Source organism: Limanda limanda, chromosome 1 (genome assembly GCF_963576545.1).
Source record: "Limanda limanda chromosome 1, fLimLim1.1, whole genome shotgun sequence".
NCBI lineage: Eukaryota > Metazoa > Chordata > Actinopteri > Pleuronectiformes > Pleuronectidae > Limanda > Limanda limanda.
Window position 1 is genome coordinate 16,555,262 of NC_083636.1, and position 132,922 is coordinate 16,688,183.

At 43.3% G+C, this 132,922-nt stretch overlaps 8 protein-coding genes, 1 long non-coding RNA gene and 1 pseudogene across 11 annotated transcripts; 4 read left to right on the forward strand and 6 right to left on the reverse strand.

Annotated features, from left to right (window-relative positions):
* Positions 1–1,063: 1,063 nt before the first annotated feature.
* Positions 1,064–49,734, reverse strand: tmtc2a (transmembrane O-mannosyltransferase targeting cadherins 2a). The gene is made up of 12 exons (XM_061077722.1): positions 49,605–49,734; positions 24,692–25,310; positions 15,445–16,279; positions 13,937–14,051; positions 13,078–13,163; positions 11,936–12,120; positions 11,736–11,814; positions 10,558–10,679; positions 8,550–8,631; positions 5,434–5,548; positions 4,166–4,229; positions 1,064–1,397 (listed from the first exon to the last, which is right to left on the reverse strand). The coding sequence occupies exons 1-12, from the start codon at positions 49,685–49,687 to the stop codon at positions 1,200–1,202; spliced, it is 2,583 nt and encodes an 860-aa protein (XP_060933705.1). The 5' UTR covers positions 49,688–49,734; the 3' UTR covers positions 1,064–1,199.
* Positions 49,735–56,301: 6,567 nt separating this feature from the next.
* Positions 56,302–65,163, reverse strand: mettl25 (methyltransferase like 25). The gene is made up of 12 exons (XM_061080773.1): positions 64,922–65,163; positions 64,175–64,372; positions 63,984–64,090; positions 63,321–63,890; positions 62,903–63,050; positions 60,730–60,824; positions 60,496–60,525; positions 59,896–59,969; positions 58,975–59,068; positions 58,773–58,847; positions 58,373–58,444; positions 56,302–56,860 (listed from the first exon to the last, which is right to left on the reverse strand). Exons 1-12 carry the CDS (start codon positions 65,136–65,138, stop codon positions 56,732–56,734), a joined length of 1,809 nt encoding a protein of 602 aa, XP_060936756.1. The 5' UTR covers positions 65,139–65,163; the 3' UTR covers positions 56,302–56,731.
* LOC133013741 (uncharacterized) lies at positions 62,937–64,832 on the forward strand. The gene is made up of 2 exons (XR_009681431.1): positions 62,937–63,583; positions 63,662–64,832. It is a non-coding gene; the product is annotated as an uncharacterized LOC133013741 (long non-coding RNA).
* Positions 65,164–65,876: 713 nt separating the features above from the next.
* On the forward strand, positions 65,877–68,466 carry ccdc59 (coiled-coil domain containing 59). Its single transcript, XM_061072646.1, has 4 exons — positions 65,877–66,107; positions 66,432–66,801; positions 67,497–67,605; positions 67,714–68,466. The coding sequence occupies exons 1-4, from the start codon at positions 65,963–65,965 to the stop codon at positions 67,876–67,878; spliced, it is 789 nt and encodes a 262-aa protein (XP_060928629.1). The 5' UTR covers positions 65,877–65,962; the 3' UTR covers positions 67,879–68,466.
* Positions 68,467–70,377: 1,911 nt separating this feature from the next.
* cracr2ab (calcium release activated channel regulator 2Ab) lies at positions 70,378–81,204 on the forward strand. Its single transcript, XM_061078472.1, has 17 exons — positions 70,378–70,595; positions 71,740–71,851; positions 72,072–72,264; positions 72,351–72,497; positions 73,841–73,931; positions 74,067–74,162; positions 75,001–75,188; positions 75,348–75,419; positions 76,000–76,048; positions 76,147–76,229; positions 76,506–77,226; positions 77,764–77,902; positions 78,382–78,463; positions 78,929–79,043; positions 79,392–79,493; positions 79,610–79,686; positions 80,807–81,204. Exons 1-17 carry the CDS (start codon positions 70,443–70,445, stop codon positions 80,892–80,894), a joined length of 2,508 nt encoding a protein of 835 aa, XP_060934455.1. The 5' UTR covers positions 70,378–70,442; the 3' UTR covers positions 80,895–81,204.
* Positions 81,205–81,704: 500 nt separating this feature from the next.
* LOC133007856 (protein arginine N-methyltransferase 8-B-like) lies at positions 81,705–93,616 on the reverse strand. 3 transcript variants are annotated; one of them, XM_061075762.1, is made up of 10 exons: positions 93,539–93,616; positions 91,151–91,369; positions 89,203–89,358; positions 88,578–88,641; positions 87,825–87,967; positions 87,442–87,529; positions 85,932–86,047; positions 84,162–84,312; positions 83,251–83,372; positions 81,705–82,514 (listed from the first exon to the last, which is right to left on the reverse strand). In XM_061075762.1, the coding sequence occupies exons 1-10, from the start codon at positions 93,605–93,607 to the stop codon at positions 82,431–82,433; spliced, it is 1,212 nt and encodes a 403-aa protein (XP_060931745.1). In that variant the 5' UTR covers positions 93,608–93,616; the 3' UTR covers positions 81,705–82,430. The 3 variants fall into 3 exon arrangements, with proteins under 3 accessions (XP_060931745.1, XP_060931744.1, XP_060931743.1); XM_061075761.1 differs by having other exon boundaries at positions 93,554–93,607; XM_061075760.1 differs by having other exon boundaries at positions 91,151–91,375; positions 93,539–93,607.
* A 1,473-nt stretch (positions 93,617–95,089) lies between these two features.
* On the reverse strand, positions 95,090–97,555 carry LOC133007840 (zinc finger protein RFP-like; annotated as a pseudogene).
* A 1,629-nt stretch (positions 97,556–99,184) lies between these two features.
* LOC133010623 (uncharacterized) lies at positions 99,185–102,166 on the forward strand. The gene is made up of 10 exons (XM_061078596.1): positions 99,185–99,275; positions 99,406–99,552; positions 99,694–99,848; positions 99,972–100,052; positions 100,290–100,401; positions 100,492–100,712; positions 100,926–101,094; positions 101,434–101,561; positions 101,849–101,978; positions 102,105–102,166. Exons 1-10 carry the CDS (start codon positions 99,185–99,187, stop codon positions 102,164–102,166), a joined length of 1,296 nt encoding a protein of 431 aa, XP_060934579.1.
* Positions 102,167–108,598: 6,432 nt separating this feature from the next.
* On the reverse strand, positions 108,599–114,342 carry LOC133011566 (E3 ubiquitin-protein ligase TRIM39-like). Its single transcript, XM_061079737.1, has 2 exons — positions 114,298–114,342; positions 108,599–110,196 (listed from the first exon to the last, which is right to left on the reverse strand). Exons 1-2 carry the CDS (start codon positions 114,340–114,342, stop codon positions 108,628–108,630), a joined length of 1,614 nt encoding a protein of 537 aa, XP_060935720.1. The 3' UTR covers positions 108,599–108,627.
* Positions 114,343–119,700: 5,358 nt separating this feature from the next.
* LOC133007892 (E3 ubiquitin-protein ligase TRIM21-like) lies at positions 119,701–121,516 on the reverse strand. Its single transcript, XM_061075763.1, has 2 exons — positions 121,467–121,516; positions 119,701–121,385 (listed from the first exon to the last, which is right to left on the reverse strand). Exon 2 carries the CDS (start codon positions 121,381–121,383, stop codon positions 119,701–119,703), a length of 1,683 nt encoding a protein of 560 aa, XP_060931746.1. The 5' UTR covers positions 121,384–121,385; positions 121,467–121,516.
* Between the last annotated feature and the right edge of the window lie 11,406 nt (positions 121,517–132,922).

Consider the following 132,922-nt stretch of genomic DNA (forward strand, 5'->3'; position numbering starts at 1 on the left):
TCTTACACATAAAATAACACATATTAATAAATTAAATTGAATCACATGAAATTAAACATCTTCGTTCGACACAACAACACAAGTGACGACAGTTCTTTGCTTGGCACGAGAGGCGTAAAAGACTCAGGATAAGATTTGGCACCGAGGAGGAATTTTTATTAACAATCCTTATTATTTTATTTTTTCATTTTTACAGTCATAAGCTTTTGATATGCGCGTGGTGCAAACACATCTTCAGATGAGTTATTTTACTGTGTGTACAATAGAGCAGTGTTGTTAGAGGGAAGTACCTGAAGAAGTCTGGCACGATTTGAATGCTAAGTATTCGCTGCGTTAAGAGGGAAAGGTTCAAGGCTCGATCACCCTGAGAGAAATTAGTCAGAGGTTTTATTTTGAAATTCTTTCATCCACCGATTTCACTCCTTTGATGTTGTCAGCCTCACAATTGACAGTTCAGCAAAAAGAAAATATTCGTCTTACTTTTTCAATACCTGGCGCCTACATTGCCCATAATGCACCTCAGAACCCCGACAGCTCTGTACGATATTCATCTGTGTCATGCTAACAATGGCTAACGTAGCCTTAAGCTGCAAGATAAAGAGCGCGCTGCCGACGTCAGATTCACAGATCGCTTGAGGATTTGGTACAACTCCGTCTGGAACCACAAAAGCCTTTATACTTTTTTACTTCAAGTACGTAGATGGTTTTCCCAAAATCTATTAGCAGACTTTGATGTGCAAATGTGAATGTGAAATTCAGAGGAGTTCCCCTTAAAGACGAACCAGCGTATGATCGTCATTCATCCGTCAGTGCCAACAACTTCCAAACCCACTCTGTGGAAGTGATTTAAATACTTTTGCTACATCCTCACTCAAATTAAGTGCTCGAGAACAGTCCCAGGATTTTAATTATCATGGAAGAATAATTATCAGCTCATGTTTGAGACCTTTGATCTCAAGGTATTTCTCTTTTTTTGGACTTTGAGTTCATTATTTAATTGAACAACTAAGCAGAACATTATAAAATTTGTACAAAAGAGGACATTAGTTTTAGTAGTTTGAGCCGACGCACGAGCCTGCCTCTTGAATTCCGACAGGCGTCACATCCCACGAATCCTGTCCTTCATCCCGTCCTGATTCAGCCTCTTGCAGGACACTCCACGTCATCGTTTACGAAACAGTGCAGCAGCTCCCTCAAATTCATGGGTCGCCCTTCTGCGTCCCGAGCTTAGTCCTCAGCCCCTGCCTGTCCATGATGTTCCACAGCTTGCGCAGGTTGGACTGGGTGATGATGTCATCGGGTTTGAGCTGGAGCGCACGCAGGTAGTTGGCCTCCGCTTCGGGAAGCTTGCCGTTCAGGTGGAGGATGGCGCCGAGGTTCATCAGAGCGGCCGGGTACTGAGAGAGGGGGGGAAACAGTACAGACGTGGTGAGGAAGGAGATGAGGTGTTTTGTGGCAACAATGTCAAACTTGAAAATCCAATTTGCGTTCATTTCCGCCTCATCACAATCTCACTATAGTAGCAACCGTGCACTCAGCTCTGCAGTGAACAAAGAGGAAGCCACAGATTGTGCGTGGGTGAGTGTGAAGTGTTTATCGATGTGAATAAACATTTCGAGGTGTGTTTCTTTGAGCCCTCTTTAATAAAAAAACACCATCTGGCCTGGAATAGTGTACCAGCGATGACAAGCTGCAAAATCCAGGTCACAGATCTGATTCCCAGTGAGCCATAACTAACAAACACACCCAAATCTCATCCCCCTCAAAAAAGTCATCTGCACCTCATCCCTACCCCCCCCCCCCCCCCCTCCCACCGGCCTGGCCTCGTTCCCGGGCCTGCGTCCTCACATGCATGACATACGGTTAGCAGCTTGGCAACTAGTTCACAGATTTCTCCGCAAAAACCCGAGCGTTCATCTCCTCTTAACCCTGAGAGTTCGCTCGACCACATTCCACGTCTAAAGCAGCATTAAAAGACGTCTCTTTGGCAGCGGCTCGGGGGCTCGTTTGGAATACGTCCAGAAGAGGCTGGAGACGTAATGAATGAACGCAGTCAGAGTCAGAGTGAGAGGAGCTGCAGCTCAGCTCCATCGCTCCTTCTTCTCACCTAGTGCAACACACGACTGTATTAAGAATGTGTTGCATGCTACTTCATCTGCTTTTATTCCTTCTTCCCACTGCAGAGCTCTATGAGCGGTAGAGACACACAAAGCCAGGTGAATGACGTTCCCATTCTTCTTTTCAAACAACTGGGTGAAGAGCAATATACAATCTGGGCTGAATCACAGTGAAGGGGATCAGGGAGCTGTGTTCACACGTGTTCTGAGTAGATAAGAAAGCAGCTATAGGTTTGTCGTTCGTTTTCTTTCTCTCTGATTTCATGAAGACAGTTTCCCTCTGAAGTTGAGTCTCTCTCGCTGTAATAAAACCTCAGAGTGATGAAACGGATGTAAACTCTTCATTTGCAGAAAGTTAAATATGGGAATTATTTTGGGAAAAGCTTTACAAAACAAGATACCTGCATTGAATTCAGGGAGAAATGGAAAATTAGGGAGCAGCCACAGTGAGTATTAGACGTTTTGGGTTTTTTAGGACGCTCTGTTGCGCTGTTGGAACACATTTTAAGACACCGTCCTTGCTGTTGCCACGGTAACCGCAGGTGTAGCCAAATCAACCAGGATTCAAATCTTGAGCTCATCATATAATCGTTTGTTTTATTCCCAGGAATAGAAACTGTTCACTCATTCTCCACAATGAGTAAACACTTTCTATTCTGCTCCCAGCTCAGCACTATACGAGGGATCAGCCTCTATGTGAGCGTTGCAAATAAAGCATTTCACCCTGTGTGTGTGTAAAATGAAATATTTTCTCGAGAAGCACATGATTATTGCTTTTCTGAGCATGCGTGACGGGTGCAGAATCTTTCATCACCTGAAAGCTGCTGGATTAAGTTGATATTTGAGAGGCTTTCATTCACTAAGCAGGCGTAGGGGGGGGGGGCCTTAAAGACAAGAGACGCTAATGATAAGAGAAACCATCTGAGGGTCTGAATGCTAAATGATGACAGACTTCTGCAAAGTTAAATATAAGGACATTGGTTTCATAATTAAAATGTATTATCGTGTGTGAAAAAAAATTGTTGAGTAGCTCCGTTCATTTGGAGAAAATACAAAGACACATGCATGTGACTGAAAGTGAAACGCTGAAAGTCTCGAATAAGTGGCTAAATTCTATAGACCGAGTTTAGTGCGATTTGAAAACATGGTACATTCAAAATAAATAAAAATGTGGCAAATTTGTCTTGTTGTACATGTTGACTATATTGACTGCAGATAAACCAGGTAGGATGAACCCAGAGTTTTCTAACTTGACCATAGAGCTAAAAAAGTGACAATTTATTTAGATCTGAGGAGGAATAAATGTGAAGTAGCTCCTGAGCATCAGGACAAGCAACCAGGCAGGTTTAGAACAGGTTCTGCACTGCTCGGGTTAATAACAGTTTGAAACTAATTTAAATGAACACAATTGGATAATGATATGTGGGGTAGCTTGAGTTTGTCTGATCGGACTGTGGAGTTAAACCAGACCCCCAAAAAACCCCACTGCACTTACAGGGTGAGGCAACATAACACTGGTTCCTCTAGTGCAGGGCATGAGGAGGAAACTCTGAACCTCTCTTGCCGACATGACAAATGAGCGCAGGAAGCTGCTCCTCAGCCTGGTCTGAAAACACAGAGGATTCTGTGACTCTAAATTACCGCTCCCAGACTGGTCCACGCAGCCCTTTCCCTTTCAAAATGAGTGATTCGCATGAGGAAGAAATATGATACAGCGGCCCCCGACTTCCTCGGCCGCATCTGTTGACTTCCAGAGACACGATACGGCACACACGGCTCCGTCTGTTTCACCGCGGCGCGATGGTCAACAGTGGGCTCGGTGAATTCCAGATCAGACGGCAGGAAACTCTGGAGTCGTTTCTCTTCAGGAAGCACTTTGATACAACCTATGCACAGTTTCCATTTTCTGTTTGCCAGGATCAACAGTGCCATGACAGTGCTACAGCCTGATGTCAGGATGATGGGTAATACGCCGTGTGTTGTAAATTGAATTTATAATGCAGGTTTCCGTGAGAAATGCTAACAGGCCAACCAACCCCGATACTTACGTCTGGTCTGAGGCTGGCGGCGCGCTCGTACTGTTTCTCCGCGGCCTCATTGAGACTCGCCTGTCTAAGGAGAGAGAAGAACAGTGGGAGAATTAATACAAACACAGATACTCACACAACATAAATGAGTATCTGTGTCAAGCGAGTAGTTTCTTTAATGAGTAGCTTCAGTAGCTGTGTCATACATTTCTGATTTGGCGGCATCGTTTCACCACATTAAGCAACAGTTAATCTTCTCCTTATATATATATATATGATTTTATGCAAGGAGCGAATGAGCCAGACTTTCATAGTCATCATCTTTAAGTGACCTTCCTTGGTTTCGTGTAGTAAAGTAATAAGCCACCATTTCTATTTGCATGATGTCTATGAAAACCTGTTATCTTCCTAATTATGAGTTATCAGTTTAAAAATGTGTAAAACAACCAATAAGATTCATAGCTTACTTTTATCAGCAGCTTTAACTTTAAATGCAGCCAATGACATTACACAGTGAATTCAGAAGCTGAAAAATATCTGGAGCAGCTGACTCGGACGTTTGCGTTCACACATTCAGCCCCTCTGGAAAAAACACGGGTCTAAAAGTAGCTTCAGTGTCAATATCCAATCGTACTCGAACACAGCAGAATGATCTGTCCTTTAGATTTACTCTGACGTGTCCAAAAGACAACTTCGGCCAAAGCCTGAGACTTTAAACTTTTTTTTTTTACAAATCCTCTGTGGTGTTGCTTTTATGGTGGAGGCTTGAGAGCAGTAATGACTTTTCCAGATATGTGGAGCGAAAAGGAATCGAGGCACGTTGCTCCAGTGATTCCTTCAGCTGCTGCGAGTAAAGGACGTTCCCACTCTCTTTTTGACACCTTTTTAAGACTCGTGCGCTGTGTGTGTGCACGTGCTTGCCAAACTTTAAGGGGGAATTCTCCAGTGGCTTCTTTACAAGCCCTGGACTGAAACAGCACCATGATGGACTGAAACTGCAGGGCTGTTTATACATGTAATACATAATAGCTTTATGGCAGTTATTTCCATCCATAGAGAGGAGGTTTACTATACTCTACCCTCACGCTGGTATAACTTATATATCAAAGCTGTTTACTTAATGGCAGTGGTACAGAGTAAACCCACAAATGGTGAAGCAGCACAGCAGCAAACGTTTTGCTTTCAACAACCTCATTTCTCGAAGAAAAAAAAAGAGACGTTTATTCAATTTTCCGAACCGTTTGCTTTTTTCCAGTGGGGGGGAAACTCCATTTGTAAGTGTAACTAACCTGAGCATGTGAGCAGCACTGAAGACCACATCAAACTCGGAGTTGTCCAGCTCCGCCGCTCTCTCTGCCATCTGGGCGGCCTCGCCAACACGGGACTGCTCCAGTAGAAACTGACCTGCAAGGGGGGTGCAGAAGAAGGTCTTAATCTTAACAGCATGAAGAGTTTCTGTTTCTTTTTTTGCTAGTTACTTGACTTTCGGTGAAGACTGAAATATCTCAGTATTAGACCTAGACTGTATATAAAGATGGCCGACATGACAGCTTCCCAAAAGTGAAGCCAAACCACGTGGATGGCCCCCTTGTGGCTGGCTACAGTACATACACCTCAACTCCTCCATGTTAGCAGATTGGTCATGGACGAGCTAAAATGTTGTCTACGGTAAACAAATAAAAAAAACTGACGTTTGTTGTAGTTTTCAAATTCTGTTAAGTTTGGTTTTTATTAATTAGTTTGATGCTTTAAAAACGGAGGTTTAAAAAACTGACTGAGACTGATTCCCGATTGGTCGAGCTTGTCTGTCGGTGGGACCTCAATACTGCAGCTCCACTCTACGTCCACTACTGTGCAGGATCTGACGTTGTGTTGTGGCAAACTGTTAGAAGTGGAATTGACAGAGCAAGAAAGACGGTGAATGAAGCAGTGACAGGTGAAGATGGAGACCGACGGGGAAACAAAGGATGATGAATGGAGGCGGTGAAAGACACGAGCGCCACAGCAAATGCAAAGAAAGCGAGGGAGGAACGTGGCGGCGAACGAGATGAAGGTTGGTTGTTTTTGCTCGACGCCAACACAACGGGAGGTATTTTGTGTGTTTTCCTGAGGGCGTCTGGCCACCTGGCGCAGCACCTATACGAGCGCCTGCCTCAGTCACGGCCGCAGATGTTACTAAGTGTAGGAAGAGGGGAAGGTTCATTGAGATGTGCGTCCGTTTGCTGAAAGCTTTGAAAACAACTATTTAGAATCAGGTCTGTTTGAATTAAACGCGTTGCTGTGAACAATGGCAGGAAACGGGCCTTGCCGTAGCAATCACCCTCCGTGTCCTCACTTCCTCATATGTGTGCGTGTTTGTTTGTGTGTCCGCCTTGTTATTATGTGGACAGATACCATCGCTCCTTACACTCTCAAACGCGGAGCTCATCCAGTGAACCCAGGTTAACTAATGCAGCGAGATCTGAGATAAAAAGGCGAAGGACCAAACCAAATAAACATCACCTGTAGCAAGAAGCTACAAAATAATGGCTAAAAAAAGAGAAAACAGGCGGTAAGAAGGGGAAGCAGCTTGGTCCAAAGACAGCAAACGCACCCCCAGATTAAACCCAAACCCCAGAGATACGGCAGCGCAGAGAAAGCACCCGCAGGAACGGAGCGAGATACGGAATGGGGAGAAACGGGACGGCGCACAATGGAGCTTTCAGCGAGACGGGGCAGCTTTCATTTCCTATGAATATCTCGGAGATAGCGACATGCAGCGGCAACAAGCGTCTTCCTCCGCACTGATATGAAATTCAGTATTAACAACACGGCAGGAGGACGGCGTTATCATGTTTCCCTCCGTGTTACAAATGGTAAACGGTGTCTCCTCCCTCAGACAAACACAGCACACTACATGTCTGTTTGTTATGTGTGTTTGCACAATCTGTGAGGCCTCACACTCCCAGCCCCCACAACACTAAGTCAAAGGGCAGGGGAGTTAACATAATTAATTTTTGGAAATATAAACAGTGAAGGAGTCGACTCTTCAAAAATGATTACGACCTTTTGTTTCATTGCAAAATCCTCATCAGGTTAAATGTCAATTTGACTGTATTTTGAAAGAGCCCAACTGATATGGATTTTTAAGTGGCCAATACAAATATTCAGGAGTACACGTTTTCCAATAACGATATATCAGAAAACAATGTATTTTATTTAAATTGGCAATGATTCAACACTTTAAATTCAAACTAAATGCTATTTTATAGTTCAAACATAAACATAACCGTTCATTTATTGTAAATAATAAGATAACAAACTTTTTTTCTATGTAAATAACTATGAACACACATCTTTTGTTATTGCAAACTGATGTCTCTTAATATCGGAAGTCACACTTTCACCTTATTCATCGAAACTTGGTGGAAGGATGTGGTATGGGTCAAAATTTATGAATTTAAATTTCCGGTGTGGATCAAGATCAGGTGGCAGATTCTTTTTTTTAACATTGGGAGAAAAATACAGATGACTCTTTCTTCAAATGTCTCCTGTGGTTGACAGAGCAATTTGAATTAATTTCCTACTTTTCTACCAAAACATGCCAGAGTGCTTCTCATCCAAAACTCTTGCATTTCCTCAGTTTTTCTCAGAGAATAACTTGTGAATCTTGATGAAATCAAATCTGTCATGTTTAGGGGCCTGATATCAATGTAAGTGTATTTGGTCTGGGGGACTGCTGGACCTTGTTTGATGAATGAAATTGTCTCTAGCTATTTTTTGGTTAAACTTGTGTGGCTGTTGTTACTGGGCTGCATTTGAATAGTTGATTTTGCTCAGGAAGGTTCCTAACTGAGTGAAATGACCTAGAAGAATCTCAGCTCGGCCACCCCAATTAGAGATGTTTGAATTATTTAAATGATAAGTAGAGGAGATCACTTATCTCCTTTAGCAAACTGAACACTGGACCATCCTTAAAGAAATGAGAGGAGAACATCCCTTCCCACAATGCACTGCGGCTGCAATGCGTGTCGCTGCAGCTGCACCTGGACAGATCCATGTAAATATTAATGGCTAAAGATTTACTATTAAGTCCTGTAAGCAACACGCTTGGATCGGGGTAGCTTATAAGATGAGTTGTAAGAGAACCTGATGTATTTATTAATGACTGTGTGTGTGTGTGTGTGTGTGTGTGTGTCTGTCCCTCAAGTTTTGGAGGATAAGACTGTAAAGACCTCTGTCGAATTCTGATCCTGACCAAAGCTTACTGCGGCGAAGCCTGATTATCAAAGTTAAGCCTGTCAGAGCTGCACCACACATGTTTTAGTAGAAAAGTAGGATTTTGCTTCAAATTTATATTTTCTTTACTCTGTCAACCACAGGAGACATGAAGGCTTTACGGTGTCTGGTAGTAAATGGTTCTCACCATAGTGCATGTAGCAGGTTCCCTTTGTCGGGTCCAGTTGAATCGCTCTCAGGAAATACTTCTCTGCTTCTGTCTTCTGCCCCTAAAGAAAAAAGATGGAAATAATTGTTTGTACTTGGGATTTTACAATGGGAAGAGAGATTGAGGGAAGACATGTAGCAAATGTCAGAGTTCGGACCCGAACCCCCGGCTGCTGCACGAGGACTCAAGCCTCCGTAATGTGATATGGATCCACTTTAAAAAGAAAGAGGGGCGGGTCAAAGCTGATTTGTTGTCGTACATAAGAAAAAGGCTCAGAGATTCTGGGAAAAACACGTTGGGGGTAAACCACAGCATGAGGCTTCAGTTTGACCTTGCCTCCCCACGTCTAGTATCGTGGATTGACTCTGACAGGACGGCCAAAAATCCAGCTGATGAAGTGATTCAATAAGGAAGCAGAGTAATTGCATTATAAGCCGGTCCACTGGCCCGTTGTCCAGGGTCCGTCCGATCTCCTGTTCCCTAAAACCTGTTGTAGTAGCGGAGGGGGGGGGGGGTCTGTGTGCGAGAGTCAGGGGCCGGCGTGGATCCGGAGCCCCGGGCCTGAGGGAGCGCAGCAGATGTCCGGCCACACCGGGTGACTCTGATCTGAACCTGTGCTCTAGGTGTGCATGTGTTTGTATCTTCAAATCTTTCAAACAAAGAGAGGAAATGATCAGAACGAAGCCCTTAAGCCCGTAAGGGTCTGCAGCTGCGTGTGCGTCAGAGCGAAAGGGCGCAGCACGTGGGTCGTGTCTTCGCTCGGTCCCCGAGGCTGTGGAAGGAAAGGGGTCAAACCTCTCCGCAGAGGTCGCGGGGGGGCACGCAGCTCGGCTCCAGCGTGGAAACTTGACTCAGCTGTGAACACATCTGTTGTCCCATAAATGTGTTTGTGCTTTTGTGGGACGGAGGAGAGGGTGTGAGGAGAGGAAGCAGGAGTTTTGTCTGCAGATATAAAAAAAAACAGCGCGAGTGTAAGGTGGCCTTCTGGAAGAGCCTGAGAAAACTTCTGCGTCCTTGAAGTTCACCAACGCTCTCGTATAAATACAGATACACAGAGCGAGGGATAGACAACTAATCTGGAAGTCGTCCAATCACAGAGAGACATCTACACCAGACAAACTCCCCGTGTCTGCGACCTTCAGACATCAGAAGCTCCAATACCTGTTTTTTCTTTAAGCTCTTTGGCATCAGTCCTGGATCAGGCCCAATTCAAGGTCATCCACGTAAGAGCATTTGGACTTTCCACATATGAAGAAGGCAGCAGGAGATTTTTGGGGTCAGACGTAGTCACAACAGGCAAATGTCCTGAAACTTTCAATGTGTACTACACCTCTCTTTCATCCCGAGATATCTGTATTTTTCCAGTTTTGTGCTCGCCGAGTGTTAGAAACGTCATCAGCACGACATTTCCCTGCTCAATTTTTCGCAATTGCCGACATTTTACCAGTGGACTGGCAGAACAACAGGAAAATGTTCAGAACAACTGACATTTGCGTTGTCTCGTGCAGCTCCCCGGAACAATGTCAGGAAGAGGCCTTGATTTCAATGCATGTCTGAAAGCAGGTATTGTGGCCACGGATGCTAGAGGTAAAACACTCAATTCCTTAAATGGATTATGATTCCGCTTGACGTCCGATGAGAGGAGAGCGTGTGTTTGTCATGCACCTTTCACAGTCAGACGGTCACGCCTCATAAGAATTATCACACTTCTCCAGGCTCTGCCGAGGAATCAATAGGAGGAGATTTGCCTTTCTGCAATGTCCCATAAGTCACTGAATATGCATTATTCATCACAGCGCTCAGCCACCTCACGTCCCATTTAATTAAACTCAGCCAGGTAGTTAACCGCTGCAGCCGTTAGGGAGACAATGCTTCGTCTTCCTAAGGGTGTGTGTGTGTGTGTGTGTGTGTGTGTGTGTGTGTGTGTGTGTGTGTGTGTGTGTGTGTGTGTGTGTGTGTGTGTGTGTGTGTGTGTTATCTGACTTACAATGATGGACAGGAGTTTGCCGTAGGTGAGGTGGGCGGGGATATGGTCAGGCTTGGCCCTGAGGGACTCCCTGTACCAGTGGCCTGCTTTCTCCAGCCTGTTCAGCCTCATGTAGGCCTCTCCTGAAACACGTCACACACCAGAGGTCACATTTTTTTGGTCATGGGATTACGCAAAAAATAACAAAAAAATAATTTTCTTTAACACTGTTTTAATCAGATGTTCTTTTTACCATTTTCAGCAATTTCCCAGAGAATAATTCATGGATCTTGATGAGAAATTTGTTCTTCCACAAATGAGATCATGCTTCCCTGATATTCATTGTTTTTGGCTAAATTAAAAGTCTTGATTGAATCACTGTTATCAGTGGTATGTGTTCCACTGACCTGCGCCAAGGATATTAGGAATTTGTCTGCATTTGTTCGTCTGTCTGTTAGTTAGCAGTTATGTAAAAAGTACTTATTGGATTTCCACGAAACTTGGTGGAAAGATGTGTTGCCGGTCAGGAAAGAGCCGATTTGGTGCGGATCCACCTCCCCCCCCCCCCACACTTTTTTTTTACATTATGAGGCAATATTCAAAATTCCCCTGAGAATAATTCATGGATCTTGATGAAAACAATCAGGGGGAACTGACGTCACGTTAACAGAAACCCTGCCCTGTCTCCATCTGACCGATCACACTTCCTGCTCTCGTCCCCCCCCCCCCCCCTTGAGTCTCAGCTCTGCCGTCAGGACGAGCTTCTCATAATGTAATTAGTGTTACAATAACAAGGAGACTGACGTGGTTTATTACATGGATTAGTTTCAAGAGGACACAAAGTCCATCCACGCATTCACGAGCCACAGTCCTGAAACTCGACAGGTGGTTGGAGTCGTCGGAAGGTTTTGTTTGGCAACAAGTTTGATGTCAATTTGTTAAATGGATTTAATGGAAGAGCAAGATCCAAAAGGGAAACATGTGAGATTCCTCACTGAAGCCGAACTTGACCCAGGAGTAAACTGTTTATTTATCTTGCATCGCAAACAATCAAAAATGAATAATATTATAATAGCCATATGGATGTGTTACATCATCAAAACACATTAAAACAAAGTAATGAACTTTTTACCCTCTTATTGCAGCTGGTGTGTTTTAAATAAAGATTCAGGGTGAAACAGACTCCAACAGTAACTTACCCATCATGTTAAAAAGGCTGTGTGGTGCAAACTGTTTGGGCATTTTCTGCACCGCTTCCCTATAAACAGACAGAGCCTCCTGTAGTGGAGCAAAAATAAAAGAAAGTTAAATTAGCAAATCTAGTTTTGGGTTTGAATCGGAAGAATACAGGCACATTCTAGTCCTCCTCCGGTCCTTCTAACTCACGAGAGACACTGACCTCCTGCTGGCCCTGCTCGTGCAGCAGCTTCCCCAGGTTGTACAGGCAGCTGGTGACGGAGCTCTTGTGGGCGTGCGGGTCCTTCAAGTTCTCGTCAGGGATTTCGGCACAAGTGAGGAAGGTGCGTTTGGACTCTTCCAGGTTGCCCTGGTTCATCAGGATGATTCCCGTGTTCAAATACGCCGCTAAGGGAGAGAGGGGGGGGGGGGGGGGGGTGATACGCAGTGTCACAACCTCCCGTCACTCACAGATCTAGAACGACTAGTCCACAACTTTCTGTCGCTGATACAGGTTTGTCAGCATGTGTAATTTTTGACTGGATTCATGTACATCTCACATTTCTATCTACGGAGGTGGTTATGTTTTTGCCTGCGTTTGTTTCTAAGTTAGAAGGATTTTGCAAAAACCACTAAACCGATTTCCATGAATTTTGGTGTAGGGGTGGGAGTGACCCAAGGATGTGGATCCATGATCATTTTTTACTCACTTTCTCATAATTTTTACCAATTTCCAGGGAATCATTCATGGATTGAGATAAAAAACAATCAGACTTGTTTAGAGGAGAGCAGCTTGTTTGAATTTGGTGAAGGTATGCAATAAACTCAGTGCCATTCAAGTTTTATTTATATCTCGATTTATATCAGTATATCCATAATAAAACTTGTCAAAACAAGTATTTGAGAAGATTGGTACGATTTGGAGGAACTTAAAGATATTTAAAGTCCAAAAGAGGCAGGACAGAGGTCAGAGGCAGATCAAATTACCATGAGAAAAGTATAAGCAATCAAAATAAATGAGGCAAAAAGATATTAAGCTAAGGGGGCATTAAAGATAAGTTATCAACCTGTCCTCTCTCCCATGCACAACTGTCCTTGGCAAAGTAGATGACGGGCGCTGATCGCGCATGTGAGCGCTCGAGCGTGAGATTGAGTCTCATCATTGGCCCATCGAGCTGAAATGGCCTGAGTGTGGCCCTCTGAAACGGCCACGTGTCAAAAGGACGCCTACATTAGCATAGAGAGTGAAGCCTGATGGTGATCCAATAAACGATCATCAGCTCAAATGTGATCAATCCAAACGAGGACAGCAGCCGTAACGTGCGCATCTAATCGCTGACTCGACTACAAAGCGAGTTGACTTACATGCCAGTGTCGGTCGACTCCCAATGGCCAGTTTGTAATAATGCAGCGCCTCAGCAGAGCGCTCGTTCTCCTGCAGCAGCAAACCTCTGATATAGAAAGAAACACACACAAAAAATGTGAGAAACACCACAATCTACACAACAGGGGATGTGTCTTTCCATATTAAAATCTGTAAAAGTAAAGGAAGCGTTGACCGACATCACAGCACATCAAAGCGACGAGGGGGATTTAGGGTGAAAGCTAAGAAATGGAAAAACACAGTATCCTTTAACCGAGAATACCAGCGCATACCCCGAACATACCCAACCATCCATCATGTTCAAATAGAGCCTCTGTTTTAAAGAATGCGAAAAACACCGTCGTTTGGTTTCCCCTTCGCTCTGTGTTGCTCTGCCAGCTTCCTGACAACCCGTAACTTGAGAGGGAGCGGAGGAGTGGGGGAGAGAAAAAACAATGTCAGCGTGAGAGAGGGCCGGGGGGGGGGACACGGGTCCGATGCGAGGGTTTGACACCTCGCGACTCAGGATTGGAAGCAGGCTCTGCTTTCCCCCAACAGGCCCGGCAAACCAAGACTAATCAAATCAACGGCAGAAGGTACAAAGAGCCACCGGGGACACACACAGGAGTTATTTTCCCCTTGTCACGCTCTTGCATCACTCCTCGCACACTTGCTCCTCAGATCTATTTTAGTGTTTGCCTTCATCCAAGTTTTTGCCGCCTGCCACTTGATTCCTCGTCGTCTATTTATTCCCGCCCTTTCTTGTTTCTGCCTCTGCGATCTGGAGTTGATGGATGGGAGGGATCAGAGCTCTTTCGGTTTCGAGCAAGAAGGAGGCGAAGCGGCATCTTAGACACTCACAGGTTGTACAGCATGTCGGCCATGTTCCCTCGGTAGTGCAGAGCGTTCCTGTACGCCTCCTCCGCCTCCACCATCTTGCCCTGGTTCTTCAGGACGTTTCCCAAGTTTCCCCAGGCTGCAGGAGAGGAGTCAGACAAAAGTTAGACTTTCAGAGGAGAAACAGAATTTTGGTGTAAAACAAACAACAGCAGCCTGTTATTTAAATAAAAGGTCATCATTATGAACTCATGTGCATGGCTATACTGCCTAGTTTCAATATATATATTATGTTCTAAAATATGGGATTACAACCCATACTGCAGCCAGCCACCAGGTGGCGATCAAGACTCTTTGGCTTTACTTTTGGGAGCTGTTATGTCGTCCATCATTATTTACAGTCTATGGCTAAAATGCAGACTGGATTGAAAACATCTGCAGTCAGGAAATACAAAAGCTATCGTTGATGGTATAATGTTATACTGAATAATAAACCTGCACTATTTACTGTTTTTGTACGCTGGGGAGTGAGAGTTCAAGCTTTTGTCTCACAGGGATCAGTTTTGCTTGAATGTATAAAACTTTGTCCACGGTTAATATGGACACCTGACATTGTAACATTATATATAAGACGGAAAATGTGGAAAAGCTCAACAGGTCTCCTTTAAATGACTCTATCAAAGTCAGTGGGCTGAGCTGTGGTGCAGATCTTCAAGCAGAGATGGTAGATTCTGTTATTTTCTTGCCGACTTTGCCACATCTTCACATCTTTCAGGATCAGAAACCAGATCGACGACAGCGAGTTTCAGAAGACACCTTGTGTGAGGATATGCATCATCACAAGGGCTTGGCATTGTTTGAACTTCGTACAGAACTTTTTTCTATCCAACTAAAATAGAACAAAACTTTCAAAAGATACTTTGCCTCAAGAAAAAAAAAGAGTTGAGTTTTCCTATAAACTAAAACTTACTTTCACACTCTTACCATTGTATCTATCTTTTGCAAAGCAGATGGTTTTTAAATCATAAACCTATGGTGTTTTAAAGCCATTTAAACTCAGTGGGGATGCTTACTCTGTTTTGGATCCTTAAAACAAAAACATACGCGACTTATAAAACCATTGCTGAATAGAAACTATTGCTCTTAAACTCCACAGGGTATCTTTCTAAGTTAGGGAAGCTTATGTGAACACAGTCACTGTGGCCACATGTGAGGCAGCTGTGGCTCAGGGGCTAGAGTGGGTCGATCCCCATCTCCTCCAGTCCACATGCCAAAGATGCCCTTGGGCAAGATACCTAACCCCAAATTGCCCCTGATGGCTTAGCCGACAGTGCGAGATAGAAGAAGCGCAGTGTTGTAGTGCTGAAAGAACGTGTGTGGTATTGGATGAATGTGGCTTCGACAGTGAAACTCTTTCAGTGTTCGATAAGTCGACAAAAATGCTAAATAAATACATGGGCCTTGTTTGAAACCAATTTTGCTCCCACTTTTCAGGCCTACACCCGAGATCACTCAGAATCCCCCCCTCTTACCTTTAGCAGGATTCACACTGATCCCAGACTTGTAGAGATTCTCCTCGTTGCTCCAGTCCCTGTTTCTCTGAACAGTTCTGAGTCCATTCAGCAGCACGAGTCCCGCACAGAGACACAACAGTACGGCCCTGCAGCCTCTAGTCCTCAGTCTCACGTACACTGTCCTGGCACCTGCAGCCACCAGCAAACAGAAGCCGATACTGGGAATGTAGAGTACCCTCTCTGCTACTACAAAACCGACGTAGAAGAATAGGTTGGTGGCGGGGATGAAAGGCAATGACAGGATGCTTAATGAAAACAGCACCAGGTTTTCCGTCGGGGGCAGGGACGTCCGCGGGGGACAGTGGTGAAGTGCGGCCGACCCGTTCAGGGTGGTCTTTGGCGGTCCCTGGTCTGTGTTATGGTTTGAGTCAGGAGCGTGGTAACCGTTCCCGTTGGTGATCGATTTCCCATTCGCGACATGGGCTTTCCCATTGGCCTCATTCACTTTGGAGGCGGGACCACGAAGGCCAAACAAAGCCAGGAGGATCAAGCCACCGTAGAAGGCAACAGTGTGAAGGTTCCTCCAGTCGGCCAAGGATCGGACCAAGGGCACGGCGTCCATGGACCAATCGAAGCTGAGCTTGTCGGGGCAAAGCAGGAGCCAGGCGTTGACGGCGGGCAGGTGCAGGAAGGTCAGCGTGCGGGTGAAGAGTTGCGGGGAGTCGGCGGCGGGGTTGTCGGAGTTGGAGAAGTTGGGAGGCTTGTTGCCCATCCAGTAGAGACGGGCCGACAGCAGGATCACTCCCCAGGAAGCCAGCAGACCAAGACTCAGCAAAACACTGATGTTCTTTCTCTGAAAGGGACGAGAGAGAAAAAAGTCAGGCTAAAGGAAAACACCTGAATCAACATTTTCGGCCGAGGCAGCAGTTTGTCAGAGCTTCAGAGCACCTGAAGTTGTTTTCCGTTAGAGAGCTGTTTTTTGATTTCTATCAAGTTTCTCGAAATCTGGATCTGAGCAGCAGCTCTCCTACAAGTTTATATTAATTCTGAGTGGATCCCAAGATATTAAAACAGGCATTTCTGACATTGTGATTATCAGAACGAGGATTTAGGCTCTGATTTATAAATCCAGCCTTTAAAGAAATTTAAAATTAAAACTCCCCAATTTATCATTTCAAGAAGTAATCTCTGGAATGTTTTCGATAGCTTTCTGGAGCTGAAACCGCACTCATGTACAATTATGCATTTCTCTGTGACACTGGCAAATTAAAAAAGCACAAAGCCAGAAACAACGCGGTGCTGTCGACATGGAGAAAGTAAAATATGACAAATTGAAACTGGTGAAAGAGACGCACTGGGATTTCGGACAGCTGTGCGCTCTAATAAATGTCACTGTTTTCATCAAGAAATAATAATCCTAATGGATAATGTCACATTGAAAGCGATGAAAAACATTGTTTTGGATTTCGGTTTGCCAAGACGTCAGGAGCGTTTTGTTAAGGATAACAAAGGGGAAAACTATAATAACAAATAAATCAACGTATTTCCATATAAGTGTGAAGTGAGGATTATTTCTATCATTTCTCGTGTATTAGTAATCCTCCCTCCCTTCAGTTTTGATCTAGTTGGGGTCAACTTTGAAGTAAATATGAAGCATGAGAGCTTTTCCCTTCCTAAGTCCTTCCTTGTTGCCTGTCAGAGTTGCGGCGAGTGTGACTGGTAATCAGCTTAGGGCCGTATTGTGTTGGTATGTAGATGCTGTTTACATCTCATAAGACCATTAATTCCCCAGCATGATCGCCATTAGGTCCTCTGGCACGCAACACCTTTCACCCCAGTGTCACACGCCGGGACTGAATGGCCTCTTTTAAAAAGAGCCCTAAGCTCAAAATTATGTTAAACTCCTATTGATACATACTTGGAGTGACATGGAGAGTGGTGGGTTACTCAATAAAATAAAACGAAAATCTGCGGGAAAATATCTTAGATTGCAACCGGCTCCCCAGGGCTAAAAGTATAATTCCTTTCATTTGCTTCACATTGGGCTGTGATTTTGCCAGTTACAGTTGCTGGGACATGATGACATGCTTGACCTTTGGACCTTTGGATGAAGCCTTGTTAGATTTCATGTTGGTTTCAGCAAGAAGAGCCATGACGTTGTTTGTTGCTTTCCTGTCTGTCCCATTTCTTCAATACCACATTTAGACATTGATACTTTCTGAAATCCATTACTGCTGAAACTTGATTTGAAACTTAAACATTAAACAATAATGTCACATCGGCAAAGGCTTATTGTTGGAGACGGCCTGGTGCAGTCTTGACCAAAATAAAAAGTGGTTTATTCATGTTCCTGTGTGAAAACATGGAAGATGCATCTCCACTTTCTCTTATACTATCCAGAAATTAAGCAAAAATATCACAAAACCAAACTTTCCCGAAAAATAGAGAACTTATCAGTACACACAGAGTACAAATTGGTGTAATAACATGAAATTTGACTTCTTATTTTAGTCCACGTCCCATCCATTAACAAGGAGGAGGTGCCATCGAGATGCTCTGGCTTCACCATCGGGGCGCCGCCATGTCCTGTATTTTTTAGCTTATTTAACTTGTGGATTAAATACAACATAACATGAGTGATGATCAGCAATGCTGCTCACTTCCCATGTTCTGGGGCCATTTATTCTGTCCGAGCACATGAACTCTGTTTGAACCTGTCCTGGGTCCGAGCTGCGTCTGCATGTTTGCTTCCTCTAAGTGCTGTTTAAAGTGCGATGTATCATTACACAGCACAGGACAAGTTTATATAATAACGGTCAAGTAATAAATGGCTTGGATATAACTGATAATCACCATCGGAGCTGCTATAACTCAGACTGTGGATCTTGTATAGCCCTACTTTTAGATCATATCGCTCCATAGAGTTGACCCTTATTTCATTCTAATTCAAATTGTGTATAATCTGCTTTATACGAATGGCACAAAAGAGCTTTATTTGTCTCATTAGTCAAAATTTGACTCTTTCAGAGTAAGGTCATGTGTGCACTTCCAAGAACCATAACACCAGCTATCCGTCCCCATAACCCATGTTGGGATTAGAATAAGAGGGTTTGCGTTGACTCGCCTGACCCCCGGCTCCAGTTCAGTGATTGATTTCTCAAGAGCTGACACGGAAAAGCTTGTTTCTTGAGCAGGCTAGATGAGGTGGGAAAAACAGGCACGGCCTGCTATAGAAAGCCAGAGCCCTCTTTGAGTTGGGCAGTGAGCAAGGAAGAAAACAGGATATTGATTTGGAGGCTGAAAGGTGGTGCACAAAGGATAAGAGAGTCTCTCTAACACAAAAAGAGGGGGGGTGTGCTTATTGATGGATGAGCCCATATTGCCTGTCAGCCGAGGAAACTGTCTGAGAAATCCAATTCTGTTGGTTTCAGAAGATAAGCCAATTCCAGCAAGAGAGTCATTTGCGGTATTTAGGTGAATGAGCTTCACTCTGCCCCTCGCTGCCTTGTCTAGTTCAAAATCACTCTTTAATTGAGTTCCTGATCAATCCCGCCCCCCCCATACACACACACACTCCCACTCAAAAACACACACACTCCCACAATGCAGATGAGTCTGATTCAGCTTTTTTTTAAAGCTATTTTATCATTCCACAGTCAACAGTAAACAGTAGTTTTCAAGGCAACATAACTTTTTAATAAGTTAGTTTTTTGCACAGACGGCCGAAAAGTTTTGTCAGGAAAATCTTTTCTTACTTATGGAGATCACGATGTGCTTTGTCTGTCACTTGTTTCATTACCTCACTTGACTGCCTAAAGCCATTCTGACATATCCAAAAAGTACATGCACTTGAACATATGTATCAACTAGGGTGTTGGTACCCGACAGAACCTGCTGGGACCCGGGTTGGGTTCCGAGAAACACTTTTAAAATAATATTTGGGTTCGGTCAAGTTGGTTGTAGAATGTCTACTTGATATTTTTGCACTGCACATGCCTGTGATCAAGGAAAACATTGGGCAGGTCGGGTTCGGACACCAAAAACAGAAAGACTGTCAGGTTAGGTTAGTTTCTCTCGACGCATAATTGCAGCCCTCACTCTGGTATCAACTCGTATTTTTCTTCTTCTTCAAACTTCTGGAAATGTGTAATGTCATATTCTAAGTTTTGGCTTGGTACAAAAGTAAAAATACTACCCCCGAAAGAATAAAATGGGGGAGAGACAGGCCAGATTTCTCTATTTTCAGCTCCACTGCTGTCTGGTTTAAATCGCTGAGAACTAGCTCCAGCTCCGTCCGTGGAGATCCTCAGTCATACAAGAACAGTTGAATCGAGGGCAACTGGACTCGGCCGTCGATGCTTCAAGACTTTCACCTCTCGGCCAAGGGGCGTCTTCAGTTTTTAAACAATTGAATCTGTTCAGTTCCAGCTATGATTGATTGATCTTCCCGAGATCTCTATGTACCCACGGAGCACACGGTGGAACGCTTCCCAGCCAGCTGCCGACCGTTACGTCCCGTCCGCTCCAAGCCTTTAAACCTAACACTCTTCCACATATGTATCTCCTCCACTCTGGATTCTCATTTGGAAATTCATCGTCGATTTCTGTGGCTTTCCCTCAACGACTCTTTTTTTAAACTCTCTCGCAGTTTATTATCCACTTTCTTTATTGAATCAACCATTCTCTCATTCCCTCCGTCCCTCTCTCCCTCTTTCCACATATAAACACGCAGCATTGAGCTCTCGAGGCTTCATCTTTTACCGGTGCTATTCGTTATGACTTTCCTTCACTTTATTAAACCCAGAAGTGTGTGGTCTGACTGTTGATGCTGAAGCTCGCAGTGTGTTTAAAACATGTCTGCAGAACCAGCGGGATATGGCTGACTTCACATGTGCACTGTTTAAAGCCGCTGAGGACTGAAGCAAGACAGCAGGGGAACGCTCTTCCGGCCTTTTCTTGTAAAAGTCGCGTCCAATTTGAGCGTCTCATAACTCTCTCCAACCTACGAGGCTGATCATGCTCGGGATTTTTGTTGACTACTACCTCTTGTTATCCTCCAATTCACCTTAATGAAAATTGATTCGATTTCTTCTCATGAATCTAACGAACCAACCACAGCTGCCAGCTTCTCTTTGAGTTAAAGTTGCATTGGGAGCCGACTGTGGGGCCGTTCTCTCTCACTGACATGTGCATGGAAAGGTCTTTCAGCGTTTTGGACACGGTGTGTTTGTGCAGCACTCATCCAGCAGTGCTCATACTTGATGCATTAAACTGTGATGAAAGGTAGGACGGGGCATGCGTCCAGTTCTTTTTTCCAGCTCACTAATGTGCTCAGCATTCCCCCCCGACTTTACCGCAACTCACCCCCGGCCACCAGACAGCGGCGTGTCTGGCCGTGTGAGGGCTGACTTTGATCTAGTGACCCAATTACTGCATTCTTCCCCTCCGATCACTTTATATAAAGATGGACATCATGACAGCTCCCAAGAAAAAAATGTGACCGCCCCCTGGTGGCTGACTGCTGCACAGGTCATATACCCAAACTCCTCCATGTTCACATATGGGACATATTGGATGGGTGCATTTCTACCTTTTAAACGACTCTTTGGAACGTAAGCAATTCGATTTCAGTCTGTCTCTGAGGATTCTCTGAAATATTGTCACTTTTATTCAAACACATTTTTCTTTTAATGCGTGTTTTTGTGTTTAATCTTGAGTCAACAAAGAGGTAGCAAAGTACGAATTTAATGGTATGGTGCAACACCTGCTGTTTTGCACATGACAATGAAGACTCACGACTCTTGAATACTGACCTTGGCATCTTTTGAGATTGGATAGTTGTCAGATTCGTCAATGAGAAGTTGCTGCTTCATGGCATCTGTTTTTAACTCTCTGCTGACTTTCTCATGACAGTTGAAGGATGCACAAATTGAGTAGAACAGCCTCTTCCAGGCTTTTTAGGTGCGTTGACCACAGTAATGATAAACTCAAGCAAACCCCTTTTGACTGACTCTGACTTGGCACAGTAAGTGGTTTCAGATAGGAATAAAAACAAGTTTTGCCTGAGGTACGAAAGGAATGAACTCCTGTCTAAAGACCATCCATCAGAACTGGTAACGGAGGCCATCATTTCACAGCCGAGTGCTTCTTCTACAGGATAATTGGCACAACATTCGTGGAGCCATCAGCCGGTCACACTGCGTCTGCACCGCTCATTGAGACAAACGAGGACGGTGGCCCATAACGCTTAAAAGTGCAAACCGGAGAGGACACTGTCAGATCCCTCCATTAACTGAGTACCTGTGGTAAAAAGCTGTCATCCGTCATTTGGCTACAGGTGACGGAAATCAGTATGTGTGGAATTTTGGAGGAATAGGAAGAAAGAGAAAAAGTCCTTGTTTTCTTTGAGGAACTATATTTAATTTACACAAATCCTGATCTGATTTATCCTTAAAACCAACAAAAGAAAACTACTGTATGTCTCTGGCCTCTGTCTAAACCCTGGAGCGTGTGTTTCTTTGACTGATAAACTAAAAGTAGAAAGAACAAAGACATTAGGTTCTTATGATCATGGCATATAAGTCTCATTTCGCTTCCTCAATAGACTGCAGAGCTAACGCCGCACCTTCCTTTGTTCCCCCATCTATCTCTCTCTAACTATGCCCCTGTCCTTCGTCGTCCAATTCAGAATCTCATCTCGGCCTGATTAGGGAGTTAATAGGATGAGAAATTGGGTGCAAGTCTGAGCGCATCTGTCCCTCCGTTACACAGGTGCTGATTTGCATTTCCTTATTGTTTGCGGCAGAGGCCAGGTAATGTGATGAGGAGGATATTTCATTTTGAAAGAAATGGAAAAAACCCTGAATAGAAAAATATCGCACTCTTATGTTTGTTCTCGGCCGCGAATGTTTGCACTCGCTCCACCTGCTCTCCAATCCAGCAGCGACTGATGGTGCCTCAGTGGCAGAGTCTGATACAGGAGACGCCAAGTGGTCCATTCCCAAAGTGCTTTTAGGGCTCAGTGGGTGAGGGAGACGGAGAACAGATAAAGGAAAGGAAGTGAGGGCATAGTTTCCCTCTCTCTCTCGCTTGTTCTCACTCAATATCCCTCTTGCTCGCTGTGTTCCCATGCGTCCCATGCGAGAAAACAATTGCCCTCGCGCCTGGCCCCGGCACGTAACGAGCTCCCCACCAAGATAACCGTGACTGGGGCAATACGGGAGGGCATTGCCAGGGTGATAAACGAGCCAGATGTTAGTGGTAGCGGGGGGGGGGGCGCGCTTGGAGGTTGGCAGCAGGACTTTGACAGGTTGGCACAGGGATCCTGGCCAGGGTTATTGTGTCTGGGCACAGGGGTGGAGGCTGCTCGATGATATCCCCCGCTCCGCTGCATAATAAATACACGGGAAAATGTGACGAGCAGAGAGGACTGATGAAACCTTTCCCAGTGTAATGCAACAGACTGGAACACACCGGGCTCCATGTCTGACAGGTTGTGTGTAAAGAGGCAGATGGTATAATGGGAAAGCCTGATAATACGATGCATCAATACAACTTATATGATTCTGTACTGTCTTTTAATGTCACGTTTGTTTACATCAGACCAAATGCATCAAGAATTGTCAGTGTACTTGACTTCTAGTCACTATTTGTTCCTCTTTACTTTATGTCAAGATTGTGTCTCAGGAGCGTTTGGAAATTCAACAAATATATAGTTGTCTTCATGCCACAGTAATAATAACTTTCCGTTTAGTTTCCACTGTGTTTTAAATTATTATTTCAAGAGAAAAACACAGAGGTAGCTTGTGATGTCGTATTATTGCATCATACTGTTTATCTTCTCTCTGGTTTATATTTATTTTATAAATGAGTAACATCTGTTTTCCCGCTGCCGAGCTACTCTAACATGATTTACTCGGATACGATTTGAAAGACAGGTGTTGTGTTGCATCTGCTCAGGTCTGGCGGTTGTGAAAGCACACGTGTGAGTCATTCCCCGGCACCGAGAAGCAAACACACCACGACTCCTTCCCTCTGCCCTGTCTGATCTCTCCTGGCTGCTCGCCGCTCGCCCCTCACCGCCGGGCTGCAGATTATCGTTCTGCCAGAAACGGCTCCTGGAGAAGCCCCCCCCCCTCGGGTGCGGTGAAGCCTTGAACGACCGTAGGTTGAATGATTTAGATGCAGGCACATCGTAAATAACGCGCACACACATGTTTGAAATAGGCGGAAGTTACAGGAGAAACTTCCGTAGGACAACGGTAATGTACTATTCACAATTGCATCACAAAACAAAAGGTATTTATAGATGTTATTCACAAGCACAAACATCTATAAAAATATCCCCTCACACACACACACACACACACACACACACACACACACACTCAGAGCCAGACTGTCCTTGCTTCGTAAACCCAAGGGGACTTTTTATTACGCCAGTTATGCTTTTTACGAGGGGCCATCATGTTGGCTTAGGAGCTGTTTCTCTAATCAAATGTGGAGAGTCTGCACGAAGAGGCTTTCCACTCAAACACTGATTCCCACAATCAGACGAGTCACCGCACCAAGGTTGTCCTCCTCGAATAACTTCAGTTTGGAGGAGGAAATGGAGTCCTGCAGAGATCTCCTGCAGAGGAAGCATATTGTGTGTGTGTGTGTGTGTGTGTGTGTGTGTGTGTGTGTGTGTGTGCGTGTTTGTGTGTGTACATTTGGACAGCTAGCTCAGGGAGTGCACTAAAGCTTCCCCCAGAGTTGGTTGTGTTATTGTTTTTCTGCTCATACCTCTACGTCACCTCGAAATAGGGAAAACAAGTCACCCCCGAAAATAGCTTTTCCTGCCACGGATAAAGGGGTTCACACACAAAACGAGGCCCAGATGCTAATTTCGTTCTGAGATTTCCTTGCATTAATGCATATATCTGTTACCGCAGAAGATTGAAGTGTGTGAGGAAGTGGGAAACTTCCCTCCTCTGCATTCAGCTTCTTCCTGTTTGCACATGACAAATGCTTTTCATGCACCGGCCCTGTGGTTTGCACAGGCGAGCAGCTTTTCTAATTACACACCTGACAAACTGCAAACCGTTTCCACACAAACAAAATTATGTTCTGTGCGAACAAAAACGCATAATCTGCCAGGGAGGAAGCACTAACAGCTGGCTGAGGTCTGCCTCCGAGGTACGGAAGAGGAAACAGGAGTTGTGGAGATGCCAAGGCGAGCGACGGTGAACAAACGCAGCAGCCCTGGCAGCATGCATCCATTTACCTTTCCTAACAGGACGAGAAGAGCCTGGCGAAGTCGCAGCCTCTGGAACACAAAGAGGTCGTAAACAGCCGACACGGCCAGCACCGTCACCCCCTGCTCCTTCCACAGCATGCTGGCTGCTGCACACCACAGGCTCCCCAGCATCCAGACCCAGCACCAGGCTGCTGACGTGCCACCACTGCATCTCCTGCTCTCGTGGGCCCCTCCTGGGTCCCTGCGAAGTCCACAGTGTCTCGCGTAACAGAGAAGGGACAGCAGGAAAAACAAAGCAGCGCCGACATCCGCCCTGCCCACCACACCGGACACTGCTTCGGTGTGGACCGGATGAGAAGCGAAAAGGAGACCCGCCAGCAGGCTCCACAATCCTCCGCCCAGGAGCGGGCGGCTGAGGGCCGTGAAGAGTGCCGTGACCAGGCCGTGCAGCACCACGTTCAGCAGGTGGTAGCCCCAGGGACGCAGGCCATGCAGGGTGTAGTTGAGGCGGAAGGAGAGGGTGCAGAGCGGGCGGAAGGACTTGTGGCTGCCGCTGTGTGTGAGCAGGGTGCCCCAGAAGTCGTCATACAGGACGTTGGTCCACGGAGTCTCAGGGAGAAGGTCCTGGTTGGTCTTGATAGCTCGGCTGGAAGAGCAGAAAAATCAATAAGTGTTACAGTGAGGTTAAAATCATACAACATATTCACTATAACTCAGTATATAACTAGAATGGCATTCAGAGGGCTCATACCTCTGCCAAGGCTCAACAGTCCATAATATGCTGAGAGGCACCGTGGAGGCAGAGGACATTTTATTCCACATCAATACCACCCCTTTCAAATACAAGTACTCCTGTGGTCATTTGTTATTATTAAGAAGCAGCGTTACGCTCAATATAAATGTTATAAAGTATTTTAACATATGAATCTGTAATTTTCAAATAGAATCATCCCCCTGCATCTTGACACACATATGGAAGAATGTTCTTCATCCTCCTAATGATCCCAGCGTAAGTGAAATTTAATAGACAAATGCAATGAGTACGCCAAATGTAATAAACAGACCGAAGTTATTGAAGACGCAGACATGAGCACGCACACACACACACACACAGCATGCACATACGTCACGTTGTACCTGTGCACACACGAATGCACAGGTGGCGTCACACCCCGGAGGCTGCTGTGGATTCTCATAATTAGCGGATCATTACATGGGCTGCATTCATACACACACACACAGACACACACACAAACACACACACACACACACACACACACACACACACACACACAAACCAGACACATGCAACAAATGAGCTCACCACAGGGATTAAGAGTGATGAATGAGGAGGCAGCTACAACGACTGAGCAGCCGTGTGTAGGAGAAGAAGAATCTCCCTCAAGATGTAAAGTAAAGCACAAGCAAAAATGGGAATTTGATCAAAGTAAGTAATCAGGAGTTGATACTACACAGGGCCGGTCAATAATAAAAGATATATTCATATATTTGCAGATTATTTCCCCCGAATCTGAAACCGGTGACAGGGAGGAAACCAGCACACATGAAACAAAGAAAGCAAAAAGGGAAGCAATGCGGTGAAAAGAAAGTTTTGTGTTTTCTCTTTGTTCTGAGTAATTTAACTGAATGGGTGAAATGCAAAGAAAACACTACACTCAGTTACAGAGTGGACGCTAGACCTGAGTAGTTACATGACACTAAAATAATTTGAAATGGCCTTAAATGTCCAGGTTACTTTTTAGAGGTTCAACACTTTTTTCTATATATATATTTAAAAAAAAGGAAACTCAAGTTCTCTCAAGTGAACTTCAGATAATGAAGATATCTTAAATTTTTTTACAGTTGATCGTTGACTAAGATATATTATCATCTTCTCAGTTTCTAGCAGGTATTCATATTGAAACAAATGATTTTGCAACTGGAAGAATTCACATGAAGCAGTCAGAACAACAATTCGGAAACTTTTGGTACAAGCTGCCGAGTCGCTGCCGAGTCTCTGACGTCTTCACTCATCATAAATCAGTTAATGAGATTTTATCAGTTTATATTTTATTTCTATGTTGCTACATGACAGCCCCCCCCCCCCCTCAGGTTTTGATTATTATCAGCACCGTTTGTGTTTCAGCATGTCACAGCACGGAGGGAGAAGGAGCGCGACGGGGGGCGAGCCTGTACAGTACGTAAACCAGAAAAGAGGAGGAATGATAAAAAAAATGGGCAGAAAATGGCACGTACAGTGAACCCCCAGACCTGGCGTCAAAGTGATAATGGCTCAATGAATGATCCCTCGTTTCATTTTTTAAATGTGTTTTCCTTCCAGCCCTGTCATCGCAGGAGCTGTAGTAAATTCCTCCTTTTCCCAGGATTGTTCTGCATCGGAGAAAGGCCGGTGTGTGTTTCTCTGGCTCCGCAGCCAAAGTAGAACTCTCCCTCGTCCGATTATTTCCATGGAGCCCGCGCATGACATCATCCCGTTTACCAACCTCTTCCTCTTTTACTGTAGTTCCACCGTGAGCTGTTACTCATGAAAGGTTTTACGGTCCCGCCGCAGAGGGACTGAGTGACGGATACGTGAGCAATAAACATGCAGTGAGATGTAATAATTATCAACATTGAAAGTTTTATCGCTGCTGGATTTACTTTGAGTGTAATGTCTTGAGAGAATAGAGGCTTTGCCAGTGTCCCATTACGACAAGACTCTTGTAACTTTTAACTTCACCACTAAGTTTTGGCTTGCCTGGAAATACAAAATAAGGTCTTTTAGAAGGCGGTGCTGGGAGGTGGGGCTAAGACACGTCTAACTATCACACATACGACATGACAATGCACATACGGCTGTGGCTCAGGGGTGAGAGCGGTCGTCCTCTAACCAGAAGGTCGGTTCAAATGGCGTGTGCGTGAGACGGCTGAGGGCCGGCGGCACGGAGGAATGTCGTATAGTTTAATTCACAGCTGACAAAACACATCTAACATTCAGTATCTCTTTAAAGGTTCAGTGTGCAGGATTTAGTGACCCCTATTGGTGGAGTTGCATGTTACAGCTGAACCTCCCCTTCCTGCCTGTAGGAGAACCTACGGTGGCCTTCAGGTGTCATACAAATGTAATGGGTTCATTCCAGGGCAATGAAAATACAATTATTTACTCATGAAAACATTGTGATTTATTTTCTATTCTATCACCTGCCAATAAATCCATTTCACCTAAATCTCACACACTGGACCTTTTTTAATTATCCTCAAAATTCACATTACATGTTTTGATGCCTTAAAGGGACTCTTACCTTTGTTGCATTTTTACACTTTTTGTGGATAAGGTTAAATTGGTATTAATAAGGTAATGACACTCTAAAATGCAAGACAGACCCACCAGGAGTTAAAACAAACAATTATTTCACTCTCGTAATATTTAGTGAAAACTTCAACCAATAAAATTCTTCGGACCGAAGGACCTTATTGGCCGACAGACCTGTCTGTTTGCTGCATGGAAACAGACAGGAAGCCCGTCTGCTTCTTGTGGCGCATTCGGGCCCGCGTCATCAAGGCGCGTCCTCAACTATATGGTTTGTTTTGATTCCACGGCAGACAGTAGCGAGTAGCGACCGTATCGACCGTAGCGACTGACGATGGCAGACCAAAGTGGTCCACGGCGTACTGAAACAGCCGCTCCCAGGGGGAAAAACAAAAGTTTAAAACACCGCGGATGGGAACGAGGGGGTGGGGCATTGGAGGAAGGCGGGATGATTTGAATGTGCTGTAATTCTCAAATGCAACAAAGGTAAGAGTCCCTTTAATGACAGAATAAATCTCTCATCCACCAGAAATTGCAATTGTGGCCCTTTTTTTTCACCCCTTTTCTGTCCCCTGGGGCAGAATAGACTCATTATCAAAATCCGAAACGTGGCTAAACCTCCCCCCCACCCACCACCACCACCACCACCCAACTCCCTCGTGTACCCTGGCATGACTCTGGTCTCAATACTCTCCGGTGATAAATAATTTAAATATTCAAATCAGCACCAACCACTCATCTCCTCCCCTGTTCCTGGCCAGCACTGCACAGGATGAAAAGAATGCATTAGCCATGAGGGTTTGGGAATGGATTGAAAGTACTGGTGTGTGTGAGCGAAAATGTTTGTGTGTGAGTTTGTGTGTGTGTGTGTGTGTGTGTGTGTGTGAGGGGCCAAAGGAATAAATAGTTACATGCAAAGTGTGCGTCTTTGTGTGTGCGAGATTGTGCACATGTGCGACAGTGTGTTTGACAACGGAGGCAGCGCTGACGGCTTCATTGAGGCCTGTCGCTGCAGCGCCGCAGATAGAGTGGTCTCCCGGAGTGATTGCTCTTACAGAAGGGGGGGGGGGGGGGTCTTTTGTATTCAGCCACCGTATATGGGGCAGGCAGGCTGCTGGGCACTCCATTCACAATCCTCAAAGTACAGGACGGGTTTGGGTCTTTTCAGTTTTCTTCTTCTGGGGTGGGGGGGGGGGGGTAAAATCGGAGGGCTTTCCATCAGCGGCTGAAAGGAGACATTTGGGGATTTTTTTTTTTCGAGGGTCCATTTGTAAAAGGGGGAGGTCTTCTTTCACCTGTCCACTGCTTTTGATGAGAAAATTGGCCGCGTCTCAGTGTTTGGGTTTGTGTCTTTTCAATATGCTAATGCGCCACTCCACTGCCCCCCCCCCCCAGCAGTGATCTCACCACCAGTGATTTTCTCCTTCATGCACTGTGGCTGCCACTGGGGCCTCTTTAAGGGACCGTCAATACACGGAATGTGAAAAAAACTATAAGGGAGCGAGTGACATTTTCTGTGTGTTCTGATTGTGTGAATCAAAGATGTATTGAAATATTTCATTACTGGTTTCTACATTAATCATCGAGCAAAAAGGCCCCACTGAGTTTTTTTTCAATATTTTCATTTGTTTGTGAGGAGGAAAGCTCAGTTAAATAAAGTGATGCCAAGTTTTCCCAATCACCAAACACTCGAATCAAAATCTCACTATTGTTGTGTGGTTGTTTGCTTATGTTGCCGGGCAGCTGTGAGTCACATCTGATCAAACCACACCCACACCCACAAATAAACATGTATTATGTGAAACCTCTAAAGAATAACTAAGAACTTTATAAAGCTTTGATCACTACTGATTAAAGCAGGAGTATTAAACTAACACATTTAACTGAAACCAAATTGATTTAAAGTTCTCAGGGTACACACACGTTCACAGAACATTATGCAAACTCTGTGTTCCGAAGCAATTTCTATAAGCAAATCGATTTAACACATATTAACAAATATAAATGGAGGTTGCATTGTAATACCACCCAACAAAGAAAACTGTGTTCTGGTTGCTTCAAATTAAAACACCAGCAAACATGATTACATCCATTAATGAGCTCAAACATGAGACGACAACATGATTGGATTATTTCACTTTTCTAATAAATCCTGCAGTGGAATCACAGCCCACTGGAGTGTATCTGTGTGTGTTTATATCTCTCTGCGGACATCGGTGCAAAAACAGGATTGCACGCTCTCTTTTATAAAAAAACCCTCTCTGGCCTCTTAATCAAATGCACTAAGTTGTTTATCCAAGTCTTCAGCTGCAGTTTCAATCACGTAGGCCCTGGTGATTATTCGTAGAGTCAACTCTCAAGAGGCCGAGTCAGGGAGACATCCTCTCTCTCTCTCTCTCTCTCTCTCTCTCTCTCTCTCTCTCTCTCTCTCTCTCTCTCTCTCTCTCTCTCTCTCTCTCTCTATCTGCATCTTATAAAAGAGTTGTTTTCTTAATTGCATCCGTGTAATGTGCAGTTTACAGATTTGTGATGACACAACTGTACCACACGTCCTGCCTCTCTGCACTCTGACTGAATAAACACATACAAACAACGATATTAACTGTTTGGCGAAAACAACACACTTGAGTCTGTTTTAACTCTAATAAACTGGAGCCAATAAAATGCATCTCTTAATCATGAATTACAACATTTTCTAGCAGAGAGCGTCCTCCTGCTCCCCGACGCCAGTAATGAGATGGATCAGCCACTCATCACAAATAGAGCACAATAAATGGATTAAGCTCTGGACATTATTTCGTGGATGTTGCTCCCCTCTTTCTTTGGCTGCTTTCTTTTCTTATATGCCACGTTTCCCTGCCTCGTCCATCTTTATACACTGTCCATGCTCCATGTCCCCCATCGTTCTCATTCCCTTCATTCTCCTCCTCTGCGCTTGTGTCTCTCGTCTGTCTTGACTATCTTCCTTATTATCTGCGTCTGCTTCCTCTGCTCACCAAGCTCTTCACAAGAAACCTCGCCTGGCCGAGATCTATCACATTTCCATCTCTGAGAGCTAATTAAGCGCAGGAACAGAGAACTGCACTAGACAGGACTTCTCCTCACACACTGCAGACGTCAACGGGAACATGCCAGTGATGCTGCAGCAGTAACAGGAAAGCAGATGATTAAGACTGGATGAGGACCAAACTAATTTGTATCAGTGCAGAGGAAGCTGAGGAGGCAGAGAAGCTGCCACTGGATAATTAAAATCTGCATGAATTATCTTGTGTGTGCACTTGTAATTACATGGTAGAGAAAAATCAACAGCAAAGCCAAGTGGTTGGTTTGTGTGAGTTTCAGAATGTTCACCGACACTCCTCTCACAAATGTCTCACGTCTGTCATAAGAAATCCAAAATAGCAGCGTGTGTGGGGCTTAACAACACGCTGCACAAACAGCCGGACCACAACACAGAAGGAACCACACTCAAATACAAGTGACTGAACGGTGGACAGATACGATCTATTTTGATAATCATGTAATAAATGTTCTTGGAGAAGAACCCCAGACATTCTATTGTTCCTTCAATGTGACTATTTCATCTGAATCGGTTTATTTATTTTTTGGTGGATGACAGAATAAATCTCATCATCACTCAACATTTTATAGACTGATTAGTGATTAACCAAGAAAATAACCAAGATATTAATTGATTATACAAGGAATCATCACCCCTTACCATTTAAAGTCAGTCTAGGGGCAGATCCATGGGTGGGGCCAGGGGGGCACTGGCCCCAGCTGAAATATGATTGGCCCTGAAGTAATCTTTTTTTATATATATATTAACTAGTCACTTTTAACAATAAATATCACAATTTTTTTTTAAGGCCCTTTTATGGCCCCTTTATAAAAATTTTAGATCCACCACTGAACCAATCCATAGATAGTTTCTGCTAAACTCTAAGAAAGCCTCGACAATGCTTCTAATTGACTTGCCCTGCTATAGTAAAAATTGAAATCATAATCTACTGACCATGAAAAGAGGCTATTGATTTAAATGTTTCTATCCATCGCACAATGATCTGTATTGGCAGGAGGCGCTCCACCAGTTATTGATCCCCCCCTCTCATTAAGATTCAGTCTCCCAGTTGCTAGTTGGTGGTAAAGTGTATTAAAGAGTGTGTCAGGGTCCACATCACCTCTGTGTTCATCCAATACTAACAGGATTAGAAAGTGATCATCGAGTGCATAGTTTTGAGACATGAACGAAGGTCGGGGGTCAAAGAGTAATCTGATTTAAGCCTGAGTGTGTGAGCGTGTGTGTGTGTCCGTGTGGGCTCATACACTGCACCACACAATATGTATACGAGAACGAGAAGTGCTGTGAGTTGGAAGGAAAACAACTGTTCAGGGCTTTTGTTCCCTGTGAACGCCACAGCTGGTTGAGGGGGATAAAAATCCCATAAATTTCACCTCTATGGTCGGTCCAGCCGGGGACGTATTGTGCTGCACCGCATGAGCCGAGCCAGCACGTGGAGATCTGCTCCTTTATTCTTTTTTTTTTCGGTCACAGAGGTACCTGCCCATCCATCATGGGCTAGGGTTGAACGATCGTGCGTTAAGCCATTATACGCTTTCTGGCTGGGCCTGAGTGATTCATTCATTGGCTTGTTATCAGCCGCCGGTGTGTAGCAGCACGACGCAGGCAATGGGGAGGTGGTGATGAAAGAGTTACGTGTTGAGAGAACCCAGAACGTTATGAATTCAGGACTTTGTTCTGAGGAGCGGCTGCACTGGAGGCTACTCAAGACGTTTGCAGACAGGAAAATATCCGGAAAATTTACAGAAAATGTCAGGAGCAACTGATTCGGCCTGAAAGCAGCTTCACAGCCAATTCTTAAAGACAATTATAATTATATTTTCTTCATTTTTTATCTACTAGTATCTGTTTAGTTTGTGTATCTGTAGGCTAAAGGGTCAGGAAGTAAGTATTAAGGGTGTGTTCAAACATCATACGTCAACAACACCACTGGCAGAACAATACACCCTCCACAAGTGGCCCGGCCACTTTCCCACACTTCGTCCCACGCCACAGCGGCACGAATATTAGAGGGGGGGGAGAGGAAAAATGCATAAATGTCCAGATAGCATTCATAAAACTCTGACACACTGCCAGTGGACTGCTGCAAAAGATTTATGCTGAGCTGTGCAGAGGCTCTTCCCCTTCCTGATGTGTGAGAGTGAATTTAAATTAATTTGGCAGATTTCTATGCCCGGCTCAGATGTAATTATTTGTTTCTTTCCATCATTTGAAATGTGTGAACAGCGATAAACTGCTCAGCAGAGCCGGCCTCTGAGGACACCGAGGGAAAAAGAAGGAAAAATCTGGCAAGATTCTCGTCTTTTTCTTTTTTCTTTATATGTGCTACTGAAAATATACCTGAGACACAAGTGGATGAAACTTACTTTGTATTCGAAGCACTAACCTACATTTGTTTTTGTCTGCTCCTGCTCAGCTCACTGGATCTATCTTTTCATTGATTAAAAATAGCCCGTCCTGCTGCTCCCACCAGTTTTCCCAAGGGTGCAGAATAACCAGTAAGAAGTTTAGTAGGAAAAGAAACAGGCAGTTAAAAGACTCATGCAGAGACTATTGTGAAAGAAACAGCAAATTACACAAAGCTGTCTATTTTAAGACTTTGCAGCAACAGAAAGTAAGATTATTATTTTTCATGAATCATTGTTGTAAAGAGAGTGTATGTGTTGTGTACTATATGTGTACGTGCATAAACATAGCTGAGGTTCCTATTGTTGTAAAAAGAAATCTTGCACAACCTCAAATGCCACTGCAATGACCGGAGGTGACCCCATCATGTCGGACTGCCTGAAGAGCAAATTCAAAGTGTACACACGCATACATACACATTTAACACACAACAGGTGCGTGTAATTGCTGTTATAAGCCTATGAGCTTGTATCTGTACAATATGTAATGATTCTTACACACGTATTTTAATTTTAATATATAATAGCAATGCTCTAGAAACCTAAAAGAACATTCTATAACTTAATGAGGATGATTACAATTTTTTTTTTTCTTGGACTCACATCAATATCTGGCCCAGGCCCAATCAAGTAACACAAGTACCGGTGAAATGAACTGCAGTGATCAAAGAGCCACACTTGTGGATACGCACTCCTCATCACTGAGATCCAGCTGTTTTATCCTCATCAACAGAACCAACGGCTCAGCTCAGACCTGATTGAGATAAAGTCCCCTTCACATCCTCAGTCCGTCCCAGCAGCCAATCAGGACAAACTGATTTCTTCCGGGGGCTCTGGGCTTCAAAGAGGCAGAAACAGTCTGAGCTAAGTGTCGGGAAGTTGGCTGTCTCCCTTTTGTGTCAGGCGGCGGACTCGCTTTCATGTTCCCTGTGAAGCTGGTTTCCTTATTAGCAGCGCGGCTAACTCCAAATAGACCAGAGTCAACTCATTGTGTTTGAGGTGAATGTGGGCTGTGCACCCAAACAGACCTTGACTGTGACTTTAAAGATATGCAGGAATATGAATGAACTAGAAAACATCCGCCGAGGCTGATTGTTCACTTCATCACCATATTTACACTTATTGAGATCCAATACAAATACCATGTACACAGAAACTAAATTTTTTTTTTTTTCTAGCCGGCTTATCCCATACCTCAAAATGTAACAAAAATGTTGATACAGTTTTTTTTTTTCGAAATACACTTGTGTGGAGGTTAAAGTTTTCTTGCTAAAAATAAGATACAAATATTCACACCACTCTCATGTCTGTACATTTAGCTGGAGCCCCGAGGCGATTAGCTCATCGTAAGACTGGGAGCAGGTGTACAAAGTTCACAAATGTCGCTAACACCTTTAAAGCTCGCTAATGAACGCATTACATCCCATTTGTTAAATCCTCACACAAACAAACAAGAAGTGAATGTAAACAGAAGTGATTTTCCAGGGAATTAGCAGCCAACTACCACCAGTCATGCTTAATGAAACAAACAAGAAGGTAACATCAGTCTTTTCATCTAATTCTCAATGAAAAAGCATACAAATATTTAAATGTTAGTGTACTTCTTTAACGTTGAGATATTCAACATTTTATTTGATCAACTGCAACTTTATAAAGTCCGGAATCAAACCCACTGACATTAGATGGAATATCTATTACGAATACAATGTTTGAGTATTTCTAGTGGATACAAAAATTACGAAGCCAATCAATGAGCGTGTGACGCCTTCATCTATTTTTCAGCAGATTGATTACAAAGTCTTCATCTCCATCTAAGCAACTGATTGATCCCTTCCCCTTTAGCTGCTAGCACAGAATAGAGATGATCTGACGACGAGCTGCTGCCGCCTCAGCTGAAAAGGTGACCGAGCCCACCACAGCATTCCCTGAGTGATGGTGTCAATGAAAGGCTGTGATGAATCTTCAGCCTGCACCAGGGCGAGAGCTGTGGGAAATCAATGGCTAATAAAAGTAAATGCTTCACTCTCCCCCAGGGCATACAAAAAGCACAGTCAGTGGAAAGTGAAACTCCATCGGGGGTTTGAGAGTCAAAAATTAAACCTTAAAGATCATATTCAGAAACAATAATCAAGGTTTTATTTCATAAAGATAAAAACTTGAGACTCGTGTTCTGGCATGGTTGAAATTTCTTCATGTCCAATGATCGTCTCGCTTGAACTAATGACTACACTGTCCACCCGCCAACGATTGCGAGCAGTATTGTTCTGTTTTATCCCTGAGCTTTCAGAGGACGTGCAAAAATATATGCGACATAAAGCTCTGTCTGGATCTGGCTCTAAACCTGAGTCTTTATATTACACACCACAGAGGAATACTAAGTTGTTCAGCAGCATGCTAAGCCTCCAATCAGAAACTGGTATTTGGAGGAGGTCAACAACAAAGTACAGTTTCACACCTCCATGAATTGAACACCCCAAAGACCACCAGGAGCTGCTTTGGAATAAGGTTCTCACATACAGATTAGTTTCTCCCTTTTACATTAAGACTGGAGCCCTTAATGTGAAATATATGGGCATTTTAAAAGTGTCTCACCCAATAAATATGCCATGTGCCTGCGGTGGGGTACTGCGCTGAGGAGATTTCATCATGAGAAATACATTTAAATGAGCCAATATCCAGAAGCACTGGACTGGAGTTTTTTTATTGGGTTTCTAAAATCCTTTTCCTGGCATTACCAGGCATCCAGCGCTTATCGGTGAAGCAGTGGCCAACTTTAACACCATCCATCCATCCATCCCATCAGCGGGACCCAGCCAGTAAACCACCTCCGGCAAAAGAAAATCTCTCTATCCAAATTCTTCATCTATTTTGGCCCCAGCAGTTAATTACAGTGTGTGACTGTGGACGGTTAATTAGGGTGGCTTCCCCGACTCGCCTGCATCCACGGTGATAAATGTGATGCTTGATTAATGTTCTGCCTTGGCCAAACAATACATGAGTCACAGCTGTGTACAGGCTGGGGATATGATTTAAAATGCCAGACAGATGTTTCGCTCTATCTCAGCTCCGTGCTGCAGTTACAACATTGCTGCTTCTTCTGGAATTCATGCAAAAATATGCTGTTTTACTGCGGTTCTAATTCACTGCTTGTCATTTTTACTATCAAATCATAATATGCGTGTCATATATCATTTGCATGTATGAAGACATAAATAACCTCTGCTCAGCTCGGGGATGGATACGCTATTTTACAAAAAAATTGAGCAAGTTTCGGGAAATTTGGGAGTTTCCTGGATTTCCTGGAACATAATGACATACAAAAAAGATGTTTGGAATGATGAACTGATTTGAGTGCTAATAGGGCTGTTTTGTTCTCTCACTATTTTTATCTCATAATCACAACATTCTGCACTGTAATTGTTTTTTGGGGAAAAGAGGACAATTCTATGGTGGTTTCACAATCTGCTTCAAAAGTGTGTGATATCAGATGGAAAGCTGTAAATAGTGGTAAATGTTTTTATTAAGTGGCAAATATAAATGCAATAGGGCGTGTCTACCACCAAAGGCAACACAATAATAGTGTATTATGTAGTTATAGGAATTCATTTTGGACTATGTGGGTTATGTTTAATTAAGTTATCCAAACAAATTCTGCTGTAATGCATTAAAACATAATATTTGGAAAGTGTCACAATAAGCTATTTTCTTAGCAAACATTCTGTTGAGGTTACTGTTACAGCTCCGAAAACACGAGTATTCCATTATCAAGCGTGTGAGCGTGTCTCTTTGTTGCACCAGGTATAATTCCCTTACCTCTTTAATTCACTCTGCCTTCTGCCTCTACAATCAATTCAGCTGGCCTAGTTCCAGACAAGCAGCGGGTGTTGGCACAGTGACCTATTAAAAAAAAAAAGTCCACTTCTACTGGACTAAAATTTCATGACGATCGATCTGCCCATTCCGCACTTGAATACAGATGAGGGACTCCCGCACTGGGGACAAGTACAGTGTTGAACATTCAAATTTCTCTACAGGGAATATTCGAATGTCAGTGGGTTCACTTTTCACCTCAGTCCAGCAGGATGGTTTGCTTGTGTACGTGTTCGCTCACATAGGCAAACCAACAGGTGTGGACACAAACAATGTCCTACAATACACACAGTTGAGTTGCTAACTCACTTTATTCACTGGAATCAACAACATGGGAGACATTGGCAATGCCCAGCTGAAAAATATATATATCATACCCTAAAAACAAACCAAACACTGGATTGTGGTCCTGACTTGACAATCCTACTACTAAGTAGCCCACAGTTGTCAGGAGTAAGGAGAATTATAGCTTAAGGCCGATCAAATGCAGATATGAGGAGTCCATGTTTTGCGCTACAGGTCTTTTCTGCTCAAACTTCCGAGCACCTTTGAGAAACCAGATCATTTCTGATCTTGCTGCGGAGTTTATAATGAGGCCAACTTTAATTGCTGATGACAAATCACAGAGCCAGTGGAGGATCTGAGTGCTGCAGTGCTGCCAAGGGAGCAGCTGGAGAAACAAAGCCGCATTCTGTTTCTGCTCAAAAGCCTTCTGTCTCCGGTTTAACAAAAAACACTTAATGCCTCACCAGAATTGGCTCGTAATCTGATCACAAATTAAAAAATACCGCTATTTTGAGAATGTGGAGGATGTGTATGTAAAGGTTGGCTGCAAGTTGTACAGAAAACACAACACCCTGCGATGTCACAGTTCTGGAGCAGTTAGGATCCTCTGTGCTTTCACAGCTTTCAGTGGTAGGATTCACATGCAGCAGTTGTAATGGCCAAGTATGCCACACTAACAGAGCGTTCGGCACTGTAACCAATCCAGAATAGGCCTTCCTTTCTCCTGCCGTGACCAGTTGTCACATTCCAGGATTAGCCGGAGAGAAATGGCAGCTATAGAGGGGTACCACGGAGGGCAAGCCTGACCAAATCTGTCTTCTTTTCAAGGATCCGTGCTAATTATCTAAGGTCTTTTCAAATTCTGATCTGTGATCTGTTGAACATGGCTGGTACAATGAAGTCGTCCCAGAAGTGCAAACCCCATCCACTTGACCCCCAAACTTAGGACAAAGCAAAAGTTGGCTAAAGTGATTCAAAGGTACTTTGAGTTGAACCACGTTTTCATTCAACTCTGGGAAACCTCAGCAACGCAAACTACATGAATGGTGAACATAAATAATTATTGCGAATGAATTATGAGACCGACAGAATCCAATGCAATAACAAAGTATGTTGAATGCACGTCCCCCACAGGAGGTTTCATATAATCCAAGTTTGTCCAACTATCAGCATGGCTCCCAAAATATATGGTCTTGTTTTAAAATGCAGCAGGAAACCCCATTATGAATCCATAAAACGCATCGTATAACATCATAAAAGTGGCATATTCCTTTCTTAGATGGACTGGAGGGACAAGTAGACATGATGTCATGCTGCAACACCATGACATTCGCATTAGAGGACTGAGTGTTTGCAGCCAAGTTATCCTTTGTCATTCAATATATCCATATAAATCGTAGCAATAGAAAGTGACGATCGAAAGAGCGTGGACCCTTCCCTCTTGCTGCCACAGTTGAAAGGACTCACATGAGGGTTTTCTTAGTGAAACAGTTTGATACCAGTTAGCGAAATCCGCCTGCCAACACCTCAAGAAATATCAATTTATCTCGCAGCAGCACATTTGTTTAGCCTGCTCTTGCTAGCTTCTCCAGAATTACCAACCCTAGCTTTAAGTTAGCCTTTTTGCTAAACTTCTCGTGTTAGCTTCATATTTACTATACAGACATCAGAGAGCCATAAATCTTGGTTTAACTCCCTGCAACAAAAAAACAGTGAGTGCTTTCCCCACACGTCGACCTTTGGCTTCTCGAGCACTGCAAGCAAAACAGTTTAGATCAAACACACTCGGAAGCCATTTCAAAAGAGAACAAATGAGAAGGAGTACAGGAGGACGGGTCAATTCATTTCCCAGACAAACATCTTGTCTATGTCACATGGTATGTTTCTTCTGCTGATAGCACTGTCACTTAAATGCTGCTGGTTATGGTAAGGGAAAAAAACCAGCAGGGCCATGCAGTGTAGATTAAATTGTCGTTCAGCCGCCTGAGTAATGGATGGACTGGAAGAATTGTCACGGAAACGAGCGAGCCTTAGGGGGGTGGGGTGTCTTGGTGGATTTTCTGAAGAAACAAACCAGTGCGGTGGCATCGTGACCTCAACTCACTATGTCTACAGAGCTGAGGTACAAATCTGCAACCGGACATCACCTTTGGATGTTTGATCATTTCAGTTTCACATGAAAAATGAGTGTTTGCCTCCGCTATTGAATTCCATTTAGGCAGCGGGCAACCAATCAAAGTATCGACACAAACCCAGCTCCCTGCAGCATGTTTGAAAACGTGCCACAGAGCTCCCACAAACTGGCTTTATTCTTATCAAAAGCAAAACATGAATAATTCAGCGTCCTTCCACCAAAAGATGAGAACGATATATTGAAAGGGCAAACTGTGAAGGAGATAAAGCTGCAATACGTAACGAGTCTCCCAACAAATGCATCAAAAATAAATTAAAGAGCTGTCATAGCATTTTCCATGACCATTGATCCATGAATATCAAAACGATGGTGAGAAACAAATTACATTCTGTAGAAAGATAAGAACACCGGCTGGTTTATCTCGGGCTGAGTGCGGCGGGGAAAACAGCCAATATCAAGTGCAGGTTCCTTTCATTTATCAAGGCTGATTTCCAGTGTGGGTCGGTTGCAATCAAAACAGCCACGTTTACTTAAACAGCAATTCACTCTTAAACTCTGGGTACCTGCAATAACATGTATGCTGCATGACTCTACTGAGCAAAAATGAGGAGTATTGAACAGTGCTTTAAAGGGCGCTGTATCAAAATGGAAGAACCGACCCTGCCTAGATAAATAAGTAGGATCGTTAACAAGACGGATGATGTGCTTTTTTGGTCCTCCACGCAGATTATTGACATTCAGACAGAGCCAAACCAGAATGAATCGGTGTGGCGATTGGCCAGGAAACGATGTACCACAAAAACCAAAAACCTGCGACTGCATGGTTAAACAGGAAATTACAAACCACTTTCCAACTCAGCGCAGCTTAGCATCAAGCCGGACATATTCCCTCCTTTAGAACAGAGCGACATTTGTTTTCCAACGGCAATTTCCACCTCCTTCTGTTTCAAACTGTCTCTAATAATCACCTTCCTCTACCTTCTTAATGTCATCACCACTCTTTATAACCTTCTATTGTGCCACAATGCGAAAAAACCTCCAAACAACACATCTGCACTGAGACTTCCACACTTCCTCTATCTGTGCTATCTACTGTGCTTCTCCGCTTTTAGACGCTTATCAGGCGGAAACAGGAAGAGGATAGAGGCTATCTTGCTCGGCAGAGTAAATCAAGAAGATGGGGATGAAATGAGAATATGGTTTATGGCATCCAAGCATATAAAACCAGAAAGAGTGAATATAGGCAGATAACAATTTGACATTTGAGACATTTTAAACATGCACAATTTTTCGATTTTGACGTCCCACAGCTTCCGTTTCGGCAAATTCTTTTACAGAACGACGGATGTTTCGCTGCAAATGGGAGACAAACCCCAAGTGTAGCACACCAGAGATAAAAAGCTCCCAGTATAATCACTTCACTCCTCCGATATTACAATAGCAAACACTATCACTGTACCCTTGAGTGGAGCTAGTCATCTGATCCCACCTGAACCTTAAATCCCTCAAGCCCTCACACAAAACCCCCTCAATCTCCCCCGCGCAGGATTTTATGAGGTGAGAAGCACAAACTGATTTTCCCCACACACACCGGGTCCACTTCTGACCCACAAAGCCTTATGCATATTGGTATATTCTACAGGAGTAGGCTGAGGTATCCGTGCATGAAGGTGGGATGAGTTTGGTTTTTTTGCAGTGCCCAGCGAGGGTTCAGCGCCAAGGTCGACAATCTAATGGATCTCTATTGGTTTTGTGAAGCGCCTGGTTCTTCGGAGTATAATTAAGGCACAGCACACTCTCATACACCCCATGCTGAGATGAATGGGGGTTTAATCACATTTCTACCTAATTTTTCATATTATAGGTATTTATCAAACTGAAAAAAAAAAAATCCTTGTTTTATCTACAGCAGTAATTTATTCCAACTCAGTAAAATGTATGAAGCTTGAGGGGGAGAAAAAAACTTCAGGTGATGATAACTGCTGTCAGCTTAAAATGTTAGCGGAGCTCAAACAGCCGTTATCTGCATATTTCATGTGTAGCTGTCACCGAAGTCTTCATTTGCCAAACGTTTGGTCTGGTAATCATTAGCAAGACTGAAAGATTTGTTCGATATTTTGTTGCGTTGAAAAGACGGATGCTAAGCTAAGAGTTGCACATGTGAGCCGTTCACAGACAAATTGGTGTCTGTGTTTTTGTTTGTATAAAAAAAAACTTTATTCAAACAAAGCAGAAAAGACTTTACATAAAAAGGTTTGTTTATTTTCTTAATTCAAGTTCGATGTATTTCGTTGTATTTTTGCTTTTCTTTTTTTTTCTCGTCTTTATGGCTAAATTATAAAATAGGAAACATCCATTATCTTTCTTTGTCATGAGGGTTTGATAAGGAAATCTTAGGAATCATTGCCAATTTGGGTTTAATAAATATATATATATATATATATTTTGGATGATATATCGGTATAGGCATTCGCCCCGAAACATACTGGTCTGACGCTGATGGTATCAATCTTCTCAGCTACTTCACTGGAGAGAAAAAAAGATAATAGGCATATTTTCAAACATGTCAAACAATTTCTTTGGGGTCAGTCGAAGCAAACACTTGGAGATTTCATGTCAGATGTTGCCGACATGACCTCAACCCCTTTCAGCTTCCACCTAAAAACAATTTCCACTGACTTGGAAAAGATCTGCATGAACCGCTCAAAGATCATAAAAACCACAGCCAGCAGACCCGAGCCGTCTCCCTCCACCTGATCATTTACACCGTCAACTACTTACAGCTGCACCATCACCGGGGGAAGGCTCCTCATGCACAAACAGACTCCTCCGCATTCTGAGAAACTGCCTGATGGGAGTCAGAACTGACTTTAAAGCGATTTTCTCCATCAGAGCTGATGCTGGCTGTAGTGAAGTACCATGGCTTTGTCAAGTGTAGCAAAAAAAAAAAAAAACACACACATTTGATTTTCTGCTCTGACAGCTGTTCTTGGCTGGAGACAAGAAACTTCACAGTCACTGAAAGATGATACTCGCTGGCTATTGATTACAAAAAGTAGAAAGGGTAACTGCTTGAGATTTGTGTGATCCCCCGGCTCGGGTTGGGTTTTACATTACGCCCCGACTGCTCTAAGTTGTTTGAGAGGTCCACCTTGTAGTTTGAAGAGGGAAAGTGGAAGCCGGCCTCTAAGTGTAATCCAACGCCACAAAAAGGAGCTTTGCTTACAAAGTGTGCTGAAGTAGAAATCAAACCCCGTGCTGCTCAACACAATTATGAAGGGTCTCAAATGGAGACGAGCGCGAGAAACACACGTGACGTTGGCTGGATAAGAAACTACTACTTATCTGTGGTTCTGAGGGATTTCATCCTCCCAATTCCAGCACGGGTGTTACGTGACAGATGTGCGGCTTTGGCATGTGTATCTTCCAGGGCGCTGGCGAACCTGTGCGTGGATACCAGTGTTTAGGGATCCACATATGGTGTGTATACAGGGAGGGTCGTGGGACTGAGGTTGCGCGGCCATGACTTGGCAGACGGGCGGGTTGAATGCGGCCTACAAAGCATAAGGGCCGGCCAAGGGTTAGCAACGGCCTCAACCGACCTTGTATGGAGGACAATGATGGACAACCCAAAAAATAAACAAAACACTTTCTTCTCTGTTTGTCCACAGGGTCATGAGGTCTACGAAGTATAGCATTTTCAAAAAATTGTCATTTGTCATTAATCTGTCAAACTAAGGAGTTCCCCAAAGCTTCAAACTATGAATACAGCTAACAGCTGCTAAGATATCTGGCTTTGCTTGACTACATTAAACCTTGAATGATACCCAGTGCAGCATATTTCTCTGCCAAGACCCAACAGGCCCTTTAAAGCAATCTGCCCTTAAATACACACACTCAAAAATATCAGTCCAACCTTCAATATTCTAATTTGTATCATCATTGTGATCCGTCCAGTCGTGTTTACACGAACAGGGGTTAACACCCTCTTGTGGTAACTAAGCATAAATCTGTGCGTAATTAACACAGCACACAGTATCAGGGGTTTGTAACCATGTTAATCTAACCCTTGTTTGGAAAGATTTCTGAGGATATGATTATTTCGAAACATTCAAAAGCTCAACGAAAAAGCTACTGGGGTAAGTGCCAAGTCCAATGATGAGTCAAAATAAAAAACAAGTGGGGTCACTAATTCGGAGGAAAGCTCAATTCCTCAAGATGTTCTTTGGTCAAAAGTTTGAGTTGGCATATCTTGGAAGTGTACATGAAGGGATTCAGCCTGTTATTGCAATAAATTCCCCAAAACGTTTCTGACAAACTGCCTCGCTACCCTTTCATTATAAAGAACAAGCCATGCAAGCGGCTGTGTTTGCCAGAAGACTGTTTTTCCTGCCCCCTTTACGGATTGCAAAAGCTGGAGCGCATCCCGGCACATGAAGATGGGCTTTTACATTTTGTCAAGTCTTCAGTGCAGCTTCAGCATTAAACTGGATGCCAATGTAAAGATAAAGAGAAATTCTACTTCTCCCAGTTCACCACACTGGTTTCAAGCTCCCGGACATCTGCAGTGTTGATCACTATGTGCTGACGTCAATTAAAGCTGCGAGAAATCAAAATGAGACTCTTTGGCTCCTTCCTCATCATGAACTAATGAAGAGACGTTTTGAAAGACTTCTGATTTGTCTTTGGACTTTTGATTCATGTTTTAAAACGTCTTTGTAATTACAGATGTTGTTATTCTTCTTGATATTTGGATCTGTGTCTGTTTTCCCTCCTTTGGGATTGTCTGCACCTGCCTTCATGTGTCGCAAATGAGTTCACCTGTCCCCGCCTGTGTATAAACTCTGTGTGCTCTCCTCTGTCAGTTCGTCTGTCAGCATCCCTGCGTTTCCTTTGTGCATCACTTTTGCTTGTTTGTTTTCTGTAGTTTATTGATGAGTTTGAACCTCTAGTTTGCTTCTTTTTCTGCCTGTCTAATCGAATTGCAAACACCATGCTTGCCTTGCTGCTTGATCTGCTTTTGGCTCTGACAAAAAAAATAACCTTAAACAGTAGTCTGAGCTTTCGCCCCCACATCTGAAGAGGCTCCAGACAGCAAAGGCAAAAGCATCAACAGCAAACACTGACTCTTTTGACGCCCAGCGAGAAAAACTTGTAAATGTTGAAATACATGCAAGTGCAAACAATAGTGACACATCACCCTTTTGCCTCTGTTCCTCCCCGACAACATACAATGTACGCATATCCGATCCAGGCCTCCTACCTCAAACCCGTCTCAAGATACTATGTATTTGGACGATGTCCCTCATTTCTAAAACGCTTACAGTGAGAATTCCTCCTGACAGGCACGAGCCGCACGCAGCCCAGGCGGAGACATTCTGCTCACTCACTTCATTAGCCCACTTCTTCCTTCAATATTTATCTCCTCCGAGCACACAGAGTAACTTAAACAGCCTCAGCACAAACTAGGGCAGGTTTTGGATAATTATTCCACGAGAGGCTCAGGAATTCCTGGCAACATTTACTAGAGTGGGCCCAAACCTTTCCCAGCTTGTCGTGGGAGCACCGACACATTCAAAACAACTGATTATGAGCTGCAACAATAACAGAATCAGAGATAACAAGGTCCTTTCGTTGGAACATGATTAAATACAATCATCAATTGTAATAAGTGATGTTTTTAAAGCTTGTGGATTTTTTTTCTGTTGGTCTTGTAATGATACCCTTTGAATTAACAGTTGAGGAACATTATGAAGTGTGTATTGATTTTCAGTCAAAATGTCATGTGCCACAGTCATGGTCCGTGTTGAATTGCAGGGTGTAACTTACAGAAATAAATTGTGTCAAAGATTTAAACTGACTTTTTTCTTAACTTCCCTTTAACCCTCTGTTACTTTGACCTTTCGGGGGTCGGCTTGCCTTACAACCAGAGAGTTGATACCGGGCTTCGACAGCTGTGCTCACTACAGACTGGTCCAGGAAATGTTAGTTTGGTGCGCGGAAACCAGTTAAATCGGAGGATGATGCCCAAGTGAATCTAAAGTAATTTTGTTCACATTTATTTTCAGCTTTCGATAGCAACGAGCCTACAGTCAGGACGCATTGCTATAATAATAATACAATTATAAGCTAACTTAACCGATAGGTCAAGAGGCCACGCAATCAAGATGATAGTGATCGCCCTCTGCTGGATCCCAGGGCAAACTACTTCAGACGATCCCTCACTTTTTCAGATTCAAGACCGATATTTCCTCCTGTTTTGGTAAATTTTGTAACAGCGTCAAAGTTTCAATGCCTTTTCGAATGAGTAATACGTGATGAGAAACTGATTGCTACCTTCACAACACTGGTCATGGAACAATACACCGATGTAGCTGGGGCAAAAACAATGCAGAAAACTGGCCTCCTGCTTTACAGTTCAATTTACTGCTCTCTTATCTGAGTGGCTGTTGACACAAGCATACGCTCACTCCTGACACAACAATGCTCCTTATTAACGGAGCATACGTCAACATAGTTGCTACATACAGATGTTTTTGTGGGATATAGAAGCCCATGTTTTTAACGCTCTCTGGGGGGGTATAACAGAGATATTGTTTATATTCAATAGCGATCCAAGGGGTTAAAGAGTATGTGCAGCAACATTCATAAAGGCAAATGATTAGCACTTCAATTCAAAGCCGTATGGTTTGAACTATGATGAAAGGGCCCTTCTTAAATACAATGCCACATTGATGCATTTAGGGGTTAACCTCAGAAACCACGCTAGAGAAGTAACAGATGTTGAAGCCAGCAGACGCAGCGATCCTCAACTTCATTGCGCCTCTTCTCTTCAGTCACTGCTTAGTTATTTGTGTGGCACATTTCTAATTGTTTAAACCCTTGTTTGGAATAAAGATTTTCAGCTTCACCGATATTTTAGATGCAGAAATGTCACGGTGCTTGTACAAGGGAATGTGCCAGTCGGTAAGAATCCAAGTTTTGCCAAACCCACAGACCCTCTCCAAGAAATTAAATTGTTTAGCTCTTTTGAAATAAAGAGGAAAGACGTCTTCACTCCAATCCCCAAAGGGCCCATAATGCATTTCTGAGTAGTGCAGAGGGGCTGGGGTCACAGATGTTTTATGAATGCTTAAATCCACTTAGGACGCTTTTCATTTCACAATGTCGCCTTTTATCTCTTGTCCTTGCTTCCATTACGGTGTGGACTGAATGGTGCCCTTGTCTTCCCGCTGAAGACATCCATTACCGAGTTGATTTGTCGAAAGGATTCTGTTAAAAATCAATATCATTGAAATGTCCAAATCATGCGAAGCCTCATTTGTTAACCTGTCGAGAGCTTTGATGGGTATTCAAAGGAGAGTTTGGAGGTTAGATCGAATATATTTTCCAATCTATGACCACAGTTCCACAGCAATCAATCTAACTGCCTATACAAACACATCAACACTGTGTAAATAAATTTAAGGCCTTTGGCAAAACCCAAGAAAGGCCTGGCTGTAAATCAGAAGATCACGTCTTGATTTTTTTCTCCCCCAAAATCTGAAATGTCCTGGCTTGCATGCTCTCCCAGCTCCTGTAAAACTCGGTCATTTCACACGCACAGGCTTTTCGCTGGGATTACCATTGGCCAGGAGAGTGCTTGGCCAGGCCCGGAGCAGTGCCCAGGAAAAACACTTGACATGATTGAAAAAGCAGAGCAGGCCAGAACATCCCCACAAATTGGAGTGCACGGACGCGGACGAGTTATCTGCTTCGCCATCTTGTCTCGTACGATAGGAGCCGCATGTGACGTGCAACGAGAATTTGATTACAGGGTGAAAGGTCAGATAAGATTGTCTGAGTTCACAGAAAAGGACAAAAGTGGGGGGAAACAAATTCGTCTACATCCAAGGCCGTCTTCTCAGACATCTCCGGAGCGGGATGATTAGTGCGGCGCTCCTCCTCTTCCATCTCTCTCTTGCTTTAACCTTTCACTCATAACTCTTTTCTAATCCCCGGAGGGAGAGACCGGGAGCACACAGCTCTTGACCCCGAGCGGGGACGGCGTTTGATGAACGACCACGGAAGGTCAGACCTCTGATTGGTATTCACACTCCTCCATCTGAGCGCGCTGAACCAAAAACACAAGTGTCTGTTCCCCCCCGGAGTGTAAATTACCATGGTGACTTTGATAGATACACAGTGTCGGCGGATCCTGAACTTTCACTGAGGGGATGGAGTGCGAGCGTGGGCCGAGGCGCGCCGACCAGTGCCCCGGGTGATCTGTCACCAAACAGCGTTTTGACAACCTTGCAGTGTCACGGTCACATGTACGAGGCTGATGGATGAATAACCGGCGGGCGCTTCATGGGGGCACGAGGCGAGGGGTGATGTAACTGGAGACTCACTTCTACCAAGGCTCTTTCTTCAATGCATCTCGTCCTCCATCACCTCCACACACACACACACAATTGTCTTGCTCACACACACACAAAAAAACAGAGGGGCTACCGATGGATGTTGGAAAGTGGGGATGGGGCTCTCTGACCTTTTGAAGGAGATGCTTACCAGACTGAGCTTTGGACGAACGGGAGGCGACCATGTTCACCGTCTTTAAATCTCAGGAGAAATCCATCACGTGGCTTAAATATCAATAATTTTCCCTTTGCGATTTAATACTAGATAAGAGAAGAACTGTTTATATCACTTCTGACAGGGCTTGAACCGCTTATGCCCATATACAGGAATGAAGATGTGAACATTTCCTCTTTTTAAAAGAGAAATTGCTGAACTTGTTTATAGTAAGGGCGACTATTCTCACAAGCATAGATAGAAAGAATAGAAGCAAGCAACAGAGAATTTACTAATTCAACTTATATTCCTCAAGAAAATGCCAAAAAGTACAAAGAAAATCAAATTGAATTTTTTATTTCTGCACTCATGCAAAAATATTCTCTGATTTCCATCTTTGTGTTTTTGGACTGAAGAAGAATTTGAAGAGACCCGTGTAGCTGGCTGGACGTTTTATAAACTAACTGATTAATTGAGTAAAATAATAAATAACTAAAGGGATGATTAAAATAATTGTAGTCGTATATTTATCTTGTGATCCCCTCAGGCTTGTTTTGGGATTTCTCCGGAGGGTCACAACCCTGCAGGCTGCTCATTATGAATACAGCACATTCGCAGAAGTCGATATTAGCAAATAACCTGTATTTTTATGAAAACAGACTCAGATGTGTGTGTTGTTAAAAGTGTCATGTTTGATCAACCTTTCCCTTTCCCTTCCTGCTGTGCACCTCCGTGCACCAGGGCAGCAGAGGACTCCTCTGAATGTCCCTCCACAGCGTGGTCGTGTGTTGACATGTTTATTCAGCTGTTTGCCAAAATTAAAACTCCCAGTTTAAATTAGCTGGGTTCCCTCGGGGACTGGGTGGAATGGGGAGGGGGGTTATTGTTATAACAAGCAGGGAGTGATGTCTCTTCTTCAACAACACAAAGAGCATGTGAGGCGCCGGGACCCGGGCTGCACAACATGCTGGAGCCGTGCAGGTGTGGAGAGGAAACCATGTGGGTGGGTGCATGCAATGAAATGTGGAGTGAAGCATTGTGAGGATCATTGGGGAACCGTCACCAAACTGCTCCTGCTGCACCCCCCACCAGCTCTCAGCACACTCCCCTCCTCTATGTCTCTGTCTTTGTGCAGCCTGCAAATATAAGCTCTGATAACGGACAAAAGCACATGCAAGGCAGCGAGCACCGCGTCCCGTCCCGCCCGCCTCCTCCTCTTCCTCATCCCTCCTCCTCCTCCTCCTCTGCTTCTAACAGGAGTGGAGGAGCGGAGGCTGGCGGAGCTGCGGACCCCATCCTACCTGTCATCGTAGCAGAAATCCGCGTCCAGCGTGTTCACATAGAGACCCACTGCCACGGCCGTGCACGCCAGCTCCGTGATCATCTCTCCGGAGCAGAGTGGGAGAGGAGCTGGGGGAGAAAACGACAGGAATCAGGTCCTCCTCCTCCTCCGTCCACCTCCTCCTCCTCTTCCCTCTCTCAAGTCGTATTGTGCTCTCAATTCAGCTCTCCGAGGTGGTTTCTTCTCCCCATGACGCAAAGTGTGCCAAAGTTTGCCATATCCCTCCTAGCCCATGATGCTGAGGCTCGGAGCTGTGCCCATGTCCTCCTCCTGCTCCTCTTGCTCCTCCTGCTCCTCCTGCTCCTCCGGCTCGGTGTGCGCATCTCCGGGCTCAGGCACCGGAGAGAGCCGGGCGGGGAGACGCGTGCGGTTTTCAGGGCAGGCCGCGCATGCGCACCGCGGAGAACAAGGTGGAGGGAGCTGGAAATAAAGGGACACTGCTCGCCATGCTCACTGGAGAACCGGGGGTGTGGGTTGTGGAAAAGGAAGACAGGCACGACAGTGGGACTGTGGCCAGGGGGACGTTTTGAATCTTAATTTAAAAGAAATGATTCTATGTGCTTGTAATTAATGTGTAATAAGAGATTTCCTAAAGTACTGGATATAAATGCAGGGACCAAATTGTGCCTTAAACGATTTATGTTCACCTCTCAAATATCAATTTAGATTTTACACATGTTTGAGGTGTTCAGGTGGAGGAATAAACCAACAACAGATTGTAGAGTGTAAAAATTATAATTTTAATTTTCACAAACTCCTAAACATTCCCTGGGACAAATTCCTAAAATCTCAGAAATCATCCTAAAACGTTCTTTGTTTCTTTCCGTCTAAAAAAGATTTGCCTCTTTGTCCGGCTCCAAGCCAACATGTAACGACTTCTTTCTTGGAACACGGCCTTCCAAGGTTTGAGGAAATGCCTTTAGGTTTGTTTGCTCCTGCTGACAAATGTATAAATAAACCAACCACCAACCAAGCAACAGACCGGGGTGAGAACATAACCTCCCTGGTGGAGCCAATAACAGTTGGAAGTGAACAGGAACAAACCCAAAGAAAAGTAATTACCTCAAAAAACTACTATAAAAAGCAATGTCCTAAGACTATGCCATTCAAATGCAAATAAAACAGAAAATGATCCCAGCCTTTTAAAAACATGCTGTGTTGTACTTGAGGGAAGAGGTTTCATCGGAATCCCTGTAAAAACAATGAATAAATGATTAAATACATAATAAGTGATCAATCAATCATAAGGGACCAAACAGAATGAGGTCATGAATACAAGCGGCCTCAATGAGATTTCTGCGTCAGGTGTCTGGGCCCAACTCCAGAGATGGGGTGAGGAGCCTCTTATCAGGGTTCCTCTTGGGCGCTTTCCATTAGAAGATTACCAGGCACGCCAAACTGGGAGGAGACCCGGAGGGGGCGGGGGGCACTGGGGTACCACAGAAGAGCTGGAATAGGTAGCTGGGAACAACCTGGTACAACATCACCTATGACTTCCCTTTACAGACACTGTGGTATCACACATTATCATATCTTAGCCTTGTATCCTCTGAGCTATGAAGCAGATCCTGGTGTAAGATATTCAATGACTTCTGCTGCAGGCACCACATTATCTCCTTCCAAATCCCCAAATTAAAAGTATTGATTTATTCACCATTCACCAACCCCCCCCCTGTGAGGAGGCCTAACTGAGAGAGGAGGTGTGATGGATGAACTCGCCCTGTACGGCGAGGATGCGTACGGGTATCGGTCAGGGGAATGAAAACAGATGGCTGGAGAGGGAGGTGATTCCGAAGAAGACTCGACCCTGACCCCCCGTGGAACCTGTTGGACTATTTAGGAACGTCAGGCTGCTCTGTTTTTTCATCCCTGAGAATTATGTTGAGGTGCTTCCTCCTCTGCAGCATCCATCAGCGATGAGAGGTAACAAACGAGGGTCCCCTTGTTCAGGCTAGAAGAAGAAAATGTCCCTCTGATAAACGATCCGCGAGACAACCTCGGAACGAGGCCTTCTTGGAGTGGCTTTTGTCATCTGTGCACGGCAAACACACACATGCAAACACACACATGCAAACACACACATGCAACCACAAGGCCCATACGAGACGAGCAGCGTGCCCTCGTGCTGCCCCGTGGGGGGGTGGGAGACAAGGGGCGCTCTGTCCTGCAGCAGCCAGCACAAGTGATTAAGGGATTAGCAACAGAAAAGCAGGAGAAATATTCCTGCAGTGTAAACAGGTCCACGCACGGCAAAACAAACACGTCACTGGAGAAGAGGTGTTTACTCTCTGTGACTGATTATGGACGAGCATAGTGAGTCTATCGCTCGCTCTATAGGCGTAAACATGGGACGGCTCAACATTAAAACATCCTTTTTAGGTTTTGGCTCTGGGTTTAAACTGTGTCTTACGTGGGAGTTGCACGCTTACACTTGTTTTTATCTGTACGAATCATAAATAACGTCTCATTATTTGTCATTTGTTGAATTTCTTCTTTCATTGCCCATTTGTTTTCCTCCATTTTGAGGAGGTGACAGGCATTTTGTAGCACAGGGGTTTTCTACTCTAAAGCAACATTCTTTATTCAAAGCTAATTATTGCATATTTTATTTCAAATCATCTGTTGAGGCCTTGGGCGTACACGACACGTGGTGTTTTTATAGAACAATATCAGTGTTTTTAACTTTTTATTTTCAATGAAAAATTCATACCTTTCTATGTCCGTTGTTTGTTTTGTATCCATTTGCTGTGTTTTGGTTTGTTTGCGTGTTATTTGTCCCTGCTTGTATTTATATTTGAAACGTTTTTACTCCCTGGATGAAGAAATGCCAACCTCAATGGGACCTATCTGGTTAAATAAAGGGATGGATGAATATGTAAATAGATAAATAGAATAAATTAAATAGTATCCAGTTATCTTAGCTCAGCAAAGTGATTGAAAACAGGAGAAAAAGTATATTCTGGCTCTGACCAGCACATCTAAAGCTCCCTGATTATCATATTATTTCCTTTAATATCTTGTTTGTTTGGTTTAATCCAAAGCTGATCTGAAAAAAAACTAAAAACCTGAGTGTGAAAACAACAAGCTGAAGTTTTAAGGAGGTTTGTGTTGTGGACAGTTTCTCAGGTATTTCCCTGAAAACTCCAGAGGTTGCAGCAAGAGGCTAACAGTTTCCTCCTGTTTCCAGTCTTTATGCTAAGATAAGCTAACAGGCGTCTGTCTGTGAACCTATATTTAGTGGATTACTTTGACAATGATGTTAATCTTCTCATAAAAAGTCTCGTTCAGACATGAAGTGAAGCAAATTTTCACTTGGTGTCATTCACATGAGCATCTGCATTGGTTTATTCAGAGAATTATCCAATGACATGGTTTATTAGGTTCTGTTTTGTTTTCTGAATAATAATAACACTCCAGGTAATTTCTCATGTGCAATTCAACGGGCAAAACCCGTCAAAGGAACCTTGTCATTAAGAGATTTCCTTTCTCTTTTAGGCCACACCAAGCGAGTAATGGTAATTTCCCTCCTGCTATTTACTCCGGAAACACTGCAGCTTCACCCCTGCAGATAAACATCACACAGGAAACAGATAATCACAGCTGGAGGCACCATGCAGGCCCTGCCGTTACAAAAAAAAAACTTGCTGATGGTATTAATATCAACGTCTGCACTCAACAAACTGATTTGTGGAAAAACACGTAAGGTCACCCTTTTTATTCTGCCGTTCAGGAAGATCAGAAATAGAACTTTGCCCGGAAAAACGAGGGGGCTTGATAATTTGTTTGGGTTTGACGCTTTGTTAAGACGGATGAGTTAATGAGTGTTTGTTATTTTTACATTTACTGTAAAACCACAGGACTGTTAAGTGGCTAAATAGGGATTTCACTGTTTTAGAAACAGATTAAATCAAATGAAAACAGATAATATAAAAGATAGAAATTATGAAATGCTTTAAACATGAAGTGTGGCAGCTTCTGATACCACATTATTGTTTATTATAAATTCTGATGTGATGAGTCTGGCTTTTCCATATAAACCAAAGAATAAATGCTAAAAGATTCCAAACTTAACTGGTTAAATCACCTATGCAGCCTTTCTACAAAAATCATCTACTTCATCAGTTAGACTTAACAATGCTACTGTGAATTAAAAGCAATTTACACAACTAAAAGTAATTTCCTGCAACTGGAAAGTCTCTGAACCCATTGAGAGGCTTCGCTGATTCAAAAATAAAAGGAAAAACTTAATAAAAAACATAATCTGAGGGACATTCCACTTCACACTCCCATTAAACATTAAAGTTATTTTGTTCGCACTATGGCAGGAAATGTTTTACAGTGTGTTGTGATTACACGAGCCTCAGTGACGGTTAAATCACAGCTCAAAGATTTATATTTGTAATATATTTCCAATAGCGTAAATTCAATAACCAAATCAAAACAGTGTATATAAGGATTTAAAGCATTATATTTGGATTCCAGTCACATTAGAGGTTGGAGTTGTTCTTTCTATAAGTTCTCCAGCCACTTTCTGTGACTTGAGTCATAATTTGATAGAATTAGATATCAATCTGGATGAAATTACACGGGAATGGGCTCGATTAATGGAAAATATGAATCAGACGGCAAAGTCTGTTCGTTCAACATTGAAAACAACAGTTTATCATTCTCCCGTTTGAGGCTCAGTGCCAACCATGTCTTAGCATATAACTTTCTGCATGTCCCAGTGCGACTGGTGTGAGACATTTTTCTGCCCACGTCTCTCTGCAGTGACTCGTGCTGATAACAGCGATTCTAATCGAATCAACCAAATCCCTTCTTTCTCACAACCAGGGCATCTGGCAGAGAATCACGGGCCGACCATGGGCGTGATGATGGCTGCCTCCCCTCTGATGGCTGTGTGCCCAGCCCCCCACAAAATCCCAGTTTGTGCTGCATGGGGACAGTGAAAACAGGACAGGAGGACGATGAAGATGCTCAGATGGAAGACAGTGGAGATAGAAGTCAAGGTGGATTTGTGGAGTTTGTGCTAAAAGGAGCTTTCCCCCCGGTGCTTCCTCACATTTAACAAACCACCACTGAAACCAGCTAATTTCTTCCTCCCACTCATCTTTTCCCTCATTTCCAAGCCGGAGATGCTGGGGAAAACCTCCCGCTTCCCTTCCAAATTTTACCCCTTTGATTATTTTGCGCTCATGGGTTGAGTCAGTTTCCCCCTTTCACAATAAAAGGGCGCATTCTTTGACGTTCACCAGCTGCGAACTCAAAGACGTCATTGGACGAAGTTTAAAGGGCCGCGCAACGCCAACGCAGCTCCCTTCCTGTTCGTGAAGCCGGAGGAACCTTGAGATGGTTTCTCACGTCAGCTAGAGGAACAGGAACTTTCGAGCGAAGGGCCCAAGTGTTTGACGTACTCCCTTCACTTCCCCTCCACTACGTCTCACTCCCGTCTTGCACTAGATCTGAGGTGGAATCGTCTCGCATGATTTCCCTGCATGCACTCCTTCTGTCCTCCCGGCCTTCATCACATCCCGTCACCCCTTTCTTCCTGTCGTCTGCAGAGCGCAAAGTCAGGAAATCGTCGTTTACTCACTCCTGGAAACAGCTTTTTCAGATTTCTCCCCTGCGTGTTTGTTTGTGTGCGCTGACAGTCGGCCTTCTATCATCTTGGCTTTCCATGCGGGCACATGAATGAGGCTGTGCCAGGATGTGTGTGTTTTATATATACATACAGTAGATGTGTGCAAACATTCGTGCCGGCATGGAGGGGAGACAGGCGGACAGGACGTGACTCACTCTGCCACAACACAACCCAGCAGCATTTATAACGCGTTTGTGTCAAACCGGTTTGGCGGCCACAGCGAGCTGTCAGAGCGAAACACTGTGGTGGATCCAAACACGGTCCAGACACGGCAGAGACATTCACCATCTGTCTTTACCGAGATAATAATGAAAAACTCAGGGACACGGTTTCCTATGGATGGGCTGCAGATGTGCAGGCTGCTGCAGATACGGTAATAGAGTGCAGAGACGGTGGAGGATGTGATACGAGATGCTTAGTGCCAGCGGTGCACAGTGGGAAAGTGAATCCTGCACGCGAGCAAAGCCTGAAGCAGGGTGTTGATTCATCCTTCTTGTCTGAGTGTGTATTTAGGTGTGTGTATTAAAGGTTCAGTGTGCAGAATTTAGTGACATCTAGTGGTGAAGTTGCATGTTGCAGCTGAACATCCCTCACCTCACCCTCCCCTTCCAAACATGAAAGAGAACCTGTGGTAGTCTTCGGATGTCAGAAAAACTCAGAAGATGTTAAGTATGTCCAGTCTGGGCTACTGTAAAAAGCATGGCAGCCTCTATAGAGAGGACCGAGCCTGATGTAATTATAAAGAATTTAAATAAATAAGGCCCATTCTAGGATAAACAACAATTTGTACAATTTAGATAAAACACACAAGTGAAACTAGTATTATTTTATATACAATTTCTGCCACTAGATCCCTTTCACCTAAATCTTACACACTGAACCTTTAATATAAGAACTATGAGATGTGATAAATGCTCCATATACCACATTTACCTCATTCATCTTAGTGTAACTCCCACAAGCATAAACAATATGAATTCAAAACTCTTGCATTTGCTCTCAAGCATGTAAGAAGAACTTGATTTATTAAATGAGAAAAGACGGAGCAGAACAGAGGTAAAGATTAAAAAGGGATCCAGGACCTGTCTGTGGTCTTTACCGAACTGCCTCTGGTCTGGGAGCCTGGAAATTGAGTTTCCAGACATGTCAGCGGAGTGGATCCAAGTCTCCCTGAAGTCCCAGGACGCTCCCCTGTCCCTGGATGCTCCTTAAGAACCAGTGTTTTCTCAGGAGTCACTCAAACGCAAAGACAAAAGGCCGGGACGGACATAATTCAATCAAACAGAGCGAACGGTTTTCCCAGGTGTTGTAAGACCATGTGTTTTCGTGTGTCGAGGACCAGGCCCCGAAAATACTTAACATTTGTTGCTCCTCAAAAAACAGTTAATGAAATAAAACAAAACAAGATGTTGCGGACAGTGAATAAGTTACACAATTTGGAACAGTCACGTATAAAATATAGCTGATCGGCTCGTGATTCTGTCGCCGCAGTTCTTCACCCCGACGACGGCGTAGCACCTCGGCGACAGCAGCGGATTGAAGAGCTGCACCAGCGCCGAGAGAGAGACGCTCTCCTGCGGCACAAACAGAGACACACGTCCAGAAAACAACGGAATTAGAAACACATGGAACGTAAAACATTTTTCAGCTTCTCCTCCCAGTTTGGCTTTGTGACCCCTGGCATCTGCCTGCTGTGTGATGCTCTTACTAATAAAGAGTTCTCTATTGAATCTGCAAGAGAAGAAACATCTGTACAAATATTTTGTCAGGAGGACTCGTGCGTAACACAAGTTTGTCTTCCTTGATGGCTACAAATTGAATAGGGAATGTAAAGCCAGGTTTGAAATAGACTTATGAATAGAATTATGTAGATCGCCCCCTGGTGGCGGCTGACAGTATAGGTCATAAGTTCACGATAAGTGCATTTTCTGTCATGATTTCTTATCACACGGATGTTAGGGTGCGTCTTTCATCTTTATTTATACTTATGGCCAGACATGTACTTGCCATTTAGCCACGTGTTTGCGTAGAAAACCATATACAAAATCGTTCAGATACTTGCTGTTACTGGGACATTCCACGAGAGGGAACGCCTGTATAGAGCTTTTGGATTTACGTTCTGCAGATAAAAAACATGGCGGCACTGGAGGTCACGTGCTGCCCTTACACTGCCCCTACTGTCCGTGTGTGTACTGCATCTTGCGGACATGAAGCGTGAATTTCAGAGGACGTGAACCAAACGGATGCAGGAGAAGACAACGTTTTTCTCCGGTCTAATGCTGTACTTCTGCTGCGTCCTAACGATGTCATCACAAAGTGAAGAAAAGGAAAAAGCCCGTTAGTGTGACTGGGGAGCGCTCGTCCGTTGTTCCGCTGCTCGTCTTGTCATCGCTCTGTTTCAACACACGACGAGCTGCTTCTGTCATGTTGCACATTCTGGAGGAGTTTGGTTTATAAGTGAAACCAGATCGAAACAGCAGTGGTTCCAAGTTTCGGTGGATGCGCGAGTAAATTGTCTGAGTGCAAGTGAAAGGAGCATTAGATGATGTGACTTTTGTACAGTGCACTGCCAGATGACAGAAGCCCCCCCCCACCCCCCCAGCTGCGTTTCCTTAACTCTCACACTGACGTCGTCTTCAACTCGTAAATAAATTGCAAGAGCAAAATAGAATTCATGAAATTCAGTTACAGCTGTGGTAACTGAGGGTGGAGTCAAGCTGCCTGTAAAATCTATTTGTATTAAATATTTATCTCTTAACCTGATTTTAACCTTGTTTTAGATACGAAGTCTGTAAAAGGTTTACTTTGATCACTCATCCTGACGTATTTCTCTCTATTATATTAAACCATATTTTCTCTGTCTCTCTCTATTACCATGTAGCTGTGGAGTCACAATAATTCATGTCAGTGCTGATGTTTAATCTCCGATGTTCGGTACACTAGTATGACCACAACATAACAAGTACAAGTACATGTATAAACACATATATTTAGTTTTTTTTCCGGCACCCACCTCCTCAGACTCATCCAGTATTTACGTCTATGATAATATGAATACTCAGTATGAACACATTGAGTGATTTTACCTGTTCTTTCATAAAACACAGACGATCCAGGAGAATCAGACCCTCGATGCAGGGAGCCAGCGTCACCTTCAACTACACAACAGGAAGACGGGAGAGAAAGATTCATTCATCCACATGTATAAATCAAAAGTGTTTTTCACAGTAACACATTTGCTGATACGTCCATTTAAAAGCTTCTCCCTCTAATGTCACCAGTGTCTTCTCAGTTACTGGGGGATGATCCTTGAAAACCAGTCGACGGTTTTTTGCTTGCAGAAAAATTGTGTTCAGAGTAAAGTTGATGATGAAGCAGGTGTAGGTGGGTGTGCAAAACCAAATATGGTTACTCATGGTTTCAATAAACCAAGATGGTGCCGTACAAAATGTCCTTGCACCTCCAAAAACTAGAGAAGGGCCTCACCATGTTAAAGGCGTCCATCTCGCCCATGCGTGGCCTGTGCGTGTCGTGGTAACTCTGGATGACATCGTCCGTGAGCTGAAGAACAAGAGAAGGGTAGAGATATAGTGAATAAAGGGGTATAAAGAGAGTGAAGAAGAAAGAGAGGAAGCATCTCAAACTTCCTGTTATCCAATTTGTTGACTGTGATATTTCTGGCCCCGACCTTTGACTCGTCCAGCTCCAGTTTGCGTAGAGCTCGACGAACGTAGTCCACGAAGGATTTAGCCTTGGAATAAACTTTCCCCACTCGCTTCTCACTGTGGAACAAACACACATACGAACATATGGTCATTCCTGAGTCCCTGAACATCTCATTTCCTGTTTTCTTCACTGTTAAACACGTCTACAGGACTAAACTGTGATGAATGACCGCAGCCTGGAGGAAACAAATGGATATTCGATCCGGATCTGATGTTGGTCATTAAACTGAAGGTCACAGAGCAGTGGGGACCTGTGTCTTTTAGGAATCTCTCATCAAGTCTGCACCGATAAGAGCTAATTGGAATCTGCAACGTTTACCTCAATCGTTCTTTAAACAGAGATCGACGACCGTCCTCCAACAGATCAGATCAGGACTGAAATGTCCCTAAATTCTCAGTCACTAATGATGTTACTTACCAACAGCAAATGAGCGGGAAAGCTTCATTTGTACAAGAAGCAAAGAGCGGCTCATTATCCTCAATTAGAGATAAAATGTTCATTTAGTTGTAAAATCTGAATCTCCTAGAGCCCAAATTAACGTCCTCAAACTGAATGTTTTTTGTGTCAGATGCTTGAGAACCCAAAGACAAAAAATACTTAATGTAGAAAGATGGAAGAAGAAGACAAAATAAAATCTAGAACCAGTATTTGAACCTGTGCTTTTCTAGAAAGGGTAACGCCCCCCACTTTTGTTCCAGAACTTTTGTTTCGACAGCTGCGGGACACATTGTCTTTTAAATTCATGGAAGGAGAGGATGAATCCTAGCTGTGATGATCCCCTGACCTTTCCTCTAGCGCCACCATGAGGATGACTTTTGTCAGTTGGAGTTTTTAAATAAACCAGAAACAAAAAAAGAATATACAGTATGTTCCTGTCTGTTACCTTTTATAGGAGCTGTAGTGATCCCTCAGAATAACGTGAAGAACCGCTCGGTAGAACAGAGACTCCAACTGAATCTGTAGAAAAGATCGAATGTTACTTTACTCAACGTGATGCCATTTACTGTATTTTCAAAATAAAAGTTTATCATCCCCTCCAGACCCATCCAACACGTGTAACAAATGCACGATAAACATTTCTGACACTTTCCGAGCCCAGGCCCAGTTTTTTCCGATTCTGACCCCGGCTCCAGAAAAGTAATCAATCCTCGGCGTGATTGCATTAATATTTATAAATATTCCATAGGACCGCATGTGAGCGTATCGTGTGTCAGCTGTGGCCTGGAGCTCGGTATTCTGCATTGAGAAATAAACACACCGCAGCCCACCACATACTGGGAACAATGGCAAAATTAATGGGCTGATTGTTTGAACGCAGGCCGGAGATTAACAGCGATGATAACCGAGACGTGAAGGATTGCTAACCCTCCCGTTTTTGATGGATTTGTTTTGATGGGTGCGAAGACATTTAACTCACATTCGTTTACAATGATGACTGCTAGTTTTGGATATTAATTACACACAGTATGCATTCCTTACTCACCCCCTGGCCGAGTGAGACCCTCTCCAGCGCCTGTGGTTTTCCAGAAAAACGATATAAAGCGTTAAATACGAGCTAAAAACCACCCGGACACAAATATCATTCCCTGCTGTTTGCAGTCAGTTCATTCACTTGAATTCAGGCTCTTGTTACGGAGCCACAGAAACAGTCGCTGCTACATGTTTGTGTTCAGAAGATGCCGCTGTGCACTTCTTTTGCGGCGTTGCTCCAACTCACCAAACACGCAGACATCCTGGCGTTCCTGCCGCAGAAGCAGGACTGGCTGCGGAGGTACCGACTCAGAGGGAAACCACACACACTGTGCAAACACTCTGTGAGGAGGAAAACACACAGGAATTATAACTGAATAATCGTGTTGCAATCAGTGGATATGAATTTTAAATATCTGCCAGGGGAAGCTCGAGTTAATTTTAAATTACGTAAGTGAAGAATCCATCTTCTTCATTTTTTTTTCTCGATCGTCTTTATAGATTTTACTTGCATGACTCTGCAAGCACTGGATTTTTGTATCTGTCGAGTAAACATGCCTGATTTTATTTGTTATTAAAAAACTGTGATTTATTTTCGGAGAAATCAATAAATGAAAGATTTTGGGTTCTTTCCTGAACCATAATAATCCTCCCATCAAGTTCCACGATAATCTGTCCAACTTACAAACAAATGAACAAATACAGACAAAACCTGCTCAGTGGAGGTAATGGTCATTTACTAGTATTTTGGGAAATAGACGTATTTGGTTTCTTTGCCCAGAGTTACACGGAAACACACACACACACAGACACACACACACACAGACACACAGCTTCCCAATGGAAGCGCACTGAGTGTGCGTGCCTGACAGTCTGCCATCCTTATCATGTCACTTCTAAAAAGGGTCAGTGACCGAGGCCGAGACGCGGTGAGTCCAGAGGGACGCGGTCAAAGGAAGCACTAATAACATGTGCAGCTGGGGCCGCTCATGAAAACTCCTCCGGACATGCTAACATGGAGGCGGCTGGGTCGCCCCCCCCCCCCTCAGCCCAGCACATGGCACGCTGACACAGGCCCTTAGCGGTAATTGAAGCGGACAAGCCTTTCCTCAGTCTGACGTGTAGATTACAGCCCGTACATGAGGCTGTTTATAATAACCGGCCTCGTGCTGACCACGGAGATCCCATCTGAAGTGGCCGAGTGCATGCACTGCAATCAAAAACACAAATATTTCTCATGTCCTTGTCCACGACTGGACACGTTCCACTTGAACTTACGGACGTGAGACGCCTGGACTGTCTCGTCTGTGAGCACTTGTGAGTAAATACGCTGAGATCGGACACAGAGTTCTGACGTCATCTGCACGAAATGAACGATGCATCGGAGGAATCGCCTCATTCCCGAAAGATCAGATAATACACATATGCAACCGCCTTCTATAACGAAGCCTTTCCGCTTTTCAGCTCCTTTCTGGGTCGAGGCGGGCCACCACACGAGCTGGCCCGCATCCCAGACTGCACTGCAACATGGGAGAGAGAGAGAGAGAGAGTGTGAGAGCATGTGTGTGTGTGAACGTCTTTTGTTCCTCTCTATAAAAGATGTGTTTCGAGAAACAAGCACTGAAAGGAGTGTTTTCAATCAGCTGTCATGAGATCATCTCCCCCCCCCCCTCTGTTGAAGCTGCGACGGCCCTGATGACGCCCGGGTCGGAGGTCGCGCTGCTAAGAAGCGATGACTCTATCGGCTCCAGCGAGGATTCTTTCTTAAACTCTGCTTTCAGGCAAGCGACAAAGTCCGAGTCAGTTGCTCTGGACATTTTTCCCACTAGATCCAGAGTAAAATACCCAGAATATTTCTGAGTGAGAACATGAGAGAAAACAGACGACGGACGCAAAACTGTAAGAATAAAAATATCGACGAGGATCGACGTGCAAGACTCAGACGAAGATTTTAAATCGGAAAGACAACGAGATTCGAGAGCTTTCGGCGATAAGGGGGGGGAGCAGCCAAGAAGCAGAACTACAAACACAGTATCAGTCACCTCCAAATGACTTTCATCTACATTAAAAGGTTAAAAAAGACTATACACAGATATCCTAAATCCATTAATCCACTAAAATGGCTCGAACAGGGACATTTCTGAACTTCTCCAGCCACGAGGGAAACTGGGGGGTTGAGTGTTCGGACTTTCAGTGGAACTGTCTTGGGAGGGAGGCGTGTCATTGAAAAACAAGTAGAGAAATTATGTCGATTCAAGAGAAATGTTTGTATTTTAAAAGGTTTTTAGGAAATTTTGCCTGAAATTAAAAAACGCTGAAGTCCGTAACCAATCAGGGAACGTTCCTACTGTCGGGATGCAGCACTCAGTGTATGGTGTTTGTGTGTGTGTGTGTGTGTGTTTAGTGGTGTGTGTGGTTACCCTGTGCGGCCGGGTCAAACTCCTCAGACAGCAGGTGATAGCAGCAGCCCACGCTGCAGACTGCTGCCAGCTCCGGTTTGGCCACAAACATCCGCAGGGTGCTGGGAGCCAGGTCGCCGCACGTGTGCAGGCCGACCACGACGGCGTCCTCCAGGGTGGAGGTAGCACGCACGGAAAGAAGAGAAGGAAAGAAGCAGAGGAGAGGAAGGAGATCGATGGTGAACTTTATTGATGATGACGCGCCTGCACATTCGGCGCTGCGGTCGCATCCCACGCTCACCGCGGTGATGCAAACTCCAGCTGCGGTGACAGACGTGTAATCTCAGGAGCTGCCCGGCCCTCCTGTCTGCACCGTCACCCGACACGCACTAAATCTATTTCCAACATTTTACTTTTGGACTCGTTTGCGTCTGCTCACCTCCAGCTCGTCGATGAGCTCTCGCAGCTCCGTGTCGGCGGTGACGTACGACGTGAGCGGCGAAAACACGGTGGCGGCGCTCTCGCCTCTGTTCAGGGCCTTCCTCTCCAGGTTCTCCCTCTTCCTCCTCTCCCTCTCCTTCTCGCTCAGCTGGCTGGGGGGAACTCTGGGGGATGTAGTCTCTATCACGTCCACTGACAGGGCGCTAAGGAAGAGCTCGTCGGTTCCTGGGTTTGTTGTGGGGCTGACATCTGATAATACAGGTAAGACCTTCTCCTCCTCCTGTGACACGATTCCTCCAGCAGCCCCAGATGAAACTACCCTGTCTCCAATCGCTCCAGGGTTTCTTTCCACTTCTAACTCCACCTGAAGTGACAGCGCGGCCTCCGAACGTGCCCTCGCCGCCTTGCTGTGGTTCTGGTAAACTCTGGAGAACTTCTTCAGCTTCCTGTTCCTCTCCTGGGCACCGTGGGTGTTGGTGCTGGAGGAGTCGATGCCGTAGACCCGGAGACCGTACCGCAGCGACAGGAAGGAACTCAGGTAGCCCTTCCCCGAGCCCACATCTATCACCTGGGTGGGAGGAGAAAAGATGGGAGGAGAAATTAATTCCTGAATTGGGGTAATACGGCTAAACTCTCCCAGTTTACAGTTGTATGATTTGACCTGTTTGACTCCGCAGCGCTGGGCCAAACAGGCCACCACCTCAGACATGGCCTGGACCTCATGAGATTTTTTGGAGTTCATGAACTCATCTGTTTCCAGCTCAGCACCTGGAGAAAAAGTGCAACATATGGGTTAGGGTTATGTCCTGTTCTTTTACATAAGTCCCAGATCCATTCTGGGTATGTTCATACCTTCGTCGCTCCTTCCTGTCTCTGCGGGTGCAGCGCCCCCCTCAGGCCCGGTCCCTCTGAGGCCCTGCAGCAGCTCCTCCCTGCTCCAGCACACTCCGAGGCCTGGGAGCGAGTGGGCCCTGGCCGCCCGCAGGAGTTCATGGATGTCGACCAGTCGATTTGTTTCACAGCAAAATCCAAACGTGGTCCTGGGCGGATCTGTTTGGGAAGACAGGCACAGAAACATCAGCAAAGTTGCACAAAACTGGATTTAACCATGTAGATATTGTAGACTTAAACTTAAAGTAAAATTTGCATTCATACGAATAATTGAAATAATGTAAAGGATTTGTTAATTATCTAATACAAAGAACTTTAAGCATTGATTTAATGTTTAACAGCAGCTTCAAAATGACGTGGTTACAGCTGGATGATCCACTGACCTCAGTAGGAATGTGTCTTTCTGACTTATTGATTCATTGTCTAGTATGTGCACCATTTGCCTTGCATCCCAAAAGTGTCTGTAAATATAAAATAAAAATAATGTCAAAATTGTCATTTAACAATATATACTTAAATATTAAATGAAATATTGTATCAAATCATTTATAAATAAGGCAATGTAATATACTTAAATGTTTTATAAAATAATACATGAAATAAATCATAAAGAAATGTATTATAGAAGCATGATTGGAAATTGTTTTTCACGATTTTACTCCACAAACTTTTTAAATCAAATTATTTAATGGCCACACATGTATTGACCTTTAGCTTTGGGCTCTGGCTCCCCCTGCTGGCCACTGCAGGAGCTGACGGCAGACAGGACCTCTTCCGGCGACACGGCCACGAAGCGCGTCCACACGTCGCGCGTGTAAAAGTCCACGGTGTGCGCGTCCGCGATGCTCAGGGTCACCGATAGGAAGCGTGTGACTCCGTGGATCCTCTGCTGGAGGTCCGAGAGGCTCAGAGAGGAGCCCCACATGTTCGATTCCCACCGAACTGACGCGTGGGAGGAGTCGCCCGCTGATGACGTAGGCCAGACATTATCAATTGAAAATGGTGTTTGGTTGTTTCCCCTAAGGAAACAAGAAACTAAAACCATGAAAAAATACATTTTATTTATTGACAAAGCATGTATTGGTAAACTTCATATTGTTTCATATGTCTTTTTAAAGGTTCAGCGTGTAGAGTTTAGTGACATCTAGTGGTGAGGTTGCATCTTGCAGCTGGATACCCCCTCACCTCACCCTCCCCTTCCACTGCATGTTGTTGATTATTTTTATAATGTTCATTATTCATTTTTGTTTTATTTGCCTCCTCACTCTCTACGCTACAAAACTATATATATGCAAAGATGTTTAGTTTTAAACTATAACAATTGTACGTAAAACCTATTTGCAATAGATAAACAATTTTCTAAATGTACTGCTTTGCAAAATATATATAAAGAGATCACTGCAAGATTATTAGTTTATTTGTCTGCCGTAAAAATTAAATTAATATTTTTGTTTTGTTCTTGGATAGTTAGATGGATGGACAAATATATAAATAGATAGATAGATAGATAGATAGATAGATAGATAGATAGATAGATAGATAGATAGATAGATAGATAGATAGATAGATAGATAGAACATCCACTGAAATAAAATATCTGTCATACACAGTGAGATGCAGATATCGGACAAATCGACGTTAGACGCTCTGGGATCGACTTCACGTGTCTGCGCTCACACGTCATCTCCCCGCGACCTCTGAAACCTCCACATGTAAACATCTCACGTCTTTTCGGACGATTTGGCTCAAATGGCGCCGACAGATCGGAAAACGAGGAGCAACAAGTTTACAGGGAAAGATGGAAACTGGAATAAGTCGAACAGTAACGTGCAGGGGGCGAAGAAGAAGAAATGGACCCCGGATCACAAAGTGTTCGAAGGCAGCGTTAGTGAAGGTACTTGTATTTCCTTTACCTTCTCTGTTGAAGTATTTGTACTATAGTTAGATACTGAGAAAATATTTAAATCGCACAAGAAGAGAAATATCCACGTACAGTACTTTTAAACCTTTAGATTGGCATGTCACCAAACTCAACCTAGAAATATACTAATTTAATTCCTCTGCTTGTTTTCTCAAAATATGCAGCTAGACAAAACATTTTAAAACACATTTTATTTAACATCTGTATCTTCTGATAAATTCGGCATAGAAATGATCCAAGGATTATTGAACAATAAGGAGTGTAAATTTGAACTTGTGTGTATTTATCACTCCTCAGGTCAAGGGTTTGCCTTCAAGAGGAAGGAGAAAGTCCGACACGAGTACAACAAGCTGCTGCGGAAGGAGAAGAGGAGGAACCCTGAGTCCAAGGAGCTGTACCAGGAGGAGTATCCAGAACACCTCCGGCATCTGTACCAGGCCGAGGCACAGAAACTCAAACAGGAGGCCTGGACCAACAGGGTGAACAGGAGCAAGCTGAGGGTGAGGAGGAAGGAGACAGACGAAGAAGAAGAAACAGATGAAGGTGATGGTGATGATGAAAAAGAGCCGGAAGCTGCAGATCCAGATCCAGAAGTGACAGGTGGAACTGAGCCGACAGGTTCTGTGACTGGGGACGCTGATCCGTCTGCAGCCGCAGAGAAAGAGAGGTATATTTGAGTTTCACCCCCGTCCATTTATTTGTGTGTCTACTCGTTAGCAGCTTTGCACTAAAGCTACTGGACGTAGCCCATTTTGGTAGAAGGACGTGATATCAATCAGGGAAGAAACCATTAAATATCAGTGTGGATCCAGGACTATTTCACCAATTTCCTAGAGAAAAATCCATGGATCTAGATTTCTTTTGAATTTAAGGGAACTCTTCTGATTTCCATCCTAGTTTTGGCATGAAGTCCAAAAAGATGAACAACTTATATTTTCAAGCACATTTTTCACTGTTGTGGGGATGTTTTCCAGAATTTGTAAGACTGATTTGAACGAGTTCAACCTAAAAGGGTCTTTGACAAAATTCCCACTGGCTTACATTAGAAAAATAGAATTCGGTACAAACATTGTATATTTGAAAAGGGTTGTGCAACCAAATTACCACAATATCAGAGCTATTATGTTTATCAAAAATATTCACGGGTGTTTATATCATGTTGATGTATTAGATGTTCATTATTTGATTCAGGCAAAAGAAATTCAACTTTAAAATGTGAATTATTTTAAGGTCCATAAAACACAGCTTTGGTAGGATCCGCAAAAACCTTATAATTGACAATCTCAGATTTTGTTGTATCAAATTGTATGAATCCGAATTAGAAAGATGCAGTAATACTTCCTCGCTAATGTCCTCCTCTAGTCTCCCAATGAGCAACCGCATGAGGAAGAAAATGCAGAAGAAGACGTCGTACCAGAAGACAAAAGAGGAGTTTGAGACAATCAAAGAAAAGCAGAGGCAGAAGAAAGGGGTGAGCTGTTTTCACCGTCTTACTTCTCATTCCATATTCTGTTTGCTCTGAGTTTTTATTTGACTTGACTTCAAAGTCTGACGCTCTGGTTGTGTTGTTCCTCTGCAGGAGTTCTTGAAGAACAAGCAGCAGAGAGAAGAAGCCATTCAAAAGTACAAACAGAAAAAGCTGGAGACATTTCAGATACTGAGCAAGAAGACAAAGAAGGGGCAGCCGAATCTGAACCTGCAGATGGAGTATTTGCTTCAGAAGATCCAGAGAACTGATAAATGAACCTGGGAACAATTCAACTGAAGAGCGGACCTTTCCTGAATCTGTCTGTTTTAAAAACAAGGATTCTTCCACTCATGCCTCACACGTCGAGTGATAATCTGAGACTGATTTACTGTTTTGTGCTTTTTCTGTTTTATTTTGCAGTATTTTGCCCCAGACAATGCTGAGGCCTATTTTATTCCCAGACCACAAGATGGCGTTGTAATACATAAACAGATGGAAAAACCTGCTTGTGTCAGACATTCATTACATTCATGAGGTCTCCAGCTCCAATCAGCAGCGAGGTTAACCTGACACCTGATTGCATGAATATGTTCTGGTTCGAGATGCGACTGCGACATCTAGAGGTTGATGAATATCATTTATTTAACCTTTTACCATAGACTGAATATTTAGACGGGCAACATGACTGCTCGCAAAAGTGAATATGTGTTGATCGCCACTTGTCATAAGCCTCCTCTATGTTATTGAATCAAACTTTCAAAATATTTTTTCTGAAACGTGGTGTAGATCATTTTCTGGATGTGGAGAAGCGTCGTCCATCTTTATTTACAGTGTATGACTGCAATCAATAAATGTTTGAGTTACCTGAAGGTTTTTTTTTGGATGAGCGATGAATATAAGTTTTAGTAAATTGCCGCAACACAGTATAAAACTTCATTATTCAGAAATTTAGCAGTAGGATGTTATGTTTTTGAGTTGTGTTTTCTGTGTTCGTCTGTTATTTAATGGTGTTTCTCAGAAACTACTTTCACCATTTACCACGGAACTAAGTGGAATGATGCATTATGGGTCAGGGAAGAACCCATCAGATTTTGGTGCAGATTCGGATCAGGGGGCAGATGCAGGGATATTTTTTCACTTGCATTAACATGTTGAGTTTAGGTGTTTTTAAAAATTTCCATTGATTTTATGGTATAGTTATGGAATAATTCATAGATCTTGAAAATTAGGCAAGTTAAGGAGACTGATATTGAGTATGGGCAATTTGGTGCAGCTCAAAATAAAAAACTGGATCCAGTGAATTTAAATGTGGTGTCAGTATGTGCTCTACTGAGTGTAACTCCAGTTTGGAAGTGGGGAATGATAATTAGTTTCAGTTGTTTGCCCAATGCAAGATACTATTTCACTTATCCATTATTTTTGTATAGTCACATAGTTTTACTTTTATAATTAAGTGAAATCCTTGAAAGCATTTTCTGATCCAAGTAGACATTTTAAAATTCAGAATTAAACCCCCGTCAATGACACATTAAAGTTCACAACACCGTGATCCTGCTGTCGTCATAGTTACACTGGATGTAAACATATTGCATACGAGTTGCCCTCAAATAGAGAATTGACTCTGCAGCCCTCCCCTTCCCTCTCCCCCTCTCTCTCCCTCCCTCTCTCTCACTCTCTCTCTCTCTCCCCCTCTCCCTCTCTCCCTCTCTCTCCCCCTGTCTCTCTCTCTCCCTCTCTCTCTCTCTCTCAGCAGGGACGCAGGCTGAAAAGCCTCAGGCTGCTTCCTCATGACATCACATGGTTGCAGAATGACTCACATTCATCTCTGAAGCGAAGACTTCCTAAAGTCAGAGCTCGGCCGTGCTCTGTTGATCACTGAGAGCGCAGAGATCACAAAGGCTTTTCACTTTCCTTTGGGAAAAGGTAAGAGCTTTACTCATCTGTCTGGTTTAGTGGAAAAAGCGATTGTTAGGTGAGAGTGTTCAAAGGTCGAATTAAGACGAGATCAAACAAAAGCTGTAGGAGACCAGTTTTTTTAACATGTACAGTAAAAAAAACTTTCCATATTCATCAAACTTCTTATTTAGAAGAACTTCTCCTTTACATTGAGTTTGCACAAATTAAAATACACATGATGCTGCTGATAACGTGGATTTATTCAGGTCATTTCTTCACAGCAGCGTTTGTATTCTAACGGGACGTTTGATTTCTTAAAACCAAATTCTTCCAGCTCCAAGTTCAAAACCACACGCCTGTTGCACGTTAACAACCCCCGTGACAGAACAGACCCCGGCGCTTCGGCCCTTTTTCCTTGAGTTGTGACGTTGGGATGGAAAACAAAAAGTGCCACTGTGAGAGCTCAAAGGGGGGGGAAACATGAAACAGTTTTGCAGCACCGTTTCCATTTTCCTGCCTCTCGGTGATCGCTCTCACAGTCCCACACGTATTACGCCGTCATGTGTTCTGTATGGCCGGGTATTAAGATAATCCTTTACACTGTGTTTACATATCTTTTCAGCCGCTTGTCCCGGGCCTAGTTAGAAAAAGGGAAGTACTGTCGAGTTGTAACAAGTGTTGCACTGTTGCGTTCGTGTTCCGATTAGTTGTGTAACGCCACCGGTGTCAAAAAAGCCTTTTGCGGCGATGAGAAGTTTAAAGTTTGACCTCAAGTTTGTCATGTTTGTCTCCGTCTCTCCTATCAGGGATCTCATCATCTGTCTCTGTCGTCATGGCGACTGTGATAGCCCCAGAGGACAGGATGCAGGGCCAGTGAGGAGGCCGGACGTGTGATTGCAGAAGTACCTCAAGTGCCCTTAGAAAGAGAGAATAACAGAGAGGCAATGGAGGAAGAGAGCAGGGTGAACGGCTTCAGACTGAGCTCAGGCAGGAGGGGCTCGGACTGGGGTCGCATCGGCCTCCTGGACAAGACCAAGGAGTTCTTCCAGACCTGCGACGTGGAGGGCAAAGGCTTCATCACCCGCACCGACATGAGGGTTAGGAAAAGAGTGTGTGTGTGTGTGTGTGTGTGTGTGTGTGTGTGTGTGTGTGTGTGTGTGTGTGTGTGTGTGTGTGTGTGTGTGTGTGTGTGTGTGTGTGTGTGTGTGTCTGAATAAGGTTGAGAAGGAATTTGGGAAAATATGCAAACTATTCGAAGCTTGAGACGGCAGCTAATCAGCTCTTGAGTCGAAACCTACAGAGGTTCTGTGAACTTGCTCCTTTCTCACATCACACCTCCCGATTTCAACATTTTCAAACTTCAGTCTTCGGCCCCAGTTATATGACAAAAAAAAATATAAATAATTATTACAATATATTATTCATCAATACCAATATGGCAAAAGTTTAATATCTCTCCGTATATTGCTTTTGCATCTTTCAAGAACAGTGAGGAGCTGTAACGCAAATTAAACAAAAAGATAAATAATACAAACAAAATTATCAAATATAATATAATATCATATAAAGGTAAATGGCAAAAGAAAAGGATAAAGGAACCATAGGAAATAGCTAAACAATCAAGTAAAAGTCTCACACGTTCTCTTAAACTCCTCGGAAGCTCTGCGACTCCATCTTTAACTTGAACCCTCTGCAGAGAACAACAGGAACGTGCTTCATCAGTTTCATGTCACGAAGAGTCTGAGACACATTTTTTTTCTCCACGTTACATCACCGTTGTTAAAGCAGCACTTCACCCATTCAACACTATCAGAACAGCAGGTGAAGTGGCAGAGTAGCGGCGCTAATGGAAATGTTAATGAGGATAATAAGTGCAGCTCACACACACACACACACACACACACACACACACACACACACACACACACACACACTTCAGAGCACTAACAGTGAGCGAGCCATGTTCTATGTTAATAAGAACCTGGGCCTTTTGAGCTTCACACCTTTTGTTGCTGTTTTTTGTGTTGTTCCACTGAGGGCTTCCAGAGCCAGATTCTGCATATTTAAGCCTTTGCAGACACTTTCTGATGTGGACACTGATTATAATGCCATGAAAGTGACTTTAATTATTTCTACTCTCACTCCTGACCTCACTCTGGGTGAAAATTGTGTCACTTTTTATCTTAGTTTGGCTCAGTGCAACACAGTTTAAATGTCCTGTGTGTGTGTTTTCTGTTGCAGAGGCTCCACAGGGAGCTGCCGCTGTCTGCGGCCGAGCTGGAGGACGTGTTCGACTCCCTGGACACAGAGCAAACAGGTTACCTCACGCTGGAGGTCTTCTCCTCAGGATTCAGTAGGTTTCAGACTGCATACACGCCTAAATGCGATTATAACAGTGACGAGGAGGATGGAGGGCTTCATAAAGTCAATGAACTGACTCATTGATGTCAGTGACACAGCATTCAAATATTGCTTTGGTATATTTTATATATCATAGATCAAGTAGCTTTCACCTGTACAAGTCCTAAACATGCTTCTTTGGTGTTTATTTTGAAAACGCTGCTCTGTCTCAGGTCAGTTCCTGCACGGCCGAAGGATCTCCATCGCCGACGACCACAGCAACCGGGCCCCCAGCCCCACGTGCCGAGCCAACGAGGCTCTCTATCAGAGCCAGTGGGAGGCCAAGCTGTCAGGAGGCGAGGACGAGGAGGAGAGGCACTTCTCCATGCTGCTGGAGACCCTGGGAGCCAGTCACGTGTTCGAGGAGTGAGTAATCGCTGAAAAACGCTCATAGGCATTTCCACTATATATGCATTTACCCATGTATATATTCTGCTTTCACACCCTTTCAGTCCAGGTGAGGTGCGCAGTCTCTGGGCGGAGCTCCGGCGAGACGAGCCTCACCTCCTGTCCAACTTCGAGGAGTTCCTGGCCAGGGTCACCCACCAAATAAAAGAGGCCCACCAGGACAAGAAAGAGATGGAGAGCGCCCTCCAGAGGTAGGAACACACGTGCACTCCTGTCCTAACCCTCTGAAAAGCGGCTTCCGCTGTCTGTTATTTGTTTGACCCGGTTCATATCACAAAACCGTTATAGTTTGAATATTGAGAGAGTAGCAGGAGAGGAGCAGAGAAAAATGGCCATATATACAAATCTGAAAAGTGTGTATAACCAAGTAAAACGTTAACATACTTCAGAGGGAGAGTCAAATAAGTTGAATTTAGATCGTGTTAGATTTGTACTGACGTAGGTTTTTGTATTTCATCTCAGGTTGCCTTGTAAAAACTAGCTGTAGGGACAACAGATGAAAATGAGCTTATATTGCTAACTCTGCCTCAATTACAGTATTTTGTCTTTTGATCAGTCAGCTCTGTCTTTGTCAAATAAATAAACAAACAATTAAACTACAAATTCAGGGATTTAAAATATATTCAGTCAGTGTGTGGATGCAGGGTTAAAAGGCCTCATTTCTCAATTGGCTCTCACACTTGAAACATTTTAGTACTGCATGTACCATAATGTTCTTCTCTGTCATTAGCCACCTTAATAATGGGTGACATGTGTGTGTCTGTGTGTGTTTCTGTGTGTGTTACTGCACCGTGTCAGACCTGTAGCCTAAGAGCGATTGCATGGATTTACCTGTAATTCTCTATAGAACAAACCCTGTTATCCGTGTGAAATGACCACTAATCTGGAGGCTCGCTCCGAGGTTCGACCGCCTGCTGCTGCCGTGGAAAACACGTTAATATAATAACATGAAAGGCTGCGAGAAATGTGACATGACTCGATCGGTATTTTAATTGCTTTTCTCTCGTAATAAGCTGAGGACCTCATGTGATGATTACTGAGATGATGTGATGTTACAGATGTGTGTGTGTGTGTGTATGTGTGTGTTCACATGTGTTGATGGGATGTCAAACATGTATGTGGTAGTTTTCCCATGGCACAGCATGGTACAGCTTGTTTTTCCTCCAGACTTAACTAAGTGGCTTAACAATCGTCGGAGGGAATGTAAATACCGCTCAGTATTCTTTTGAAAAATGAAGCTCAGTGTGTGTGTGTGTGTGTGTGTGTGTGTGTGTGTGTGTGTGTGTGTGTGTGTGTGTGTGTGTGTGTGTGTGTGTGTGTGTTAGTGTGTGTGTTTGTGTGTGTGTGTGTGTGTGTGTGTGTGTGTGTGTGTGTGTGTGTGTGTGTTTAAGTATTTACATGCAATTAGAAATGCAGAGCTTATGCTGAGCCGAGAAAACAAAGCCTCACTGTTCCCAGATGCTATAGATATTATGTCACACTGTTCATTCATCAGTTTTCCCCGTCCCTGTCCCCTCCCTGTCCCTCTCTGCAGGAAGTCCGCGACACACGACAGCGAGATCCGCAATTTGTACGAGGAGATGGAGTCGCAGATCAAGAACGAGAAAGACAGGCTGCTGCTGAAGGTACAGCCGCTTTGCAAAGGGGTCACGTTGTTGTGCTGAGATGTTCCAACTCTGAGTCATGTGATGCGTCCACACGAGCGCTCTTAAAAACTCTTCTCCCCCCCCGCACCCCCCCACCCCCTTGGGCCTTCGCAGGACTCTGAGCATCTCCAGTTGCGCAGCCACGACCTGGAGCACCAACTGGTTTCAAAGGAAAAGGAGCTGGAACAGATTTTCCAGAAACAGAAGAGGGTGAGTGGACGTTTCCGAAGTTACACGACAACCAAACCCAAGTGTTCACACAAGAAGCTGGACAATGACTTGGTGCAATTGATTATAGATATTAATGTATACTGATGTAACAAGGCACAATCATACAAAATGGATCATATTCTTGTTTTGGTAATAATATTAATAATATTGATAATAATAATGAAATTCATTCATACAGCACTTTCAAAACACAGTTACAAAGGGCTTTGCACTAAATTAAAACATTTCAGGTAAATTCATTCAAAAATAAAGTAATTCAGAAATAAAAAGTTCAAAATACAGCATTAAAACAATAATGATGTCCCTCTTACCTCCACCTTGATATTCAATCAAGCTGTTCCAAACATTACACACTTAGATGTGTAGATTATCAGTCCACTAAATATACCAGATGTCTTTGTTCGGTCTTGGTGGCAGTATGCGCTTTACTGAGCTACTTTGATTTTAGTTTGAGGTTAAAATATTGGGAGATTGTTGTGTTTTCAGTAACATGGATGTAATTGTTATTAGTTCAGGTTGAAAGAAGTCATTTGAGCTTTCTCAGAAAAATGCTCTAACATAATAAGCTTGTTAATTCAGAAAACTGAGCAGGACGCTAGATGTTTCCGTGGTTTTGTGAAGAAAAATAAAAGTCACCATAATGTGCAGAATGTGCATCAATGGAAAAGGAGGTATTAATCTTTACCCTCTCATCATGTGCTGTGGGGAGGAGATTGAAACGGTTCCCTTTTCCTCCTCGGATACTCTAAGCACGCTCGTGCGCTCCCAGGGAATTAGCGCATTTTCATTCCTGCGAACATTTCCCCCTCTGCTCCAGTTGGAGCTCCAGTGCCGCGAGCTGAGCAGCGAGAAGCAGGAGAGCCACGTGGAGAACGTCAAGCTGAAGATGACCAACGACGAGCTGCTGCGGGCGCTGGAGAGCACCAGCCAGGAGCTGGGGCTGGCCCAGGAGCAGCTGACCATGCTGCAGGAGCAGGCCGCCCGGCTGCACCAGGAGAAGGAGATGTGGGTACTCACACACACACACATATACACACACACACACACACACACACAGACACACAGGCTCGCTGCACTCATTTAAGTATCATTTGCACACAGAAGGTTTGAATTACTTCAAACATACTTTGTCACTTGTGTCTCTGTCGTTCTGTCTTGTTTTAGGGAAATGTACAGAGTAACTGAGGGCCTGCAGAGAGAGAAGCAAAGTCTCATGAAGCAGCTTGACCTCCTCAGGTATGATAGGTCGTCCAAAATGAGTTGTTTTTCTTTTTTCTTTTACACCTCGGTGGTAATTGGTTTAAATCGTTTTGGCTTGTGGCTCAGTCCCTAATTGGCAAACATCACAAATCAAATTCCAAAAGCAGTTAAAGGATTTTCAAAGTCCCAGCAGAGGGACAGTTCTACCTCTGCCAAGGTCACCCCTGTCTATTTATTGGATTGTAAGCAAGATTAGACAAAAACTACAAAACGGATTACCACGCTATGGCTCAGAAAAGAAGCTGTAATATTTTGGTGCAGATCCACATCAGGGGTTGGATCCAGGGATTTTTTTGTCCAAGTGAGAGCCTCCAGACTTTCTCCGGAGTTTCTCCAGTCGGTCCTCTTGTAAAAAGTGAGAACGCGGCTGGAGAGCCTCCGCATCTGGACATAGTTCATGGATATTGATGAAAAAAATCTGAAACATTTGGTGCAGCGTGATAATTTAAGGCGTCTGTTGGGCCTTGGCGGAGGAAAGCTTTCCACTATGCGATCTTCTGTTCTTCTATTTTCCATAAAAAAGATTCCAACTTTCTTCTCCTCTCTCTAATTCCAGAGAGATGAACAAACATTTGAAAGACGAGCGAGACATTTGCGCTGGTGTAGTAAGTCAATGTCACTTAATTGCAGTGGTTTTTCTGCTACGGTTTTTACTTGACTGATTAACATATCTTTGCTACACATCCCTCTTTGTTCAAACAAGCCTCGAACATCGCTCAGAAAGAAGCAGAAGCAGAGAGCCGGCCTCGGCAGCATGTTCGACGACACCAGCCAGCCGGTGAAAAGGTGATTCATTCGTCGTCTCTGTTCTCTTCTAACACAAATCACTCCTGTCAGATTCTTTCCTGTGTGTCAAAGAGGAATTTCCTCTTCTGTGTGAGGTGAAAATCATTTCTGAATGAAGGAAAAACAGAGGATATCTGATTCTATACACGTCCAGAAATCAACTAAATTAGCGTTTTTTTGTTTAAATGACATATTTGGGCACTTTGGCCTCCAGATTTCCATTCAAGTCAAGTGGATTGATCCAGTATATCCTCTGTTTCTCCTCTGTTTCCAAAGAGCCCCTCTCTTGGTGGACGGGTCCTTCCAGTCTCTGGAGGCCTTGCCCAGAGAGCACCTTCAAATCGTGTTTTTTGCTTCCTCCTCCTGTAGTGAGGAAGATACCCCCAATACCCCCACAACCAGTACCTTCTCCTCCTCCTCCTCCTCCTCTTCCATCCCCGTGGTCAGCACCCCTGCCTCCCAGCAGCGCCCGGCAGCCAAGAAGAACTCCAGTTTATCCAACGGCTGCGCCAACTCCGCTCCTCCCAAAGTGCACGATGTGAAGACGAAAGCCAAAAGGTGGCCTAGCAAGATGGCTCCAGTGAAGAGGGTGGCGAGGAAAGACAGAGAACGAGGGAGGCGAGTGGAGGTCGAGAAGAAGCCGGGGGTAGAGGAGGAGGGGCTGGACTCCCCAATAGACGGGTGGCCCCTCCGTCGAGTCATCTCCATCGAGGAGGATCACCTGCCCCACTTGCTCCTGGGCGGGCCCCAGGTCTTACTGCACCAGCTCAGTGAGGAGGAGGATGAGGAGGATGAAGATGAGGCGGAAGATGCAGCGGCAGCACAGGGCGACATTGAACCTACTGTTGTCATGGCAGCAGACGTCCCCGCCGCCCTGACCTCTAGTCGTCTTCCGGTACCGGCGGAAGCTCACTTGGCGAGGAAATCCCGCCTTGGCCTGGCAAAAAAGACGCCCATGTCTCCGAGAGGACAGCCTGTAGGGAAGGAGACGCAACAAGTATGTCCACACACACACGAACATTTCTCTGTACACCAATATCTAATAAAATAATATGTGTGTCACATTAAATCACTATAGGTGTGTGTGTGTGTGTGTGTGTGTGTACAGTATAGATATGGACATATGTGTATGGATGTACTGCTTGTGTATATATATAGTATATGTGTGTATGTGTGTACGTAATAACAGAATAGACGTGTGTGTGTTTGTGTGTTTTTATGCATGGCCTATGTTTGTATATGTAAAGTATACGTGTGTGTGTGTGTGTGTGTGTGTGTGTGTGTGTGTGTGTGTGTGTGTGTGTGTGTGTGTGTGTGTGTGTTTGTGTGTGTGTGTGTGTGTGCGTTGTACAAAAGGCACACGTAATTCTTACTGTTTTTCCTTTGTCTCTATTTATTATAATTTATTATAATTTGCTATGTTTACGTTTATTATATTTCTATTCTCGGTTGTAGCAACTGTCACAGAGCCCAGATTCCCCCGGGGATCGATAATCAAGTATTTCTGATTGTGATTGTGATCTGTCATCATCAGAAGACCAGAGAAGTGGAACTCTTCCTCCCGGACCGCCTCTTCAAAGTCGTCCTGGTCGGCAACTCCAGCGTGGGCAAGACGTCGCTGCTGCGCTCCTTCTGTGAGGGTCGCTTCCACCCGGCCACCACCGCTACTGTGGGTGAGAAGAAAGACGTATTGTAATAACACAGAGTCTGTGGCTGTTTTGAACCCGTCTGAGCGGCATGTGCAGGTACGCGCCTGTGTTTGTGGATGCGAGCACGGAGGAGGGCGACTTAGTGTCACATGAAAGGGCTTGTGAGGTCCCACCGCCTGTGTCAGAGCCCTGGCACACATTGTACTGTGCAGATTATGTCACTTCTGAAGGATTTCTCTCTGCTTTCATCTTTTCCAAATCCTCGCTGGGGCCTTGTTATCTCCACTTAGTTCAAGCCCTCCGTCAGGACCGCACCTCGCTCGGCCCCCCCGAGTCGATGTTTCTGTCTTCGTTTACTCTGTCAGAAGCAATTATCTTCATCAAATAGTCGTCACATATGCGAAATGCAGCAACTTCTTTTATCACCCAGGCAACGACGCCAAATAAAACCCCTCCTACATGGAAGTCATTGAATAATCCTGGTGTCATTGTATGTCATGTAGGTGTTGACTACAGTGTGAAGACACTAACCCTGGACAGCATGCAGGTAGCCATGCAGCTCTGGGACACAGCGGGTCAAGAGAGGTGAGTTCTTTTATTTTATTTTTAGATGCATATTTCAGCCAAAATATGTGAAAGAAAAATGTAAAAGGACAAAAATTAGATCAAAATCCACAAATGATCATTTAAATGAGGCAAAATCTGAATTATAAACTGTTGTGATTTGAGTACGATGCCTCAAAATCTTTCTGTCGTACAAGGTAAAAGATACAAAATATTGTAATATACTTCAATTACAGTTATGAATAAAGTGTATAATATATCCATAAGTGCCACGCTCCACGCTATGTGTATTCTTGTGTATTTTTCCTTATTTGAATAAGCACATCTAAAGTGGATTTTGAAATACTGTTATGCAGTAAAATGGATTGAAATCTCTTTGTCACACTTTTTTCTCTTCAGTATCCCAGTCGTGGTATTCAAATGCACTTGAGTCAAATTAAATATGCTACTAGTCCTACAAAGTAATCGTGGTGATATCCGACGCAGGTACCGCAGCATAACCAAGCAGTTCTTCCGCAAAGCCGACGGCGTGGTGGTGATGTACGACGTCACGGTGCAGGAGAGCTACTCGGCCGTGCAACCCTGGCTCGTCAACGTCCAGGTGTGACCTTTGACCTGCCACAGTCTCCTCCAACTCTGCTTTTCTTTGGCGGCTTTAATTTAACCTTATGATTTTTTTATATTTACAGCTGAATTTATTTTATTTTGTGGTCTTTTTATGTCGTGTGATTGATAAGTCTAGCATTTGAATTATCCACAGGTTCTGCATAGGTTTCAATTCTCATCTTAAAGGAGCAATATTAAAGGAGACATGGATTTTTAGAGCTTGACCCAAACCACAGACTAAATGTCAGGATACATCGACCTCTGCTTCATTCAGGTTTTTTGTCTGTGTCTTGCAAATCCCCCAACCCGATGGATGCTCAATATCAAACCATTTTGTTTTTAGGAAGCTGCAGGAGAAGGGATCCCTATCCTCCTTATAGGCAATAAGATGGACATGGATGGAGAGAGGGAGGTGTCATTTAAAGAAGCCGAGCAACTGGCTTATGTGAGTTTAACTCTAAATGTCCTGGATAATTGCATTTACACTCAAAATGATGTCAAGTGCAATGGACTGGTTCCCGATTCTGTATTGACCGTTCTTTGACGACGTGTCCTGTGCAGGAGAACAAGGTGATGTTCTTCGAGGTCAGTGCCTACACAGGCAAGAACGTGGCCGAGTCCCTGACGCACCTGGCCAGGTAAGATCACGGCTGTTAATTCAAGTCAAGTCAGTGCGTGATGTAAAAGAAAGACAACAGATTAACGTGCCGGAACTTCCAACGCTTTCTCCAACCAGTGCAGTTTCAGTCGACATAAATTTTATTTCCAAACTCAAATGAGGTCCATGAGACCTTCTGAAATCTAATAAATTCATCGTTTGAGTCCAGTGGACCACTGGTCAAAATTTAAAGAAAGCCCCCAAGAGGCCAAAATCATGTTTTGTGAGGCCATGGTGACCTTTGACCACCCAGATATAATCAGTTAATTAATGAGTCTAAGTTAACATTTGTACCGAATTTGAAGGGATTCTCTCCAGGCTTTCTTAAGATAACGTGTTCACAAGGTCACAGTCCTCTTGATGTTTTACCGCCAAATTCTAACCATGCCATCCTTGAGTCTAAGATTAAGATTAAGAGATTAAGATACATTTATTTGTCCCCAACACATGCACAGACATGCACAAGCACTCTCATGCAAGGAGGGAAATTTAACCTCTGCTTTTAACCCATCTGGTGCACACAGCGCAGTGGGCAGCCATGTACGACGCCCGGGGAGCAGAGGTTGGGGGAGTAAGGTGCCTTGCTCAGGGGCACTAGACAGGGTAGGGAGAATCTTCTTGGATTTTTGGACAGATCAATCCAGGTTCGTCTTTTTGTTGTTTCTCTGTGGAGTCGAACCAGAGACGAACCAGAGACCTTTTCTGCCCATTGTCCAAGTTTCTGCCACTAGTCCACCGCCTCTCCCATAAGATGGAAAAGCCCTCCCTAAGGATGGGCTTTTCTGATATGTACTTTTGCGAGAAAATAATGGCGCTGTAACCTTGACCTTTTGCCACCAAAATCAAATCTTTTAGTACCAGATTTAAAGGAAGTGCCTCAAGGCGTTCTCGAGATATCTTGTTCATGATAATGGGACAAATGAATGGATAGACAACCCGTAAACATAACACTTCCGGCCACTGGGTGTCGCCGGTGCAGAGGCACAAAAAAGCACAGAGGGCGAGGTGGTCATTTGTTCTTTGTCGGGAAGTTGATCTTTGATGGCGTCACCGTTGTTTGACAGCTGCTTCCCTTTCTTCCTCCATCTGTCCTTCCACAGAGTGTTAATGGAGCAGGAGGACCGGGTGAGAGACACGACAGTCAGCCTCAGTGCTCAGCCCGTGAAGAAGAAAGCCTGCTGCAAGTGAAGACTCACTGAACGACACAAAGAAAACAGCGAAAGCTTTTGGAAGAAATCGAATTCTGATCACTTCCAAACCTGCATTATTAGAAGAGATTGGTGAAATCAGTTTCTACTTGTGTTAAGGACCTTGACATAGAATGCAGTGCAGTGAACTGCAGTGAAACTAAGGTGCTGCACTATTTCATGTAAATAACGCTTTGATGCTGTATTACAGTTGTGCTGTCAACAAGATTTAAGGTACAAATATTGTCTGTAAAATAATAACTTTCAATAACCTTCGACGAAGAGAAAAAACACAAATATACTTTAGGCTTTCTATAACTGAATTTCAGCTTTTAAGTATCAGGCCCTGTTGACACTACTGCATATATATATATATATATATATATATATATATTATTTTTTTTTACAGATATTTTAACTCCGTTAAAAAAATATCTCCGTCCAGATGAAGTAACAAAAACGACTTATAATGCGCAAACAAGCATGCCGGGCCAGTAGGTGGCAATATAGTCTACATCAACAAATGTCAAATACCAGAGTAGAACCTTGGGAGCATGCTCGGTGAGTTTCTTCTCTTGTCAACCTTTCTCTTGTATATAGTTTGTAAAGAAAAATTTGTGACTTAAATCATTTTCTTCTGAACAAGAGGCCTAAACATTTTATTTTGCTAAATATCAGCGTTAGTTTGCACACGGGCTAAATTTTCTCTCTACTTCTCTTGTGAAGCTAACATTTAAATATATTATAAAAAATTCATTGAAATAGTTTTAAATCAAAATGAAATCAATAGAAAGAGAAAATATTTGCCTTTGATTCTTTGTCATTTTATTCATCAGTTTCTTTGTTCACGTTCTTTCCGACACAAAGCGGTTCATGACGGGTTGCGTCTGTGTGTTGGTTCCTGCCCGGAGACGTTGTTCTGTTTTATTCTGGCACCAAAGTACAGTTGTTCTGAATCATTTTCCTCGATGAAAAGAAATAAATGAATTAAAGTTCATCTTCCTGAAGTCAATAAAGCAACAAAACAAAAAAATCACATGCGAATAAATAATGAAACATAAAAAAAATCACTGTTCCTTCAATACAATTACACACAAATCATCAGTTTTGACAACAACTTAAGTAAAAATAGGTAATGACTTTGCTCCTACCCTTTCAACATCAAACAGAGCAATACTTTCCAATTAGCTGCACTAACAATATAAAGACTCTTAAATGCTTTATTTAATTTTATAATCCAAAACATTAAAAGTCGAGAAAAAAGAATCAAGTTATTTTCAGAGGTTACATTCAACGATGTGCCCGGGTCGATCGAGTTGGTTCGCGTGATGGAACTATTGCTGATAAGAAGACTTGCCTACTCTGATGACATTGCTTAGTTGCTGGCATAGTGGCATCCAATCAGATTTGTCTGGGGTCACCCTCGTTAGCCAGCTGGGAGCCTGTGCCCCTCCCCCCCCTCTCCAGATGTGTTCCAGAGGGGCCGCGGGAACGTCCACGCCAGAGCGCCGCCACCGCTGCTGTCGTCGGGTTGCTCCTAACGCATTTTGTAGTCGTGGGAGAGGGCGGCCTCGCAGAGCTGTCCTTTAAAGTCCAGCTCGAGGGTGAACTCCAGGTCCCGCTACCAAAAATAAAATGTCCACGTAAATAAAACCGTCACAAACAACAACAGGTATTTCAATCCAGGGGTGCAAAGTAACTGTAATACCTCACCCAGTTAAGTATAAATACAATAAATATTTTATTTGTTTTCATTTTACACACAAAAACACACTAGTTTACAAGACTTAACTTAAATAAATCTTGACCGTATAAAATGTTTAGAATCCGCCCTCCTTTAAAGTAGTTATAGTACAGTAAGAGTCAAATGCTATTTACAGATTAATGTCTATAATAATTATTTGAAAACATAATGTGTAAAATGATATTGCTATCAGGGGCCACTTTCAGAGTAATTAAACATAAAATGTAACTAAATTTAGATAAATTGCTAAATGCTTTTGATACTACCTGGTACATTTGCTTATTCTAAGGCAGATAATTAGACAAGAGTTCTTCTGCTTCTCTTTCTGTTTAATATCTTGCTGTATTCCATTTTCACCACAGCCGAGGAAATTATTTTGTTCATCGGGGTGAACAGGGTGAACCGATTTCCATTATATTTTGTGGAGGGGTGAGGCTTGAACCTGGGAACAACTCAGCACATTTTGGCGTGAATTTAGATAAACGGAATGTTTCTTTAACAAGGGGAGTTCGGGGACTTAGCTTTGGGGGAGGTATGCACTCTCGGAGCGCCCTTCAGTTTACATTTTGGGGTTTCGACTTTAACTTGGTTCCAATTATCTGATGAGTCTTACCACATTCTTCTCATTGGGCCGGACGGTGATGCTGCCAAAGATCTCCTCTCCTTTCTTGACAGTTAAGTAGTCCTCCAAGTAAAACACAGTCTGCTTCCAGTGAGTGCTGGGAGCATCTGGAGCTGCGGAGAGGAGGTGAAAGGGAGGACAGAAAAGAAGCAGGAAACGAGAAGAGAAGAGGAAGTTAAATGGGTTTCAAAAGGAAAGGGGTGAAGCAGAGAGGAGAGGACATGGGTAAAGAGAAAAGGAAAACAGAGATTTACAAAACGGCCTCAGGTGTGTTCACGTGGACGAAATGTAACTGCAAAGCAACTGGATTCTTACTCATCCAGTGGGAGAAACACGGAGGAGAGAACTCCCTCAGTGATGCTCAGCCTCAGCCTCAGGCCCGACAGACTCGGCCAAACATAGAACCTCCTCTACACAGTATTATGTAAGCACTGGCTACACACATGTATTAACATGAACTTACATAACAGCTACTAGTCATAGGCGTTCTCGAGGAAGTCGAACCGGAGACGTGCTCGGTGCTTGTGTTCAGGTCGAACTCGTGCAATGCCAGCAGAGTGTAGCCGAGAGCTAAGACGCCGAAGTGAAAGGAGGTTTCTATTAATAGATTCTGATTTGTTGCTTGGGGAAAAAAACTGGAGGAATTCAGAGGCTGGTTGGACACGAGGGTGAAGAAGAACTTGAAAACCAAACCTTGAAGTCTCTCCCCTCATGTGTTCTTCATGTAGTAGTCTATTATAAATACCTGCATTTTCTGGCCTCTTCACCAAAAGAATTCGAGAAACATATTTTTATGGCAAAATTTTTGTTTCATTTGCTTTAGTTTTGCAGCCGGAACTCTCAGAGACAGATATCTGTGATTAATTAAGTGTCCGTGTTGTACCTGTGAGGCCTCGACTCACCGGTGGAGAATCCCGTCTTCTTGTGACACTTGGTGAACTCGATGTTGAAGTAGGTGACCAGGGCGTGGACGTAATCATTGCGTTGGATCTGCAGACAGAAGGCTGAGGTGAAGGACAGGTCCTCTGGCTTCACGGTGTAGATGTCCACTTCCTACAAAATGAAATAAAATCTTTATTTTTATTGCAGGATTACGCAAAAAACAACTGGTTGGATTTTCACAAGACTTGGTGGAAGGATGCGTTACGGGTCAGGAAAGAAACCATTTCATGTTGGTGTGGATCCGAAATCAGTCGGTGGATCCAAATATTTTCTATTTGCTTTCTTTAACATTGCAAGATGTTTTATTTCAGGCTACTGTTGGGGCGACCAGTTTGACTTTATATCATTTTCAGATGGCGTATCTCACATCGTGTCCTGAATTTAATCTGCTGTAATAACAGCACAGTTAGCCCACCAAACACGCACACACACAGTCACCCCCATTTGCCATCTATCACACACATGCAGTGCATTTATATGTCAATCCTTCTCGATTATTCATCATGATTATTGTGTGTGTATGTTTATGTGTGTGTGCGTGTGTGTTTGTTTGAAAGCCCACAGGTTAAACCATGGGCTGCCAAATGAAGCTTGCTCACAGTACACATGCTGTGTGGGTGTCCTCAATCAAGTCTACTAAGGGAGGGAAGGTGTGTGTGTGTGTGTGTCGAGCACTGACTGACAAATATGGCCTAAAATTTAAGTATCACATGTTCTTGCCTGCCAAGCTTCACACACGGGAGCAGAATAGGGGAGCAGGGGATGAGTGTCTCTACTTAGCATGTAGATGATGTTGTATTTAAGAGGGTGGGTGGGACGGGGTGGCCTATCGGGCGTTTGGATCGCCCGGCCATGTGGCGTCAACGTGACAAATTGCGATTCAACACCTCGGTCCTTTCCAGTGATACAAGACCAGCTTCATATCCAGCAAAGCGTAGGCAAAAGAGAAAAGAAATATCCCTAGGAGCAACTTTGTCATTTCAGCATGACAGGAGTGAGTGGCATTTTGAATTACGACGGGCTGAGGTGGCTGGCAGCGAGACGAGCTGGGGGGGGAATAAGCCCTGAAAATGAGATACAGGCAGTGAGAGTTAGTTTCCAGGCTGAAAAGTGAACTAACCTCCAAACTAACCAATTAGTCACCTTTTTCCAACACAAGAGGAAGTCTCCTTTGTGCTCATCCAAGTGATGGAGAGCTCATCTCTCCGTCCACTCCGTCTCATTCCCGCCGCTCGCCTGTGACATTTCACCAGAGGGAGAGACGGAGTGAGACTCCTCTATTCGCTCGCCCAGCGAGGCCTGACATTGTTTCAATCAGTGACTGTGACCGGGCATGAGCGGTAAGAGGAGGTGAGGATTTTAGAAGGAGAAAATGTGAAATGAGGCTACAAAAGTTACACGAAAAACGGATAAGAAGAAAGAGACATTAGGATAATATCGCATGGTTCAAAATATGGAATAGAAAAAGAGAAAACGTGATATACAGCAGTGAAAAGAACGAGTGAAAGACGAAAGTCAATGGGAAGAGGAAGTAAAGATGGAGAGGACAAACCAAAAAAAAGCTATCGCCTTCCTCAATGCTCTTATCCTCTGTTCATTTGTGAGATAAAGGACAAGCCCACTGTTGTATCTTCGAGTATGGAAACAGAGCGGCAGACTATAATAGCTCCACACAAACCTCTCTTATGTCCCAGAAAATGCTCTGACGGGGGGGTGAGAACATTTCTTACCTTCAGGAGGCAGGCGTTGGTCACCAGCTGCTTGGTATCTACCACATCCACCAGAGGCTCTCTGATGGCCACGTTACGAATGCAGCTCATGTCAAATCCGTACACGTTTTCCCACCCTGTGCACACGCAAAGAAAAGCATCTGAAGCACAGACCACCCGTGTGGGCACACGTGCACACAATATGTGCTGTCAGGGCTTTTCTCCTGGAAAGCCCTGTTCTCTTTGCACCTGCCAAGCTGTCAGCACAATAAAAGGTAGCAGAGAAAATAAAACACAGCGCTTAACTCCTGCCAGGAAGAACAGCCTCACACTCATGCTGTCTTGCTGTCTATCCAGGGTGGAAAAAGACAAGCCCTCCTGAGAATAGACTCGGGCGTCCTCCTCCTCTTCCTCCTCCACCATGTCTGGCACATTTTTTTAAAATAGAATTTGGGCTGAAGTTTTCAGAACAAGCATTCCTTCCTCCATTCCCATCTATCCCTCCACTCCACCTGGTTTTCGTCAGGGGGCCCGAACACTAATTCTGCACGATGGTGACGTGAAGGAGGCCACCAACACAGAGAGATGCTAAAAATGAGAGCGCAGGGGGTACGAGTGGGAGGAATTATTTTAGGATTCGTGTGAAATTATGTTCCTACGTGGAATAGAGCAGGCCAGACCACCTGTGCAGTGACATGAAACTCAGGATAGGTTAATGACCCAGATTCTGAGTTGGTTCTTCGATCGAGATTAGAAGATTAAGCTCAGCACTCCTGCTGCGAAAGCTATATGAACACATGGAGTGAGTTTGGAGCAAATAATGCACCTTGGGATAAACTCACTCTTGGTGCTACTTTTCTAAAAAGCCATATTTTCACACGGCTTTATTGATGCTGAGCCGGTTTGTGGAGAACAAAACGGAGCAAAGAGAAAAACTATTGTTGAAAAGGACATAAAGGCCACTCAATGCTAATGCTGGTCCCCGCCCACCAATGCACATAGGTAGCTGTGCGCTAGCAAATTTGCCATCTAATCTTTATTTCTTTAAACTGCACACGCAAATTCTCTTCCTGTACATGCAGCTCTCTCTCTCTCTCTCTCTCTTTCTAGCCTTCATAGGGGATGGCAGAATTGGCAGTTATTTGTTTGATCCATTTCAACCTAATGAGATGATGAAGTTGCCTTCAAATCACCGATATAGGAACTAATTAAATCATCTTATAATCTTAATAAATCTGCAAGGTGCAGGTCATACAAACTACTTGTGTGGGGTTTGGGTTCAGGTTTAACTATTTTGCCTGTAGGTGTGAATGTGAGCATGAAAGCTCCTTTGTTGGCCGGCGCCCAACTTCGGCTTGGATCAGCTCCAGCGACCCTCAAAGGATATGGGCTCTAGCTAATGGAAGGATGGAAGGATGGATGGATGCACAATGATCATTTATTATGCGCAGCTAAGAGGGGAAACTGAGTGAGATGGAGACATAAAAAAGGCGATGACTTTACAAAAGGAAATCCAACGGTGACTACTCACAGTGAATCTTGAAGTCCTTGTACTGCCTGTCTTCGATGGCGACCACGTAGAGAGCGGCCCTGTCGGGGAACATCAGGCCTCCGGGTTTCTGCGGGAGAGAAGCTTCACATATCGGCGGACGCACCACAAAAGGCCGTCCATCATCCTCATCGTGCACACACACCTGGTAGCAACATACGTTCCGCGCATGGTGGGGTTTAAGCCTGCAGGTATCTACTGAGCTCAGAAACTAGATCAGTCGTGCATGACCTCAGCATCTGGGCAGCAGACGCACACACATGAGCATACGGTAAATCCTCCCCTTAATCGCCGGATGGTGTGTTTATGTGTCAGAAGCCTTGTTTGTGTGCGAGCAGCTACAAACAGCGGGGAAACCAACGTACCAGCCACTTGTCCCTGGCAAATATGACGGTGTTGAGCATGGACTCGTAGAAGAGGCAGTAGCCCATCCACTCTGAGATGATGATGTCCACCTTCTCCACGGGGAGCTCCACCTCCTCCACCTTGCCCTTGAAGATGGTGATGACTGTTGTGCGGAGAGCCACAAAAAACAGAGGGTGACAAATTTTAATGTGAATGTAAATCATTCCAGCTTAATAACTGGACTCATGCCTCAAGGCTGCATTCTTGTCCGTCTTGTCTCTGTGTCACCATGTCACTAATAAGAAAAACTGGGGTGGTAGAAAACTTTCATCTTCTATTTATTTATTGCTGATCAGCAACCAGTATTTCATCTAATGTGCTTGTATACTGAGTGGATGATTATTATTTGCAGTGATTGGACTATAAATAAAGTCCTGTACATGATACGAAAATGAAAGAGATGAAACCCGTCTAATTTCCACCGTGCTGGTTACAAAAAACAATCTACTGCTATCCAGGGCCACGTTTCACGACGGCAATCAGCGCCGCTGTGGGAGTTCTGATTGATGTCGACGCTCCTGGTTATTTGACATCAGAGACAAGCTGCCAGTTAACCATCAGAGCTGTGACTAATGTTGTCGGGGCGTGACGGTGATGATGGAAATATGCATATTTTTCACACCACTCCTAATATACGTGTCCTCACACCGTTCTGCATTCAGACACAGGGATACAAGGAGCATTGTAGTCATGGAGAAAACGCTTAAACTTACCGTTGTGCAGGTGATTCGACTTGATAATCTTCTCTGAGTATTCAGATATACTTGAGCATTCTATCTGTGGGCGAAAAAGGAGACAGAAAGATTTTCTTATGCAGAACAACCAGGGGGCGTTATCCACCACATTCCCTCCACATATCCAGCAGACTCACCTTTAGGGAATGAGACCAAGGACAAATCTAATCAAATGCTGATAATCCATAGAAACACTTATGTCCCTGGTCACCACTGACCCCGCGCTGCATGGAAACTAATACATCACTTTGTTCGCCCATCCCCGGGTGTAATGTAGCTTATGAATCATACATAACTGTGGGAGACACCGGTGGTAATGTATAACCCGTGACTTGCAGCTCCAAGGGGAGCCAGATGGTTCTCAGTGCCTCTGTGAGTAAGATTGTCTGAGAGAGATTATCAATTTCTTGCCACTGGCTCTGAAGAGGAAATTTAAAAAAAGGCAGGATACATGTGCAAGTGTGTGTCAGATATGATATTTCATTTGGATACAGAATGTGTGTGTGTGTGTTTTGTCTCCTATAGAATTTTAAACAAGATCCAAAAACTGACAGATGATCGCAAGGAAGTTTTTGATTTGCAGGGGTGCATGTATCCGCCTCACCCCGTACACGTGTTTGGCGCCGGCGTTGGCGGCGAACATGGAGAGGATCCCCGTTCCACTCCCGACGTCCAGGACGATTTTGTCCTTGAACGCGTGCTTGTTGTGGTACATGGCGTTCCGGTAGGTCAGCGTCCGCACCTCGTCTTTCAGCATCTCCTGTTTCAAGATGGAGACAATACCGAGATGTCATAGCTGTGATAAGTCAAGGTTTTTCACGTCGTAAATCCCAAATTCTATTCTGCAGTGGTTCTCAAATGGGGTTTGCAGTGTTGACATGGTGAAAATATTTCTAATACATGTCTAATATCTTTGTAAGACATTTCTTTTGTGTTGTTCTTTCACATAATCATCTCCCAGTTTCTGTTCAAGTGGCAGACACAGAAATATCCTGGTTCATGGATCAGGATTGTGGATCCGGATTGTGGATCTGTATTATGGATCGTGATTTAGATGACGGCTGATTGTGGATTATTATTATAACTGGATTAATATAAACATGTCTACTGTTTGTATAAATATAAAACATTGATACGCCTCTTCTGTGAGCAAATCGTGATTTCCTTTTTTATATGGGCTACGCAAATCTAATTTGATTATTGATGGATGTGTCAAATTAGTCCAGGAGACATATTTGAGGTCATGTATTCCCTGGAATATTTTCTTTTAGGTTAAGCTGCTATACTGGACAACAGTGTGATTTATAAAAATGCCCAAAAGTATATATATAAAGTTACAAAATGAACATGCAAATGATGCAAAAAGTGAAACCGCAGATGTACAGTTTCCTCGGCAACTGGTTTCATGTGTAACGGTGCAGAAAATGCTGCATTTAGGCCAAAGGTCTCCATGACAGTGGCGGAGCTTCTTGAAATAGAGAGGAGTACGACACAAAAAACCTTCTGGGAGCACCTGATATCCATCTCCCCGAGCCCATTCACACATCCCACTTTCACTTCTTCTCTTCTGCTTCACACTCCTCTAATCAGGCCACTCTCTTTGTCTGCAAGCAGACAAAAACCTGACCCACATGCTAAATATGGACTCTATTTAAAAAAAGGTCTATATGTCCGCAAAACTTTTCCACCACCCTCATTTTGTAGATCAGGGTCATTGGGTTGGGTGTAGCTCTGAAAATTGGATTTAGCAGTTCACTGTAGACAACTGTAAAAGAGCGACAGGGATTGTTTTATTTTATGAAGAGCTGGTGAAACTGCTACAGTAATAACCCTCCTCTGTTGTCAGACACTCTCCACCAGATTCAACTTGAACCTTAATGTTTGGTTGTTCGTTGGTGGATATATAGTTTAGTTTTCATTGGTGTTTATTTGTTGTCTATTATTTTGCAAGATAACAGAACAATTTCCAACCGATTTCCATGAGATTTTCTGCAGGGGTGAAAGAAACCATTAGACTTCGGTAAAATCATTTTTCCAGATCTTGAGAATTTAAAGCGTTCCATTAAGGGGAACAATTGTTTACGAGAGGTTAAGCTTTTAACTTCTAAATGTGTGTTCGAGTTGTCTGGTTTTTGATTTGCCGCTTTGTTAGAACGCATGTGGAGACAGAAGATCTCAAAGCGCTGGAGTACTGATGACTCTTTGTGGATGATCGCTTTGTTTTGCACTCGTCTGTTCTTAAACTTGGCTCGTGCACTTCACAAACTGATTGTCAGATCCAGTGAACTGAGAATCTGCGTAAAAAAAACAAAACACATCAATGCCAGATAGAAGATCTGGATCACCTCTGCAAAATCAAAGCCTGTCTGTTGATGCAAATCTGTCGCTGTTAATTGTTGTTTTCTTGACATATTGTGCTGACTGAGAGCCAAACTACCAGGGCTGAAGCTCCTTGGCAAAGATGAGCGGCATCAGGTTCAACAGAACAGGGAGCATCTGGTGTCATTGTTTTACTCTGATCATACCAAGCTGCTCGTCACGGTCCGCCCTACCTCATGGATGCCAAAGTGGGCGTAAGAGTCAAAGTAGTAGTCCCGTGATGTCATCTCCTCTGGGCTGATGAACTTGGCGATCTTGCCCCTGCCGGGACAGGTGGACAAGGCTGCTACATGAGGCGTGTGGGGGACGCAGGGCATGTGGTGGGTGTTAGGCACTGGTTTAGGCAGCGGGGAAGGCTGAGCCGACTGAGAGAGGGGGGCAGTCACAGGCTCCTGCCGCTGGAGGGGAAAGAGGAGAAAGAAATTAGAGTTATTCAGGATAGGCTTTTATGGAAGAAAATTACAGAAGTGAGAGTGGTTGAGTGTTCATTTCATATTATGAGGTTTACAGAAGCAGAATTCATTAAGCTTAGTTTACGTACAGATTTCCAATGACCAAAATAGAACACAAAACATATAAAAGGTTAGTCGGGTGTGGATACCTCTAATTAGCTACATGACAACCACACCCCCCAAAAAAAAAAGAAATAAAAAGAGGGACGAATATATCATATACACATATGAATAATTTAATTGCAGGTCAAATGTTTAAACACAGAATTTCTAATTCTCTTTTTGTACATGCACAATAAAACAGGGGAGGCAAATCAATGTACGAAATCTGAGTGTGTATATTTCACTTTGCAAACAAAATAGGCTACAAATTGGAAATGTGTTAATGTCCAAAAAAAAAGGTGAACCCTGTGATAATAAGCAGTCGATAATCAATAAAATCATAGACAATCAGTACGTAATTCCACAGACAGACGGTAAGGAAGCAGTCGATTCCTTTCAGCACCACGGACAGAGGACATGGGATCAACCAATCCCTGCATTCATCAGAATCTGATCATTTAACCTGAACTGCATATCTCCTGCATGTATTACTATTATTACTGCATATCTCCTACATGTATTACTGCACATCTCCTGCATGTATCGCTATTATTACTGCACATCTCCTGCATGTACTATTATTTCTGCATATCTCCTACATGTATACCTGCACATCTCTTGCATGTATTACTATTATTACTGCACATCTCCTGCATGTATCACTATTATTACTGCACATCTCTTTCATGTTTTACTGCACATCTCCTGCATGTATTACTGCACATCTCCTGCATGTATTACTATTATTACTGCACATCTCTTACATGTATTACTATTATTACTGCTGATCTCCTGCATGCATTACTATTATAACTGCACATCTCTTTCATGTTTTACTGCACATCTCTTGCATGTATTACTGCACATCTCCTTCATGTATTACTATTATTACTGCATATCTCCTACATGTATTACTGCACATCTCCTGCATGTATTACTATTATTACTGCACATCTCTTACATGTATTACTATTATTACTGCTGATCTCCTGCATGCATTACTATTATAACTGCACATCTCTTTCATGTTTTACTGCACATCTCTTGCATGTATTACTGCACATCTCCTTCATGTATTACTATTAATACTGCATATCTCCTACATGTATTACTGCACATCTCTTGCATGTATTACTATTATTACTGCACATCTCCTACATGTATTACTATTATTACTGCACATCTCCTGCATGTGTTACTATTATTACTGCACATCTCTTTCGTGTTTTACTGCACATCTCCTGCATGTATTACTGTTATTACTGCACATCTCTTGCTTGTATTTCTGCACATCTCCTGCATGTATTACTATTATTACTGCACATCTCCTTCATGTATTACTATTATTACTGCATATCTCCTACATGTATTACTGCACATCTCTTGCATGTATTACTATTATTACTGCACATCTCCTGCATGTATTACTATTATTACTGCATATCTCCAACATGTATTACTGCACATCTCCTGCATCTATCACTATTATTACTGCACATCTCCTGCATGTATTACTGTTATTACTGCACATCTCCTGCATGTATTACTGTTATTACTGCACATCTCCTGCATGTATTACTGTTATTACTGCACATCTCCTGCATGTATTACTGTTATTACTGCACATCTCCTGCATGTATTACTGCATATCTATTGCATGTATTACTGCACATCTCCTGCATGTATTACTGCACATCTCTTGCATGTAATACTATTATTACTGCACATCTCCTGCACCTATCACTATTATTGCTGCAGTTGCATCAGTGTGCTCAGATCCCCCTCTCCACATCATCTGCAGGACACCGGGAAGTGCACGTTGCTATGCGCGCACGCCCTCGCAGCATCACTGATTCCTAAAAACGAGCTTGACACCACGATACCACGGAAATAAAATAACAATTTAATCAAATATCGGTCAGCACAATACAAGTAATGAGGCTGTCAGTTCCCCCCCACCCCGCGGTCCCTCTGCTAACCGGCTGCAGGACACCACAAGGTCCCTACCTCCGAGCTGTCCGCCTCCGCCATCTTCCGCCGCAGCAGCAAACACCGCGACGAATGCCTCAGTCCCATGAGAGCCGACGAGATTTACGCACCAACTCCTCAAAGTGATCGGGAAGGTCTGGATTCTGAGCAGAAACGTGTCAGAAATAACCCAGAATCCCCGAATATGTGGCACCAATGTGCGCAAAAACAGAAAGTCATGATAGGAAACGTGTGATGCCGGTTTGCACAGTTTCAGTCACATTAAGAAAAAGTTGTTAAATCGATTTTTGGTCCTGTAATCCATACTGTAAATGTGAGACATGTTGTCTTATAGTGGGGGCCGTCTATCGCCTGGAGAGACCGTGATGAAGTTGAGAGGTTGACGGTCAGATCCCAGCACCGGGTTGGTGTGTCCCCCGTTCCCAAACTACGAACCCCAAATCTGTGCGTAAAGATCCGGCGACCCGCGGGGACATTTATTAAAGTGTCCCCCACCACCAAGAATAGTGGACACCCAGCTGCGCCCTGGAGACATAAACTCCTTCTTCTCGTCTTCTTCACTGCTTGGAAACACTTGATATCTCTCAGCTGTGACGCTCCTTCACAATCCACATCTCCGTGCGCCCTTCACATCTCCAGATCCCGAGAAAGTAAAAAAAAAAAAAAATGGGGTTCCAAACACGAGCCCCTCCGATGAGATGAAATCAAACGTTTTTAAAAAGATAGAGAGAGAGAATATTATAGTTGGAGACACTAAAGGAAATAAATCTCTGCTCTCCTCCGCCTCCTCACTCCACTTTCGGTCAGCAACCAGAAGCGCAGCTCCTCAGCTGCCGGATTATATAACATAGGTGTTTGAGCCTATGTTGGAAAAAACAACAACAACCCCAACGTGAAGCATTAGATGCTTTATCAGTCTTCACCTAAATAAATTATAGATATAATAATATAAGCATCAGAGATAACTACATGTATGTTTCTATTATTTAGGACGCAGTCACAGGTGTGCACATTTTGACTTGTACTATAGCGGTTTTTGTCGAAGCAGCCAATCAGAATCAAGGATCGGTGTCCTAGAATTAGCTGGACTAGGACAAGCACCAATTAGAAATGGGATTTTTACACCAACAGCTGCTCAACCAGTTTGTCCTTAGCTGCAATTTCATATCATTTACTTTTTATATACATCCATGATTGTTACAGAAGGTTATGGAAGAATATTGCTGCCACGAAGTAAAAAGAAAGAACGGTTCAGTAACATGTTTCAACCTAAAACTTTTTACGTCATAGCATAAAACATCCTATTTAGAGGTTATAATTTATGATTGTAATGTAAAGACATTTCACATTATAACATTAAAAGTTTAGAGTGACAGTTTATGTTGTAACAAGATAATTTATTAATAAAACACAAGTGTCAATGTTATAACGGAAAATGTATCAAATTATTATGTTACAACGTATTATTGTTCAAACACAAAACTAAAAATGAGAGTTGTTTAACATGAAATCTTTTATGTTAAAAAAATAAGCTATTACATTATAATATGAAAACCTACTGTTAAAACACAAAACCTTCCACGTTACAACACATCCAAAATTATAACTTTATAACATATTATTGCTGGAACATAAATCTACGAGAATTATGTTATTATGTTCTAAAATAAAATTGTCATATAACACCCTGACAATGTTTATGTTTTTAAAAAGTGTTATCCCGGCACAATGTATACCCACAATAAACTTCTGAAAATGGTAAATTTAAGGTTATAAAAAAAAAAATATACACCACTACAATTCAAAAACGTAAAGGATATCAACATAACAAACAAAACATTATTGCACATTAATGCCATTATGGAGTCCAATCTTACTATTGAGTTCCACAGACAAGGTACAACAATATAAAAGTTGAAGGCACGATACTTTCTCCATTTGTAATTATATGTTTTGATTTAGATAAACAATTAACTTTATATATTGTGTCCTGCTGATTTCCGCATCCTGTTGCCCACTCATTTCATACCTACTGTCTAAAAAGAATCAGTCACAAACCTGTTTTGAGAAATATCACAAGATATTTGTCACCAAAATCGGGCTTGTGTCCCATTACCGAAAAATTAAACACAATGAAACACACTAGGTTTTAGGCACAGTCACATCACTCCCAATGATAATGTGTGCATCTTATATGTCATTCACACACACATCCCAATTGGCGTTCATGGGTTTCACGTTCTCGAGAATGGGACGGATGGACTAGTGAGTTTGAGGTACAGGTGTAATGATGAGAGGGGCGGAGTTTGTTCCATTATAGTTCGGCTGAGGGCAGAAGTACGGATAAAGTTTCTCTGTAAAACAGCAGCCCGTGATACAACCGATGCGTGATTTTGAGTCTACATTATAAAAAGACACCTCACCTTTGTTGTAGTCTACAAAGACGCCCAACTTCTCAACCTGTTCTTTCAATATTTCAGGTTTTGAGTGTGCAGATGTTATATATTCTCCCTCATCAAATAAAAAGGTCCAAAATCCATTTTCAACTGAAGCAGTTGCCCCGTTATTTCTATCCACCGACTCTCTGACCACACCTACGATCCATTCTATCTTTCCTTTCACCTGCACCTCAAAGTAAAACTTCCCTGTCGTGAATCCCTCTTTTGCCAAAACCTCACAATATGTATCAAATCTCTTTGGATTGTCGATTACTTCGTCCTCTTCAATGTTGTCTTCTACTGTAACTTGTTTTCCGTCTCCGCTTATGACAAGTGAGTACTTTGCAGTGTCGGGGTCAAGGGTCAAGTCGACCGCATGCTCTCTCATTCTTTTCATTCTGATATCAGGAATCTCTTCCATTATTTCATCGACTCTCTGTTTCAGCCGAGTCAGGTGTCCTCGCGTTGCCTGGAAAGACATGTCAGGGCCGAGATCTGTGTCGGGGCAGCGCTTGTGTGGAGGTTTGGACAAGGTCGGGAAGCTCTGGAGGAAATGATAGTGATCCTCTGACTGTGACAGATGTTCCAGCTGACTGCTTCGGCTCTTGAGCTCAGTAACTTCCCTCCTCAGTTCTTTGAGAAACTCTTCACCCTTTTGCTTTATTGCACTGTGCCTCTGCTCGATCGCCTCAACTAGCTCGGCCTGGCTCGCCTGAATGGACTGGATCAACTCGGTGAACACCTGCATGGTGGCTTTTTCCTCTTTTTCAGAATCTACCTGGCTGACATCGAGTAATTTTTCAACCTCAGTTATCTTCTCAATCCGTGTTTGTATCAACTTCTGGATGTTTGCCTGTGTCTTTTGTTGCTGCCACTTTTTCATATTGCTCCTCCAGGGGGACAGCGTTGTGACCCTTGTGATCGGCTGTAAAACACAGGAGGCAAATGAAGGCCTGCTCCTTCAAGCAGTACAGCTCTGTCATCTTGTTGTGTGTCTTGCACATCCTGTCGTCGAGATTCTTCACTGGCTCTAATAATTTGTGGCCTTTGAGCCCAGCAACTCTCCGATGCGGCTCCAGGTGTGACTCACAGAAAGAAGTCAGACAGGTCAGGCAAGATTTAACGGCCTTTTCTTTTATCTCAGAGCAGATGTCACAAAGAATGTCAACCTCCGGAAGCTGTGGGCCTGGAGTTGAGGCTTTGACTTGAACCAACTTCTTAAACTCATCAGCTAACTCTGAAATGAAAGTGTTGACTCGGAGTTCAGGTCTTGTGGAGAATTTCTGTTTGCACATCGGACACTGGCAAGTGTCCCCGCTGTCCCAGTACGTGTTGATACATGTGCTGCAGAAGTTATGTCCACACGGGATCGTGACTGGGTCTGTGAACACGTCCAGACAGATGGAACACAGTAACCTCTCCTCTGACAGCAGAGAGCTGGCTGATGCCATATCTGGACAAAACATGGTAGGCAGTTATAACTCATATCTGTGCTGAATAAGCTGTTAGATTTAATGGAAGAATTTAATTTACCTGTGAAGTTTGCGAGTTTCAAAAGCAGCAGCTTGAAGTGACGAGCAAACTGTAACCTTCCTTGTTGAGTTTCATTTCAGCATGATGACGCTGGTGAGGGCCCCTCCCCTACTGCTCTGGTCCACTTCCTGACTTCGTTTAACTCTTTCCACTCTGTTCACATTGGGAACTACGGTGGCCCTGAAAGCTCAACGCACAGCAACTTAAGAAAACACATGCAAGTGGACAAAACACATGCAAATGGAAAACATCATCTATTTCACAACACTACACGGGTTGTGGACCCCTGTGAGGAAACAAATTTGTATGATGTATTGGACGTACACAGTAAAATTACAAGAGTAAAATTTCCGGAGTTAAAATTATTTTACTCAAAAATAGTATTTTTTGCTCTGATATGAGGTGAAAGAACGAAAAAAGAGTTGAGAGACACGCAGAGTTAGATCAGAATAACGGAGTCATAATTTTGACTCCTCCCAGAGGGCAACGCAGTTAAGTTTCGTTTTGTCCACCATTACACCTTACACCGATGGTCATTTCACCTGCAACCGGTCTGGAGAAAAGTCTGCTAGGAAAATAACAAAGTAAGTAATACATCAACTGTCTTTTTTACCGCATAAGTTTTGTTTTGTTCTCATCGTACAGGATGCATGTAATGTTTGGTTTGTGTTATTTTCAAATGTGTGGCTTAATTACCATGGCAGTCGCAAGACGTGCTGTGTTGCGTCGCCACTTTTTTAAAAGTGGAAGTTCACGGGTAATTAAATCAGAGGGAGGATGAGTTAAAATCTGTAGTATCCCAAATTCAAGCTCAACGAAGCTGGCGATTTAAACATATTATATAAATTACGCTAGGCATTGCTATATGCAGCTCCTTTGTTTACCATAGTAGTGTATCAATGGTTCGTTAGCATGATTAGCATGATTTAGCACCACATGGCCTTAACTCTGGAAAGAGTAAACAGAGGTTGTGCGCCACACCGATGCAGTGCAATTTACGTTTGTGCTCTTAGGAAACTTGGTAAGTAGACTAGATGGAACATCGTCTTTTGTAGGTTTGTGTCCAGTACACATTGGTTGACTGTTGACACAGGGAGGCGCCGTGCTGGGGCTCGACTCACGGAAGAGTGATGAAAGAAAGATAACCTAAAGATTAAAGTTACCCGGTTGATATGAACTACGCTCGTAAGTAGCCCGAACTTTAAAACACCTGTTCAACCTGCATAAACGTGGACATGTAGAAATGTGCGATAGGCTTAATTAATCAGGGAATTAATGAAGAGCGATAATGAAGGCAAACACATGACGGGCGAACGTGTGAGTGTGTGTGTGTGTGTGTGTGTATATGTGTGTGTGTGCCATGGCCCTATTATAAGAGATGTGTAAACCATAGATAGTATATACAAACAATCGTGGTTCATATCAACTGTGTGTTTACAGGCGATAGAACGCGTATGTGTGTGTGTGTGTGTGCGCGCGCGTCTACAAGACGGCGGGCGCACGAGGACAATGACGTCACGATTAACCGTGTACACGACACGGTTAGACATTTTTGTAAACGTGCACACCCCTGCGTTCTTCTGACAGCAGTTTCTCAAATCTCTGTTACTGTTGATATGTTTTTCATATTAATTAGTTCAAGACAAGTAATCAAACCAACTAACTAACCACTATTTTTTCCTGTTCCTTTAGGATGGAGGCAACTGTTAGGGTGAAATATAAGGACAGAAAGAAGTACTTCTTCCTAACATCACCTTTTAAATTCAAAGTCTTTTTGGAAAGTGGTAAGAGAAAACATTGCATATGCAGCCTTTATTATAAAATATTGTTACCAATGCATGTTTTTGTGTGTTGCCACTACTTATGTAGGCTATAGTATGGTCAGTGTTAATATGACTTAAATGTCTTTTAAAGTTGCCAAGAAGTTTGATCTACCCACCCTGGATATTAAAGTCTATGATGAAACCAGGACCGAAATCGATGATGAGGCATTCGAATACATTCTAAAACAACAGGATATTGGGGTCTTAGAAATTGGGATCCCAACAGCAAGTGCTGATGGTAAAATAACTTTACTTTTTAACTTCTATATATAAGTCTTTTAAACATCTCCGCAATTACATACCGTGCACATTTAACCTTGTCTGAGTTGTGCAGCTCATGCTGTAAACATTTTGTGTCCCATGAAACATTATTTTGTAGATTCCTTCAGTTCTAGCACGATTGGGGATGGTGAGGCTTCCTTCAGTTCTGGTACACTTGGCGATGGTGAGCCTTCATCAGGATCTGATGACACAGCAATCGTGATCAGAAATCCCTCAGAAAAAAAACATGAAGAGGATCGCCGTCTGGGTCGAGTAAGATCAATAGATTGTTTATGTCTTTTTTGTAACTTTTTTGCAACCATATATATGCTCTTGTTAATCTGTGTACTCTGTGTGTTCTCTGTGTACTGTCAATTGTCAATCACCTCTCCCAAGATGATTGAGGACATCCTCAAGAGTAGCCCTGGAGGTGATAAGATCACACATGAGTATGCTCGCACAAAAACATTGTCAGATGTCAGAAGAGGTGACCTAGTGAAGATACTAGTTGCACATCTGACAAATGAGCATGGGTAAGTTTTTTTTCATAAACTCACAAGACTGATATTAAATGAATCTTAGTTGTATTTTGGACAGGATGGTAATTTGATTTGTGTGTATAGTAATACTAGTAAATAGTAAATATAATCAGTCACGTATTTATGGGTGAAAATGTATATTTGTATTTACATGTGTTTCCCCTTATTTTCAAAGGAACATTTTTATAATGCTGAAGATGGAAGTGGGTATTTGGCTTGGAGAATCAAAACTCTGCAGAAAGAGGTGTCCGAGGGGCGAATGAAACGGCCACGACAACTTCAAACAGGTCAGTGATTAATTTGGAACTTGACCACTCGTTTATTTGGTCTAGGTTTTCTTTTGAGTATTAAACTGGCATGTTGTCCCAAACCTTTAGGTGGGCCAACTTCACACAGGGATCCATTGAAAGAAGACATCCAGTGGGACGAACAGCAGTGTCAAGAAGCAATTGCCCTGATGAAGCATTCTACAGATGAAGTTGTAGTGAAGGAGAAAATGAGGCTAACCCTGGCCTATCGTCAGAAGTTGCTGCACGATCCTGAGAACTCAGCCGACATCCTATCTGTTTTTCCTCGTTTCTTGGACATTCCAGGTTTGGTGAGTAATACTGTTTTTAAAAAAACAAGAACTACAAAGTAACGTTTTGTGTAATTTGTTATTGTTTGTTTTGTCAGACAGAATGTAAATTTATCTTTCTTTACTTTTACATGTTTTGCTATCTGCCGAACCTGATCAGACTTCAGAAATTATCTCTGTAGCTACTTTGATCATCTACTGTGGGACACTAAATGTCTTTGCCATGTCTTGTAGATTGATCAAGATTTCAGGAGTCTTTTTGGTGACGCAACCTCTGCAAAGATGTTGGAGAAGTGGACCACCAACTTTCAAGCAAAGGTTGTTACTCAGTGTCGTGGACTTACACTGACTGGAGATGTACAAGACCTCATCCAAAATGCTGAAGCCACTGAAGTAGATGATGGTAATGTTTTCTCCTTCGACTATTCTAGATGGAATGGGGATAACCATTTTATTGTGCATTAAGGCACATTTTGCCACTCACAAAGTTACTGGAGTTATATGTACATATCAACCTGTTGCCTTGAGAAACGGAAGTGGCTCCTGTCATTCACATGTGAAATCATTGGGAATACAGTAATTGAACTGCACAAAGTTGTTTTTATAGTTTCCTACTCAAAACTCATGTCATCGATCCTTTTGCAGGCTTTATTGGTTATGGATAATCCGTCTGCAGCTCTGTCTTTAAATCTGAATCAATATGAAATGCTTAACTGTTCTGTTTTTGTTATATTTTCCCCAGGCTGGGACAGTGACATGTCATCAATGCTGTTGCTGGTTCACCTTCTGCCACCTTCAAGCCAAGGCCGAAAAAGACCAGGGAAAATCTCAGCCAGACAAGCATGCGATAGTCTTGTAAAATTCATCAAGGTGAGCTTTGTGTGGAACACAAAGGGCTGGAAAATACTTCCTCTTTTATTATGCTAATAGTGCTGGGCCATTGGGTAACGCTTAAATAACTAACAAAAGGTGGCCACACACGTTGCATAACACTGACCTTATTTGCATTTACGTGTTTCGACGTTGTCTTCAGAGTGTTTTACAGCGTATGCGCTAATAAGTGTTATGCTTAGTGTGCCCTCTTCTTTTTACTGTTGTTGTAACTTTGTAAGAATCCAAAACATAATAAATGACCATGCCTCCTTATTCAACCACAGATTGGGACCAGCATCCAAGGACACCTAGACAACATCTCTGGGAGTCTCCAGCCATACCTACTTGCTGTTGGTGCCAAGAAGAGCATGATCGAGTCTTACTACATCATGATCGACAAACATGCTCTACCCTGTAAGACCTCAACTGCACTGGCTTGTGTTCATGAACTTTTCAAAGCACATTTCGTCTTTGGCACAAGATACTGTCAGGAATTGACCAATGTGTACACCTTTCTGCAAACCACTGTCTATGACATAGATGTGGAAAACACCAAGGTAAATCCTAGAGTTGCAGAGTTGAGGGCCAGGATGCTGAAGTAAACTCCTATGATCTGCTTCATTTGTGCAAGATGTCATGCCAATGTCAATGTCTTGATTAAGCACTTTAAGTTGGTTCATGGTCTTTGTCCCGGAAAAACTCTCAGGTTAAAATGTGCTCAAAGGGGTTGTGCACATGTATATAATAGTTTTTCTGGATTACGAAAGCATCTCACTAGGTGTTCTTTGCGTGACAGTTCAAGTGTTAATGAAAGTTCATCTTCAGCCAGTGCCGTTTCCGTTGGGGATGTAGACCTTTTACCACATGAAAATGTAGCTTGTGAATCTGAACTCCTTCAAAAAAATATAGTGAAAAGTTGTGCGACAATTGTTGCAGAACTGAAAGTTGCTGGGGTAACAGAGACCACCATTAATAATGTTGTCAACTCTGTTGGTGAGGTTATTGATGACATACAAAACGAGTGTCAGTGAAAAACGGTTTATCTTTACAGGAACCAATGAAAAGTGTTGTGGAATCTCAAATTGATCAGTCATTCCAAAAAATTGAAAATCCATTCTTGGCATTTAACTCTGAAAGCAAGAGAATGCAGTACTTTTCTGAGCAATGGGGGAAAATTGATCCAGTCGAATATGTCCTTGGGACAAGGTTTGCTACCAGACGTAATACGACAACTGGGTCATTTTCTCAAGTTGTTGTCCGAGATAAGTTTACATATATTCCCATTCTTGAGACGTTGTGGTTCATTTGTAAGCATCCTAATATCAATGACTTTTTAAGTAGAGATTGGGAAAAGAAAGAAACGTTTCTCTACGATATACAGGATGGAGAATTCTTTAAAAGTCATCCCCTTTTCTTGAAGCAAAAGCATGCGTTTCAGATCCAGCTCTTTTTTGATGAGTTTGAGTGTTCAAACCCCCTTGGGTCCAAGCGTGGAATACACAAGTTAGGAGCCATCTATTTTACGTTGAGAAATATTTCTCCAAAATATAACTCAAATTTACTTGGCATCCATTTGGTTTCGTTATTTCACGCACAAGACATCAAAACTTATGGATTTGATAAGATCCTTGAGCCACTGGTCAAGGATATATCTCGTCTTGAAACTGAAGGAGTTCAGATTCCCCATTTTGATCATGCTGTTTACGGAACCATCATTCAAGTTACAGGAGACAACCTTGGTATCCATTCTTTATTTGGTTTTGTAGAATCTTTCAGTGCTCGTTATTGTTGTCGTTTTTGCCTACTGGAGAAGGAAGATTTTCAAACGGAGTTCAGTGAAGATAGCAGTAAGATCTCACTTCGAACCAAAGAACTTCACGCAGAACATTGTGAAGTTATCAAGAGTAACCCTCATCTTCCTTATGTTATGGGCGTGAAAAAGTCGTGCCTTTTAAATTCCTTGCAATATTTTCATACGGCGACAAATTTTTCAGTTGATATCATGCACGACATATTTGAAGGGGTTGCCCAATTTGAGATGAAGCTCCTTCTGCAACACTTGGGTAACAATTACACAACACCGGCAGAAATACACAGACGAATTCAGAGTTTCAATTATGGTCGCTTGGAACAGTGCAACAAACCTCCAGGTGTTAATTTAGTTGAGGGTTCTAATGACTTAAGCCTTAATGCGACACAAAGCCGGTGTTTGCTGCGCCACCTCCCGATCATATTCGGGGATCTTGTTTGTTCAAGTGACCAAAACTGGTATCTATTCATTTTACTGCTTCAAATAGTCAGCATAGTTTTGTCTCCAGCCATATCGAGTGGCATAACTATATATTTGAAGCATCTGATTTCTGAACACCACAGTCTATTCAAGTATTTATATCCCCACAAGAAATTACTGCCCAAACATCATTTCTTAATCCACTACCCAACGTCGATGCATAAACTTGGCCCTTTGATACATAGCTGGTGCATGCGCTACGAAGTAAAAACACAATTACTTCAAAAGACAAATAAAAAGTTTTAAAAACATTACAAAAACATTGGCCAAAAAACACCAATGTCATGTGGCATATTTGTGGCAAACATTTAATCCAAATGAATTGAAATTAGGCCCTGGCAAAATGGTCCCCTTGAATAGACTAGAATCCTACACAGAGATCGCTGTTAAGCTCAATGTTCCCGTTTGGACAAAGATCTACAATGTAAAATGGATAAAGAGTTTTGGGAATTTGTATCGGCCTGGGCTGGCTGTTTGCATAAGAGTGGAGAATGAGATGCCTGTGTTTCATGTAATCCAGAATATTGTTGTAAGAGATGAGTGTGTTCTTTTTGTAACGACTGCTATGAAAACTCTTTATTTAGAGGAACATGTCCATGCTTTCAAGGTTATGCACACCGCAGAAGCACCCATTGTTTTGGAATTTAAAGACCTTTTGCACCACAAGTCTTTTGATATTCTAATGTCATGTGGTCTTGATTCAGATTTGTTTATAATCCCTTATTTTTTCATGTAATGCTTTTTGTTTAGAATGATGTCAACTAGGGCTGCAACTAACGATTATCTTGATAATCGATTAATCTGTCGATTATTTTCTCGATTCATCGATTACTAATCGATTAGTGTTTTGGTCCGTAAAATGTCAGAAAATGTTGATACATTTTCCAAAGCCCATGTTGACGTCCTCAAATGTATTGTTATGTCCAAAAGACACAGATATTTCAGTTGACTGTCATAATAGGATTAAAGAGACCAGAAAATATTCACATTTGAGAAGCTGAAATCAGAGAATTTGGACATTTGTTATTAAAAAATTACTCGAAACGATTAATCGATTATCAAAATAGTTGGCGATTATTTTAATAAGCGATTAATAATCGATTTGTCGATTAATCGTTGCAGCTCTAATGTCAACAGTGTGCATGTGCACAAATGGAATGAGAATTTTCGATTGAGAGCAAATATTTGGTGCCAAATAAAAGGACATGTGGAATAATTGATCTTTTGTCATTTTTAACGATTGTACGAGCTTAATATTGAATTGTGCAATTTCTAAAATGGAATCCTTACAGAGAAACAATTACTCAAAATTAGGGAATGTTAACTCTTTTTAAGGGAGTAAATGTTTGTGGAGCAAATTTGTAGTTCCTCTAGTAGGAGTAAAAATAGAGTGAGAGTCAATTGAAATTGTCTCTATATAGAGTGAATTATACTATTAAAGAGTAGAATTTTCACTCTAAATTGAAGAGAAATTACTCCGATTAAACAACTCTATCGAAAGAGTTAACTTAACTCTTTTTAGAGAGGGACCAAATGTTATCCAAAATAGAGTAAAAATTTCTTCAATTTGAGTAAATTTTACTCTTGTAATTTTACTGTGTATTTGTGTCTCCTATGACAGCAGTGTCCATCACTTTTAGCTGTCCTCTGGAAACACTTCCGTTGCCGTTTTCTGTATTTGCTGCGCATTTCTGTAATATGTTGTGTTGTGTTGTGAAATTGATGAAGATGTTTTCTCACTTTAATTGTGTTTTGTCCAATTGCATGTGTTTTCTTAAGTTGCAGTGCGTTGAGCTCTCAGGGCCACCGTAGGAACCTCACAAAGGATGTTAACGTTGCTGCTGCGTGCCCCAACACTATGGAACACACTCCCCCCAGATTTAAATTCTGCAGTATATGTTGAAGCCTTTAAAACATATTTTATTCACTCTGGCCTTTGTCTCACCTGCATTAAAATGTTGGAATCCATCTTTCTTTTTTATTGTTCATGTTTTTCTTTGTTTTTTACTGCAAAGAATCGTCGTGTATTACTGCGTGACTGTAGTTATTTTATTCATGTGAAGCACTGTGTGACTTTGGTCTGAGAAAGGAGCTATAGCCTATTGAATAAACTTTCCTAATTTACTTACTTACTCACACACGGACCATATAACCTCCCCTTATCCAAACTCTTGCCCCCGTGCACAGACGGATAAATCCCTCCACCTTCTCCCGGCTCCACAGAATAGTCACTGAAGCATTCAGGCAGGAGATTCTCACATGTTCCTGCTGCACCTCTCTAAGGTCTCAGTTCAATCTGGCTTTTTCCCAATCAAGCAAACACACGAGGCAAAGAGGATTTCTCAGTCCTTTTTCGTGATAAGATTCTTGTCTCTCTGAATAGTGCTGCTGTGTTATCATTCCTCCTTAACTCTGTCAAACCAAGAATTGTTCTGTCTTTGCAGGATAGCTACGGATGTCTGACCACAAGAGGTCAGGCGCAACAAGCAGCGCTCACGTGGATTGAACTTCGCTCCGATGAACTTTTACAGAGTGGCGAAGCTGCGTTCTGCACAAAACACTGTTTACAGACTTAAACATGCAGACCTACTTACCATGCAAACAAAAACACAGAGTGCAGAATAATTATATTTCCATTTGTTATCTAGGTAGTGTCATTAATCGCCTAAATCTTGTCCTGTTTAAAGAAAAAAGACCAAATTAAAATCTCTATTTACCCATTAGTGTCACTTATTAGGGCATTTCATAGAGCTCACACCTCCAAGGCCCAATGGTCCGCTTGTGAAACCTGATTTAAATTCACTAGATCCAGATTTTCATTTGAAATCCATATTCTCTGAGAAATCGATGAAATGTAAAACAAAATGATGTATTTCGCGATGTTTAATACAATGAAAAATGTGTGGGGGCAGGAGCACAGAGGCAGGAGTCATGAGCGAAAGAAGTGGGCAGACGACCATTGATTGACAAATCTGATACCGAATATAAAAGATGTGAGAAACGACCCTGTTGAATTCCACTGGACAGTAAAACTAAACTAGTGTCAGAAACTGTAAAGAACCAGGAATCATTGAGGCAGATCTCTTGTAATAAGATGTAGTTTAGGCCCCTTAACATTTATCTCAGTGCAAAATACTGAACCTGTGATCTGCTCCAAACAGTGGTGGCCTCGGACTGTAATCCTTCGAGTAGTGTGATGTGTAGAGGAACTTCTTTAGTCTTTAATACACTGCTCAAAAAAATTAAAGGAACACTTTTTTATCAGGGTATGGCATGAATTCAATTGCACTTTTTTGATAATTATCTGGTCAGTTAAATAGCAGAGGGGGTTGTTTATCAGTTTCAGCTGCATTGGTGTTGATGGAATTAACAACAGGTGCACTAGAGGGGCAACAATGAGACAACCCCTAAAATATTAATAATATTTCAAGTTTCTCCCTCTTGATCACTTCGACTGGTTTTCCATTAGTGTTGGCTTTAGCTACAGTCATTATCTCTACTGGGAGCATGAGGCGATTTCTTAACCCTTCAGAAGTTGCACAGATTGTCCAACTCCTCCAGGATGGCACATCCATGCGTGCCGTTGCAAGGAGATTTGATGTGTCTCCCAGCATAATCTCCAGAACATGGAGGAGATTCCAGGAGACAGGCAGTTACTCTAGGAGAGCTGGACAGGGCCGTAGAAGGTCCTCAACCCATCAGAAGGACCAATATCTGCTGCTTTGTGCAAGGAGGAACAGGTTGAGCACTGCCCGAGCCCTACAGAATGACCTCCAGCAGGCCACTGGTGTGAATGTCTCTGCCCAAACAGTCAGAAACAGACTTCATGAGGGTGGCCTCAGGGCGCGACGTCCTGTAGTGTGCCCTGTGCTCACTTCCCAGCACCGTGGAGCTCGATTGGCAGATTGCTCCTCAGACTTTACAGGAGCTCACTGATGCCCTTAGACAGATCTGGGAGGACATCCCACAAGACACCATCCGTTGTCTCATTAGGAGCATGCCGCGACGTTGTCAAGCATGCATACAAGCACGTGGGGGCCACACAAGATATTGAGAAGCATTTTGAGTTGCAGAAATTGAATTTTGGCAAAATGGACAAGCCTGCCACATCACTTTTTCACTATGATTTTCGGGGTGTCTATACAATTGAGCCCTCTGTAGGCTGAAAACTTTTATTTCCATCAAAGATGTGGCATCCTTTTGTTCCTAAGATATTAAACTGTCCATATCAGTATAAATATCCAACATAATTTTTTTTCACAATGAGATCTGATGTGTTTTCAAAGTGTTCCTTTAATTTTTTTGAGCAGTGTATATAAATCAAGCTGAGCGGTGACATGAAAGAATGACACAACAGAATCTGTATTTATGCAGTTTGTTATGTCAATATTTCAAAGATCGAAACACTTGATAAAATATTTGAATTGAAACCAACACCACATTATGACAGTGAACTTTATCATTCTTACATAAAAAGATCAGACAATAACAATAAACACTTCACTGTGTACGTACATTTTTTTCCAGATTTATATGGGGTCCTTGTGACCTTAGACCATTGTAATTCATCAATAGATCTTTGATTTAAATGATAAATGATCAACAGTTTATCATTTGTTGTTCTGTGAGGCCACCCTGACCTTTGACCTTTGGTTACCAGAATCTAACCTAATCTAATTTATCCTTGAGTCCAAGTGAATGTTTGTACCGAATTTGAAGAAATTCCCACTTGATGTTCATGGGTTTCACGTTCTCGAGAATGGGACGGATGGACTAGTGAGTTTGAGGTACAGGTGTAATGATGAGAGGGGCGGAGTTTGTTCCATTATAATTCGGCTGAGGGCAGAAGTACGGATAAAGTTTCTCTGTAAAACAGCAGCCCGTGATACAACCGATGCGTGATTTAGAGTCTACATTGTAAAACGACACCTCATCTTTGTTGTAGTCTACAAAGACGCCCAACTTCTGAAGCTCTTCTTTCAATATTTCAGGTTCTGAGTCTGCAGATGTTTCATATTTGCCCTCAACCAATGCAAAGCACCAAAATCCATTTTCAACTGACAGATCTGTCTTGTTCTTTCTATCCACCGACTCTCTGACCACACCAACGACCCAACTTATCTTTCCTTTCACCTGCACCTCAAAGTAAAACTTTCCTGATGTGAATCCCTCTTTTGCCAAAACATCACAATATGCATCAAATCTCTTTGGATTGTTGGTATCTTTGACCTTTTCAATGTTGTCTTCTACTGTAACTTGTTTTCCATCTTCGCTTATGACAAGTAACTTAAATGCAGTGTCAGGGTCAAGGGTCAAGTCGACCGCGTGTTCTCTCATTCTTTTCATTCCGATCCAAGGAATCTTTTCCATTATTTCATCGACTCTCTGTTTCAGCCGAGTCAGGTGTCCTCGCAAGAAGTTCGTGAAGTTCTGGAGGAAATGATAGTGATCCTCTGACTGTGACAGATGTTCCAGCTGACTGCTTCGGCTCTTGAGCTCAGTAACTTCCCTCCTCAGTTCTTTGAGAAACTCTTCACCCTTTTGCTTTATTGCACTGTGCCTCTGCTCGATCGCCTCAACTAGCTCGTCCTGGCTCACCTGAATGGACTGGATCAACTCGGTGAACACCTGCACGGTGGCTTTTTCCTCTTTTTCAGATTGTACCTGGCTGACATCGAGTAATTTTTCAAACTTCGCTATCTTCTCAATCCGTGTTTGTATCAACTTCTGGATGTTTGCCTGGGCCTTGTCTTTTGTTGCCGCCACTTTTTCATATTGCTCCTCCAGGGGGACAGCGTTGTGACCCTTGTGATCGGCTGTAAAACACAGGAGGCAAATGAAGGCCTGCTCCTTCAAGCAGTACAGCTCTGTCATCTTGTTGTGTGTCTTGCACATCCTGTCGTCGAGATTCTTTACTGGCTCTAATAATGTGTGACCTTTGAGCCCAGCAACTCTGCGATGCGGCTCCAGGTGTGACTCACAGAAAGAAGTCAGACACGTCAGGCAAGATTTAACAGCCTTTTCTTTTATCTCAGAGCAGATGTCACAAAGAACGTCAACCGCCGGAAGCTGTGGGCCTGGAGTTGAGGCTTTGACTGGGACCAACTTCTTAAACTCATCAGCTAACTCTGAGATGAAAGTGTTGACTTGAAGTTCAGGTCTTGTGGAGAATTTCCGTTTGCACATCGGACACTGGCAAGTGTCCCCGCTGTCCCAGTACGTGTTGATACATGTGCTGCAGAAGTTATGTCCACACGGGATCGAGAGTGGGTCTGTGAACACGTCCAGACAGATGGAACACAGTAACCTCTCCTCTGACAGCAGACAGCTGGCTGATGCCAGCTGTCGGAACAAAACATGGAAGGCAGTTATAACTCATATCTGTGCTGAATAATCTGTTAGATTTAATGGAAAGATCATGACAGCATGACGACGCTGGTGAGGGCCCCTCCCCTGCTGCGCTAGTCCAATTCCTGGCTTCGTTTAACTCTTTACACTCTGTTCACATTGGAACCTCACAAAGGATGTTAAATAAGTTGTGGCAGCTAATGTTAAAACAAAGGGATTTGAGCTGATGATCTTTCGTGCCATTCATAGGGAGGCTGTGGTTCAGGGGGTAGAGCGGGTCGTCCACTAACCAGGAGGTCGGTGGATTGATCTCCCCTCAAAGTGTCTTTGGGTAAGATACTGAACCCCAAAGCTCTGACAGTGTGTGAGAAAGGGCTGCACATAGTGTATGAATGTGTGTGAAGGGTGAAGTGGTCATCAGGACTAAAAAAACATTATATTACCACAGACCATTTACTCTTTCATCCTGTTTAATGCCCTTTTCACAAAATAAATGGTCTCTGTGCTGTCTTCATGTGGCGCAGAACGATGCTGCTGCGTGGCCCCAACACTATGGAACACACTCCCTCCAGATTTAAATTCTGCAGTATCTGTTGAAGCCTTTTAAAACATATTTTGTTCACTCTGGCCTTTGTCTCACCTGCATTAAAATGTTGGAATCCAATGCGTTTTTTTATTGTTCATGTTTTTCTCTGTTTTTTATTGCAAAGAATAGTCGTGTATTACTGAGTCACTGGTGTTATTTTATTCATGTCAAGCACCGTGTGAATTTGGTCTGAGAAAGGAGCTATAGCCTTTTGAATAAACTTTCCTAATTTACTTACTTACTCACACACGGACCATATAACCTCCCCTTATCCAAACTCTTGCCCCGTGCACAGACGGATAAATCCCTCCACCTTCTCCTGGCTCCACAGAATAGTCACTGAAGCATTCAGGCAGGAGATTCTCACACGTTCCTGCTGCACCTCTCTAAGGTCTCAGTTCAAACTGGCTTTTCCCAATCAAGCAAACACACGAGGCAAAGAGGATTTATTTATTCCTTTTTCGTGATAAGATTCTTGTCTGTCTGAATAGTGCGGCTGTGTTATCATTCCTCCTTAACTCTGTCAAACCAAGAATTGTTCTGTCTTTGCATGACGGCTACGGAAGTCTCTATTTACCCATTAGTGTTGCATATTAGGGCATTTCAAGAGCTCACACCTCCAAGGCCCAACAGGCCTCTTGTGAAACCTGATTTAGATTCACTAGATGCAGATTTTTATCTTATTTTAACTTTTCACGTCATAGCATAAAACATCCTCTATAGACGTGATCATTTATGATTGTTTATCATAGTAACCTAAAGACATATTACATTATAAAACTAGGGCTAGGGTGTAGCACTGACCGGCTCGAGCACACGCATTTTGAAGCCTGTTGTGGTTATAGGAGAGAGCGATCAATGACCAAGCGCACGTCTCCGCATTGCGTGGTGTTTGCTCACTGCGGCAAGGATGTATGCTGCACTTGCTGTGTCTGTCATGCAACGCTGGATCACGCTCACTAATCACGCATTACGGTCCAGCCCATAAAGTTAGACCCCATAGTGAAATCATTATCTAAATCTAATTAAGGTTTAAAACCAGGCTTACCTTCTTTGGCAGTAGGTGGTGCTATCGCTATCACTATACTAGACTAATAGATCTGTTCAGGTCAAAAACGATCTTTTCTCTCTTCAGATCGTATAAATCTTATATCTTTGCCTCTAAGACATCAAAGGATTCTAACATCAGTGACGCTGTGACATTAAAGCAAACTGACAACAAAGAATAATTTTAAAGCAACCAAGACCAGTTCATCAAAACAAATCATCAAAATGTCACTTCACGCCACGGTCACACCGTGTGATGAAATCATATATACCGAGGTACTTTATATCTATCTCCATCTTGTTGAGATGACATTCACAGAAGTTGAAGTTGCTCTAATGAAATCCCAAGGACAAGTTCATTCATTCAAAGACAAATGTCCCTAATGATTTTTGTACATGTCGGCCAATCTTAGTGCCGGGGCTTCACTTTAGGGGGCGCCAGTCAGTTATTTTGTCACGCCCATTCCTTTAAACCATATAAATATCTTCGGGGGGGGGGGGGGGGGGGGGGGGGGCCTGTTGTTACACATATGTATTTTGAGGAAGACTGAAGCACGAACAATGAAGTTACAGCAATTTCATTTTTAATGGCGAATTGATGAACTGTGATGCCACGCCACTAATATGGCGTTTGACGAAAAATCACAGTAATCTTATGCCGTTATCAATGTCTTGAGACACTTTTGACACAGTTGGACATGGTTGCAGTCAGTGATGAAAAGGAATACTTCCAAGTACAAGATGTTCCAAAAACAAGACATTTCATGTTGCCACCAGGAGGCGCTATGATTTTAATTCATAATTTTTGTGTACATGTCTAGTTTGGAGTCTATCACACCATGTATGTCTGAGATACAGGACATCGTGTTTTGATGGCGTGTAATCAAATTTTCACGCCATTACACGATCACACCGTGTTGATCTGATGAACACCCTGAGACAAGTACATCAAAGAAAAAATTTAGAAAACGGCCAAAATGGCCACTAAATCCAAAATGGCGGGCTTCCTGTTGCGTTTTTCCCATTGCACCTCACTTTTTTTTTGTCTAGTCATGATACACCTGGGCTACGATTTTTGTGAAGATCGGTGAACGCTAACTGAGGGGCTTTTCCCTAGATGCTGCTGTTGAGCCATTTTACCACGCCCATTTCAAATTACTCCAGAATACTTTTTGGGGTTTTGAATTTCCTGCAAACTTTGGTAAGAATTTGAGCATGCCTAGGCCTGAAAAAGCCCAAAAGGGAAATACAAATCCTTCGAAATACAATAGGGCCTCCCAACGTAAATGCTCGGGCCCTAATTAAAAGTTTTAAAGTTACAGTTTATGTATCATTAAAACACAAACCTTTTCACATTATAACATAATTCACGTCAAATTATAATGTTACAACATATTATTGTTCAAACATAAAACTAACAATGAGAGTTGTTTAACATTAAAACTTTTAGGTTTCAAAAATATGCAATCACATTATAATATGAATACGTACTGTTAAAACATAAAATCTTCCACGTTACAACACATCCAAAATTATAATGTTATAATATATTATTGCTGGAACATAAATCTACGAGAGTTATGTTATTACTTTAAGTGTTATGTTCTAACAGTAAATTTTCATATTACCCCCTGAATCGGTTTTTGTTCATGTTTTTTAAATTACTTATCCTGTCACAATGTGTACCAACAATAATCTTGAAAATGGTAGATATAAGGTTATACATTTTTAAAATATACACCACTACAATGCAAAAACATGAAGGATATGAATATAACGTACAAAACATTATTGCACATTATTGCCTTCATGAAGTCCAATCTTACTATTGAGTTACACAGACAAGGTACAACAATATAAAAGATATAGGCACAATTCTTTCCTCCATTTGTAATTATATGATTTGGTATAGATAAACAAATCACCTTGATATATTGTGTCCTGCTGATTTCCGCATCCTGCTGCTCACTCATTTCATACCTACTGTCTAAAATGAATCAGTCACAAACCTGTTTTGAGAAATATCACAAGATATTTGTCTCCAAAAACGGGCTTGTGTCCCATTACCGAAAAATTAAACACAATGAAACACATCAGGTTTTATGCACAGTTACGGATGAGCTGCATTTATGGTGCTTAAAAAAACAAGCCTACACATCACTCCCAATGATAGTGTGTGCATCTTATATGTCTTTCACACACACACACACACACCCACCAGTGTGGGGGCAGGGGCACAGAGGCAGGAGTCAGGAGTGAAAGATGTGGGCAGACGACCATTGATTGACAAATCTGATACCAAAGACAAAAATGTGAGAAAAACGACCCTGTTGAATTCCACTGTACAGTAAAAGTAAACTAGTGTCAGAAAATGACGGAAGGTTGCATCTGCTTTCACCGGCTTGGTGAACATACCTGCTGTCAACCATTTGCTATTGTCCCTAGAAGTGTGTGATACAAACACTGGGGGAAAACAGGGTCTTCATGGGAGTGGATGTCTTGGACATGGTTAAGGATGGAGGTCCACTTTGCCACTCTCTCTGGCCCTGATGTTGACATAGCGGCTGTCCAGTAGATATGGTTTTTTATGCTGCGAAGCCACTTCTTCAGTTTCACACATTCTTTGTCCTGGGAAATCTTGACCAGTTTCTTGTACAGTCCTAAAAATAAAAATAACATTTTAGTCATGCACAGACACATTATCATCATCATCATTATTTATTCAGGGAGAATTGACTGAGCACAGGGCTCTTTTGCAGCAATGTCCTGATTGAGGGCACAAAATTGCCAATTAGTTGAACTTTCTGCTCTGGTTTTAGAATAAGGAAATCACCAGTTTATGCTAATTATTGATGTGCTCCACGACTTTGATAATGAACAAACTCCAACACCAGTTCTCAGCCAATGACTCTGCCTCTGTCTGGAGAAGGCTTAGGCTGATTACACATCTAACAACTCACTTCTGACCCTACATACAGACTCCTGTGGATAATCTTTTATGTCATTGTTTAGATGCGCTAATTCTCCAGCCCTGTAAGTAGTTATAGGATCTGTAAGCTAGTGCTGTGTTACATTTTCAACAACATTTTTTTTAAGCAATATTGCTATGCACTTTCTGCTGCATGACCTAACCTACTGAAACTTTCTCATGTTCTGAATAAACAGATTATCATCACCAGTCATAATGAGTTCCCTACATACTCTTGAATCAAGACATACTGCTTTTCCATCTGAAATTTGCCATGGAAATATGACACATTTTCAATAACTTTGTTTAGTTTATACAATGGAGTTTATGTTACTCACCTGAACCAGCTGCAGATCAATAATAGTGTTGGTCCTTAGGTCCATCACCGTGTAACTTGGCACAATGTCCTTCAAAAATAGATGTAATTAGTTATTATTTTACTTTATATGTCATTTCACATGGCATTGTATGATTTGTTCAATTAATTACTACAAGTGAATTAAGTTGTGAATTAAGGTAAAGTCAATTAACAATTACCTTCTCCAGTATGAAGAAAGATTGAACTCACAGTGTGGGCACTTTTGTTCTACAGAGAGGAATGTCCCAACCCTTCTTGTTTGCACATCTGTTCCCCGCCGACACACAGGACACACGTCAAACAGCTCCAGGAGGCAGTTTTCATAGACAATATATGTGGGTGTCTTATGAACAGGGTTGGAAGATTCCATTCTATTAGAAAGACAAAGATTTCACCAAAAGGCTGCAACAGCTAAAATAAGTGTAGGATGGTAATCCATCTGATTATTAAAATGTTTAGATTAAATATTGAGTCACTCACGTCACATCTGCTGACTCAGTCAAGACTGTGACCGAGTCATCAGGATCATAGGTAGCATCCTGTGGATCTCCAAAGTCCATACTTGAACAACTTGGGTTGTCCTCTCCCCCCTCTAAGCGAGGTCTCTTACAGCTGAGGTCCCAACACCGACATCAGTGCAGGGCACAGTTTTCTGTGTGCCTATGATAAAACAGAAATTCAGTATCCTTGGAGTCACAACAAATGAGATGCTGTTACAACTTTAACACGGAGACACAATCAATGACATGACGAAGTAACTGAGGGTAAACAAACCTGTACTTTTGTAGTGAGGTCGCAGTGTTTTCATAGAAAGCTGCGTGCCATATGTATGCATCTTGGGTGGGTCCGTCTGGCATGCTACGTGATGTACCCTAGCACCGTGAACAGATGTCCTTGCCTAAACACCAAAAGCAGCAATGTTATTCATGTTTGTACTACTGTCATGCATACAAGGATGCATACAAAGATACAAGGACACATTTTCCCCAACTAGGGCTGGTAATGAAAAATCGTTCTAAAGGCTCCAGTATGCTTCTACGTATCTGTTTCTCGGAGAGGGTTGCACGCAGAGCGGAGAGTCTTTTTGATTTTTACTTGTACGACGACTCTACGTTGAAAACAATTCATCGCCAAACCTATAGGTGGCGCAACGGAAGACGAGCTCAGAGAAGCCTACCCCATTTGGGAAGAAGAAGTCCACGTGTGTCTGTTTACCTCTGTCGGCTTGTCGCCACACACTAAACCATGGCAACTAACAGAACTAAATAAAGTGACACCCAGCGGGTCAAAATGCTGATGTTATCGTTTCTTAGCGCAGCGGTTCGCCTGTCTTGTTTCCGAACTGTGTTGCTAATTCCACAGCTTGAAGCTCCGTGTAGCTTGAAGCTAGACGGAGCTAGCTAGCTCCCCTCCCAGCTAGCTTCAAGCCCAGCTTCCACACACAGTCAGCAGGGACTCCCGACACTAACTACTACTACCCAGTGTTTGCTTCTAACCTGACAGTATTATAGAAACAGTGTCATGATAGAATTGGAATTAAAGTCGTGACAGCGGGTCTTTGCACTGTTACCACCGCAGTTAGCATGGTTGCTAGCCCGCTAGCCTAGCCCGCTAGCGCAGTTTTTAAGGCTCGTTATAACCGTATGTGACCGTGCACACATGCCGTCAGTGCCCTCACCAACCACCGTCAGCCGGACAACTCCGCTGGCTTAACACACAGGTCACATTAATCATAGAATCGTAGTTGTGTTTGGGTTTGTTGTCAAGCAGGAAGTTTGAGGCCGGAAATGTGAAATCCGGAAATTACGTCGTAGGGAAATGATGTAGTTTGCGGACCAATCACAGCCAAGGGCTGTCCGTGGGCTCTCCGAAATAAACACGGACAGTTAGAAAAATCAGAGGTGTACGAAAAGCTGTCCGAGGCGCTCGGAGAGGGCGTTCCACGACGGATAGGGTGGTCTTATCTGTCCGTTTTAGAAAAGACATAGAGGCATAAATTGGCCTTAATCCTGCACATTATGACAACAACATCCTCCGGTATCTTGCGCAAGCGTAACTTCCTACAGCAGATGAGTGTAACGGGTGCTAAATCCCCGTAGCAGCAGCTGTAGCTGGAAGTTAGCTACAGGCACCGTAGCTGCTACAGGCGGTGTAACTGCTACAGGCGCCGTAGCTAACTTCCAGCCCAGTGCTGCCGTGGAAAAAAATCTGGGGCGCAGTACTCACCGGAGGACACGCGAGCGGAGGGGGGTAAAAGAGCGTGGAGGGCACAACACTCACGAACCTGCCGTGCGAACACCGTTCACCGTGGACTCCGACGCCGTCTTCTCACTAAGACTCGCCATCCTTGATTAATTGTTCAATAACGTTATTAATATTCGAACATGAAAACTCCTGTTAAGTCTCATCCCTGTCCCCAACCACTACATACTAGCCCCCCACCCTCTCACACACACGCCACAACATGCTAACGTCACTAGCCTCCACACAAAATGTCTACAAGAAGCAAATACCAGAATTATTTAAAAAAAATACTAACATTTCCCTCGTCTTCAATATTGCGATGGAAAGATGGCACCGACCCCCTCTTTCAATAACAACCTTTTCGAGAATCCGGCGTTATATTGGCCCAGGTTGATAAAACAGTCCGATTCAAAGTGGTTAGAGCACACTAACAGATATTTGCCAACTCTTGCAGGAACGTTGCCATCATATATGAACTCAATCCACACATGAAGACATTTGTGCTGATTTGTGCAGCTGACCACTGAGCATCTCTGTTGTCGAATTCGATTCATGTTGCTAGTTAGCTTATCCAAGTGTTTCCAAGGCTTGCAAGAATGAAATGGCGGGCGGACACCGATAGACTGTCTAAAGGTGGGTCCATCTATGGGTGGGTCGAGTGGTGGTGGGGGAGTGCATAGATCTATGGGGGAGTGTACTACATGGGTATGGTGCGACTATGACGTCTATTACGGTCGTAATCCCATTAGACGCACTCTAGCATATCGTTTCTGAAATAGAGGAACCACAACAAATCGCGGGATTTTTACCAGAGTTTTTGGGACCTTAGACATGCCAGATACCCAAATTAATGTGTAGAAGCACTACAAAAGTGGAATTTTCATAATATGTCCCCTTTAATATATAAATCCAGCTGAGCTGTGAAAAATGACACAACAGAATCTGTATATATGCCGTTTATTATGTCAATATTTCAAAGATCAAAACAATTGATAAAATACTTGAATTGAAACCAACACCACATTATGACAGTAAACTTTACAATTCTTATATAAAAGGATCAGACAATAACAATAACTAGAAACATGCACTGTGTACATACATTTTTTTCCAGATTTATATGGGGTCCCTCTGACCTTTGACCAATGTAAATCATCAATAGATCTTGATTAAAAATGATAAATAATCAACATTTTCTCATTTATTGTTCTGTGAGGCCGCCATGACCTTTGACCTTGTGCTACAAGATTCTAACCAGTTCATCTTTGATCCCAGTGAATGTTTGTACCGAATTGGCGTCCATGCAATATCCGTTCTTGAGAATAGGACTAGGGTTGCAAAGGGGCGGAAAGTTTTCGGTAAATTTCCGGAAACTTTCCGGAAACTTTCCACAGGAAGTTAAGCTCGGGAATTTTGGGAATTCTGAAAAAAAAAAAACACTTCGAAAATTAAACGCTGAGCAATAAAAACATAATTCAAAACTCTATTTTAAAGATGTATGGAATGCAGCACAAGCTGCACGTTGAATTTCAACCCTCCACTGTGAATTCTTCCATCACATGCACAGATAACTCCCAGCATCCTTCACTCTACAGCAGGGCTGATTGAGGCCTGCTGTAGTGTGCAGGACTAGTCAGGTAAGTTTCCATGATATTACTGGAGAAAATATATTAGCATGCTGATTGAGGATTGTTCATCTGTTCATCTAGCCTATTTCCATTCATTTATCCATCAATTGTAAAATATGTTTACAGACTATTCCAATTGTTTGGCTAACTATTTATATCTCTGGCATTGCATTAGTGTTTTTTTTACAAACTTTTTTCTCATCTTATTCTACAGAACAATGCCAGGTGCACTATCTCATGTGTGGAGGCATTTCACCCCATCCAATGTAGAAGGAAAGGCTGTGTACATTTGCAAATACTGTGCAAAGACCTATGTTAAGAATGACACAACGATGCAGAAGCATATAGTCAAGTGCCCAAAGTTTCCTCAGGGCTCAAATCAGCCTATAACAAAACAAAATGTTTATATTTATGTCTGTATATGACAAGGTAAATACAGTTAGTATAAATTATCCACAAAATTCCCAGTTTATTCCCGTTAATTCCCGTTTATTCCCGTATATTCCCGTTAATTCCCGTTAATTCCCGTTTATTCCCGTATATTCACGTTAATTCCCATGGAAAGTTTCCAACTTTGAATATTCCCGGAATTTTGCAACCCTAAATAGGACGGATGGACGTACAACCTGAGAACATAATGCGTCCTGCCACTGGCATAAAAACTGAACTAGTGAGTTTGAGGTACAGGTGTAATGATGAGAGGGACGGAGTTTTTTCCATTATTATTCGGCTGAGGGCAGAAGTACGGATAAAGTTTCTCTGTAAAACAGCAGCCCGTGATACAACCGATGCGTGATTTAGAGTCTACATTGCAAAAAGACACCTCACCTTTGTTGTAGTCTACAAAGACGCCCAACTTCTGAAGCTCTTCTTTCAATATTTTACGTTTTGAGTCTGCAGATGTTTCATATCTGCCCTCATCAAATAAAAAGGTCCAAAATCCACTCTTAACTGTCTCCAATATCTTTTTTTTTCTTTCCACCGACTCCCTGACCACGCCAACGATCCACCTTGTCTTTCCTTTCACCTGCACCTCAAAGTAAAACATTCCTGTCGTGAATCCCTCTTTTGCCAAAACCTGACAAGATGCAAGAAATCTCTTTGGATTGTTGGTATCTTCATCCTCTTCACTGTCGTCTTCGTCGGTATCTTCATCCTCTTCACTGCTGTCTTCGTCGGTTTCTTCATCCTCTTCTGTAACTTGTTTTCCGTTTTCGCTGATGACAAGTGAGTAAAACGCAGTGTCGGGGTCAAGGGTCAAGTCGACCACGTGCTCTCTCATTCTTTTCATTCTGATCTCAGGAATCTCTTCCATTATTTCATCGACTCTCTGTTTCAGCCGAGTCAGGTGTCCTCGCGTTGCCTGGAAAGACAGGTCAGGGCCGAGATCTGTGTCGGGGCAGCTCTTGTGTGGAGGTATGGACAAGGTCGGGAAGCTCTGGAGGAAATGATAGTGATCCTCTGACTGTGACAGATGTTCCAGCTGACTGCTTCGGCTCTTGAGCTCAGTAACTTCCCTCCTCAGTTCTTTGAGAAACTCTTCACCCTTTTGCTTTATTGCACTGTGCCTCTGCTCGATCGCCTCAACTAGCTCGGCCTGGCTCGCCTGAATGGACTGGATCAACTCGGTGAACACCTGCACGGCGGCTTGTTTCTCTTTTTCAGAATCTACTGGGCTGACATTGAGAAATTTTTCAACCTCCGTAATCTTCTCAATCCGTGTCTGTATCAACTTCTGGATGTTTTCCTGGGCCTTGTCTTTTGTTGCTACCACTTTTTCATATTGCTCTTCCAGGAGGACAGCGTTGTGACCCTTGTGATCGACTTTTAAACACAGGAGGCAAATGAAGGCCTGCTCCTTCAAGCAGTACAGCTCTGTCATCTTGTTGTGTGTCTTGCACATCCTGTCGTCGAGATTCTTCACTGGCTCTAATAATTTGTGGCCTTTGAGCCCAGCAACTCTGCGATGCGGCTCCAGGTGTGACTCACAGAAAGAAGTCAGACAGGTCAGGCAAGATTTAACGGCCTTTTCTTTTATCTCAGAGCAGATGTCACAAAGTACGTCAACCGCAGGAAGCTGTGGGCCTGGAGTTGAGGCTTTGACTGGAACCAACTTCTTAAACACGACAGCTAACTCTGACATGACAGTGTTGACTCGGAGTTCAGGTCTTGTGGAGAATTTCTGTTTGCACATCGGACACTGGCAAGTGTCCCCGCTGTCCCAGTACGTGTTGATACATGTGCTGCAGAAGTTGTGTCCACACGGGATCGTGACTGGGTCTGTGAACACGTCCAGACAGATGGAACACAGTAACCTCTCCTCTGACAGCAGAGAGCTGGCCGATGCCATATCTGGACAAAAACATGGTAGGCAGTTATAACTCATATCTGTGCTGAATAAGCTGTTAGATTTAATGGAAGATTTTAATTTACCTGTGAAGTTTGCGAGGTTTAAAAGCAGCAGCTTGAAGTGACGAGCAAACTGTAACCTTCCTTGTTGAGTTTCATTCCAGCATGATGATGCTGGTGAGGGCCCCTCCCCTGCTGCTGTGGTCCACTTCCTGACTTCGTTTAACTCTTTCCACTCTGTTCACATTGGGAACTACGGTGGCCCTGAAAGCTCAACGCACAGCAACTTAAGAAAACACATGCAAGTGGACAAAACACATGCAAGTGGAAAACATCTTCATCTATTTCACATGCTTGTTAGTAGAGATGAGCCGGATACTCGGCTGAAACGAGTATCCGGTACGGATAAAGCACTTTTGCCGATTACGAGTATAATACGAGTAATCGGAGTCATTATCTGTGCTCGGACTGAATGAAAATCCTCACACAGAGTCACAGTGCTCCCCTTCACACACGGCTCTGCTCACTCACTCACAGAACAGCTCTCTGTCTCTCAGTCACTCAGGTTCACTGCGCATCGGGACTGTTCCATAGGCTCAGTCAAGGAAGCAGAAATGATTCGTTCATTTCCCGACTGGGTCTTCGGGTACGAGTCTTAACGAGTAAAAATTTTCACGAGACCTGCAATGGCTCAGTAGAGGAGCGCTGGAGATGAGAGGGACATTCACTGTCTCCCGGATAAATGAACACTCTGTGTTTTGAGTATAGAAAGACATGAATTATATTTGTTCACAAGTCATAATGACTGGTTTTGTTATTTTCACTTTACATTTACACTTACTTTACAGTAAAGTAAACCTCTATTAAATACAGTACAACATGACAGTTTGTATGGTTTGAAATTGTCATTTATTATCACACTGGCATTTAATTATCACGGCAAACAATTACACTGCACTAAACTTTAAGTGTTAATGTAAAGTGAAAATAACAAAACCAGTCTGTATGACTTGTGAACGAATATAATTCACGTATTTCTATACTAAAAACACAGAGTGTTCATTTCTCCGGGAGACAGTGAACGTCCCTCGCATCTCACTCACTTACACACACACACACACACACCTGGTGTGGAAATAAATAAAAAATAAATAAAAATAAAAAAATCATAAAAAAAATTCAAAGTTAATAAAGAAAGTTATGTTGAACCAGCCCACTTCCGGGTTAGGCCCCGCCCACTCCAAGTACGGATACGGATAATTCATATGGTTAACAGATACAGATACAGATACAGATAATGCTGTACTCGCTCATCCCTACTTGTTAGCGCTGTTTATTCAGTTTAACAAGAAAACACGGCATGTCTCAAGACATGATACTTAAGATTGTATACGGCCCAGCGGGTCGCCGCTGGTTGACAGTAGACATCTGCAGTAATAAAGTTTAGTATTTATAGAAATAACCCCAAAAAGTTTACAGTTTAGCAAATTTTCCAAGATCACTGACGGACACCGGCAAAAAATATGCACAACAGTGTGCAGGGACCACTGCAGAGGGGCTGAAGAGCCGCAGGTTGTCGACCCCTGTGAGGAAACGAATTTGTATGATGTATTGGCCGTTTTTGTGTCTCCTATGACAGCAGTGTCCATCACTTTTAGCTGTCCTCTGGAAACACTTCCGTTGCCGTTTTCTGTATTTGCTGCAATTTCTGTAATATGTCGTGTTGTGTTGTGAAATTGATGAAGATGTTTTCTCACTTTGCTTGTGTTTTGTCCTATTGCATGTGTTTTCTTAAGTTGCAGTGCGTTGAGCTCTCAGGGCCACCATAGGAAACTCACAAAGGATGTTAACGATGCTGCTGCGTGCCCCAACACTATGGAACACACTCCCTCCAGATTTAAATTCTGCAGTATATGTTGAAGCCTTTAAAAACACATTTTATTCACTCTGGCCTTTGTCTCACCTGCATTAAAATGTTGGAATCCATGTTTTTTTTAATTCATTTTATTCAATTTTTCTCTGTTTTTTACTGCAAAGAATCGTCGTGTATTACTGCGTTACTGTAGTCCTTTTATTCATGTGAAGCGTCGTGTGACTTTGGTCTGAGAAAGGAGCTATTGCCTATTGAATAAACTTTCCTACTTTACTTACTTACTCACAAACGGACCATATAACCTCCCCTTATCCAAACTCTTGCCCCGTGCACAGACAGATAAATCCCTCCACCTTCTCCTGGCTCCACAGAATAGTCACTGAAGCATTCAGGCAGGAGATTCTCACACGTTCCTGCTGCACCTCTCTAAGGTCTCAGTTCAAACTGGCTTTTCCCAATCAAGCAAACACACGAGGCAAAGAGGATTTCTCAGTCCTTTTTCGTGATAAGATTCTTGTCTGTCTGAATAGTGCTGCTGTGTTATCATTCCTCCTTAACTCTGTCAAACCAAGAATTGTTCTGTCTTTGCAGGACGGCTACGGAAGTCTGACCACAAGAGGTCAGGCTCAACAAGCAGCAGGAACGTGTCTTGAACTTTGCTCCGATGCACTTTTACAGAGTGGCGAAGCTGCGTTCTGCACAAAACACTGTTTACAGACCTAAACATGCAGACCTACTTACCATGCAAACAAAAACACAAGAGTAGAGAATAATGATATTTCCATTTGTTATCTAGTTAGTTTCATTAATCGCTTAAATCTTGTCCTGTATCAAGGAAAAAGACCAAATTAAAATTTCTATTTACCCATAAGCAGGGGTGGACTGGCCATCTGGCATACCGGGCATCATTCCGGTGGGCCGTTGACCCAATGTGGGCCGGTCTGGTCCGCTATGTTTTTTTTTTGTTTTTTTTCTCTCTTCTTCCTCTCTAAATTCCCTCCAATTGGGCCGGCAAATTGGCTACATAGGGCTAGCAGTGTGTTGCCAGCATCGACACATATTATTGGTCTATTGTTTGTCAATCAATCATGGGCTGACAGGCTCAGAGAGCCCTGACAGTGCTGTCAATCACAACACAAACCAGGGTGGGGCGGGACCTCATGGCATTGGCGGGGGGAGTCGCGGGACGGGCTGCTGCCGAGACAGCAACTTAAAATGGATAATAAGAGTAAAAAACGCCCGGGTGGTGCTGAAAAGCATCGGAAAAGCATCTCTCTCTCTCTCTCTCTCTCTCTCTCTCTCTCTCTCTCTCTCTCTCTCTCTCTCTCTCTCTCTCTCTCTCTCTCACTCGCTGCCCCCTCCCTCTGGAGATGTGCAGGTCTGGGCGTGTTTGCCGTCGGGGGGAGGGGGGGGGCAGCGCTTGTCTTGTTAACTTTTACTTCCTCTAGAATAGTCCAGTTTGATCGTCTTCTCGACTCCGCCAGGGCCGTGACCGACTCTGGAGGGGCCGGTCGGAGGACCTCACTAAACCATCCAATGGGTAGTAGCGATGTGTGTGGCCAGGGACTTAATCAACGCATGCACACTCCCCATCCATCTATTCCCTTTAGAATGATCCAGGTGCTCATGTAGGAGCTCGGTTCAGTTCAGTCTTTAGTATTCTGTCTGAAATTTGGCAGCAAAACGAGACTGTGTCCAGTGAGTTTTTCTTCTCTGTACTAGCATTGTGAAGGCTGTTAACAAAAGAGAAACTATCCTATTTTGTGTGCCTTGTTTCCCTTTGCTGAGTTATCATAAGGGGCATTGTGTATCACTCCTGCTACTGATGAGAGGTCCATGTTAAGTGATATTTACAGAATGTTTTAGTGGTTATACTGTGGTTTATTAATGTTCTTGGGCACAAGAGGCACTTGTTTTTAGTTGATTATTTGTTGTCTCTAGAAGTTCAGATGCACTGGTCCATTACTATTTGAACCTCAGCATCTAGGGTTCAAAATTGGTAATATTATACATCATATACATTATATGCATATTGTTGTTATAATTTTTCAGTCAGTTGAGATCAATCTTGAGGAGAAACATTTTAGGTTGTTTTGTGTCTGTATAGGCCTACTATAAAAAGCACTTGGTACTTGTACTTTTACTTTTGATACTTAAGTACATTTCAACACCAGATACTTTTGATACTTAAGTACTTTTAATATGAGCTACTTTAAGACTTTTACTCAAGTCATTTTCTGACGGGTGACTTTTACTTTTACCGAAGTCACTTTCAGGTAAGATATCTGTACTTTTACTCAAGTATGGCCTTCAAGTACTTTGTACACCACTGCTCCACTCTCTGCCTTCACTGTAGCAAAGTTTGTCTGTTGAGTCTCCTCTAGTCTGGTGAGTTTATCATTTTTTATGTTTTATGAAATCATACTTAATTTGTGATGATTAGAGACATTATAATGTATCCATGTCCTTCTCAGGTTGACCACTTGGCATGTGAGAGCCTGAGGAGTTGTTTTCCAGACACAGGTAGAGCTGGCAGGGGCGTCACCCTGGGCCTGCCCTTTTGGGCTGGGCTTCAGCTGCAGATCTAAAGGCTGCTTCCAGGGGCATGGGGCCCTCAGCCTTTGTTTTTCTTTGCTTCTGCACCTTACAACATACATCACACCTTATTTTCACACATCCAAACACTGTTAACACCACTGACGCGTAACATATTTTACACATCCCACTACGTAGTTAGAGCTATCTTGATTTGGAGTTAAATAAATTTCCTTTTGGCTTGAGAGGTTTGTGTGTGGCCTCCCTTCTTGTTGCCATCTTTGAGCTAGGTGGTAACAGTAGTATGCATGAGAGAAGACGCCGCGAGATTTGTGGACTTCTATGTAGTGTCCGCTGATAATGTAGTGGGCTGGTCTGGACAGACAATGCCAGGGCTGAATTTTTGTCCCAGTCCACCCCTGCCCATAAGTGTCACATATTAGGGCATTTCCTAGAGCTCACATCTCCAAGGCCCAACAGTCTGCTTGTGAAACCTGATTTAAATTCACTAGATCCAGACTTTCCTTTGAGATCCATATTCTCTGAGAAATCGATGAAAATGTAAAAACAAAATGATGTATTTCGCAATGTTTTAATACAGTGAAAAATAAAATCCTGGATTCACATCCCAGATCCGGATCTGCACAAAAATTGACTTGCTTCTTTCTTCAGTCATTCCCCACCCTGACAGACAATTTCATGAAAATTGGTGAAGCGGTTTTTAGACAATCACTCCCAATGATAATGTGTGCATCTTATATGTCATTCTCAGAGGCAGGAGTCAGGAGTGAAAGAAGTGGGCAGACGACCATTGATTGACAAATCTGATACAAAGACAAAGATCTGAGAAACAACCCTGTTGAATTCCACTGTACAGTAAAACTAAACTAGTGTCAGAAACTGTAAAGAACCAGGAATCATTGAGGCAGATCTCTTGTAAAAAGATGTAGTTTAGGCCCTATAACATTTATCTCAGTACAAAATACTGAACCTGTGGTCTGCTCCAAACAGTGGGGGCCTTGGACTGTAATCCTTTGAGTAGTGTGATGTGTAGAGGAACTTCTTTAGTCTTTGTTCTGTCCCACAAATGTATGCTATGTTTAGCTAAGCAACAGCGCCCCCTTGGGGCAGTTCAGGTGTGTGAAGTTGCCGGGGGTCAGACTGTGATTCCCCCGGAAGTGACGCAAGTTGTTTGCTGTGTTGTTTATAGACAGGAGCTCATAAGTTGTATTACCCTCTGTGAGATATCTATGTTTTGTTTTCTACCTTATGAATATATTCTACTATATTTTACCTACATTATATCCTGTGAATCAATATTAGCTGTGAAGTCTATGGAATTAACAATATTACAACTGTTTATTTTATCCTGGAGTGATATATAATTTCTGGACTCAGGTACAGGGTCAAACACAGAGTGCAACTATCTGAGGGTCAATCTGACCGCAAAGTGCAGCTTGGGGATGCGTGAGAAGGAAATCCATCTTGAGATAACCATTTTCCAAATTATTATGAGAAGAAGATATTAAATCCTCCCCTAAGGTCTAATCTACTGGGTCTCTCCACTGTGAAAAACTCCCTTTTTTAATAAGGGCATAATGGTGGGAGACACCTGGTGGAGTAAACCTTCTCTCACAATGATGTGCTTGCAAAAACTGCACTTTGAGAGACAGTACACATCTGGCCAATTGCTGGGTGCGCTCAAGAAAAGACCCGCCTCTGTGTTGCACGCTGTGTCTCTTACAAATACTGTGGACTTGGGAAAGTGGGGGCTTCTTCTCGACATGATCCAGTGACCTGGTGACGTGTCCTGGAGAACTCCAGAGACTCTCTGTAAGTATTGTTCTTATACAATAAACGTATTACTGTGAAACTTTTGAACACTGATCTTGTCTAAATTATTAACCTTTCCCACTTGAACCTCGAATCAACGAACACGCTGTCTGGTCCAGAAGGGACCGGGCTCGACACCTCCTGCGCCAACTCATTTTCTTTTTACAAGTTTCAATAAAGTTCGCTAAATACCCACCGTGGACTTGTTTGATTGTTTAAGCTGGCTGGATAGCTAGCGCCCCGCTAGCCAGACCTGCACAGTAAAAAGAAAGCATCACAGCCGGTACGGGAAGGACCACATGAAGCTTCGAGAGCTACGCCAGGAGCTAAGTGGCTAACACGGTACGGAGACCAGGCCATCCAGCTTCGGGAGCTACGTGAGCACGCCATCCAGCTTCGGGAGCTACGCCAGGAGCTAAGTGGCTAACACGGAGACCAGGCCATCCAGCTTCGGGAGCTACGCGAGCACGCCATCCAGCTTCGGGAGCTACGCCGGGAGCTAAGTGGCTAACATGGAGCTAAGTGGCTAACACGGAGCCGAGCGGCTAACACGGAGCTAAGTGGCTAACACGGGGGAAGTTGACAGCCTTCATGCCAGCCCATCACGCCAGCTTACGTCCTCATCTGATATCGTCATATCAACAGACTTTCAACGTAACGGACGACATGGACAACACGTGTAAAGTGAGCTCAGCGGCAAGCTCCGTGTGCACGCACGCATCACGTGCATCATCCAGCTCAAAGGCAAGTTTAGCGGTGGCCATGGCCAGAGCAAAAGCTGACGGTGCTCAAGCCAGAGCAGCACACTCCAAGAGGGAAATCGAGCTGAAAGTCGAGCAGGCACGCATTCAAGCTACTCTGGATGCATTAAAGGAAGAAAAAGAAAGGGATGCTGCCATAGCTGAAGCTAACACGTTACAAGCTGGTTTATTAGAACTTGATGTTAATGTGCCCAGCAGAAGCCCTGGTCCAGTGTCTCAAGAAATGAAATACCAGCGCATTGCTGATTATCTTGAATGGCAAGCTGGCACAAGCACAGGTGAATTACCTATGAAAATAAATGACATTGTTGCCCCTCATCAAAGCAAACCACAATTAAACAATGAAGATGATGATGTTAAGCCAACACTACATTCCCCACACAAAGGTTTTTCCAGAACACAACCTGCTGCTCCTGCCTACACCACGCCTCATCAAACATCACAGGCTCCTCAGGATCGTGGATCACGACCACAACAGAACATCGATGATCATTCTCCACTTCCTGAGCAAAGAAGCTCTTACAGATCCAGTTATAATCAGCCCCAAACAACTATGGATCTGGCTAAATATCTTGCACGCAGCAACCTAGTAACCTCAGGCCTCAACACATTTGATGACCAACCAATGAACTATTGGGCGTGGAAAGCATCTTTTCTGACGGCTATTGCTGGTTTAGACCTATCTGCTGGTGAAGAACTCGACCTGCTATCCAAGTATCTGGGTAAAGAGTCAGCAGAACAGGTGAGAAGACTCAAAGCAGTCAACGTCAGAAACCCAAATGCTGGACTGTTAATGGCATGGGAGAGACTTGAGGAAATCTACGGCTTACCAGAAGCTATTGAACAAGCCCTCTTCAACAAGCTGGAAAGCTTTCCCAAGTTTACCAGAAGAGAACCACAGAGACTCAGAGAACTGGCAGACCTGCTGTTAGAGCTGGAAGCCGCAAAGAGAGACGGCTCCCTCCCAGGCCTGCTGTACTTGGACACCTCCAAGGGGGTAAATCCAATCATTGAAAAACTCCCACACAACATTCAGGAAAAGTGGATGTCTTTTGGTTCAAAGTTCAAACGTGATCATCGTGTCAGTTTCCCACCGTTCTCTGTATTAGTAGACTTTGTTCGCACAGAAGCAAAAACTCACAATGATCCCAGCTTTAATCTCTTCACGCCAGTCTCTATGGAGAGAAAGAATAAATGGGACAGACCTGTGAAAATGCCTGTATAGGTGCACAAGACACAAGTTTCACAATCAGCTGCCTGGAAATCCAAGACGTCTCCTCCCTCTTCAGAGCATGGCGGGGAGGAAGACAAAGCGGACATCCAGGAGGTCACATCAAGGTGCACACAGGTGTGTGGTGAAGGAGTAAGCTCCAGAGCATGCTCCAAGATATGCCTTGTAAGCGTGTATCCAGCCGGACACAGAGGAGAGGCCAAGAAAATGTATGCAATGCTGGATGAGCAAAGCAACCGCTCCTTGGCACGCTCCAAGTTCTTTGACATCTTCAAAATCTCAGGGTCCTCCTTCCCGTACACCATGAAAACATGTTCTGGACAAAAAGAGACGACGGGCAGGAGAGCCTGTGGGTTCTGTGAAAATGCTTGCAGCTTCTAACCTCAGGTTGCACAAGATTGCATCAAATCGCCCCAGGGTCATCGATGCATTCCCACCTGAGGATCGTTCCAAAGATGTAGAGGGCCTGACCTCTTTGCTGATGAGCTGCCCACTCAACGTAGCCTTGGGTTGTCTTGGAACATGTGCACAGATGCTTTCACATTTCAGATCGCAGATGATCAGAAGCCATTCACTTGCAGAGGAGTATTGTCTATGGTAAACAGTCTTTACGACCCCCTTGGATTCCTCGCACCAGTTTCAGTGAGTGGAAAGCTGATACTCAGAGACCTAGCCACGCAAGCAGAAGACTGGGACACGCTCCTACCAAGAGAAAGATACCACACCCCTATGCATCTTTCTCTACTGCAGGTGCAAAATCAAAAGAACTTTGTGTCTTCGCAGATGCTTCAGTGAAAGCAATCGCAGCTGTGGCCTACATTAAGGTGACTAGCCATGCAGGACAAACTGAAGTCGGCTTCGTCTTTGGGAAAACAAAGTTGGCTCCCCAGCCTGGACTTACAATCCCAAGACTGGAACTATGTGCGGCTGTACTTGAAGTGGAGGTCGCTGAGCTGATAGTCGCCGAAATGGATGTAGCATTCGACAACATCACATACTACACGGATAGGAAGGTCGTGCTAGGATACATCCACAATCAGTCAAGAAGGTTTTATGTGTTTGTGCACAATAGGACCCAACGCATCCGTGAGTCACCATGTCCTGGTCAATAGAAGTACATTCATACGGAACTAAATCCAGCGGACGTCGGATCAAGATCCGTGACACCAGCCCTCTTAAAGAGTACGTCATGGCTCACAGGACCAGTCTTTCTTAAGAACGAGTCCTCAAACCCATCTGAGTCAGAAGGGACCTACGACCTCATCGACCCTGCCTTCGACTCAGAGATACGACCCGAAGTGACAACGAGCCTCACACGTGTGACCAAGCACGTGGTGCACCCTCAACGCTTCATACATTTCTCAAAGTATAACATTCTCGTAACAGCAATGGCACACTTGATCCACATAGCTCGCTCCTTCTCCCACTCTGTCAACAACAAGTGTCATGGGTGGCACACCTGTCCCCCAACAGAGGAAGAACTGACAAAGGCCAAAGTGTGCATCGTGAGAAGCGTCCAAAACGAGTGTTACGCCGGGTTCACACCGGACGCGTAAGCATCGCGTAACCGTCGCGTAAGTGTCGCGAAAGCGTTGCGTAAGCGCTAGACGGGTCACACCGGACGCGTAAGCGTCGAGTAAGCGTCACGTAGATCCCTAGCGCGCCGGGGCCAGGCTGCACACCAGACACTCTTAACTCCGCGGCGGTCATCCTGCGATTCCTCTCCGTGATCACACATACAGATGATATTTGTCATTAACTGCAATTAATTATTAGTTTAATGTCATCCATCTTCAAGAACTTCTCCGCTGTTGGCTCCGTTCAATGTCGGGTGTCGAGGGTAAATTACGTATTCTCCACTCAAGCGTATGTGGAGAGTACGTAGACACACACACCCCCCCCCTCTCCGGTGGGGCCGGCACAAGGGATTAACATGGGAGTGGATGGGAGCCAGCTGTTATTTAAGGCTTGACGCTGCGCTTACGAAACGCTTACGCGTCCGGTGTGAACCCGGCGTTATGAAGAGGAGCTGAAGTGCATAACCTTAGGATCCAACATCCCGGCCTCAAGCAGTCTGTGGAAGTTGCACCCTGTCATGTGTAACGACAGACTTCTGAGAGTAGGAGGTCGCATAAGTCTCTCAAATCTGGGCATAGACGAAACTCATCCCATCATCATCCCTGCCCGGCACAATTCTGGCTACCCTGTTGGTCTATCACCATCAGAAGGTGCTATAAGAGCTGCAGGATTCTGGTTGGTAGGAGCAAGACGCCGCATCAGCAGTCTGCTCTTCATATGCATCACCTGCAGGAAGTTACGGGTAAAGACAGCACATCAACAGATGTCAGACCTGCAAGCAGAACGATTGCAGGTAGCACCTCCCTTCACATACGTCGGTGTTGATGTCTTTCGGACCATGGGAGGTCGTCTCACGACGCACAAGAGGCGGACATTCCAATTCTAAAAGATGGGCAGTAATGTTCTCATGCATGTGTTCAAGGGCAGTGCATATCGAAGTTATTGAGGCAATGAGTGCCAGCAGCTTCATCAATGCCTTAAGGAGATTCTTCGCAGTCAGGGGTCTAGCGAAACAAATACGGTCAGACTGTGGCACAAACTTTTGTTGTGCAATAATGGTTAGGGATGATACCATAAGCTGGTGTGCTTTTAGGCGTTCAATAAATTTGGTTATCAAAAATAAAAAAATAAAACATTAATATTTAAAATATTATTATTAAATCATAACTTTAGTTTGACTAAGTTCTCGCGGGGCACCACCCTTCATAGAAGGGAAAAGATAGCCAATTTATTGATTAAGATCAGTCTCATTTAGATCTAGTTCAATTAGAAATCTCAATATTTACTATTAAAGATTATATAATGAACAATTAAGGTTTATAGAGTTCTTGACAGTGTAGAGGTTGGCAAACTTCACTTATGCAACATTAATGACAGGACAAGGTTAAAAGAAAACATTTATTATAAACATAATAAAGTATTGAAACACAAGTCACTAACAATATGTGCTAACTAAGAAAGATGTGTGTGTGTGTGTGTGAGGGTCTCTCTGGTGGCTAACAAAGGGAGTCACACCTTCCTGTGGTCTTTTAAGATCTCTAAGATAGCAGGCCCCCCCCCCTCCTTCTGGTCGGGGGACGTAGCTAAGTAGGTGAAGAGATATGCGGGGTCTGTGAAAATGCTAATCAGAAAAATGGCAGGGTCTTTGTAGAGCCCAACTCACATTAACCTTGATTTAACTTGTAACACAATATCACCACATATATCAAACTTATAAACACCACACAGA

Coding starts and splice junctions, on each gene's coding strand:
- tmtc2a (XM_061077722.1), bottom strand. CDS start 49,687: ATGATCACGGAGCTGGCGTGCACGGCCGTGGCAGTGGGTCTCTATGTG. Junction 11,815..11,935: donor ACGAGCAGGGCCAGCAGGAG/GTCAGTGTCTCT, acceptor GCTCCACTACAG/GAGGCTCTGTCTGTTTATAG. Junction 1,398..4,165: donor CCGCCAGCCTCAGACCAGAC/GTAAGTATCGGG, acceptor CCCCTCTCTCAG/TACCCGGCCGCTCTGATGAA.
- mettl25 (XM_061080773.1), bottom strand. CDS start 65,138: ATGTGGGGCTCCTCTCTGAGCCTCTCGGACCTCCAGCAGAGGATCCAC. Junction 60,526..60,729: donor CCAGGATGTCTGCGTGTTTG/GTGAGTTGGAGC, acceptor GGAAAACCACAG/GCGCTGGAGAGGGTCTCACT. Junction 58,848..58,974: donor TGGAGCTGGACGAGTCAAAG/GTCGGGGCCAGA, acceptor CTTGTTCTTCAG/CTCACGGACGATGTCATCCA.
- ccdc59 (XM_061072646.1), top strand. CDS start 65,963: ATGGCGCCGACAGATCGGAAAACGAGGAGCAACAAGTTTACAGGGAAA. Junction 66,108..66,431: donor CGAAGGCAGCGTTAGTGAAG/GTACTTGTATTT, acceptor ATCACTCCTCAG/GTCAAGGGTTTGCCTTCAAG. Junction 67,606..67,713: donor AGCAGAGGCAGAAGAAAGGG/GTGAGCTGTTTT, acceptor GTTCCTCTGCAG/GAGTTCTTGAAGAACAAGCA.
- cracr2ab (XM_061078472.1), top strand. CDS start 70,443: ATGGAGGAAGAGAGCAGGGTGAACGGCTTCAGACTGAGCTCAGGCAGG. Junction 74,163..75,000: donor TTTTCCAGAAACAGAAGAGG/GTGAGTGGACGT, acceptor CCTCTGCTCCAG/TTGGAGCTCCAGTGCCGCGA. Junction 75,189..75,347: donor CTGCACCAGGAGAAGGAGAT/GTGGGTACTCAC, acceptor GTCTTGTTTTAG/GGAAATGTACAGAGTAACTG.
- LOC133007856 (XM_061075760.1), bottom strand. CDS start 93,607: ATGGGACTGAGGCATTCGTCGCGGTGTTTGCTGCTGCGGCGGAAGATG. Junction 87,530..87,824: donor TTGCCAGGGACAAGTGGCTG/GTACGTTGGTTT, acceptor TCTCTCCCGCAG/AAACCCGGAGGCCTGATGTT. Junction 82,515..83,250: donor GGCCCAATGAGAAGAATGTG/GTAAGACTCATC, acceptor TATTTTTGGTAG/CGGGACCTGGAGTTCACCCT.
- LOC133010623 (XM_061078596.1), top strand. CDS start 99,185: ATGGAGGCAACTGTTAGGGTGAAATATAAGGACAGAAAGAAGTACTTC. Junction 100,713..100,925: donor TCTTGGACATTCCAGGTTTG/GTGAGTAATACT, acceptor CATGTCTTGTAG/ATTGATCAAGATTTCAGGAG. Junction 101,979..102,104: donor CGACAAACATGCTCTACCCT/GTAAGACCTCAA, acceptor TCTATGACATAG/ATGTGGAAAACACCAAGGTA.
- LOC133011566 (XM_061079737.1), bottom strand. CDS start 114,342: ATGTCCAAGACATCCACTCCCATGAAGACCCTGTTTTCCCCCAGT. Junction 110,197..114,297: donor AGACCCTGTTTTCCCCCAGT/GTTTGTATCACA, acceptor TTGTTCCGACAG/CTGGCATCAGCCAGCTGTCT.
- LOC133007892 (XM_061075763.1), bottom strand. CDS start 121,383: ATGGCATCGGCCAGCTCTCTGCTGTCAGAGGAGAGGTTACTGTGTTCC.